Source organism: Microcaecilia unicolor, chromosome 12 (assembly GCF_901765095.1).
Source record: "Microcaecilia unicolor chromosome 12, aMicUni1.1, whole genome shotgun sequence".
Lineage (NCBI taxonomy): Eukaryota > Metazoa > Chordata > Amphibia > Gymnophiona > Siphonopidae > Microcaecilia > Microcaecilia unicolor.
The window spans coordinates 51,270,487-51,414,665 of NC_044042.1; the positions used below are offsets into that span (position 1 = coordinate 51,270,487).

At 43.4% G+C, this 144,179-nt stretch overlaps 1 protein-coding gene and 2 long non-coding RNA genes across 3 annotated transcripts; 2 read left to right on the forward strand and 1 right to left on the reverse strand.

Annotated features, from left to right (window-relative positions):
• Nucleotides 1–796: 796 nt before the first annotated feature.
• LOC115481989 lies at nt 797–19,811 on the reverse strand. Its single transcript, XR_003944021.1, has 3 exons — nt 19,801–19,811; nt 2,378–2,383; nt 797–899 (listed from the first exon to the last, which is right to left on the reverse strand). It is a non-coding gene; the product is annotated as an uncharacterized LOC115481989 (long non-coding RNA).
• On the forward strand, nt 15,276–80,657 carry ADAMTS15 (ADAM metallopeptidase with thrombospondin type 1 motif 15). Its single transcript, XM_030221508.1, has 8 exons — nt 15,276–16,484; nt 40,664–40,796; nt 46,649–46,816; nt 50,576–50,859; nt 56,905–57,082; nt 62,757–62,932; nt 64,430–64,605; nt 76,736–80,657. The coding sequence occupies exons 1-8, from the start codon at nt 15,501–15,503 to the stop codon at nt 77,508–77,510; spliced, it is 2,874 nt and encodes a 957-aa protein (XP_030077368.1). The 5' UTR covers nt 15,276–15,500; the 3' UTR covers nt 77,511–80,657.
• Nucleotides 80,658–93,206: 12,549 nt separating this feature from the next.
• Nucleotides 93,207–100,735, forward strand: LOC115482300. The gene is made up of 3 exons (XR_003944061.1): nt 93,207–93,217; nt 100,066–100,070; nt 100,659–100,735. It is a non-coding gene; the product is annotated as an uncharacterized LOC115482300 (long non-coding RNA).
• The last annotated feature ends 43,444 nt before the right edge of the window (nt 100,736–144,179 follow it).

The window sequence follows — 144,179 nt, forward strand, 5'->3', positions numbered from 1 at the left end:
TTTTTGCCGACCTCTGAGGCAGGCTCATTTGCCGAAACACGGTCGTGTCAGGTCGTAGATGGGTTTTTTTTGTTACATTTGTACCCCGCGCTTTCCCACTCATGGCAGGCTCAATTACATGGGGCAATGGAGGGTTATTGAATCTGTGAGTACAATAAAGGTCCTAGATACTATAAAACTTTGGAAGTCCTCACTGTTTTTTTGCCTTACTTCTTTGTTGTTGTCTACACATCTATGAGGTTTTAGATTTTCTCCTCTTTTAAGGTTCATTCAAAAATTGCCCACCCTCCTCCTCTTTGAGTCTGTGTAGCTGTCAGGAACTATTGCATTGTCTGGAATGCAGCTGTTCCTTGCTGCCGCTACAAGCTGCCACCCTAGGTGACGGCCTAGTTTGTCTAATTTATTTATTTATTTAACACATTTTTTTCCCACCAATAGTAGGCTCAATGTGGCTTACAAGACCGTAGGGCAAACTACAGTTCAGTTAAATAACATAACAATGTAATATAATTCAGTAAAATAACATAATAAAGTAATTAAAAAATATTAAACTTATAGGTATCGTAAAGAACAACAGTGATAATAAGAGTGAATAATAAAGGTAAGAGTCCATGGAATTTGCTGTAACAGGAAGAGGTAAATTAAGCTGAGTCATGAAGGTAGGCCTTCTTAAACAGGGTGGTCTTCAGTAATTTCCTGAAATTTAGGTGCAGCCAGTCCTGAATAGAAGGCCAGAATGTGTTTACACCATTGGACTACAGGCATAGGAGCCAACTTTTCAAAATTATTGGGGGTGCTAAGCCCAATGGAAACGACCCCTCCCTGGACACATACAAGGAATTTTCTCAATATTGGGGGTGCTCAAGCAGCCACAGCACCCACATAGTCGGCTCCAATGACTACAGGTGACTTGCTGAACAGATTAAACCATGAGATTTTGAATGGACGTGGTGACAGAGGGTGACTCTTCCCCTGAGCTCTTTGGGTCTGCATGTGCTTGCAGATTCAGGTAAGGGCATGACAAAGCAAACACAGTGTCGAGTGTTCACAGAGCTAGCACCTGCAAATACATTACAACCAGGGTTTTGTTCCAGCTGCCCCCTTTACATCATGGGCTGCTTCCCAGCCACCAATTAGCTGTGTTTGTTGTTCCATCTTAAATCTGAGATGAAGCTCTGCTTTCCGCTTGTTATCAGCCAGTCTATCACTAAGTGAAAGTATAACAAAGAACTAGAAATTAGAGGTCACCTATGAGTTCAAAGAATCCTGCCAGTGAGGGTGAATGGCTGGGCCCAAGTTAAAAAGAGCATGAGTCAGTCTTGGTATGTTTTACATCATGCAGGGGCCTCACTGTGTGAAATTAAGAATTGGTAGCCAGTGGTTGTGTGTAATAGGGGAATGAATGGAAGCTGGCTGCGATCCTGAAGATCACAGCTTTTCAAGGGTCAATGCTCACAGCTGAGCGTAAAAGTCCGCAATGCAAAACCCCATAGCGCAACAACAGTGCAGAAAAACAGCTTCGCAATGCTCAAAGGAAATGCTATGCAAATAATATGTCTGCTTAATTTGCACTAATAAACTGAAAGTAAGGGGAGGAACATGTCTGGCACAAGTGCATAAGGGTTTTTTGACAAGCGCGGTTCTTTTGCATATTTCCAGACAAAACCGGAAGTGCACATACCCATTGTCGCTGCTCTTATGCACTTTTATTAATGAGCCTTTCAAAAATTGTTTGAACTTAAATTTTTTGAAGGGCTCATGTTTAAGCACAGAAAATCAGGCACTGATGTGTGCGTTCATTTTCAGTTTTGCTTGGACTCAGACACGTTTGTTTCTTACCAGTGGCGTAGCTACGTGGGGTCTGAGAGGGCCTGGGCCCCTGTAGATTAGGCCCTGGCCCCCTGCCGACGATCCCCTTGAACCCCCCACCTGCCACCAACCCTCCCCCACCGTCGCCGCCCGCCCCGCTGCCGCATCAGATACCTTGTTTGCTGGCGGGGGTCCCCGAACCCCACCAGCCGAAGAGAGTCTTCTTCAGCGCCAGAGTAGCACCTTCGTTCAACTAAGTTCCTGGTGTGATCAGCTGTTTCTGACGCCTTATGTCCTGCTTAGGGCTACTTGCACAGTGCAGGACATAAGGCGTCAGAAACAGCTGATCACACCAGGAACTTAGTTGAACGAAGGTGCTACTCTGGCGCTGAAGAAGACTCTCTTTGGCTGGCGGGGTTCAGGGACCCCGCCAGCAAACAAGGTATTTGATGTGGGGGAGGGTTGGTGGTGGGAGGGGGGGCTCAAGGGGATCGTCGGCAAGCCAGCAGGAGGATCCAATGTGGTGGTGGCGGCTCGGGGGGAGGGCGGCTAAACAGTGCCCCCCCACCTTGGGCTCTGGACCCCCCTCCCAGTGAGGTCTGGCTCCGCCCCTGTTTCTTACTATCATCACTTACAATTGCATGAGCTTCCTTCTACTTGCAAACGAAAACAAAACCCACAGTTTAATGTGAGAAATTGACAAGAAGAAAATCTGTCTCCTGAAAAACTTCTATGCTGCCCCTGACCTGGCGGTACATTTTCAGTGTTATGGGCCATCATTGTTTCTGTGCATTGCAGCGCTTTTGTTTGTGCATTGGGAAGGAATATTTACTGACCTCATTAACATCCATTTAAATACTGTTTGGGGATATCTTTAGTGTGCACATCAGGGACGTGTCTGCATGGGGCCACAGGGGCCTGGGCCCCCGCAGATTTCGCCCTGGACCCCCCTACTGCCACCAACCCTCCCCCGCCGTTGCCGTGGGTACCTTTGCTGGTGGGGGACCCAACCCCTGCCAGCCGAGGTCCGCTTCCTCCTGCCGCTTTTAAGTTCTTCTTTGTCCTAGGCTCCGTCACTCCGTGCTGTTCAAAGAAGCTGGCGCTGCTACCTCAATCCACTTTCGGAGTCTGACGTTGCTGCACGTTGTACGTGCAGGACGTCAGACTCACAGACTCTGTTTCTGTGAGTCTGACGTCCTGCACGTACAACGTGCAGCAACGTCAGACTCCGAAAGTGGATTGAGGTAGCAGCGCCAGCCTCTTTGAACAGCACGGAGTGAGAGCCTAGGACGAAAAAGAACTTAAAAGCGGCAGGAGGAAGCGGACCTCGGCTGGCGGGGGTTGGGGTCCCCCGCCAGCAAAGGTAGGTGACGGCGACAGGGGGGTCGGCAATGGTGGCCGGGGGGGGGGGGAGGGTTGGAAATGGTGGTGGCGGTGGGGGGGGGGGGGCGCTATAATGTGCCCCCTCACTCTGGCTCCGGCCCCTGCTACCGCCGACTTTCAGATACACCCCTGGTGCACATTAACACTGATGCTTGAGACCTCTGAGCATTTAGCGCTGTACAATATGCGCACAAACCTGTCGTTAACCACATGTTAATGCCAGTGATAGTTTTGAGCATCAACTCCCAAGAACCCTAAAAGGAGAGGTATTTGGATTCAGCTCATGCTTTTCTGAGTAATTCCAACTGAGTTACATTCAGGTACATTAAGTATTTTCTTGTCCCTAGAAGGCTTAGAGTTTAGTGGGCTGATGCTGAAAACTAATGCCGAAGCTATAAGGGGGTTAGCACTGGGTGCTGGAAAAACTTCCTTATATTATAGCTAACCCCCACTCAGTGCATCCCAAGATGCACTGCGCTGAGCAGGATGCAGCCATTTTCATGATGGTGGCTGGAGAAACAGGAACAAGTGGGCATCCTGATTCCAACAAAAGGGTACCAGTGATGGGGGGGACCTCTGCTAGACCACCAGGGTGACTTGTAACTTGTGGGAAGGGCTCTGGGCCTGGCCTAGCTGAAGGGTTGCTGGACCACCAGGGCATGAAACTGGAGGGAGGGAGGGAGGGAGAGAGAGGGCTGGACCAGAGACTGGGGGAGGAGGGTGTTGCCACTGGACTACCAGGGCATTTTGGGTTGAGTTGGGGGTAAGGGGTGCCATACAGCATGTTTTTTCTTTCCAAATGTCAATTTTCCTGTCAGTGCCTAAGTCAATCACTGCTCAGGCATCGACAGGAAAGTTAGCACAGAGCACTATGCAGCAAATTACTGCTGCGAATTTAATGCAGCATTAATGTGCATTCTCATTACTATGAGCATGCTGTGGCAATTTTTCTGCCTTTAGGTTTGTACCTAAGGCAATGTAGGGTTAAGTGATTTGTCCAAGATCACAAGGAATAGCATTGCAATTTGAACTTGACTTCTATATAGTTCTCATCCTGCTGCTTTCACCATTAGGCTACTCCACTCCACTCCACTCCACTCCACTCCACTCCACTCCACTCCACTCTCAAATCTGTTAGTCAAGCAGGGCTGATGTTAGATATGCATAGGCCTAGGGCAGATACTGGGGAGAGGTCTCCAAGGTCAGCCTGCAGGTACACCTCCTTCAGCTTGAGGCAGGCTTAGAGCCCCCTCTGTCAGGAGGACCCAAGGCAATTCCTCTGGTTGCCACCCTTCCAACACTGCCCTGCATTAAGGAATCATACAACATGACTTAGAGGTGAATTTCAGGGGTTACCTGAGGAAAAGATGACCAATTAAACATTCTAAAGCTTCACATTAACCCAGCAGGTTCCATGGGATTTTAGACAGTTCTATCAGACTTTAGAGATATGCTGTCATTCAGAAATGAAAATAGAAAATGCACAACATATTTTGATTTGTTTCATTTTTTCCATCCAACCCACGTAAAACCCAAATGAAATGCTGCTTTATGCCATTCATTGTTATTGAAACTTAAGGATGGCCCCTTTCTGACAGCTTCCAATTGCCTTCCTGATGTCCGAGATGATTTTTCCATTTCTCTTCTGCTCCCCTCCCCCTGGCAACGTGGCAGCCTCATTCTTGTGAGCCTCTTTCCCTACATGGGAGGTACCTGTACCACTTCCTTGCTCACACATTGGTTTGCTAATGACTCCTGCAAACAGGACTATATGTACAAGTGCAAGAGAGGGAAGGAAGGACTTTCTCTTGTCCTACGGCCTGTCATGCTAGCAGGAGTGCTTGTTCTGAAGTGATACCATCGCTACAGGAGTACGTTGTTCTTCATGTTTATACAATTCTGTGAAGTTAAAGAATTTGACCCCTGAGGAAGGCTCTTCAGCCGAAACATGGCCCATGTTGGGTCCTTTCATTGGGTCAGATTTACTACTGGCAAATAAACGTTTGGACACTTTTCACCAGTGGTTTGCCTTGTTTACTTGGGGCTGTCCTACTTCCACCCTTGTTGTATGGTTTTTGCATTCTCTGTCACCCCTGAGACTCATTTTCAAAAGATCTATACACACACACATATATCACTTTCCCCCTAATTCTAGAAAGTCGTGCCCCCAAATTTTCAACTAGCTTGTAAGTTTGCATGTGCAAGTTATAGAATAAGGTCAGTTGTGTGTGTAACTTAATTTAAATAATGAGCTGCTAATTGGTGTTATCAAGCAATAATTAGCTATAATTGGCATTAATTGGAGTTAATTGGCAACAATTATCAGTTATGTGTGTAACTGCCCGTAGTAGGTATTCTATAAGTTTCCTGCTCAAATTTAAGAGCGTGCAGCTTCAGGGGCATGGGTGGGTCGAGGGCGTGTCGAGCAATTATGTGCACTGGTTAAGGAATATTAGCATTTACACATGAGAATTTACACCAGCCAGTGAGTTAGCATAAGTGCCTAAAAGGCGCATACATACGGACTTATGCTACTATTCTATAATGGCAGATGCGCATCCAACTGCAGTTATAGAATTAACTCTTAGCGCACATATCGCGATCCTTAACTTTGGGCAATCTCTATAGAATCACCCCCGCTCTCTCTCTTTACATATATATGATGCCCACTTATGTGTTTTTACAGGAGGGTCCCGGGAAGGATAGTGATAGGGTGATGATGACATTCAGTTTAACAATCTAAATCTACAAGAGCTGAAAGTTCAGAGGCTGCAACATTGAATGTTTTCCTTGGGTGCTAAATATCCTTGAACGTGTGTAGACCCCTCAGGCATCTTTCTTTCTTGTGCTATTCAGGAATGTTGTATATGAAAGGGGAGACCACACTTTTTACCTTCTAGGGGCTAGATGCATCAACCAAACGTTAAAAAAATCTAAATCGTAAAAGTGCTTAACAAATTTGAAACAACGAAGAATGCACAAACAAAACAGCTCAGAAATGTTCTGTGCGGTATTGAAAAGTACAATGTATCAAGCGTTCGTAATCCCCGTCGTTAATTTGCCCCTTAAGCATGCGCAGAGCAGCCACAAACATATTAAACCTACGTAGGTTGCTTACGTCAGACTGGGGCATGCGAGGGGGGGGGGGATCCCGACCTGCAAGCCTTTTAGCTGTCTGATCTAGCAGAAGAGTGCAGTTGAAGATAACTCTAAAAAGAACGACCCTCGTAAATCCCCTTTTGTAACAAAACACCTCTTTGCAGCTTGTTTACAGTACTGGGAAAATTGGCTTCAGGGGATAGCAGAGAGTGTTAATTTTCAAAGCTGTGGGAGAAGGGGAGAGACAGGATTTTTAAGCTGCAGGGAGAAGCAGTATGTTTTGTTTTGTAATGATGCAGGGGAAAGCGGAGAGCCACGTGTTTGTGTTTGTATCTCACTTTTCTTTTTAAACATGCTGGCTTGGATTTTTATGGTGCAGGGGGCAGTGGGGAGATGATAGCTCAGGCCTTAATGACAGGTCTGAGTGCACGTAAAATATCTGATGGTAAATGATTCGTTGCAATCGTCGGTATGGTTAGTGCATTCTGAATTGTCCACATTTCAATGGTAGTTTCTCCTTTGCATTTTGTTTTCGTTAACTGCTTGCTTTGTATGAAAAAGGCCTTTAATGCATGCAACGGTTAGGAATTTCCTTCGTTAAAGGGTTGTTAGAGGATCGTTAAGGTTTAGTGCATCTAGCCGTAGGTCAGAGGGAAGTCTTCAATTCACTACATAGGTGGAACTCTTCACATGGATTCATTCTCTATGTCTCTCTCTGTTTCCAAGCATTCTTCAGGTGAGGTCCAGATGCAGTCCAGATTTTGGCTGTATATATACTGTACATATACACAACTTATTAATTTATTACAATACTTGTATACTTTCAATTTTAAAATTGTTAGTGGCTTCCAATACAATATAAGCAACTCATCAACAAACAACATACATTTTGGTGTATGTCTACTAAAGGGCATTAAGCCCTAACAACCATGCTTAGCGCGTGTTGTGGTAACTATTTTTGCATGCACTAAGTGCGTGGTATTTATTTTTTGTATTTATTTTCTGGAGTGGGTGTGTCAAGGGTGGAGTTGACACGCTATCCAGCTAGCGCATTCTGATTACCGTGTGCTAACTGGTTAGCGCATCCATAATGTAGGAGCCCTTAGCGCCTCCTAAATAGTAGGCGGTAAGTGCTCCCCTATCAATTTTTTCAGGTTATGCTTGCTAATGCGAACATTAGTGCATGACTTGAAAAAGAAATACTGGAAATTGCTCTATTTCCTAGGTGTGCTAGAAAAGGGCTTAACTCGCAGTAAAGTCCTGCGTTGTTAGCATGCGCTATGCCTATTTACTAGCACACTTTATGTAACTTGCATAAAAAATTAAAATTAAGAAAACAAACTAACGACATACATTGACAGTTCTCTATATACCAAAATATAGGCAGGGGTGGCCCAAGGCAATTTGCCGCCCGAGGCAGGGATGAGATGTAGCCCCGCCCCCTCCTGCACCCAGTTTGGCATCTTCCTCCTTCCCTCCTCAACCCTTTTTCCTGAATTTACCTTATTTTTTCTTTTCCAAAAGGCGACAGCGATTCCCATAGGCTGCCCTGACACGGTGCCACCGGCATTGGCTTCTTCGCTCTACTGCATCCCGCCTTTGAGGAAGCAGGAAATTACATCAAGAGGTGGGCCACAGTAGGGGGAAGAGACCGGTGCTGGCGGCAAGGTAGCCTATGGGAATTACTGCTGCTGCTGCCACCTTTTGTAAAAGGAAAAAATAAGGTAAACATGGGGAAGAGGGTTGAGTAGGAAAGGGGAGCATGCTGCCTGAGGCCCCTGCCTCAGTTGGCCTAATGGTAGGGCCGCCACTGTATGTAGGGGTCAATTTTCAGTGGCAGCCAGGGCACCTAAATTCAGAAGTATGTTCAGCAATACTATACATATAGGGCCTCGTTCAGTAAATGGTGCTCAAATTTAGGTAGCAGGAGAAATCTGTGGTGTGCGCAGTTCTATAAAGGGCACTCTGGCTTGAGCGTCCTTTATAGAATAGCACTTAAAGCGGGTTCCTATGCTCATCTTTGGGCACAAGGACTTACACCAGCTTTCAGCTGGTGTGAATTCTGGTGTGCAACTGGGCACGTAACCCCGATATTCTATAACACTGTGCCTATGCCCCCATATGGTTTGTGCTGGGTGCACAGCATTGTAAAATAGTGCATAGGCAGATGTGCACATAAATCCAAATTAGGGCCAATTAACTTCAATAATTTACTAATTAGTATAAGCACAAAACTGGGGATAGTTCTCTTCATGACTTACTACTACTAACTATTTCTATATTGCTACTAGACATACACTGTGCTGTTTATGTTACATGCTGGTACTTTCTCTGTCCCCAGAGGACTACCAATCTAAGTTTTTGTACCTGGGGCATTGGAGAGTTAAGTGACTTACCCAAGGTCACAAGGAGATGTAGTGGGAATTCAACCCAAATGCCTTTTGCATTAACCATTAGGCTACTCCTCCACTCCACTTGCATGTATGTGTTGTACATGTATATTTTGTAGGTGCCCAACCATCTGTGTCACTGTTGCTATAGTATCGTATTAATTGATGGCTATTTAGTTGTCTCTCTTATAATGCCACTGTTAACCTCATCTTGCCACTTGACATGTTGCTGCATGAATCAAAACCGTCTAGTCTGTTTTGGAGAGTTTTCATTACTGGCTAGGTTTCTGCACCACAGCACAAGGTGGGTATCACAGTACTATTACACACAAGTGTCTTCATTCGAGTTGTTAGTTTCTTATTGTCCCAGATCTTACCAATCTGTTCATGACTGATGCCGCTTGTTCAGTTCTAATGTTGCTTTCCTTGTTAGTGTTGTTGTCTTCTCAAACCAGAAGGGAAAAGAGGTCCAGGAAGGCCAAGCTAGACATGCCACTGAGTTGGACATGAATTGGTCAGAACAGAAGCAGTTGATGAAATATGAGACTGACAAGTGTGGAAGATGCATCTCTTTGCCTTATGCACAGACTGGCTGAAGAAGAAATAATAATAATAATAGTAATACATATAAAAGGCTTACCCCACAGAACCAACATAAATGTTCGACCACAGAAACACAACATCACTAAAACACGACATGGACATAACAGAAAACCTTCCATTGCTCGATCCTCTAATGTAAGCCACATTGAGCCTACAAATAGGTGGGAAAAAGTGGGTTGTAACAAATAAATAAAACAAATAAAATAAATGTGGGTTGAACCACACTAGACCCATTTTAACCCTACTATCACCTTGTATTTCTTAACACTGGAGTTCGTAATCATCTGTCTGGAACCATGTAAGCCACATTGAGCCTTCAAATAGGTGGGAAAATGTGGGATATAAATGTAACAAATAAAATAAATAAATAAAAATATAACCCTGGATTCTATAAAGGGTGCAGATCCCGGACTGGTACCCAAACTAATTAGTTAACAAACACTGAATTGGCACTAATTATGATTTGGGCATTGATTTGGCTGCATGCTATTCTGTAATAATGTACACCTAAATTGGATCACGTGCAACTAAAAAGGGGGTATGGCCATGGGATAGGCATGGGCAGGTCAGGGGCATTCACCAAAGATACACACAGTGTTACAGAATAGTGGGGGTCCATGCCCAGATTTTGCACTCGGTTTTAGCTGGTATAAGTCCTCATGCCCAAAGCTGAGTATGGAATTCAGTGCTCAATGCTATTCTATAAAGAGCGCTCATCCTGGAGCACCTGTTATAGAATAATGTTGAGCACTGATTTTTATTGGCATCATTTATAGAATTTCCCCCATAGTCAGTGGCACTGAACATACGTGTAGTGGGTGACTGTTGGTACCATCATACTTTTAGTTTAGGCTGCTTAGGCACACATGGTCAAACACTAGGCCACTTTAGTGACCCGGGTCACACATATACACACATAATCAGGATAATTTCTAAAAGCCATTTACCTGAGTCAGGGGCCAACGCACAAAGGTTACCGTTAAATACGGCAGCTGCAGGTGAACTTCCTGATTCACAAACAGTGACCAATGTACAAAGGGGATGACATGCAAATGAGATGCACAGAAATTCTGCGAGGGAAAGCGTCTAGTACGTGTGCAGAACAGGATCCCAAGTTGTTTCCAGGATTGGACGGGGGGGGGGGGGGGGGGGGGGGGAAGATCCTGCACTCACAAAACGAACTCACCTTCATCTCCAGGACAAATTTGGAGCTCCTCCTTTCAGACCCACAAGCCGAGTATAGAAAATTAGTAGGGCTCTGGAGCTCTCTCTCTCTCCACCCCCCCACCGTGGCTGCCTGTGGCAGTAGGGGGACCTGCATAGCCATCCTCTATGTAATGATGGCGACAGGGCAGTGGGGGCTCAGGTGCACTTTAAGAAGCTGATGCTCTGAGGGGTGTGCACAGCTCACGGGGTACCGAGAGGATGGAGCTTGGGATCGACCAGTAGGTGAGTCTTAGAATGGTTTGGATTGATTGGCCACTGTCGTGGACAGGATGCTGGGCTCGATGGGCCCTTGGTCTTTTCCCAGTGTGGCATTACTTATGTACTTATGCGACTCTGCAAAAGTTTGGCTGCTCTTTGAAGTGCCTTCTGCCGAACTCCATATTGCTGGCATAAGAAAACAAAATTTCCTTTAACTTCAGTTTGTGGGGCTGAGCAGGAAGGAGACGGTCAGAAGTAGGGCTGGCACTAATCTCCCCCATGCCCCTCTCTGGGGAAGGCCTCTCTGCTGTAACTGCTGGCATGCACGGAGTCCTTGCGATGGAGAAGGGGAACCAGCAGAAGTAAAGGTCAGCAGAGCACCGGAAGGAGGGGAGCGCTATCTGCACTAGGTTTGGGGGTAATCGGGAGGCAGAAGCTGAAGGGAGAAGGGAACTGGAGAGGGGTTCAGCCCTGGAGTTGTCAGCGTGGATGAGGAGGGCTCCTCTCCGACAGTTCCTGACCTGCTGGGGAATCTAGCACATTAAAGGTAGGCACTCCTTTCTGTGCATCGCAAGGAATGCTAATTTAAATACTGATGAGCTTGTTGTTGCATAGGGTTATCAGTAGCTGCTATGTGAATGGTAAAAAGGGATGCAGAACCCTTTTGTGCATTAGACACTAAATGATGTTTGCTTTAGTCCGACTACAACCGTTCTAAAGCAAACGTTGCAAGCACGGTAAGCTTTGTGCATCGGTAGGGTTACCATATGGCTCCAGAAAAAGGAGGACACATTGATCCAGTCCAAGTTTTGCTTCCATTGAAAGCAATGGAAGTAAAACCCAGACTGCCTCAATCTGTCCTCCCTTTCCTGGAGCCATATGGTAACCCTATGTATCAGCCCCTCAGTGGCTATTGACTCATGTAAATTGACTAGCTGAAAAAGGCCCACTTTCCCTGTGGGTCAAAGTATAAGCTGATGGTTCTTTGAATTTGTGTGGTTGTCAGGATCTATTATTTGGCTTGTGCCCCCCCCCCACCCCCAAAGCTTCTCTCCTAGGTAACTGGCTAGTGGGCCTGGTTAGGCCTGCCCTTTCAATAAAACAAATGCAACTCCACCTGCTATAAAAATGTCTTGTGGGTCTAAGGCAGATTGAAGAGAGAGGACCACAATCATCTTAAGATTTCAGAAATGTAGAAACATGAGCCAGCTCTACTCTCAGCTGTGCCAAAGCCTTTAAATCATGCATAATGTTGAGGAGAGCTGTTTAATTCTCTGTTAAAACAACTCTCTGGTGTTGTGATGTTGGGCAGGCTATGTTAAGGAAATGATTTATGGCCAAAATGGCAAGTAAATCTCTGTTTACCATGGATAGAACTGGTTTAGAACATAGTTTGTTCATATAAAGGAAGACATAAGGTCAGGTTCAAGGTTTTGCAGACTACTCATGTTTCAGCAGCTGTTTGTTTCTGATGATGCAAAAAAAGGGAAAAAGCAGAGCGGAACTGTGCCTGTTATGCTTGACAGATATAAAATACTTTTGCCTGACCCCCCCCCCCCAAAAAAAAAAAAACCCTGATTACAGTAAGTCCCTGGGATCTGGGCCTATGTATTGCAAAAGCAACAAGTCTGAAAACTCAGCAGTGTTAGTTAACCTCTAGGAACTGATCCAGTGTAATTAAAAAAAAACCATGTACTAATATAGATTCCACAATTTCTGGCAACCCTATCGTGATGCATTATGGGACCTGAGGCCCAAATTTCAATGGCTAAAAGGAGGGACTACAAACGCCATGCTGCTTTGGGATGTAAGTGCACAACTGGAGTGGCCAAAAGAGTCCCTCCTGAAACTGTGTAACTTGGCAGCTCTGTTCACTGCTGTATTCCTAGGTACAAAACCATTCATAGCACATAAAGACCTACATATGTGCAGTAAGAGCCAGTTCTAGCAGGAGCACCCTCATCTTGGGTATTAGTGTGGCTATAAGCAGATTAGGCAGACCACCCATCCTCCCTTTCTGCCTCCTCCATGAAACTCTCACTTACTGAACTTGCAAATCTCCTCTCTATCCCCCAATGCATAAGGGAGTAGAAGGGAAAGAGGAATATATATATATATATATATATATATAGAGAGAGAGAGAGAGAGAGAGAGAGAAACAGAAAGAGAGAGAGAGAGAGAGAGAGAGAGAGAGAGAGAGAGAGAGAGAGAGAGAGAGAGAGAGAGAGAGTCTGTGGGGGCCGAGATGAAAATATAGTGAGATGGTAGACAAAGCAGGCAATCCCTAGTCTCTGTGGATACCAGTTTTCTTGGGTTTCCAGGATACTCCTGTGAATATCCATGAGATATAGTTGAATACAACTGAAGCAGTGTGTACACAGATCTATTTCATACATATTCATTAGGGGTGTCCTGAAGATCTGAGTGGACTGTCAACTGGAGGTTGCGTCTTTTAAGTGCAGGTCTCTCTCTGTCTCTCTCTCTCTCTCTCTCCCTCTCTCCCTCTCTCTCTCTTTCTCGCTCTCTCTCTCTCCCTCTCTCCCTCTCCCTCTCTCTCCCTCTCTCTCTCTCCCTCTCCCTCTCTCTCTCTCTCTCTTTCTCTCCCTCTCTCTCTCTCTCTCTCTCTTTCTCTCTCTCTCTCTCTCTCCCTCTCTCTCTCTCTCTCTCTCTCTCTCTCTCTCTTTCTCTCTCTCTCTCTCTCCCTCTCTCCCTCTCCCTCTCTCTCTCTCTCTCCCTCTCTCCATCTATATGGAAATTACCGGGGAAAGTCACTGTGAGGTCTATGATTAAAAGAACTATTTGGTCTGTGGCTGAGACTAAGAGAAATGTTGACTGTTCAACCTCAGCATGGGCTGTATGTCAGGAGAGAGAGAGAGAGTTTTGAACCTGAGGCAATGGAGGTTAAGTGACTTGCCCAAGATCACAAGGAGCAGCAGTAAGATTTGAACAGGGCACCCCTGGATGTCAATTTTCAAAAGGAACTTCCACTAAATACCGAGACAAAGGGTGTGGACATGCACAAGCTTTTCATTTCTTATTCTTGATTACTTTTTGAATATTTCTAGAATTGTTTTTTTCAGATTGAACCGCTTTGGATCACTTTTTGCTGGTAAGGTAATATATACATTTTTTAAACAAACAAACAAACAAACAAACAAACAAACAAACAAACAAACAAAGTATGGTGTGTAGTTGAGTGAAACAAATTCCTACTGTACTTTAAAGCATTTTTACATGCACTTTTTAAGCCCAAATATGAGAAATGTAAAGGGAGTGAAAACTTTTGCAAGGCACACCCACCTCTACACACACACTACACTTATGGATGTACACAAACACATGCAAGCAAATGTGTAGTTCTGCACACATAGGCACAGTACAGTAGGTGAATCAAACCCTTTCTGAGTGGGAGAATAAATGAAAGGGATTTAGGTAATGTGAGTGAAACTGGGAGACCACCAAGCTATTAACCACTTAACTGGTACATGTGATGATTTGGCAGCCGGGCTTCGCTCTCCAGATGTGTCTGGTTGAATGTTTGAATGAGCATCTAATGCTAGGCACCATCTTTCCAATGTGGAAATAATACTCACCAAAAATCCAAGCCAATCCAAGTCATAATCTGGACTGACCGAAAAAAAAAAAATGTGTGTCCGATCTAGTCGTTTGCAGCTGACACAGATTATCCGAGAAAATTCAAGTCAGATAACCGGTCGAGAAGGGATGTGACCCTCCTTCATTTTCATGCATGCATACGCTGCAAATATGCAAGCTTGCAAACTTAGACCTAGTGATGGGAAACAGACAGCATCTCTCTCTCTCTCTCAACAATGCACGCGCATCAATTAATACAATCTCTATGCAAACATACCGACCCATTGAAGAAAACACCCACGCCTACTGATGACAACAACTCTTTAATCCCAGGGATCTAGTGTGCAAGAACGTTACAGTTTTTAGTTTATCACACACTTTCCTGGAAGGTCTGTTTAAAAGAGGTTTAAAATATAAAGAAAGAAACCCTCAGTGCCATGAATGCTTTCTTTTGCAACAAACCAGCAAGGGGCAAACCCCCCCCCCCCCCCCCCCCGCTCATTTTCTGGACCTTATACATCTATTTTCATAACAGGCGAGAGTAAATAGTGGAAAGAGCCCGTTACTGAAGAGTATAAAGAAGGTACCTTCGGGAACAGTTGGTAATTTAGCTCCAAAACACTTTCTCTGAAAACGGGTCTGACTGTTTTCTGGTTTCACACAGTACTGTCCTCCTTGAGCCTAAGACAGTACGTTCTTAGACGAGAAGAAAAACAAACTTTAACTAAAGTTTGCAAAGTATAGTGGAAGCAGGTTAGAGCAAAGCTGAGCTGCTGCTTGAAATCTCAAATACTCTGTGTATGCATCGTGAGTGTGTGTATGATTGAATCTGGAGAGCTGCAAGTGGCTGAGACCGCTCCAATGAGCTCTTCAGCACCTCCCCAAACATTTTGCACAGGATACAAATGTATATAAATCCCACAGAAAGCAAATGCATTTTCAGAACCCAGGTAACAGCAGAAGCAACAGCGCTCAGACAAGCAAGAACTGCCTTTTGAGCCCACCATTTCACTGGGATGGTAAAATTATTGCTGGCAAACACACAACCAGCCCTGACAGCTGGATTATTAATCTGATTCTTGCCATTAATGGTATTTGCTGGCTGTGTTTTGTGCATTATTGGATCCCCGATTTGTTGGGTCTAAGCTTCAGACTGGACCCTATCAGAGCCAGCCTGGGGTGGTGGAAGTCTGCACCATGCTGCCAGTCCTTCTCAGCACCTGCCTGCTGACCTTGGATCTCTTCGTGGTGGTCTCATCTTCCAGCTCTCCCATGGAGAGTGAAATTGTTACCCCTAAAAGATTGGACCCTGATATCAATGGTAGACACTATTTCAAAACTATGCCTGGGGATAACAGCAATCAGGGGGTTATTTTCCAAATCAAAGCCTTCCAGGAAGATTTCTATCTGAATTTAATCCCTGATGCTCAGTTCATTGCTCCTGCGTTTGCCATGCATTATCCGGGTACCTCCCCAAAGCCAAAGACCAGGGATGACAACCTACGCCATTGCTTCTACTCTGGAGATGTGAATTCGGATCGGGAATCTTTTGCAGCCCTGAGCCTCTGTGGGGGCTTGCGGGGGTCTTATGGCTACCAAGGTGATGAATATTTTATTAGCCCTTTGAAAAACGTTACTGGTGTCAGAGTTTTCCGCAACCGGCAGGGGGCACACCTTCTTCAGCGTAGGAAGGCACTGTTCCAGGCCGCGGACACCACTTCCAGGTGCGGGGTGGGCTCAGGCTTAAACCCAGGTATCCTGGCTGCCCTGGAGAAGTACAAGGGCTCATCATCCCAGGCCAACCATGCCAAGAAGCAACTCAATGACACCAAGATGAAATCCAGAGGCAGAGCCAAGCGGTTTGCCTCCATCCCCAGGTATGTGGAGACTCTGCTGGTGGCTGATGAATCAATGGTCAAGTTCCACGGAGAGGACCTGAAGCACTACTTGCTCACTCTGCTGGCCACCGCAGCCCGGCTTTACAGACATCCTAGCATCCAGAACCCCATCAACCTGGTGGTAGTTAAATTCCTGCTCCTCAGTGACGATGGCAAAGGGCCCAAAGTCACCAGCAATGCTGCCATGACCCTCAGGAATTTTTGCAACTGGCAAAAAAAGTGGAACAAAGCCAGTGACAAGCACCCTGAATACTGGGACACCGCCATCCTATTCACCAAGCAGGTAAGTCAGCAGAAAAGGCCAAAGAACACCTCTTGGTCGACCAAAGTGCAAAATGCACTCATAATAACACAAACTTTACAATTGCCTAACTTTTGCATCTTGTTCCCCCTCATTGTTTCTATTGTAAAAGTTTGCATAAACCCGCAGCTCATGCAAAGAAATCATTGCTCAATCTTCCAGCCCTGCTAGCAGATAAGAACTGCTCTAGGTTTGCAAATACAGGTGAGAGGGACCCCGGTTCCTCTTTTTAACGCCTAATTCAAAATTGGCTGAGCTTCTTGGTTCAAAGGATATTTTATCTGCTGTATGTTATGTTCTTCTCTCAGCCACTTAATTCTTGCTGAGTGCCAAAGAACAAGAAACACCTGCATGGACTAATACAGAGACCTTAGATCCAGCAGGAGGCGCTATTTTGACATCTAAAATTCCCCTCAAAAAATAAATGTTTAGGCTTTTTTTCCCCAGTAGTACAGCCAGCCATCCAAAGCTAAAAGGACCCAAAGGCTATTGGCCTCTTGTAGATAAACTGATTTATTGAGGCATAAATATTCCAGGATGAGTTTACATCTTCCAGTGACAAAATGAATTCTTGTCCTGGAAAGATTCAGCCTCAGTCTGTTAGAAGGTGCCACTAGCTTTTCTCTGTTTTGCTGCTAACACAGCTACCCCTCTGGAAGTTCTTTCATCTAGAGCATGGAGCATTTTGATGAACCAGAGGTCCTAAACCTTGGCACAGTCCTGCTGCTTCCATATTTTTAATTTTGTTCTGGAAGAGTTTCCATAGTAATTAGAACTGGTGTGTTCTCTTGATTGAAATAAACTAATGTATTTAGCAAAAGATCTTGTTTTAAGGGTCACAGATCTTGTAACAATTGTAGATAATTCAATGATTTGCATTTCAAACATAAAGGAAGTTCTTGATAAAAAGAACACAGACACAGAAACACGATTTTCAAGAAATATCTCTATATATAAAACTCACCCTCAACGTTCTATTGTCTGACGTCACTGAAGCCAAGGTTCGTAAGTTCAAAGCTCTGAAGCCACGAAAAACACAGTCTCGGGGCCCCGCCCTCGCGTCAAACGTTATGACGTTGAGGGCGGAGCAATTCACTCACGTCGACGGCGGCCACAGCGGCGCAATGGCGTCACTGATGACGAAGGTGCGTTGGGTGGGGGGGGAGGGGCCAGAGTCACACATCGACAGTGACCACGGCGGCACAATGGCGTCACTAACAACAAAGGTGCGTTGGGTGGGGGGGGGGCCAGAGGAAAGCCTTGCTAGCGCCCGTTTCATTGGCTCCAGAAACGGGCCTTTTTTTACTAGTATGTATATATTTAAAAATGTACCCATGTTTTTTTTGTTATCTGAGGAAATATATGTATTCTTTGCACACCATTGAGCTTCTCTTGACCTTTCCTGCCTTCCACTTGTGAAACAAAAGGGGAAAAAGTCACATCAAGGAGTTCCATTACCATGCATATCTTTATTTCATTTTTTAAAACTCATAAATAGTTTCAAGACTCATGAAATAAAGGAAGCATATAGCTTCCTGAAGAGTGGGAGAGTGTGTTTGTGTCTCTATCTGTATAGTAAGAAAGAAGTACCTTTGTCCACTCAGTGATGGGTTTTTCGCCCTTTTCATAGTTGTTTCTGAAAGAGCATGTGGAATGAGTATATATTGTATTTGTGGTGCTGAAAAGAGCCAAGCATTGCCAACATATACCTTCATCCTTAGAATACAATGAGGTGCCCAATGTCTATACATCCAGATGTGTGGGACTGTAAAACCATGTGTACGATGTTTAGAGTAATTTTGAGTTGGTATTTTCTCAATCAAGGTGCAACAATCTTGGAATAACACATCACCACTGGAATACTTTCGTTCCCATTGGTGTGACTCTAGTTCGCTGCTTGTACTTCAGTTTCTTCATCTCCTCATGATCTCACAGCAGGTTTTGCTCATGGAATAGAGGGGTTACTTAAGTTCTGACATTGACTGAATCTTCATCTAGAATATGGTCATCGTTATTAGATAGCCACTACAAAGGAATGAAAACTCCAGCCTTATATTAGCCTTAATTCTATATTTATTTGGGGGGGGGGGGGGGAAGGGTAGGTTACATTTTGTCAATTTACATTGTCAACTACCAAAAACATTCAAGCACCAGTACTCGCCCCAATTGAAAAGTAGATAGGAAGGAGCAAAGCAATTGGTGTGGAGGGGTATTTTTGATATGATGTCTAAGTCCACTTCGGACATTTTGCACAAAATGTCTAAAATCTGAATAGGAAAGAAGGTAATTTTTGAAAAAGAAAAACATCTATTTGGAACAAGGTTTTAAGCTTTGGATATTTTGGGGTTTTTTTGGTCCATTTTTGAAAAACATAGAGATTCATGCCATTGGGATGTAGGAGGAGCCAGCATTTTTAGTAGATTGGTCCCACAGACATCGCAGAAGAGCAATGGGGCACTCTAGAGGGCACTTCTGTACACTTCATAAAAATGCTCCAAGGTACACATCTCACCTTTGCTCCCTTACCTTGTCTCCTGAACCCTCCAAAACCCATCCAAAACCCAGTACCCCCACTGTACACCACTACAAAAGCCCTTATGGGTGAAGAGGAAACATATATGTGGGCACTGGTGGTGACTTTGGGGGGGGGGTCACAGTTTCCACTGCAAGTGTGACAGGTAGAGGGAGATAGGGACCTGAGCCCCCCACTCCACAGTGCACTACACTGACTACTACACCAGTGGCGTTCCTAGGGGGTGTGTGGTCCGCCTCGGGTGCACGCTGCTGGGGGGGTGCCACGCACACCTGTCCTTCGTTCGGTCTGTGCTCCCTCTGCCCCGGAACAGGTTACTTCCTGTTCCGGAGCAGAGGGAGCATGGAACGAACGAAGGACAGGCGCGCGCGGCACCCTCCCCCAGCGGCGTGCACCCGGGGGGGGGGGTTGTTTTGTGGGGGGGGGGAGGGGGTGTCCTTTCACCGGGGGGGGGGGGGGGGTCACATCGGCGATCCGCCCCAGGTGTCAGCCCCCCTAGGAACGCCACTGCACTACACTACTCCAGGGACTTGCATGCTGCTCTAATAGATCTGACTTTAACATCTGAGGCTGTCAGAGGTTGGTAAGTCATATTTTTATTCAAATTTTTTTGGGTGGGAGGGGGTAAGTGACCATTGGGGGTTTATTGGGGGGGGTCACCCCTGATTCCCTCCAGTGGTCATCTGGTCATTTAGGGCACCTTTTTGTGCTTTATTCATTCTAAAAACAGGTCTAGCACAAAACATCCTAGTTTTAGTCCTGGACGGTTTTGTTTTGTTCCGTTATGGCTGAAAAATGCCCAAGTCTAAGGAATGCTAAGTCTTAGGAATGTCCAAATCCTACCCTTAACATGCCTCCAACATGCTCCCTTGAGATTTGGATGCACTGCAAAAGAACAGCATAGAAAAATATCTGAAAAATAGGTTTTGAAAATACTAATTCTGACGTTTTTGTGAGAAAAACGTCCAAATGCTGCTTTATGCCATTTTTTTTAGACTTTTTTCTCTTTCGAAAACGAGCCCCAAAATGAACTTACTGGACTGAACCAGAAACTTTATGCTTTAATGGAGTACTTGTACCAATGCCTTGTAATAATGTTCAAGAAGGGAATGCACCCAATCCTAACGGAGTCCCTTCCCTGAAAGTGATGCCATCACTTTCGGGGAAGGGACAGGGACACATCCATCCAATCAGGTTTTGAGATACCCACAATGAATATGCAAGAGATAGATTTGCTTGCAATGGAGGTGGTACATGCAGATGTATCTCCTGCATATTCATTGTGGAGACTCTGAAAACCTGACTGGCTGGGTATGTCCCAAGGACTGGATTGAGAACTCCTGGACTAGGATAATATATAAGGCTAAGGGTAGATAGTCAGTTGGCAGCAGTCAGCATTTTTTTTTTGATTATCATCGGAGTTATGCCTGGATATTCAATGGTGGGTCTCGTCCAGGCACTGGCATTGAATATCTGAGTTTATGAGGCTAGCTATCTCTTATGTGGTTAAGTGCAATATTTAGCACTTAACCATCTAAGCGACACCGGATAAAGATAAGACTGAGTTTTATGTGGTCTGATTTGTCCAGTGGAACTAGGTGGTAAAGTGCTGAATATCGTCACTTTACTGCACATGTGCTGACTCCGCCCCCAGACTGCTCACAAACTCTGCCCCCAGACTGCTCACAAAATAGCCAGTTTTCACTGTAGTGGTTAGTGCTGATATTTGGCAGTATTAACCAATTAAGTGTCTCTGAATATCGGCATATAGTCCCACCCAACCAATTTAACCATCCAGGAGCCTTTTGGGGCCTATTAAATCACTATCAACCCAATAGTAGATAATAGCAGATAAAGATCTGCTGGCCCTTTGACAATGCCCAGTTTAGCTTTGATCCACACTGTAAAAAAGAACTGGAAATGGTTACCCATCTCGTAACAGGCTGCAAATTTCAGATGACAGAAAGGTACAATAAGGTGGCACGTCTCGTCCACTGGAAACTTTTGGGCCATGTTTACTAAGGTGCACTAGCGTTTTTAGTGCGTCCTAAAAATTAGTGCATGTTAAACACTAGAGACACCCATATATTCCTAAGGGTGCCTCTAGCGTTAAGCACGTGCTAATGATTAGCACACGCTAAAAATGCTAGCACGCCTCTAGCACAGCTTAGTAAACAGGGCCCTTTGTAAATTACAATATCACTGAATCAATAATGCACTGGGATTACGACCCTAAGGGAATTATGGAGAATGAAGAGGTTATGATAATCTGGGATAGCCCCATTCTGACCTATAAGAAATTAGGTGCAAGGAAAACGGACATAGTGGTAAACGAGAAAAATACCAGAACTGCTTTGGTAATAGAGATGTCAGTTCCAAGTGATTACGTTGTGAATTGGATGGAGAAGGAAAAGGTCTTCAAGTATCAAGAATGCAGTCGGAGACCAAGAAAATGTGGCAGAATGATACAGAAATATTTCTCATTTTATTGGCAGCCACAGATTTGATTAACAAGAATTTCCAAGTGCACCTTGCCTATCCATGTTACATCCTATAAACTCCTGAAGGAAGCTCTCTTTGGCATGATGCAAGTACTATGGCAAGTGTTAGTAGTAAATTTGAGAGACTGAGATCATATTCCACATACCTTGGCTTAGGTTTGAGGTTCATTACTTTCATGGTATGCAGTTGGAGACCTCGTTCCCAAAGAATATATCACAAATTTTAGCCATAGTACAGGATAGTAGGGCATCACGCCTATACCAAGTCAGTTTTTGTTGTCTTCCTTATTTGTTCTCAACCACCCTCGGAACATGAGTACATGAGTTCCTATATACTTATTCCAACCATAAAAATATAAGAAAAGCCACTGAACCCAGTGTCCTGTCTCTAAAAGTGGCCAGTGCAGGCCACAAGTACTTGGCAGATCCCTTCATGTCTTACCACCAACCTTTGTATCAATCTGTGGGGGTGATAGTTCTTTCTTGAGGTAGCATTTGCAGTCATTTCCATGCTGATTCTTTTAAGAGAATCAAGTTTATAAATCCACTGAGATGAGCTGTGAATGGTTATGTGGGTTGGGTATTGGCTTTTATGCTATTTGTTGGTAATATGTTACCTGTGCAGACTGTGTTTTTAATGTTGGCATGTTTGCTGCTGTTCATTGTTCTGCTTTTATGTAATACTGTACGTTACTTCAAGTGCTCCATTTAGACTAAGGTAAGTACGTACATAAATAAATAAATAAATAAATAAATACCAAGACTAGGATGAGTGTTACCTGAAATCTGGCCACCTGAGTCCCTATAGACTTGTTGGATATCACCACCAACCTACTGGCATGAACCCTGCTGGTTTGTGGCTCATTGCATTGCTAGGTCATGCTGCCTTTACTTGTGCCTTGTTGTCTCTTTATCACCTTGCTGGCAGTAGTAGAAAGTACTTGGCCACCACCGACTTGTTAACATCAATCTGATTGGTGTTTCAGTAAGATTAAAAGCATAACAGCTATACTAGAAAACAGACTACAATTAGAATCAAAAAGGATTGAGCTTTGGTGTCCCTACTGGTCCTGGATAACCTTGGAGCTTTAGCTATCTCTTCCCTTTGACCAACATAAGATATAGGATATGAGCTTTCCAGTATACATTAGGTAGAAGAAGATTAGACCTTTGTGGTCTCACACTTTTGTAGGTTGGTCCTATAAAGAGAATCATGGCCTACTAACATAATCAAACATAAGCATTACATTCATCAAATGCTCTACTTCAATTCCCAGGGCTAGTGTTAGGGTATTAGGCACCCTAGGAAAACCTTCAGCCTTTCATCTCCCCAACCAATTTAACATTTAGGCCCCTTCACCTCCTCTTTCAACAATTATGATCACCCCAACAGCACTCCTCATGGAATAATCTGGGTAAATGGGCTGCTTGAAAAGTACCTCTTGTTGTTTCTTTTGTGGTTGACAGGACCCATTATTTTCTTTTGACCGCAGCTGCTCTTTGGTACCCCCCATCCAACCTAGAACCTGCTGCCCTAGTGGATCTGAAATCTCATAGGGAAGAATTTTCGAACTCTAGGCATGCATTATTGCACTGAAGAGATAACAGATTATATGCTGGTTCATCTGGAAATAGATGCCAAAAGACAAAGTGAATTCCTCCAGAAGTCAGATTAAAACAAAGCAGGTTCATTCGAACTATTTAATCAATGTTGTGGTATGACACAACTAACTCCTTTTCCTGTAAACATATGATAAAATGGAAACAGAGAAAGAAATATTTAGGAGGCTGAATTAATCCCTAACATCCTTTATGGGATTAAACTGAATTTTCAGCTGAGGGTAAGAGTCTGAGCACACTGTGTTTTTAACACAGGAATGAACTGGTTACGCTTTTTTTTTTTTTTTAATACGTCCCGTTACAAGAGTCTTGCAGCACTTTTCATAGCTGCTCCAAGGCAAATCTAAGCAAGAGAAAAACAAATGTTTTTGTCAAACTTCTTTTGACTTATTGCAAAAATGCTGGATTTGCGATGCAAGCTCAGGACAAGATTGGAGGAGAGACAGAGATGTCTATTTCCTCTGTAGTCATGCATCTGTGGTCTCCAGATACCACAGGAATTTCCTCTCAGCCAAAGCACCATAAAAAAAAATAGCTATCTCATTGTAAGATAATAACTGGGAAAGAGTTTGAAGGTTTCTTTCCAATTATGTTCAGCAGATCAGTAATTGATGGCTCCAGTTCATTCCAAAGTAGCACCCAAATCTCCTGGTCCAAGGGGACTTGTCAGTAATGTGAGCTTGGCAAGGCAGTGGATCACCAGCTGGTGGGTGTGGTGTTTTTTGACCTCATTGTAAATTATCACCATGCAGCCCCAGAGAGGTGGCATCTTTGATTCCAACACATTTCAAAGCCTTTTCTTGCTGCTACCAATTCTGGCATGGAAAAGAACCCAGTTGTCATCACTGCGGTCTCTTCAAAGCTTTGAAACGGGCATCAGCTGTTCTGTGTGAGGGTTTAGGTTCACCTTCAGAACACAAGCACAGGCAAATAGAAACAACTTATCATTTAAAATGGAAAACCTGCTAGCTAATTTATTAATTCATTCTGTTGAGTTTAACTCACAAAAAATTCTTGGCATCCAGTCAACAGCCAAATTGTGGCTCCCTCTGAAGACTCTGATCTCCATAAACTACAGAAGAATGATTGAATGGTTTTTTCACCATCCCACAAGCCCTCATTAATTCATTTCATATATACTTGTAAATATTCTTATTTTGTCAGTTGTTCATTGAGGAGGTCATTTGAGAAGTCTTGTGTAAATAGTGATTTTAGAACGATGCTATTTACACATGTCAAAGCAGCAGGATACAGAGTTTGGAAGGGGATATGTTGTGGCTATGGTATCAATGGGCCAGCGACAATGACACAGCAAGGAGTGGAAAATAGACCAGGCCAACCAGAAGCAAATGAGGAGACTTCAAATGATGATAAACGATTTATTAATGAAGACTCGACACAGTACTGTGTTTCAGCTGTTAGCCTGCTTCAGGAGTGTTTTTGTACAAAATGTAAAAACATCAGTTAGTCAATGAAAACTGGTATATTAAGATGAAGAAATGTGGTCTTTATAAAGACCTTTTTGTAGAAAAATCCGTGGATACTGGGTGTTGTGGGCTTTTGGGGGCCAGCGACATAAGTGCGTATTTCTGATTTTACGATGACCATACATGCATACTTTAAAAATCCCCTGAATGTTGACATTTACACCTGCTCTGAGGCAGGAGTAAATGTCACGTGCATTTCCTGTAGGCTTATAGGCATTTTAGAAAAGGCTCTATATTCTGCTCTTGATGGTTCACATGCCGCAATGGTTTTGAACGAATCCTGACATTGCACTATTGAGAAACATTACAGCCCACAACTGAAGGACTCCTCTGTTATCCAGGACTGGTGTGTTTTCTAGAATTCTTTGCTGCAACCAGGGGCGTAGCCAGACCTTGAGGTGGGCGGGGGGCACATTTTGGTCACCACCCTGCCGCTGCTGCCTCTCCTCTGCTACCCCCCCCCCCTCTGCTGCCCACTGCTGTCGCATTAAACATCTTGGTTGGCGGGGGTCCCCAGTCCCTGCCAGCTGAAGCACCGCTGCCACAAATACCTTGGCTGGCGGGGGGAGGGGGGGTCCACAACCCCCACCAACTGAAGACTTTGTCCAGCGCTTGTCTCTGGCGCCGCTGCATTGCCTGCCCTGCACTCTCTTCCCCTCATGTCGGGCACACTCCTTTTAGTGAAACTGAGCCAATTTCACTAAAAGGAGCATGCCCAACATGAGGGGAAGAGAGAGCAGGGCAGGCAATGTGGTGGCGCTGCCGCAGACCAGCACTGGATGAAGTCTTCAGCTGGCGGGGGCTGGGGACCCCTGCCAGCCAACCAAGGGCCCAGAGCAGATTGGGGGCCCAGGCCCCCATGGCCCCCACCTAGCTACACCACTGGCCGCAAACAACAGATATTACAATTTGCTCTCTTTGTATTGTCTCTGCTTAAAGTGTGCTGTCACTGAAGCAAAACCATACTTTGTGTAGAAACACCTAGTTTTATGGCTTTTGCAAAACAACTTTCTATCGTAAAGTGTGAAATGATCGCTTGGTCTGCCTAAATGTTTTGAAACCTTCCTGCTTTTCAGAGGTGTGTGTGGGAAGAAAAGAAACAACTTGCTTATAATACAGTGAGTCAGAATTGCTTAAATTCTTTAGCTTTTTATATTTATACAAGGCAGATGACAAAATCTGCTTCTTCAGATAACACCCACTGAGGATTTTTAGACAGAGTAGGATGAGGCTCCCCTTTCAGTAAACTTTGGAAAAAGATTTTCACCTGCATAAGTCTCTATCCACCTTATAATTGAAAGAGAAAAACGCCTAGATTTCGACCCAAATCGGGAGATAGACGTTTATCTCACAAAAACGAATAAATCGGTATAATGGAAAGCCGATTTTGGACGTTTTCAACTGCACTCCATCGCGGAAGCGTACAAAGTTGACGGGGGCGTGTCGGAGGCGTGGCAAAGGTGGAACTGGGGCGTGGTTATCGGCCGAGGAGAGATGGGCGCCTTTCGCCGATAATGGAAAAAAAGTATACGTTTGTATCTAGAATTTAGGGCACTTTTCCTGGACCCTGTTTTTTCACGAATAAGGCCCCAAAAAGTGCCCTAAATGACCAGATTACCACCAGAGGGAATCGGGGATGACCTCCCCTGACTCCCCCAGTGGTCACTAACCCCCTCCCACCACAAAACATGATGTTTCACAACTTTTTATTTTCACCCTCAAATGTCATACCCACCTCCCTGGCAGCAGTATGCAGGTCCCTGGAGCAGTTGTTAGGGGGTGCAGTGGACTTCAGGCAGGTGGACCCAGGCCCATCCCCCCCTACCTGTTACAATTGTGCTGCTTAATGCTTAGTCGTCCAACCCCCCCCAAACCCACTGTACCCACTTGTAGGTGCCCCCCTTCACCCCTTAGGGCTATAGTAATGGTGTAGACTTGTGGGCAGTGGGTTTTGAGGGGGATTTGGGGGGCTCAACACACAAGGGAAGGGTGCTATGCACCTGGGAGCTCTTTTACCTTTTTTTTTTGGTTTTGTAAAAGTGCCCCCTAGGGTGCCCGGTTGGTGTCCTGGCATGTGAGGGGGACCAGTGCACTACGAATCCTGGCCCCTCCCATGAACAAATGTCTTGGATTTATTTGTTTTTGAGCTGGGCGCTTTCATTTTCCATTATCGCTGAAAAACAAAAACGCCCAGCTCACAAATTGTCGAATAAAACATGGACGTCTATTTTTTTTGAAAATACGGTTCGGTCAGCCCCTTCACGGACCCGTTCTCGGAGATAAACGCCCATGGAGATAGACGTTTTCGTTCAATTATGCCCCTCTATGTGTTTCCAGCCTTTCACTCGCTTTGTCGCTTTCATTTCTGCCACCAGTTCCAGTTTTGCTGGGGTGTGAGAAACCTTTAAGTGAGAGCATCATCTCAGTTAGTTTTTTGCATCTGTATTTTACAACGAGCACCAGAACATAAAGTTTGAGATACACTTTCTTAAGTTGCTGCCGTTATTCAATTACCTCTGGATTCTATATATGGCGCCCGAGATGTGCACAGAAATTAACTTCCTTGTATACTAAGCCGTGCTAGTGGCTGCTGTGCGCTAATGCCGACACAGCCCATTCACTTTGAATGGGCTGTGTCGGAATTGCCACATGGCAGCCACTAGTGTTGCTTAGTAAGCAGGGGGGTAATTGCTTAATGAGTTCAATGACATCAATAATCAGGTACTAACAACCAATTATTGATATTAGTTGGCACTCAATATTTGTGTGCACATCTGGCTATGTGCTATTGTATAAGGCAGTGCACCTAACTCCCTTAGCATGTATTTCAAACTGGAGCATGGCCATAGGAGGGGCATTCCAAAAGTTTGCACATATAGTTAAAAAATACTGGGTCAGTGCATCTAACTTGGGCCAGATTTCAGCAGGCATCTGGCGCCCAAATTTAGGTGCGACATCCACGCCTAAGCGTGTGACCTTTACAGAATAGCGCTTAGAACCAAGTTTTTCTGGCACCTCATTTTGAATGACATTGATAGAATCTGTCTTCAGGCAGTGCTTATTTTACTCACTAAGGGCATTTGGTATGGTAACAACACATCCCATGCTTCAGATTCCATTTTATCTGTGCAGTATCTGATAGCAATACCATGGTGATTTAAACCAATATAATGAACAGAGTGGAGTGGGTGGAAAGCTATGGATCTGTCAAATACAGGCATTGTAGTTGTAGTTAGCAACTTTGGTCACTGGAGAGTCAGAAAATACTTATGTGCAGTGAACAGCTGCATTAAATCATGGAATGCAGTTTTCTCTTTCCATGTCATGTTGTTTCGTTTGCTTGCTTTCTCCGGGTCTATCCCTTGTGTTTTCTCGACATTTGAGAAGCTACTCTAGGCCCTTTCATTTATCAGTTTGCAAAGGTGATGGATGCCCTACTCTACTTTTGGGAGTCTCTGCAAAGAGACAGAACATCTATTAAAAATTGGTACCCAGAGTCTAGGGGTTAAGAGAGAACCTATTCAGATTTGGTTGTAGTTTAAACTTTTCCAGCAGCCATCAGATGTGGCTTGCAGCAGAATCTGGGTCAGTAGGTCAGTGCAAGCATTGGGCAAGCAGCCAGGTTGCATCACCTAGACAGAGAACAGCTAAAGAATAGTGTTATGAGACCAGGCACACATGTCTTTTCTGAAGATGGAGTAGGGATGGGGTGGGGAGTTATGAGGATGTAGCCTAATTTTTCTTTCTTTCTCTTAACGCTTGCTGTCTCACAGAACTTCAGCCTTCCAAAGGCATTGAATGAAAATCCAGATCCATTGGGCCACACCCTGCTCCAGCCTTACTTAACTCTCCTGTTTAGTGACAATAAGAGGGTTATTGCCCACCTTGGGTCGGGTGATCCACCATGTGCTGGTAGCTGATTTTTAGATTGTTAGAGTGATTTCAGTAGAATTTCATGTGTTTATTTATTTATTTAGATTTTGCTCACACCTTTTTCAGTAGTAGCTCGAGGTGAGTTACATTCAGGTACTCTAGATATTTCTCTGTCCCAGTGTCCCAGGAGGGCTCACAATCTAAGTTAATATACAGAAAGGAACGGCTGATAATTTCATTCCTAGTGTATCCAGCATGAATTGTGATTATCGTATCCAGTTTGCAGGGTTAATTCTATTTCATAGAAAGTGAACCAAATGCTTTGTTTATAAGAAAAGAGATTTTGGATTTAGCTCTTACCTTCTTTTAGTTGTAGCTCAAGGAGAGTTACATTCAGTAACAGTAGGTAACATATACTCCGGTCATTAAAATTCCCACTTCAGAGTTGTTGAGATCATTTTCCCTGCATGATTACCAGTGTCCTTTGGCTGTCTCCATGGGAACAATAATTATATTTAAGGCATTTGGTTTAGTTCTTTTTATTTATTTATTTTTTTATCCAATTGTTTTCTTTCTCTTCTTTTGTTCTTCCTGCTCAATCCAAATTGGTGCTGGGATCCTGACATCATAACCTTTCACTCACAGGTACCCTAAGACTTTTCCTCTAATATATATCCTTCCCCCCCCCCTTCCCCAAAAAAGAGGAAACATATTTAGTCTGGGCATTGCAGTAACTGACCTGGGGGAAAGACCAAGAGCCACAATTCCTTCTGGAACATTGCAATTATAGGGCATGAATTCTGCCTCTAGGTGTCGCTTTCAGGTAATTCCCATCACTTCCTTTCCCTACTAGGGGTTGTGAATGCTGCCTGTGTAGTGAGAACTTATATAACAGTGCTCAGCTATTGCCACTGAGCTACCAGGCTGGTCCATTTGATTTAGTTCTCAGCTTTCTTTAGGTTTAATTATTTATTGGAAAACATCAGAACACTTAGGGCCAGATGGTGATGATCAGTGGTTTGCTGACTGCCACCAGCGGTAAACCCAGATGTTCAATGTTGGGCCATGTCCAGCTACCAGTATTGAATTTTTGGGTTTCTGGAGCCAGCTAATGCATAGCTGTTTAAATGTGATATTCAGCACTTAACTTGCTATGGGTTACCGCCTAAAGATAGGGCTGATATTTATGCGGTCCCATTTAAGCAGCTAACCTGACCAGTTAAGTGCCAATTCTGCCCCTGAAACACATCTAAAATAGTCAGTTTTTAGTTCAGCCCTAACAGGTTAAGTGCATGGAATGTTGCTACTATTTTGGATTCCGGAATCTTGCTACTCTTTGAGGTTCTGGAATGTTGCTACTATTTGGGATTCTGGAATCTTGTTATTCTTTGGAGTTCTGGAATGTTGATACTATTTAGGTTTCTGTCAGGTACTTGTGACCTGGATTGGCCACTGTTGGAAACAGGATATTGGGCTAGATGGACTATTGGTCTGACCCAGGATGGCTATTCTTATGTTCCTATGCTGCTGAAAGTTAGCAGTTAGCCCTGAACAAGTGATTTAATTGGCTAGGAGCCATTTCTGGCTGGTTAAATCACTTTGAATATTGACCCCTATATCAATGGTCATTTTCATGAAGTTCTCTGTTTACCAGTATGTGGGGAAAAAACACACCATTAAAAGCTATAGGATGAGTCTCTTCTAATGATCATCACAGCCCATAAAAACACCTCATGTAGAAAATGATGACATGCATTCTTTTCCTTGAAAGCAGGTTTCTTCCTAAAAACATATCTTTCTATTGTGGAGCAGCCCATACCTACATGACTTCCTCTTATAAAGGGTAGTGATAATTTACATCATTTCTCTTGAATGTGTCATTGTGAATTAAGCTGGATGGAATGGGATAGTTATAGTTTTTGTAGCTATAAGGATTGATGAGGATGTGGTGCATTGGCTTCTGTTACTGATGGTTGACCTTATACCAATCACCTTTATAAATCTCCTTCCTATAATTGTGTCTCAGTATCATGTTAAGATTGCTCAGAGTCCTTGCCCACTGTCCTTGCCAATGTTTCGGGTGATGTAGCTCCTTTAGGAAGGTTAGCTGCAGAAGTCAAAATTACAATTTCTGATGCTTTTCTTTTTCTTAAACTTTCAGCAGTAGTTAGAGAAGTAGTCTGAGAATCAGAGAAACCCCATGTTTCAATCCTCCATCTTGCACTGATTCTCTTTATGGTATTGGCAGATCACTTTATTGACTCAGGTAGAGGAGTGTGGTAGCCGTGTTAGTCCACTCTTAAGGTTATCAATAGAAATCAAACAAAATAAAACATGGAAAAGAAAATAAGATGATACCTTTTTTATTGGACATAACTTAATACATTTCTTGATTAGCTTTCAAAGGTTGCCCTTCTTCATCAGATCTGACGAAGAAGGGCAACCTTCGAAAGCTAATCAAGAAATGTATTAAGTTATGTCCAATAAGAAAGGTATCATCTTATTTTCTTTTCCATGTTTTATTTTGTTTGATTTCTATTGACTCAGGTACAAACTGAGGGGCTGATGCAGTAAGCTGTACCACCAGTTAATGCAGGGGACACTCGATGAAATTACATGGAAATACTTTTAAAACAAATAGGAGGAAATATTTTTTCACCCAAAGAATAGTTAAGCTCTGGAACTTGCTGCTGGAGGATATGGTAACAGTGGTTAGTGTATCTGGGTTCAGAAAAGGTTTGGACAGGTTCCTGGAGGAAAAGTCCATAGTCTGTAATTGAGATAGACATGGGGGGAAGCCACTATTCTTATGTACTTATTGAAAGTAATTTAACTGACCAGAAACGGATCCTGGCTGGTTGAATCCCTTGTGTGGGACTATCCTTTGACATTCAGTGGCACTCAACTGGTTAGTGCTGTTGAACATCACCACAGACCACCAAACTGAAAGCCGGTTATTTTGAAGGCTATATTTAGCTCTTAACAACCTAAATTAAGTGACTTTATTGGACTGCATATCCTTGTGCGGTGTCGCCTAGGCGGTTAAGTGCTGAATATTGCTTAAAAGATAGCTGACTTCATGAACCCAGATATTTAATGCAGGTGCCCAGATAATGGCCTGGCATTGAATATCCAGGAATAATGTCAGCAGAGGCTAAAAAAATGCTGACTACCACTGACTGAATCTGTACTCAGAATAGACAAAACAGTCTTAGTAAATCAGCCCCAGTGCATACTTACAACAGTATACAATGTGCTATATCAGGGTCAGACAATTAATTATACCCAGGAGCATCATGTTACAAATAACACCTTTTTGTGCATATTCCTCCTATGGCAGAAACTAGAATCCCACATACGTGTCCAGATGCACATACATAAATATTCCCTCTGCCCTGTTCTTCCTTCTATGCATGCATGCATGCATAAATATGGCTGCTCTCAAGTAATTATCTCAGCCAGTTAGTAAGGAAGGGATGAAACTCTGTAAATACAGTTAGACCAGTTATTTGAATTCTTAAGAAGAATGGAACATGGGGTTATGAAGACAGAATGATGGATGTGACCTGAGCCCCCTATAGCTCATCTGTCAGAGCGAGATTTTCACCAGGATTGATGTGCTACATCCCGCCAATTCAAGAAAGAAACCCAATCAGTGCCTGAGTTATAGTGGTGTCTGTTGAGGAATGTCTATTGCCTGCTTTAAGGTTCAAACTGAGGGGATTGAAGAGGCATTAAAACTCAACCTCATCTAGGTTCTGCTTCTCTTCTAGTTTTGCACCTGTTGAGGAGCTTCTTCAACCTACAACTACTCTGCTGCTGGGGCCTGCCAATTGGATCCAGATTCACCCAATATGGTTGATCCAGTTCTGGGTTTACCCCCTTGCATGGAGGGACTTGTAGTCTTACTTTTCTTAGGAGAAAACCCAGGACTGGATCGACTCTGTTAGGCAAATCTAGATCCAGTTGGCAACCCTGCTGCTATCCTTTGCCGTACCCTACTACTACTACTACTATTTAGCATTTCTATAGCGCTATAAGGCGTACGCAGCGCTGCACAAACATAGAAGAAAGACAGTCCCTGCTCAAAGAGCTTACAATCTAATAGACAAAAAATAAATAAAGTAAGCAAATCAAATCAATTAATGTGAACGGGAAGGAAGAGAGGAGGGTAGGTGGAGGCGAGTGGTTACAAGTGGTTACGAGTCAAAAGCAATGTTAAAGAGGTGGGCTTTCAGTCTAGATTTAAAGGTGGCCAAGGATGAGGCAAGACGTAGGGGCTCAGGAAGTTTATTCCAGGCGTAGGGTGCAGCGAGACGCTCCCCTTTCCCCTCCCCCTCAAATTGCCTACCCCTACCTGATTCCCAACCTTACTACCTATTTTTGTATGCTCTAAGGGTAAAGCAGGATAAACCTATCAAGTGCCTATACATACGTATGTATGAAAGCAAGCCACCCAACCCTTTAGAGGGTCATCTATCATAATATAAATACATTTTAAACCCTTAGAAACATATGAATATAAAAATCACTTGCCCTCCTCATTCCTTCACCCTCTGACATAATCACCTTCATTATCTACCCTACCTGTGCCTGATCCTCTCTAGCAGACAAGAGTCATCAAGCATTGTTTCTTACTTTTCCCACCTCCTCTGCTGTGGGTGTGGTCAGACTGTAGGGTCCCAGATAGTTCCAATGCAGAGGAAACTAGGTAGAGGAGGAGGCCGCAGGCAAAAAGTGCTGATTAGCAACTCCTGTAGCCAACTGAAGGGCAAAACAGAAAGGAGAAGGAGGCTAGACAGACTTCTGTGTGTGCCAGTGGCTCTGGTCTACCTCTTTCTGGCAGCAGCTTCATTACCAGAGCAAAACTCTGCCTTGGGAGCAGCTGAATTGCACATCTTACAGGACCCCTCTATTAAATTTGACCCTAGGCATGTATCTTTTTTACCTGTGTGCAAAGAAAACCAGGAAGAGAATGATCCCCCAAGTAACAAATCACAAACAGGAAAAGGTAGGGGCATATATTGTTCTTTTACTTCTTCCACACATCAAAGGTGGTGCTTTTACAACATTTGCTTCTAGAATAAACCTTTGATGTGTGGAAGAACATTCCTGTTTTACATGTGCTAGAGCTGCCAAGTAACCCAGAGATATGGTGGGGGGGGGGGGGGGGGGGGGGGGAAGAGACTTTAGGCTAGTCCTAAAATTCTGACAACCTCATCATGGCATTGGGAGATCTTCAGCATTGATTTCAATAGGTAGAATCAGGAACTACAAACACCACACCACTTTGAGATGAAAGTTCAAAACTAGAACTGGCCAAAAAGTCTCCCTCCTAGAACCAAGTAATTTAGCAGCTGTACTATAATCCAGCCCCATCTAGAAAGGTGTAAAAAACCCCAACTCTTCAAATTAGGAGAAATACCACTGCAGAAGACTTTGATAACTTGAAAGGTTTTTGTTGGAAATCCTTGGGTTCCATCCTGGCACAAGCAAAACAACTTAACCAACCAAGCAGAAGCTAAGTAACAGGAATAAGGAAGGCTGACACAATCCTTCCCAAATGTGCCCAGGGCTCGATCTTTTTTTTTTTTTTAAATCTCAAACTGAGAGCCCATCAGCTTGAGCTTGCTTTCTCTGCTGGATTCAAGTTATGGCCCTCAGGAGCAGAAGAGCTAGAAGTTGACTTCTCTTCCCCTCTGGAAAATTCCCCGTCCCCCAAATTTTTGTGCTTTGTGTGCAACATTGCACACGCAGGTTATAAAATAAGGGCTGTTATATGCATAACAATTGTTAAATTAGGTGCCAATTGGTATGAATCAATAATTGGCAATAATCGGATTTAATTGGCACTAATTTGCAGTTATATGCATAACTGCTCTTAATCAGTATTCCATAACCTTATGCTCAGTAGCTCAAAACTCCGGCACTGAATCTCACAACAACAGTGCCAATGAATTACTTCCTCATGCTCAAAGATAATACTGTAATATGCAAATGATATGCAAGCTATTAGCTTCGAGCATGAGGAAGTAAATTGGGCAGATGGTGCTTGGCGCATGTCCTGAAGAGTCGCATGCACCAGAGAAGAGGAGTGAAGGAGGAGGAGGAGGAAGAAGGGTTGACAACATCATGAAAGGTATTTTTTTTCTTCTCTAGCCATGGCAGAAAGATTTGGAACATCTGCCCTGGCTGCTACCCGTAATATGGGCTCTGCCTTCCACATTCAGTGGGGGGAACATATTTTTAAATGTTATTTTCATTGCTGCTTTTGTGGATGGGTCTCTTTTTATTGATGTCAAATGTGTAGACACTTCTGTCAGGTAATCTGATTCTTCTCCTTGACCTGGACTGGCTTTCCAGGCTGCTTCATTGCTTGCTGGGTTGCCTAACACCAGCTCCGAGTTGGCATGAGGTTCTTGGTTGTAAGAGCACCATTGTTCAGGTCATTCTTCTTTGTGCATCATTCTGAATAGAAAATTACCTCATTTGAATGAGATTAGCATGCTACTTGCACTAATCCCTGCCACACTTGCTGTCCCCTGTGCTGGAGCCCTCCGAGCATTTTTGGGCCCAGTAAATGGGGGTGCTAGTCTAGCACATTTGCTTCTGAGCATCGGGGAATTAGCGCATAGTTACTTTAATGCACAACTGCTAGGGGTGTGTGGACATGGGAGGTGCCTGGGTGGGTCAGGGGCGTGTCCAGCACTTACAAAAGTTATAAAATACAGTTATGTGCATAACTAATAGTGGTTAGGTTTCAGCATTTACACCATGCAATTCATACTTAAGGGTCCTTTTAGAAAGCAGCGGTAAACCCAACGCGGGTTTACCGCACACTAGCCTGGAACTACCGCTGGTCCAATGTGGTCGCCAGCGGTAGTGCCAGCTCAGGCATGTGCCATTTCCAACGCGCTGTGAAAATTTTCTTTGTAGCGAGGTGCTAACCAGGCAGTAATTGAGCATTGCTGCACGCTGTCTGGTTACTGCTGGGTTACTGTGGGAGCCCTTACCGTCACCTCAAAGTTCTCTCCACTGCATGGCCATGCGGTAAGAGTTATCTTACCACATGGACATTTTTTTTGTGTGTGTGTGGGGGGGGGGGGGGGGGGGGGAGAGGTATTTTACCCACTGAGGTAAAAAGGGCCCTGGCACATGGGAAAAATGGCCCCTGCTGCTACCGCAGGGCCTTTTCCCTTAGCTTAGTAAAAGGATCCCTTAGTTTGTAGCTTTTTAGTCTACCTTTAAGTGATCTTTATAGAATTACCCCCTGTTACCAATTAAATTCCAATTATAGCCAATTATTGATTGTTAACATCAATTGACACAATTTAACAATTAAGTTACCTATGCAACTGGAAGCATTCTATAACCTAGGCAACACAACTTTGCACTGTGGAGAAGGTTATAGAATTAGGAGTAAATCCCTTTGTTGCCATATTGGTGCTTCCTTGCCTTCTTGGTGATTTGGGGCCCCTTTACAAAGGCACGCTAGCATTTTTAGGACCTGCTAAATGCTCGAGGCACCCATATATTCCTATGGGCATCTTTAGCATTTAGAGCATGCTAAAAACGCTAGTGCGCCTTTGTAAGCGACCCCCTTGGTGTGCTCTCCCGGTTCCTCCAGAGTGAGACTGTGTATGATTACCGACACCTTTTATATATTTATGTTCATTGCACAAGAATTTCTTCCTTATCTCTGCTTTTTTCTACTATTTTGTGGGAAAGTTTGGCTTCTGTCAGTTTTCAGGAAATGGTGATGACAGTAATTTGGAGCTCTGTCAAATGCTGTAAAAAGTGTTTTGACTTCCGTGCTCATTTTAAAGCCTAATTTCTTTGGTGCACCCCCAAGAATAATCCCATTCATGAGAGAGAGAGAGACAGAGATCTAGGTTATTGATGGAACATGTAATTGAATATAAATCTTATCCACATTCATACAAATACAACATAGTACAGTCACTATTGGGTGAATTATGCAATATAAACAAGAAAATCAGAAGACATAAAAAACCAGAATTTTAAAAAAATATTGCTATGAACAATGAAATGCAAAGGTGTGTAACAAGGCTTTACGTAGGTAATGGAAAAACAAACCTCCACAGGAAGAGGAAAATGTTTGATCATGTTTCTCTATTATTGATTGATCTTCACTGGCTCTCAATTCTAGCTTGTGTTGCTTTTAAAATTGTGTGTTTTATTTTTTAAAATTTGGTCCCTGAGCATTTTGGAACACTTTCCCCTTTGCTAGTTGCTTTTCTAGGTTTAGAGGTTGTCAACTTTTGAACTTTCCTTCCTTTAAAACTAACCCCTATAGGAAAATGCTTGAATTGTCTTTTTCTTTTCAAACATTTCAGATACGGAATAATCTATCATCACTCAAACAACTGTCTTCTTATCTGTACTTCGCAAACATTTGAAATCTTATTTGTTTCAAAAACTTTTGTCATAATCTTGATGGCTGTCTATTTGAATTTGTACATTTAAAGTGTTATTGTTGTGTTTTTTTTACTATAATATGGTAAACTCCAGGTATTAAGCAGGTCTATAAATGCTGAGATAAGATTAGATTAGATTAGGTTCAGTGATAAAACAATCAAACATGGATTTAGCACTGAAGGGCTCTCTCTGGTCCTGGTGCATTTAGAGGTGAAACAATGTTTCAGGGGTTTAACAGGAAGGGGTCTCTCTGGTGCAATTAAATTGGTGTATAGTTAGTGTTTATTTTAATTTGCTGTACCACCTTCACTGAAAATACAGGCCAAAGTGGTATACAATCAAATAAATACTAAGAAAAAATTCCAATAATATAATAACAAAGATCACATAACAATCATCATGAAAAGATAGTCACCAACTTTCATACTAAAAAATAATAAACTGTGCACATTGAATTGACAGGACAAAGCTCCCAGTGGCTGACCCAATGCCTCAAAAGCTTGTTTAAAAAAATAGCATTTTAAAATCTGTTTTAAAACTAGAAAAAGACAAACTCTCCTCAAATCCGACTAGGAAGATTGTTCCACTATAGTACTGAAGGGCTTCTCTGGTAATTTCAGCACTGAGAAGGTTTTTCTAATTCTCCGTACTTTGGGTTTGATAACAGGAGAGTCTCTCTGGTCTGGGATATGTAATTCAGATAATGGCTATTCACAGTTTCCCAGGATTGAATCGAGCTTCAAACACTTAGATTATATACATGGCGCTGAGAATTCAGCAAAGAAAAATTTCAGCGCTGAGCGCTATTCTATAAAGGATCCGTTTCAGTGAGTCTGACGTCCTGCACATACAATGTGCAGGACGTCAGAAACAGAACGAAGCCTTGCGCGGGAAGCAAGAGGACCTCGGCTGGCGGGGAATGAGGTCCCTCGCCAGCAAAGGTAGGCGACGATGGCGGGGGAGGGTTGGTGGCGGGAGGGGGGGTCGAGAGGGTCTTCGGCAGGGGGGGGCAAAGTTTGTGGTGGCGACGGGGGGGGGGGGGGGGGTCGGCAATGGCAGGGGGGTCGGCAGCGACAGGGGAGCTAAAATGTGCCCCCTCACCTGGGCTCTGGACCCCCCTCCCGCCGAAGTCTGGCTAAGCCCCTGGTGCTAATTAGCAGTTATGCACATAACTGCCCTTAGTTGGTAGTCTACACAAATATGTGTGCAACTTCAAGGGGGTGTGGACCTGGGAGGGGCATGGGAGGGTCAGGGACATCTTATAGAATACTTGCAGGTACACGACTAACTGTCTACAGTTAGGTGTGAGCATTTATATCAGTCATTTATCTAGCTTGTACCTAAAAGGGCCCTTTTACTAAGCTGTGGTAAAAGGGGTCTTGCACTAGCGACAACAGACATTTTTGCTGTGTGCCAGGGCCCCTTTTACCACAGCGGGTGGGAAAACAGCCAAAAATGAAATGGCTGTGCAGTAAGTTCGTACTTGCCATGCGGCCATTTTGGGAGGAAGCACTTACTACCACTCATTGAGGTGGTGGTGAGGGTTCCCGTACCAACCTACAGGTAACTGGGAGTGTGCAATGCTGCCCGATTACCACCGGGTAACCCCCTGCGTAAACATTTTTTTAATATCTCCACTAATGCCAGAAATGGCGTGCACTGGGGGTGGAACTACCGCCAGCACCCGTGTCTGGCCAGCGGTAGTTCTGGGCAGGGCCGTGCCTAGGGTCTCTGGTGCTCCCCCTGCAGACTATCAGTTGGCACCCCCCCCCCCCCCCGGTGTGGCATCTCTTTTCTCTCTTCTCCCTCCCTTTTTCAGCCCATTACCATAAAAGGTGAATGACAAATTTTAGAGTTTCAAAAGTATTATAACTACAAATAGACAACTTCCCTTCTCTTTTCCCTCCTCCCCCCCCATTATATTAAAAATATAGACTCAGCTGTAAATACTTCTGCATTTAACTTCAAAATGTAGATAGATAATATAAAATCAAACATAGTTCAGAAGCATACAATTATCTTGAGAACACTGATTTAAAAAAAAAAAAAAAGAAAGCTAACCGAAAATACCTTAAAATCGAAACGTATAAATCCCATAGAGGATAAAGCGAATCCCACCAAGTACAAGCAAGCCAAAAACCGATTGCGCCCACTTGCAGCCAGAAGATGGGCTCGGGCGACCATGGGGCTACCATTCTCCATCCGACCGACCCCTGCCTAGACTGAAGCTCGGAGTGCTGCTGCTGCTGTTACTCTGCAGAAGCAGAACTGGAGCCTACAGTCTCGCGCCTGCACATCGCTTGCCCGGTTGTAGCCGCTTCCTTTTCCCTGTTCCGCCAGCACACTGATGAAATGGCCGTTGATTGGATGAGCGGCGCAGTGGGCATAGAAGGGATTACGTTGAGCGAAGAGGAGGGAGGCACTCTGCTTTCTGATCTCACAGTACAGGACCCGGTCGTGGGCGGAGTTGTGAAGGTGAAATCTTACAGCTGCCGACGCGCCAACGCGGTAAGGTTTATTTTTTTTAAAATTTTTAAATACAACTGGACGGCAACGCGGTGGCCGGTGCGGCGCCCTTGAAGGCAGGCGCCCCCCTGCAGTGCTTATCCCGCTTACCGGGTTGGCACGGCCCTGGTTCTGGGTTGCTGCCCGGCAAACCCATTGTTACACAGCAAAGTTTTAGTAAAAGGGCCCCAAAGTTCGGCCCATAACTATGGACTTATGTTACTATTCTGTAAGGACAATTACACATGCAATTACTAATGTAGAATTTGCATTCATCGCACATCATCCTGGTGCCCGACTTTAGGCGAGCTATAGGGAATTAGCCCCTAAAGGGTGGATTCTATATATGGTGCCAAAAAAATCCTTGAAGAAAACATATTCTATAATCTGTGCCTAGATTTAGGTGTGATATATGGAATGCACTTAAGCAGCAATCATAGCGCCTAAATCTATGTGCTTCCATTTACACCAATGAAAACGTAGCGTAAATCCCGGCAAGTAGATTTAGGTGCAGAAGGTCATATTCTATAACTATATGCATACATTTCAGAACGCCCAAGAAACAGCCATTTCCCCACCCATAACCATGCCCCTTTTTGTCTGCACGTGTTAGAAGTTAGGCGCAGTGTATTACAAAATATGCTTGGCGAGTTGTATGCGTAAAAAGTATTGCCAATTAGTGCTCATTATTGTTGTTAAGTGTTGTTATCAATACTAATTAGCTTGTTAAACCAATTAAGTTATGTGCGCTGTTATAGAATCTGCTTGGATTTTGGCGCAGATCTCTAGGTGCGCTATATTGAATTCAGGGGTTAATGACTTCCGGAGGATGGGTGGATATATTATGCAGCCTGATGGAAGTTGCAGAATTTAGTTCCATGTGTTTTTCCTGCCAGTTTATGCACTTACCTGTGATATGTATTTTAGAAGAGCAGTATAGCAAATTCCCAATAAACATAAATAAAACTCCAGGAGAAGTACAGCATATTTAAAACACCAATACAATAAAACAAAGTACAAAATATGCAATATAAAAATACAATATAAAAGAGTCAGTATGAAGGCAACAGAACTGTAAAACTAGAATTCAGAACACAAGAGCTGGGTGGTGGGTTGTGTCTGTGGTGCATTTAGTCATCCTGGGTTCTGAGCTGGAGTTCACAGAATATATCCTTCAGCGGGATCACATTCATATTTCCACAGGATCTGTGTGGCGCCACCACCTGTGACACTCTGGGGATGGCAGACGTGGGAACAATGTGCGATCCCAAGCGCAGCTGTTCTGTCATTGAAGACGATGGACTGCCTTCTGCTTTCACCACAGCACATGAGCTTGGTAAGGGAGCATCTTATCTCATCTTTTTTCATCTTGGTGGGGGTGGGGGTGGGGAAAGAAGCTATAGGAAATGAAGAAAAAGGGTATATGTTTGGCAGGGCAAAAAATACACTGGATGAGCAAGAGATTGAGGTATAACAATGGGAAAGAGACAAAGTATAACCAGTAATCACTAACAGGAGAAGAGAAGGAATGAATTAATGGAGGTGCTGAGTTTAGGAGTCACTGTTCCCTCTAAGCCGAGCGGCAGTCCTCCAATTGTATTGCTACCAGTAGGGGGTGGTACTTCAATATTATGTTTTCAATCGCTAGGGACAGGCAGGTTCCCTGGAGTCCTGCAAAGCTTGCCTGTTCCTCACTATTGAAAATATGATAGTGAAACAGCACCCCTCATGGACAGGACTGTAGTTGGAGGACTCCTGCTCAGCTTAGAGGGAACAGTGGTAGGAATTCATTCCCCCCCCTCCAATAGCTATTGGAAAAGCTTTGAAACACTTCTCAATGAAACCCAAACTATTTGTAAATGATCATCCCTTCCCCATCACTCACCTCTGACACCTGGAACCATTCCTTTCTATCATACATAGCTTAAATCTGTGAGATAGTCGATGGGAGTGAAAGCAATGATGGTGCACAGGGTATGGAACAGGGCCGTGCCTAGGGTCTCTGGCGCCCCCCTGCAGACTATCAGTTGGCGGCACCCCCCCCCCCCCCCCCCCCGTGAAAATGATCGCTCACCACTTGCCACACTGACAGGAATTGTCAGCAATAGAAAGAAATTGCTATACATTGCAAAATAAGATAGCAGATGTAAATTCTCAAAGTGGACATATTCCAAACACTAAAATGAAAATAAAATGATTTTTTTTTCTACCTTTGTTGTCTGGTGACTTTCTTTTTCTGATCATGCTGGCCCGGTATCTGATTCTGCTGCTATCTGTCCTCTTAACTCCGTTTCCAGGGCTTCCTTTCCATTTATTTCTTTCCTTTCCTCCTTTCTTCTTCATTTCTGGTCCTCAGCTTCTGCCTATTTTCTTCATCCATGTGCAGTTTTTCTCCTCTCTTCCTTTTCCCTCATTTCATCTCCTTCATCTCTCTTCCCTCCCCTCTATGTCCAGCAATTTTTCCTCTCTCCCTGAGCCCTGCCCTCCCAATCCATGCCCATCCATGCTCCTCTGTCCCTTGCCCCCTCCATTCATCCTTTTCCAGCAATTCCCCTCTCTCCCTTCCATGACCCCCCCACCCCCGCATCCATGCTCCTCTCTCTCCCATGTCCCAGCCTGGCCCGCCCTCTTCTCCCCCCCCTTCGCATCCATGCCCCCCCCCTTCGCATCCATGCTAAGTAGTAGTAGTCGTTTCTCCCCTGCCCTCCCGCTCCCATAGTTCAACTGCGGCTGCCCACCCTCTTCTCTCCCCCCCAACATCCCTTTTCTTTTAAAATTTACCTCCGTGGCGGTTCCGGAAGCGCAGCGTCAGGGAAGGAGGCGGCGCTCCCGACGTCTAGCCTTCCCTTCACTGTGTTCCGCCTTCTTCTGACGTCATCCTTGAGAGAGGAGAAATTACCAAGTCTGTGATATAGGTCTAGGGGCTTAAAAGTTAACTGAGGGTTTGCTTAGGGTGCTTAAAACTCTTGCACTGAAAAGGAAGATCTCCAGAGGGGAAAGAACGTGGGAAGGGGGTAAATTTTCATCCACTCTTCTAGCTGGTCACTTTTGGTCTAGACAGAAGCAGCTCCTTCAGCACAAGGTTGTTGGTGCACAGTAGAGATGTGCAGCCTGAAAAGTTTTCTTTTGTGTAGTTTCCTGAAATGTTCTGTTTCATTTATTTTTTTTCTTTCATTTTGTTATCACAAGAGCAATGTTGTCAAGAGTACACACTCTTTTGGAAAAAGCATGCACTTTTCTAAAATAACGCGCACTATTCAAGAAAAGGGCACACTTTTCTGATAATGCAAGCATGCTCGATGGTTTGCACTTGCACACACTAGCACACTGTTGACAACACACAAACTGCTTGTTTTTGTTTGCCAACAATATGAAAAGATATGGGATAGGTCATTGACATTTCCTATGTCATTTCAAATGAATGCACATCCCGACTACACAGCTGTTCCCTCCCAGGAATATGAAATTCCACAGTCTCTGAGTTTAGACACAGTTTTCTCTTTTCTACATATTAACAATCATATCAAAATGAATACTGTCATGTCTTTATTCCCTTCCCATACTCTACTGTTTCTTGAGAAAGACTTGAACTAGAGATGCACACTCCAGTTCAACTGAACAAGCTGATCCAATTCTAGTTTTGTCCGTTTGCATGCATGAATTCTGATTTAATCAATGGGGCAAAACAAAGACTGGGTCAGCCTGTTCAACAGACTTTGGAGTGGAGCAGTTACTTTAGCAGGATCTGTGGATGCAGGGTAAAGATGCATTTCAAGTAAGTGCTCTCCTATCTGTGGAAGCAACTCCACAATTTCAAAAGATAGAGGGGTCGATATTCAGCTGGCAGTGCTGAGCGTTTTGTTCACTGATGCCGGTGTCATGCCCAAAAATTCAATGCTGGCCCATGCCTGGGTTTCAGCATTGAAGTTTTGTTTTTTTTGGAGCCGGTGAAACCATAGCTGATTAAGTGCGATATTCAGCACTTAACCGGCTATGACTCTTACGTGGCTCTATTTATGCAGTGATCTTGGCCAGTTAAGGAGGTCTTTTACTAAAGATTAGCTCGAGTTATCGTGTTATCTACAGCAGGGCCCATTTTATTCCTATGGGCCCTGCTGCAGATAACTCAAGCTAGTCTTTAGTAAAAGACCCCCCAAGTGCTGAATATCAGCACTCAATTGGCTAAGTGCCGACTGTACCCCAGGACCGCCCCCCCCCCCCATAGCTGGTTTTGAGTTTGGAGCTAACCAGTAGCACCAACTATTCTTTTCCATGTCTTATAGTTCAGTTTTACACAGGCAATGCAAGGCGGATTACAAAATAGAGAAATGCAATCCCAAACGGAAGGAATTAACAAAAAAAAACAAACAAACAAAAAACACAGGAAGAAAAGAAAAATATACATGCAGTCTTCATTATACAAGATATCTAAATTAACTTGCTAAAAACTATTGAAATGAAAAAAAAAATGTTTTAATAGCTTTCCATAATAATATATAAGGCATAATTTAATGAATCTCAACTGGTAAATTATTCCAAATTCTTGCATCCTGGACTACAAAAGAACATTCCCATGTCATTTTCAAATTCATTCCTTTAATTGAGGGAAAGTCAAGCAGTAGTGTTTTCGAGCTTCTCAAGTGCCTTCTATTGGATAGAAACAAAATGAGATCACCTATCTTTTCAGAATGTAACCCTTAAAAACACTAATAAGCTAAGAAAATTCCAGCTTCAACCAGTGTTGATCATTCAGAAGCGGACTAACCTCATTGAATTTACCAATTTTAAAGATCAATCTAGCAGAAGTATTTTGCAAGAGTTGAAGTCTCCTCTGCTGTTATTTGTTTATAGAACAGCACAAAGAATTGCAGTAATCTAAAAATGGCAACAAGACTCCCTGAACAATAATCCTAAAAACTTAATGGGTTTAATGAGGCTCTAATCGCCCTCTAATTCTGCAAAACTTCTAAATCAAATTATTGATTTGATATTCATAAGATAACTTAGAGTCAAGCAACCAGTTAAGTGCCACTGAATATGATCAGTTAGCCCCAAACACACAATTTGACTGGCCAGGAGCAGTTTCTGGCTGGTTAAATTGCTTTGAATATCAATCCCAGAGATATTTCGAGGGCAATTTAGTATAGTGTGCAAAAAGATAAATGCTAAAATGTCCAGGAAATGCTGAGTAGTAAGCATTATTCTATAACGGCATCTGGGCACCCAGAATAGAGCATCAGAACCAGGGGACACAAGATGAAATTAGAATGTGGTAGGTTTAAAACAAATCGGAGAAAGTTTTTCTTTACTCAGCGCGTGGTTAGACTCTGGAACTCATTGCCGGAGAAGGTAGTGAAGGCAGCTGGCCTTGCTGAGTTTAAAGGGGGTCTGAAGGAAAAGTCCATTGATCGTTATTAAATTTGGGGTTTTTGCCAGGTTCTTGGGGCCTGGATTGGCCCGCTGTCGGAGACAGAGTGCTGGGCTTGATGGACCTTTGGTCTTTTCCCAGCGTGGCAGTGCTTATGTACTTATGTACTTATTTATGAGCTAATATTTAGGTGTGTCCAATTAAAAGGACTAGCTCAATGTGCAGAGACACATAAACCATACAAACCATATCCCAGCAACTGAATAGTATTCAGCAAATGTCACCAATGCATATAAAGTTATGAAAACTTTTTAGCACACTTTAAAGTTTTTGTTGTGGATCCTCAGAAGCTTGGATAGCTGAGTGCATGCAAATTTTTCAAAAGCACATGCTGCTCTTTCGTCATTTAATCTAAGTTTTAAAGAATTATTTAAATAATAGCTACTTAGCTTTCAAGCTGTCAACCTTGGAACACCTGCCAACATGGCCTGGTTTTGATAACTTCATCAGGGTAGAGGTCCGAAATACATCGCTATAATGCCTCTTCCACCAGCGAGAAAATGGCATGCTTTTTCCACCAGCGAATGTGAAGCACACATTAATGTCTGTTGTCTGCGCCTTTAAATATAAGCTTTTCAATGTTTTTTTTTTTACTTGGAAGGTTTATATTTAAATGCAGGAAACAGGCGCCAATGTGTGCTTTCACTTTTAGGTTTGCTAGGACTCATGCACATTTGTTTCTCACTACTGGCGCTTAGGGGCTTGCACGGGCTTTTTTCTGCTTCCAAATTATATAAAAACTGGCAGACTTTAAAGAAAGAATCTTGAGAAATCCTCTCTTCAAACACTCTAGTGCCTGCTTCGAGCTGACATTATTTTTTTCAGTGGTAAGGGCAGCTTTGTTTTGTGCACTGTTCTCTGAGCATTGGGAGGGAATAGGAAATGACCTCATCCGTTTGACTACATTAGCATGCTATTTGCACTAATCTTTGGTGCACTCTTTGTTTTCCATGCTAGAAGCCTCTGAGCATTTTGTGCTCACTAATGCGGGCGCTAGTCTGATACTAATGGTCTCTAGTGCCCACGTTTGCTTCTGAGCATCTGGGCCTATGAGAATTATCAGCACTTTTATAGTATGTTTGTGTGATGATCATGATTGTTGAATTTAATTAGCAAAATATTGGGGAGGGGGGCTGCAGGCTACTTTCATATTGATGCTTTGCACCTGCTTGCATGCAGGGTGTGTGAAAACTGCCTTCTTAATTACCAATTTTCACTTAGACCTTCACAATTGAGAGAAGGAGGGAAAACTTTATAAAGCATTGGATAAACAGTGGAGACTATTAGTTATGGGAAAGCTAAGGTACAGTCAGAAATCAATTAATGTTGTTGTATTGGAGCAGTATGGAAACTGGACAAGTGGAGAGACCCAATGGTCTTTATCCACCGTCCATTTCTTAGAATATGTTTCTATAAACCCATATGGTAACCCTAGTTTTCCTTTACTCCTTTGTGACCAAGATTCTTATCTTAGCCCTTCACATGTTGGGCTAGGATTAATTTATGGGAGAATGAACTGAGAAGATTATTTTGTCTCTTGCATCCTTCTCAGTTCTCCCTCAGTATGGGAATGACACCATCATAAGAAGCCAGTCACCTTTTTAAGCAGCTTATTGCCTGCTTAGAGTTCAATGACAACTGTTAAAACTCTTGAAGATTATAGAAATCATAGGTAGGATGAGAGGAAGCATGTTGTTTATTCTACTTTGACTCTTCAGCTCATGTCCCTGTGCCCCTCACCCACTTCTTCTCACTTCCAGGTCACGTGTTTAACATGCCTCATGACAATGTGAAGGCCTGTGAAGAAGTCTTTGGGAAGCTAAGGGAGAACCACATGATGTCTCCCACCTTGATACAGATCAACCGCACAAACCCTTGGTCCAGCTGCAGTGCAGCCATCATCACTGACTTCCTGGACAGTGGGCATGGTAAGCCATTGAAGGTACAATGTGTGTTTGGGAAAAAGGTGAGCCATGGAAGTGGATTTTTGACCTTGCAGCATGGTGAAACATGGAAGAGGAGTGTAATCCTTGGGGTGTGTGAATCTCTCTAGAAGTCATTGGAGGTAAGTGATTAGGGCTCTGGGCAGTCATGTGACAGAGGGAAGAACATGCTGGCTTATTTTTTTTTTTTTTATTGAATATCTTTATTTATGCTTCAGTTAGGTTAGAATTCATCAGTGTACAGATGATGCCTGTAACAAAACAGGCATAGAAGCAATTCAATTTCCAATAAAGAAGATCAAAGTTAAATGTGGGTTTAACTACTATATATACTGACCAAAATGCTATTGCGTGGACTTGAAATATGAGAAGAGCAGAAAAGTAATCAAACAGAGTGTCCGTGCTGTGTCTGGCACTATACAGTACAGTTTAGAAGTCAGTCTTGTGTCATGAATCTATCAATTAGCATAGACTTATTATAACACAGCACTTCAGACTGCATATAGCTTTTAAAGTTGTACTTGTATTGGTCAGCCAATGTTTAAAAAAAAAAAGTTTCTATAATAGGTGACAGAAGACAGACATAGTCTGAGCACTTCCCATGCCAGTGAGTCCCAGACTGAGGAAACACCTTTCCCTGCCTGATGCTTGCACAGAAGCAGGGAGCCTTCTCTCTGTTTGGCACAGATTTGGGGGTACCAAACTTTGCATGACACCAACAGAAATAGAGGGAGTTTTTCCTTTTGCTTCACACATGCACAGCGACGTAGCCAGGGTGGGGTGGTGGAGGCGGTCCACCCCGGGTGCACGCCGCTGGAGGGGTGCAGAGAGCAGCCGCACGCCTGTCGGCTCCGCTGTTTCCCTGCTCCCTCTGCCCCGGAACAGGTTACTTCCTGTTCCGGGGCAGAGGGAGCAGGCAGCCAGTGGAGCTGAGAGCCCTGCGGCTGCTCCCAGCAGCCAAGAATGCACCCGGGGGGGGGGGGGGGGGTGTCATGCTGCACCCGGGGGGGGGGGGGGGGGGTGCATCGGTGATCCATCCCGGGTGGCAGCCGACCTAGGAACGTCACTGCACATGCACAGCCTGAGTGATTCCTCTTCCCTGATTCTGGCACAGGGTGAGGGATTTCTTTCCCCGCTGACATCTGTAGCTGGACAGATTTTTCTAAAGCTAGCCTTTTCCTGGGGGGGGGGGGGGGGGTGAGGGAGGGTGACATGGAATGTCCATATGCATTATAGATGCATTAATGTACAAGCTGCCTGTTGTGCCTATGACTCCCAGCAGTTGGCTGCATGCCACCTACAGCTGAACGATAAAGCTCCTCTGTTTTGGTGTGCCTGTTTCAGGCCTCACACTCTTCTGCCTTTTTTAAACAATTTACTTTTAGTGGATCGTGACATTGTAACTGAACCCAGATGCCATGAAGGCGGGTAGCCTCATGGGGAAACAGCATTTTCCTCCAATGGGGAGGCTGGGGGTTCCTGCATGGGTTAATGTGTGTAAGCCACCTGTCAGTAAGGAGGGTAAGGGTAGCCCCAGAGGGGGGGGGGGGGGGGGGAGTAACTAAAAAAGAAACATATGCAAAGAGGAGAACAACACAGTAAAAAATAGTAGAGGGTCTTTGTGGATGGAAGCAGTAAAAATGCCTCACAATATTTTCTGGAATGACACATAAAAAGGAAAACACCAAAAATTCACACTTTTATTTGGTGTATCCCCAAATAGCTATGTACTGGTAAAAACTTACATAAAATGGCAAAACAGCCTAGAATAACAGGTGAGAAAATATTCTTATCTCAGTACATAAGCCCTGTGTAGATTCTTGTTTTAAACTCCCCTTTGAGCCTGTTCTGGGGTCTTGATAGGACTGCTCCTCTGCATATCTCTCCCCTTCTCCCTCTCCCTCCCTCTCTCTCTAAACCCTTCACTTCAGGTACCAGACAGAGTACCTCAAACTCTCCCTGCCAAATCTTGCAAAATATCTTCACAGGAGGAATTCTCCTCCTCACAGTTTATGAACCAGCACTTCAAATAAGCCCTGAGGCTATCAGCGCTTCTGGACTCTCAGTAGAAAAATTCAGAAATCACTTCACAAGAAATATCTCAAAGGTTGGGATCTGAAATCAGGGAAAAATGTCTTCCCCCCATAGGTTAAAAAAAAAAAAAATATATATAATATATATATATATATATATATATATATATATATATATACTCTTTGTATTTTTTCTAGCAAAAAAGGTGCCGGCACTCAAATGCCAGGTCACAGAATCTACGACAAGGCAGAATTGTTGTGTAGAGTCTGAGCTCTGTCATTAAAATTTGGGGTCCATGGGTCAATTTTAGCAGACAATGGAAAAGGTGCCGGTACTCAGTACCCCCAAGTACCCCCTCAAAAAAAGCTCTGTATATACTGCTTCACAGAATCACTCCTGTCTAAGTGCTTGGGATGTACCATGGACACTTGATCTCTCATAACAGAACTCAGAGGCTGACATGAGATGCTCCTGGTGGGTTCCATTCACCCGAGGGCATCAGAGAATTCCTCTGGAAACTGGGCTCTGACAGAACACCTGGACTAAGTCCTCTTAGTCCTTGCTATTCTCCTAAACTCTTTTTTCACCTGACTTCTCTCTAAAATACATCATGGGTCTACCAGACTCAGTGGCATAGCTGTGTGTGTGTGTGTGTGTGTGGGGGGGGGGGGGGGGGGTTGGGAGCCTAGGCCCACAATTTTGGACTCGGGCCTCCTCCAAACCTGCAGCACTCCTTTAAATGGCTGCTGGGGATACTGAAACCCCGCCAGTCACAGAAATGCAGTGCCTGAGTTGCTACCCTCCTCCTTACGCTGCTTCTGTAATGCAGAAGTCTGCGGTGTGCCTCCTGCCGCTGATGCCGGGACTTCTCACTCTAGAACTGAGTCCTGAAGTTGGTGGCTGGAGGCATGCTACCACCATCTGTATTACAGAAGCAGCGCAAGGAGGAGAGGAGTGGCTTGGGCACTGCATTTCTTTGGCTGGCAGGGCTTTGGCATCCTTGCCGGCAAAGGTATGTTTAATGCGTGGGGGGGGGGGGGGGGGGGAGGAGAAATATATTGCTCTCTGTCCACCCTGGCCCCTCCTCAGAATTGGAGAGCAGGCTATGCCCCTGACCAACCTCCTTCTTCACCTGTTACATCTAGAGATTCTCCTCTGCAAGACACCTGCTGAAAACCCCCAAACCTAGCCAAGCAGGATCTTAAGTATTTCCCTCCAAAACACTGCTCATCCCTATTTGATATACTCAGGGCTTTTTTTGAGGGGGTACTTGGGGGTACTGAGTACCGGCACCTTTTCCATTGTCTGCAAAAATTGACCCATGGACCCCAAGTTTTAATGAAAGAGTTCAGGCTCTGCACACCAATTCTGCCTTGTCATAGATTCTGTGACTGGTTGCAGGGGGCCTGGCTATTGTGGGGTGGGTCCCGCAGATCTCCCATATGGGGATGTCCTGTAGGCTATAATCTGCAAATATCTTACAACAACTTTATAAAAGACCTATGTGTGACTTATTGTAAGTCACTGTGGGGGATTATTTACTAGTGGCTAAAAAACATTAATGCTGTTATAGCAATTACGTAGTATAAGCATGAACTAGAAAAGAATTGGTATTCCATTACAAATATATGGTACTGTAGATTTGTACAGTGTGATATACCACTATTTACAGTAGATTTTGTTCTGTTTCTTTATTCAATATGCCTACAGGGGATTGCCTCTTGGATCAGCCAATCAAACCAATCACCTTACCAGAGCACTTGCCAGGCACCACTTACAGCTTGAACCGTCAATGTGAACTGGCCTTTGGCATCGGCTCCAAACCCTGCCCCTACATGCAATATTGCACCAAGCTCTGGTGTACAGGCAAGGCCCGGGGCCAATTAGTATGCCAGACCCGCCACTTTCCCTGGGCTGATGGCACCAACTGTGGTGAAGGCAAGTTCTGCATGAAGGGACTGTGCATGGAGAGCAATTACATCAGTAAGTACGGGGTGAGTACCTTACTTCCAAAGCAATGCCACTGTCATACCCCTTGCCATATACATCCATAGCAGATATACCCAGTCCTGGGCAGGCAGAGACCATGAACAGATATGATGATTCTATTGGGTAGTTGATTTCTCTGTTTGCGTAAGAAAAGGCAGATACTGTATCACATACCCATGTTGTTACATGATGCCAATTTAATGTAATTTTATTGCATGGAAAACATCAAGTTTCATATACATAAAAGAGCAGTTACATAGCCACAGGTGGGCCTGTGTGGGCCAGAGCTCACTCAATGTAGGCTCAGACCAAACCAAAATTTCATCTCCCTTAGTGTATCTGGCGGGGATCTCCAGGCCCTGCCAGCCGCAGACCTCTTCCCTGCTAAATGAGCTCGGCCGCTCTAGCATTGTCCTCAAGTCACTGCTGCTAGACGCAGGCCCCTCCACTGTGTGCATACTCAGTTTTCACACATTTGCGAAACTGAGCATACGCGGAAGCTGGCGGCCAAGAAGTAAGCTTGTTTGGCGGGGAGGAGGTCTTCTTCTGGTGGGGCTTGGGGATTCCCACCAGCACGGGTATTTCATTTACTTTGGGGAGGGGGGGAAATGAAATTTTTAGTCTGTTCACTTTGATCTCAGGCCTGCCATAAATCAGCTGTCTGGGTATGCTAGTGATAAAGAGGGGAATTCAGTAAATGACATCCAAAGTTAAGAGCCAGGAAGATCTACGCTAGATTGGTATTCTGTAAAGGGCAGTCTGTGCAGAGCAACTTTTACAGAATACTAGCTTAGCGTGGATCTCCTGTCTATTTTATTTATTTATTTGTTACATTTATATCCTACATTTTCCCACCTATTTGCAGGCTCAATGTGGCTTACAAAGTACCGTGAAGCTGTTTGCTATTTCGGTTGATAACAAAAACAAGATTGTGTTGTGGTCAAATGAGGTAGAAGTGAATCAGGCGTCGTGGGTCGAGGGGAAAGAGGATAGTAAATTGTCCAGTATGATCACTGATTATGTTGTGTTGCTGGGTGTGGGGATTTATGTTGGATCGGTGGGATAAGCTTTTTTGAAGAGGTGGGTTTTTAGTGATTTCCTGAAGTTTAGGTGGTCATTGTATTGTTTTCATTGCATTTGGGAGTCCATTCCATAGTTGTACGCTTATGTAGGAGAAGCTAGATGCATAAGTTGTTTTGTATTTTAGACTTTTGCAGTTTGGGTAGTGTAGGTTTAGGTATGATCGTGCTGATCCGAGTCTGTTTCTAGTCGGTAGATCTATGAGGTCTGTCATGTATCCCGGGACCACGCCGTAAATGATTTTGTGGACCAATGTGCAGATTTTGAAGATGATCCGTTCTTTGATTCGGAGCCGATGCAGCCTTTCTCGAAGGGGTTTAGCGCTTTTGAGTTGTGTCTTACCATATATCAGTCTGGTTGCTGTGTTTTGGGTGGTCTGGAGTTTTTTTGTGAGTTGTTCTTTACATCCCGCATAGATTCCGTTGCAATAATCTGCATGGCTTAGGACCATTGATTGTATTAGTATAGTCTAACTTTGGGCGCAAGCACTTATGTCTGATAAAACCTGAATGCTGGTGCACAAATAATGGTGCGCAAATAATGGGCATGTAAATGATACTATTCTATAACATTGTGCCTAAGTTCTGGGAGTGCTACCCATGTCCTTCTTAGGGTCATGCCCCCTTTTCAGTTATGCCCCATAAAATTGAGGCACATGTGTTATAGAATAAGGCACAGAGCAGATCTGAGCATAACTCCAAATAAGTGCCAATTAACACCAATTACTGATTGTCAACAGCTGACTAACTAATTAAGGTTTGCAGGTGGATCTGGGATCTGGACCCAAATTCGTGTGCTCAACTTTGGATGACCTATATAGAATCCAGGGGAAAGATACTATACTGAGAGCAATTTTAAAAGGCATCTAGCCAGCTACCTAAAGAGTTAACCAGCTAGATCACGTGGGACAAAAACAACACTAGGTAGCTAGATTTAGCTGCTTTGAAAGTACCTACATAAAATAATTGTAAACCACTTTGCACCACAGAAGGGCAGTATATCAAATCCCATTACCATTCCATTAGGCTTCTGTAGTGCCGTAATTTGGTTGGGGGAGTAAACTATGCATCTGAATTTTTCAAGAACTACCCATATCTTCATCAGTTGAAATAACCTGAGCAAAATACTTGAGATGTAGCATTGACATGTTTTGACAACAGTGGAACACCATGCTATGTATGCTGGCTATTCAGAATTCATTCATTCATATATTTTTATACTGCTTATACCTAAGTGTTTTACAGTTTCATTTTACAGGTACTGGGTCTGTCCCTAGTGGGCTCACAATCTAAGTAGTACATTGTACTGCTGTTGTACTTGGGGCAACAGAAGGTTAAGTGACTTGTCCAGGGTCACACGGAGCTGCAGAGGGAATTGAACCTGGTTCCTCAGGATCTCAACCCACTGCCATCCATCAGGAGGAATTGAACTCAATTCCTCAGGTCCACAACCTACTACACTAACCATTAGGCCACTCCTCCTTTGTAATAATAGATGCTGAGCTGGAAGCAGGTAAAGGGGAGGGCCAGTGGGAGGATTATGGGTAGGAGGTTGCTTGGAAGCCAGAGTCAGTTTATTTTAACAAGATTGGGGAAGAGGTAAGAAGGGAGCCCTGGGATGCAGGACCAGATTAAATGTCAGGACGGGGGCATTGAGAAGCAGGCTCCCTATTCTCAACCAAACTTTTTTTTCAAACGATGTGCACCTGAAATGATACAAACCATGGAGGGAGTAATTTTACAAGAAGGTGTCCAGTCTGTCAAGGCATGTAGAGGCAAACTTTGTTGCAGGCAAGAAAAAGAGCAGAGGAGAGGAATCCATGAAGGTCCAAAATAATATTTATTGTGGTAGCAACAACACAGAGGGGGTATGAAACAAATTGCCTGACTTGGCCAAGTTTCGCCCTTTCCTGGGCTGCCTCAGGGGCAAACTTTGTGCCTATTTTACATAGGTGATGTGTATCTTTATAAGGGGATGATGCACAAAGCCAGGCGCTAAAGCCCACAATGCAAAACCCATATGAAGCACATAAACTACAGGCTTCAAAACGGCCTCTTTCCCAAGGAGAAAGGAAACATCCTACTTCCCCCACTGCCAAAAGATGCGAAAAAAAGCACAACTGACCTAACTATCGCCCAGTAGCATCTATCCCACTCATGACTAAACTCATCGAGGGCATAGTGACGAAACAACTCTCTGAGTACCTAACCGAACATTCAATTCTGCACGAATCGCAGTCAGGATTTCGGACAAATCACAGTACCGAAACGGTACTAGTGTCGGCAACGAACGCCTTCAAACAAGCGATTGCAACCGGCAACAACATACTCCTCTTACAATTCGACATGTCCAGCGCCTTCGACATGGTCAACCATGAAATACTATTACACATACTAGAATACTTCAGAGTAGGAGGCACAGTTCTCAAATGGTTCAAAGGATTCCTGACCACAAGATCATACCAAGTCACAATCAACGTGGACACATCATCCCCATGGACACCTGAATGCGGAGTTCCCCAAGGATCCCCCCTATCACCAACTCTCTTCAACTTAATGATGATACCACTAGCCAAACTCCTAGCTAATCAAAACCTCAATCCCTATATATATGCAGATGATGTCACGATCTACATCCCAGTCAAGCAGGATCTAAACGAAATCACCAACGAGATCAATCAAAGCCTCTAAACCATGCACTCCTGGGCTAATGCGTTCAAACTGAAACTCAACGCAGAGAAAACACAATGTCTAGTACTAACCTCACAACACAACAAAAACACCTACTCCAAAATAATCACACCATACTGTTCTCTTCCCATCGCGCAAAACCTAAAAATTCTTGGAGTGACTATCGACCGAAACCTCACTCTTGATACTCATGTGAAGAATACAACGAAGAGAATGTTCCAATCAATGTGGAAACTCAAAAGAGTAAAACCTTTCTTCCCGAGACATATCTTCCGCACCCTGGTACAGTCAATGGTAATAAGTCACCTAGACTACTGTAATGCACTATACGCCGGCTGCAAAGAACAAACTATTAAAAAACTCCAAACAGCCCAGAATACTGCCGCCAGACTCATATTAGGAAAAAATAAATATGAAAGTGCTAAACCCTTAAGAGAGAAACTCCATTGGCTCCCACTCAAAGAACGTGTTGAGTTCAAGATCTGCACGATAGTACACAAAATTATACACGCAGACGCCCCAATCTACATGCTAAATCTTGTGGACCTGCCTCCCAGAAACGCTGTAAGATCATCCCGCAAATATCTCAATCTGCACTTCCCCAGCTGCAAAGGACTGAAATACAAACTGACACACGCCACCACCTTCTCCTACTTGAGCACGCAGCTGTGGAATGATCTACCTACAGACTTGAAAGCTATTGACGAATTAACCAACTTCTGCAAATCTCTGAAAACTCATCTCTTCCAAAAGGCCTACAAGGAAAATACATAGCCTACAAACTACTTCAACAAATCACACAATTACCACAGCTCACCTCTAACTTACCTCACACTTCCCGTCTATCCTCCCCTACCCAATCTTTAAACAGCAAGAACTGTACCTGTCATCATGAAACGACTATGCTTATCTTCTCTTACCAACATTCAGACTATAAGAAATGTACCTGTTAACACGAAATGATTATGTCATAACCACACTCTGTAAGCCACTTTGAGCCTACAAATAGGTGGGAAAAGGTGGGATACAAATGCAATAAATAAATAGTGCAACAGCAGTGCAAAAAAACAGGTGAGTAAGCTCAAAAGAAATGATATGCAAATAATATGCATTGTTAATTTGCACTAACAAGCCAAAAGCAATGGGGAGGAATGTGTCTTGCACATGAGCAAACAGGATTTGTGGCAAGTGTAGCTCTTGTGCGCATGTCCTGACAAAACTGGAAGTGCAAGCCCACATTGATGCTGTTCTTCTGCGCTTTTAAATATGAGCCTTTCAAAAATAGTTTGTACTTAAAATTTTTGAAAGGCTCGTATTTAAGCGCAGAAACACAGGTGTCAATGTGTGCTTTCACTTTCAGTTTTGTTTGGACTCGCATGCATCTTTATTTTTCACTATCAGCATTTAAAGTTGAATGGGCTTCCTTCCATTTGTAAAGAAAGCAAACCCCACAGTTTAGTGTGAGAAATGGACGGGAAATCTTTTTCTGAAACCTTTTGCGCAGTCCCTGACATGTCGATAAATTTCAGTTTTATGGGCCATTTTTGCTTTCTGTGCATTGCAGCCCTTTCGTTTGTGCATTGGGAAGGAATACTTACAAAACTTGATGGACCCTTGGTCTTTTCCCAGTGTGGCATTACTTATGTACTTATCCATTATATACAATTTGCAGCCATCTTTAACACGCACGTTAATACTGGCGCTCGAGCCCTCTGAGCATTCGGCGCCGTACAATATGTGCATAAACCCGGCATTAACCGCATGTTAACGCTGGCAGTAGTTCTGAGCATCAACCCATACAATTGCTTCCTAAAATGCTCCTGAATAGCGTTACATCAGCTCTGCATACATATGAGTCTATTACTGAATATACAGTGCTATTTTATACAAAAGAAAAATGTATAAACATATCCCCATAATCACATGTTATGTGGTTATGTTTCATATACAAAAAGGAGGAGTGGCCTAGTGGTTAGAGCACCCGTCTTGACATCCAGAGGTGGCCGGTTGAAATCCCACTACTGCTCCTTGGGCAAGTCACTTAACCCTCTCTTGCCTCAGGTTCAAGATTAGATTGTGAGACCTTCAGGGACAGAGCACTACCCGGTATACCTGAATGTAACTCACTTTGAGCTACTACTGAAAAGGTGTGAGCAAAATAAATGACTTGAAAATACTTTTGATATTTCCTAGTGAACGTCCATCTCTAATATCTGCTGTATTTGGATGGACTTTTTCTGCATTGCTGATATAGTATTTTAATGACCCATCTTCTCTCAGGTGGATGGTTCTTGGGGTCGATGGTCTCCCTATGGACAGTGCTCACGTACCTGTGGAGGGGGAGTCCAGCTGGCAAAGCGGGAGTGCAACAATCCAGCACCAGCCAATGGGGGCAAGTTTTGTGAGGGCTTGCGTGTGAAGTACCGCTCATGTGGACTGGATCCGTGTGCTAATTCAGGTGAGTCATATGAGGAGACAGAACAAAGAGGACCTATAAACTAGGTTTGCGAAGATTGCATCTGGTGAATAGGAGAGTGTTTAATATATAAGCCAGGGGTTCTCAAGCCAGTCCTCAGGACATACCCAGCCAGTCAGGTTTTCAGGATATCCATAATGAATATGTATGAGATAGATTTGCAAGCACTTCCTCCATTGCATGCTAATACATCTCATGTGTATTCATTGTAGGTGTCCTGAAAGCCTGACTGGGCAGATGATCCTGTGGATTTCATCAAAAATCACTGGTCTAGATGGGTCTGATGGTCTTATGTGCTTTCATATTTCAGTTATTCATTCAAGGCAGGGGCTTTCAACCTAGTCTTTGGGACACACTTAGCCAGTCAGGTTTTCAGGATACCAAAAATAAATATGCATGAGATAAATTTGCACGTGCATGTAAGCGATTCCCTTACATGGTCTGTAGCCCCGCCCAGCGCATCCCAGGATGCAATGGGCGATGCTGGGCGCCGCCATTTTGCATCGGCGTCGACTGGAAGAGGAGGGAGGCAGGCATGCTGCGTCCCTCCTCCAACGAAAGGTAGGGGGCCTGGAGGGGGCCAAGAGGGGGTGTTGTCACCACAGACCACCAGGTATTCGAAGTAGAACGCTGGGGGGGAGGAGTTGGGTGGGCTGGAGGTCTACTGGATCTCCAGCCCCCAACCCCCCAGTCGATGGATGGGAGGGTGGGAGAACCTTTGGCCGGAGACGGCCACTCAACTGTTTCTGGGGGCTTGGGGGTCTGGAGACCCACTGGACCTCCAGCCCCCCCCCGTCGCTGGGTGGGAGGGTGGGAGAGCCTTTGGCCGGAGGCGGCCACCTCAATTTCTGGGGGTTTGGGGGGGCTGGAGCCCCACCGGATCTCCAGCCTTCCCTGAACATGGAGGGGTGGGATCGTCGGGGGGACCGGAGGTCCACCGGACCTCCAGCCCCCCCCCCCATCGCTGGGTGGGAGGGTGGGAGAGGGTTTGGCCACGACATTTTCTGGGGGTTTGGGGGGGGGGGCTGGAGACACACCGGAGCTCCAGCCCTCGTTGTTCGGGCCTCGGCAGGCTGTTTGACAAGTTTGGGCTTTTGACAGCCCAGACCTGTCAAACAAGTGCGGGAGGATTGTGCTGAGCGCATGCTCAGGCTCAATTCTCCCGCACTCAAACATGATAATCAAAGATAGTAGCGCTGCTTAGATTTGCATGCATTATCTTTGATCATCGATTCAGAAAAGTCCTGCGCTGTCCTGGTGCTATTTTTAGGGCGCTGTTTGGAACAGCGCGGGGCTTTTGATCATGAGGGCCTATGTGTGGTTACTTTATACAATATTTAATAACCTTTCCTGCTTATTTTCGAAAGAGAAGGGCGCCCATCTTCTGACACAAATTGGGAGATGGGTGCCCTTCTCTCAGGTGCAGCCAAATGTGCATAATCGAACGTTGATTTTGGCCACCCTCAACTGCAGTCCATCGCAGGAGCAGCGAAAGTTTAAGGGGGCATGTCGGAGGCGTAGCAAAGGTGGGACAGGGGCGTGGTTAACACATGGGTGCCATGGCCAATAATGGAAAAATGAAGGCCGGCCCCGACGAGCATTTGGCCGACTTTACTTGGTCCATTTATTTTCAGGACCAAGCCTCAAAAAGATGCCCAAACTGACCAGATGATCACTGGAGGGAATCGGGATGACCTCCCCATACTCCCCCAGTGGTTACCATCCCCCTACCTCCCCCCCCCCCAAAAAATTTTTAAACATTTTTTGCCAGCCTCTATGCAAGCCTGAAATGTCATACTCAACTCCATGATAGCAGTATGCAGGTCCCTGGAGCAGTTTTGGTGGGTGCAGTGCACTTTAGGTAGGCGGACCCAGGCCATCCCCCCCTACCTGTTACACTTGTGGTGGTAAATGGGAGCCCTCCAAAACCTACTCGAAACCCACTGTATCCACATGTAGGTGCCCCCTTTACCCATAAGGGCTATGGTAGTGGTGAGCAGTTGTGGGGAGTGGGTTTTGGGGGGGATTTGGTGGTCTCAGCACCCAAGGGAAGGGAGCTATGTACCTTGGAGCAATTAATGAAGTCCTCTGCTGTGCCCCCTAGGGTGCCCGGTTGGTGGCCTGGCATGTGAGGGGGACCAGTGCACTACAAATGCTGGCTCCTCCCACGACCAAATGGCTTGGATTTGGCCGGATTTGAGATGGACGGCTTTGGTTTCCATTATCGGCGAAAACCGATGCTGGCCATCTCTAAGTCTGGTGATCTGAACATTTAGGTCGACCATCTCTAGGGTTGACCTAAATGTTGAGATTTGGGCGTCCCCGACTGTATTATCGAAATAAAAGATGGCCGCCCATCTTTTTCAATAATACGGTTGGCTCCGCCCCTTCCCGGGGCTGTCCCCGGAGATGGCCGTCCTTAGAGATGGGCACCCCCGTTCGATTATGCCCCTCCACGTCTTTCTGGCTGCTTAATGGCAGCCACTGTTTAGATCAGTGATTCCCAAGTCTGTCCTGGGGGAATCCCAGCTAGTCACAATGAATATTCATGAGAGCAATTTGCATACACTGTCTCCTTGGTATGCAAATCTATCTCATACATATTCATTGTGGACATCCTGAAAACCTCAATGGCTAGGGTTCCCACAGGACAGGCCTGGAAACTCCTGATTTAAATATTTAGGAGTTGATATTAAAAAAAATTTAACCAGCCAGTTAAATCGCTTTTTCGAAGCTAACCGCTCATTTTCAGTGGCACTTAATCAGTCAGTGCTGCTGAAAATGACAGGTTAGCACCTAGCGCAAAACCAGCTATCTTTGGCCGGTTAAGTACCAATATTTAGCTCTTAACTGGCCAAGGTCACCGCATAAGGAGGAATGCAAAAAAGTCAGTCCTATCTTTATGTGGTGCCCCATAGCTGAATATCACACCTAACCAGCTATGGTTTAGCTGGCTCTGCAAACCTGGAGATTCAGTGCCAGAGCCCAGTCATAGCCTGGCACTGAATTTCTGGGCATGATGCTGGGAGGTAAAACACCGAGGGCCAGGTGCACTAAACCTTAACGACCCTCTAACAACCCTTTAACGAAGGAAATTCCTAACCGTTGCATGCATTAAAGGCCTTTTCCAACGAAGCAAGCAGCTAACGAAAACGGAAAACAAAAGAGTAACTACCATTGTAATGTGAGCGATTCGGGATGCACTAACAATACCGACGATCACACCGAATCATTTACTGCGACATATTAAACGTATGGTCAGAGCAGTCATAAAGGCCTGAGCTGTCATCTCCCTGCTGCCCCCTGCACCATAAAAATCAAAGCTGGCATGTTTAAACAGAAAAGTGAGATAAAAAAAATAAAAACACCACAAACACTGGCTCCCCGCTTTCCCCTGCATAAAATATAAAAGCTTTACAAACATCAAAAAAGGATTGGGAGGAGGCAAAGGCGCCCATCAGGAGCGTCCTGTATGGACGGCCTTGCCCCCCCCCCCCCGAGATCGCTGCTGTTCCCCGCTTCTGCCCTTTATTAAATTAAAAACTGAAAATAAAAATCTAAACTTTTGCAGCGCCGGGCCCCCCTCCCTTCCTGTCTCGATCTTCTTCTTTTCCCAACACTGCTCCGCCTCCCGATATCCTCCGCCCCTTGCCCCGCCCCCTGAGTTCGTCGCCGCCGTTCCCCCCCTCCGCTTTACCGGCCGTGCAGCGCTTCTCACCTGTGTGTGAAGGCGCTGCACGGGATGAAACAATGGATCGTCGATCGCTTCTGCCTCCACCGACGTCTATCTCCTTCTTCCTGTGCCCGCCCTCCTCTGACGTAAGTTTCCTACGTAGGTAACTTACGTCATAGGAGGGCGGGCACAGGAAGAAGGAGAGAGACGTTGGTGGAGGCAGAAGCGATCGACGATCCGTTGTTTCATCCTGTGCAGCACCTTCACACACAGGTGAGAGGCACTGCATGGCCGTAAAGGCGGAGGGGGGGGTCCGTTGGAGGGGGGGAACGGCGGCAACGAACTCAGGGGGGCAGGGCAAGGGGTGGAGGATGGCGGGAGGCGGAGCAGAGTTGGGAAAAGAAGAAGATCGAGACAGGAAGGGAGGGGGGCCCGGCGCTGCAAAAGTTTAGATTTTTATTTTCAGTTTTTAATTTATAAAGGGTGGAAGCGGGGAACAGCGGCGATCTTGGGGGGGGGGTTCTCCCCACCTCCCTCCCTCCCTCCGAGTTCCAGGGCCATCCCCCCTTCCCTCCCTTTGAGTTCCAGGTTCATCCCCTTCCTCCCTTCCTCCGAGTTCCAGGTTTGTCCCCTCCCTCTTTCCTCTGAGTTCCAGGTTCGTCCCCTCCCTCCCTCCGAGTTCCAGGTTCTCCCTCCCTCCCTCGCTCCCTCCCTCCGAGTTTCAGGGTCCCCCCTCTCTCCCTCCGAGTTTCAGCCTCCCTCCCAGTTCCAGGGTTCCCCCCTCCCTCCCTCCCTCCCTCCCAGTTCCAGGGTCATCCTCCCTCCCTCCCTCCCTTCCAGTTCCAGGCCCCCTCCCTACGAAGTTTAAAAGTCATCTTGACTTACCTCGTTGGGGTTACGGCGGACACCAGCAGCAGTAAAAGGCATGCAGGCTCGGCCCTTTTCTCTCTGTCAGCTGTGGTCCCGCCCTAATTTCCTGTTTCCACAAGGGAGGGAGGAAGGGAGGGACGACGACATCCTCATGTTTGACATTCCGTTGCTTTGCCTGGCAACTATGCTGCGTCCCCTTCCCTCTCAGTGTTCAGCCGTCGACGTCATAACGTGATGACGCGAGGGCGGGACAGTGAGAGAGCTGGTTACAGGCAGCACAAACCCCACGAACTGCATGGACACTATGAACCCTTCAGTGCCATGGGAGTCAGCTTCAGAACGTTGGAGGTGGAAATTATTATATAGGATTTGTGACATTTATATCCCACATTATCCCAAACAATTTTGAGTTCAATGTGGCTTACAATAAACAAAATAGGATACACTACAATGAATAATGCATAAGAAAGTAATTTGTTGTAAGAATCCAATTTTACAGTACAATATCATAAACATACTGGGATAGCTATGGATGTTTACCATTTGGAAAATCTATTATGAATGAGAAATTGTACATGAAGCAAAGAGAAAGTTAATGGTAAATAGAGTATAGTAATAACCAATTCAGGTAATAATTAATTGTTTGAGATATGGTTCTTTGTGAGGGTTTGTTTGAATAGGAACGATTTGAGGATTTTGCAGAATCTAGTATATTCTCGTGTATTTCTTATTTTGGGTGGTATGGAGTTCCAACATTTGGTTCCTACGTAACTGAAGTCTGTAGAGTGGACAGTTTTGTAGATCACTTTTTTGCAATTTGGGAGGTATAGTCTGAGATAATTTCTTGCCTCATATTTAGTGTTTCTTTGAGGTAAGTTTGTTAATAGTACCATATAGTCTGGAGCTGTGCCATTTACTTTATATTATGAGTTGCTTAAGAAGGGGATTTAACTCATAAGTTCAGCAGATGTATTGTGGATTGGAGGTCTCTTAGCAGCTGTCAAGCTTACAAACCCAGATTCCCATGTTCCCATGTTCTCCAAAAGGGACACTGTGAAACTGAGGCCAGAAATTCTTTTGGATAAACTTTGTCTGTATACATTTCCCTGGCAGGAAAAAGCTTCCGAGAGGAGCAGTGTGAAGGATTTAATGGTTATAATTACAGCGGTAACCGTCTCTTCTCTGCTGTGTCGTGGGTGCCCAAGTATTCAGGAGTGTCACCACGAGACAAATGCAAACTCATTTGCAGAGCCAATGGCACAGGCTATTTCTATGTGCTGGCACCCAAGGTAAGTAGGTGGTGGGTGGGCATGACTCCATTGCCAGTCTAGAGATGCTATCATAATAAAAACAAAGCTGATTTTTCCGGAAGTAGTATGTACAAAAAAAAAAAAAAGAACACATTCAGGATAACTCTTTACATTCCCAATAAAGAAAATTTATGTATTTATAATTTCTTTATTAATTTTCAGAATAAACAGGAGCTCACAATATGGTCCTCAGTGCTCATTTACAAACATGTCAAAACATGAGCTCACATACAAGAGACAACAACCAAGTCCAAATTGAGAGAATAATGAAAAGAGTAAAGAGAAGGAAAAAGAAGTGGAAAGAGAAAAAAAAAAAAAGAAAATAAAAAGGGGGAAAGGGGGGGGGGAGGAGGGATGGAGGTGACAAAACAGAGCATATGGCATATACACCTAGTTCACCACACATCATGTGACGGAGTTGAAATATGATATAGCGGCAACCATTTTTCTCTATACTTAGCAAAACGAGGTGATTTCTTTGCAAGATGCATTTTGAATTTATAAATTTGAAACAGTAAGCCCCACCACTCCTGGGAGGTGGCTTGAAATAAGGATTTCCAATGCGTTAAGATCACCTTCAATGCTAAAGATATCATGGTATTAATAAGAATACCTTCACTGGGCGTTAACAAATTTAAAGAAAATTTATATAGGATCAGAAAAATCTGATTCACAATTTACAAAGGGACCCTTTTACTAAGGGAATTCTTTGTTTTAAATCATGGGAAGGGGAGGCTGAGTTAGGCGGGGAAGGGGATGTCACTAGATTACTATGGATTTTATTTTTAATTTGGGGGGGCAGGTGGTCAGTTGGGGTCAGAAGAAGTGAGGAGGGCCATTACACTACTAAGGCTTATGTTTATTTATTTATTTTATTTATTTGTTACGTTTGTATCCCACATTTTCCCACCTATTTGCAGGCTCAATGTGGCTTACATGGTACCGTAGGCGTTTGCCAAGAATGGTAGAGAAACAAATACAAGGTTGTTCAATGCAGAAAACTATCATCCTGGTGATGGTGGTGGTGGTGGTGGTGGTGGGGGTGGGGCACTAGAGTCCAGAGATTTTGCCAGCAAATTTTTAAAAAATATTCCTTTCCTGTTAGTGCATGAGTCAATCACCACTCGTGCACCGACAAGATCGAGGACATTTTGCAATGAGCTGCAGATTACTGATGCAGTTTTAACATGGCAGTAATTTGCATGCTCATTGCTTACAGCATGCTACATTATTTTATGTTAATTTAGTAGTTGAAGCCATGTTGGCTCTACCATGTGGTTTTCTGCATTGGTCCCTGAATAATTCCCAACATTCTCTGATTTTTTTTTTTTTTTGGCCGCTGTTAACACATATTGAGTTGAGGATTCCCTAAATACTTTTTTTTATTAGAATCTCATGTGTGCTACTCTTTATGCAGGAATGACAGAGTAATGAAGATGCATAGCTTGATTTCTTTTCTTACTTCCTCACTTGTAGGTAGTGGATGGAACACTTTGCACCCCAGACACTACATCACTCTGCATACAGGGCAAGTGTGTCAAAGCAGGCTGTGACGGCCGGCTGAACTCCAAGAAGAAGTTTGATAAGTGTGGTGTGTGCGGGGGAGATGGCAAGAGCTGTAAGAAGGTCTCAGGACTATTCACCAAACCCATGTGAGTCAAGATTATGCTCTGGCCACTTTATTTTACAAAGGCTGGGTGTTGATTTGTATTCAGGGTCAATGTATTCATGTGCAAGATTACTCTACCTTTCCTGCACATGACTAATATACCTTTCTGGGGTTAGATGAAGTTCATTGCCATCCCCATAACTAGAGATTGAAAATGAATTCAGAAACATAAGAACACTCTGACATTGATTCTCCAGGTGTCCTTGAGAAAGACACTTTCCCCAGGATCCTATACATGGTACCCAGATTTGCGCAGACAGTTCAAACAGCAGCAGTGATCCAAGAAAGGACGAGACGGCAAAAGTTCACTCAAATGTAACTTTAAGGGAAACTAGACCCAACCTGGCCATGTTTCAGATAACCTTCGTCAGGGGTCACACTGGTTTCCAAATATATTCACTGGTAAATGTATAAGTAGCCAATATATACTGCAGTTCCTGCGCTAAAAAGAATCAGTTCAAATGCAGAGAGGCAGGGGCAGCTGATCTCCACCAACTAAATATTATTCCCCCCTCCCCCTATTTTTAAATAGTGTGTATTAGGGTGCACTATTTGAGCAATGCTGCACACTATTGATGACACAGGGAAAAAAAATGAAATTTTAGATATTTTATTCCTGTCATTTTGGCTTTTCTCATGTCATTTCAAACTGATGCACATCCCTAGAATGTGCTAGGGAGAGAGACTAGAGTTCTCACCCCAGGTCCTGCTGAGTACTTTCATGAGTGACTCTGTGCCTGTACTGAACCTCAACAAAGTTTAAGGAGTCCTTTTACTAATGCTCGCTAACAGATTTAGCATGTGCTAATGATTAGTGCCTGCTAAATGATAACATGCCCATAGGAATATTGGTCTAGATTCTATATATCATGCCTAAAAAATCAGCACCGAAATGAAATACACCTAAGCGTATTCTATAAAATATGCCTTAATTTAGACGTACTGTATAGAATAATCCTAAATTTCCATGCGGTTTATAGAACACTCCGAGCGCCAGTCTGCGTGACCAAATTTAGTTGCAGGCAGTTACACCAAGTAAAATTTGGTGTAAATCACGATGCCTAAATTAGGCCTGGACTGGGTGTATTTTATAACAACACACCAGGGGCATATCTGGACTCCGGCGGCACATTTTAGCCCCCCCCCAATGACCCCCCCTGCCGCCGCCGCCATTGCCAGAACCCCCCCCGCCATTGCCAGATCCCCCCACCAACAACTCTCCACCCTCCCCCCCGCCGCCAACCCTCCCCCGCTGCCGTTGCTTACCTTTGCTGGCTGGGGACCCCACCCCCCGCCAGCCGAGGTCTGCTTGCCGCCTTTAAAGATATTTCTTCAGCTGGCGGGGGGGGGGGGGGGGGGGTTGGGGTCCCCCGCCAGCAAAGGTAAACAACGGCAGCGGGGGAGGGTTGACGGTGGTAGGGGGGTCCAGGGCGAAATCTGTAGGGGCCCAGGCCCCTGTGGCCCACGCAGATACGCCCCCTGCAACACACATAGATTTTAGAAATGTCCATGACCCACCCCACCTTTTCAACTGGACTGCCGCTATTCCCCCCTGCCCTGCACCACCGTATTTTAAAAATGGTGGCCGCGACTCCCTGCGGAAGTCTAACGGTGCTGTCATGCAGGGAGCTAGCAGCAGCGCAGTGGGCAGGAAAGAACATGCCCCTCCCCGCAGAGGCCACCAGACTTCCAGGACCCCTAAGGTAGGACGGGGCAGCGGTGGCTGCAGTGGCAGGGGCAGAAGAGGGGGTGTTGGGCAGCGGCTGGGTGGGGGGCCCAGACCACCCTCAGTCCACCTTTGCCCTGTTCTTGGATCCACTGTAGCAGGAGACAAACAAAGATAAAAAGGATTTAACATATTGCTATTGTTAGGGCATACATAGAGATCTCACAAAAATGCTGGAAGAAGGAGCAGAAGAGAATTCTCTTTGGCACAAGCATTAGCAGTAAATTTCAAAAGCTGAGATCATACCCACCATACCCTGAAATAACAAGTGAGGTTCGTTACTGTCATGGTATGCACAAAGCTGATTCATTTTTAGTTACATTTGTACCCCGTGCTTTCCCACTCATGGCAGGCTCAATGCGGCTTACATATACAGGTACTTGTAGTAGTAGTACCTGGGGCAATGAAGGGTTAAATGACTTGCCCAGAGTCACAAGGAGCTGTGCCTGAAGTGGGAATCAAACTCAGTTCCTCAGGACCAGAGTCCACCACCCTAACCACTAGGCCACTCCTCCTTTTGAGACATTACCCCTAAAAGACCCATTCTGTATTACTCATTCCTGGAGTAAGAGGTGGAAATCCCAAAGCCTATTAAACCAATAATTGTTAATGGCTCTGTTCTCTAGAAACTTGAAATCTGTTTTAAACCCTGCTATACTATTACCTTCAACCACATCCTCCAGCAACAAATTCCACAGCTTAACTGTGCATTGCCTGAAAGAAAAAAAAAACAGCTTCTTAAATTTGTTTTAAATCTGCTACCAGTTAGTTTTATGGAGGGTCTCCTGGTAGTAGTACTGTTTGAAAGGGTGGATACCATTTCCCATTAACTTATTCTGTATCACTTGTGATTTTGTAAACCTCTATGGTATCCCCTCTTTCTTGACTCTTTTCCAAGCTGAAGATCTCCCTTTCTTTACCACAGAGCTCATGCATATCCTTTATCATTTTAGTTGCTCTTCTTTATATCTTTTCTACCTCTTGTGGTGATGATCTGCAAAGGATCAAGTGATGCAGACCAAGAACAGACCAACAATAAACAGAAAGTAGAAGTTGTAGACAATTTATTGGAGAAGAAGCCATAAAATCAAAGTCCGACATGGTCATGTTTTGCCTCTGTTAGGGGGTAAAATTCACAGCTACATAAAAATAAATAAATATCAATGAAACTAACTGCCAGATCATCACATAATATTAAAATTATCTTCGAAATGAAAAGTGGAACACGAATAATGAAAACTTATCATTCAGAAAACATGCAAAGCAAATAATGATATCCATGCATATGTGTATATTAACAGAAATAGTGAAGGACAGCCTAACAAAGGTGAAACATGGCCACGTCGGGCACAGTTTTTATCTCTTCTGCTCTGTTTTTTTGTCTGCATCGCTTAACTCCAGTCAATATACAGTATGCCTAAGTTGCATTTCTATCCACACCACTCCACCACCACCACATCAGGTTTGGGAACTACTGAGTTGAAAGCATGTGCGCTATGGAAGAGCCATGGCTGAGCAAAGGAGGACAAGTTTCAGACAGACCTGTGTGAATGGCTGTGAAAATTGCCTTTTAAATTTCAACAGCCATTTAGATGCTCAGTTTTCCTCTAATGCAAGATCCTCTTGTAACTCTTGGTTCTGAAACCTGTCCTGAAGAGCCCCAGCCAGTCAAGTTTTCTGGATATCCACAATGAATATGCAGGAGAGAAATTTGCATGTAGTGGAAGCAGCGCATGCAAATCAATCTCATGAATTTTCATTGTAGTTATCCAGAAAACCTGACTGGCTGGGGTTCCCCAGGACAGGTTTGGAAGCCACTGCCTTATGGTCTACTTGTGTTAAAATACTTTGAATAATTTTCTGTTATCTGAATATTTTATCACATTACTTGCTGGTTCCTTTTTCAGATCATTATTTAATACTAGTAAAAACGGCCCGTTTCTGGAGCAAATGAAACGGACGATAGCAAGGTTTTGCTCCCCAACCCCCCATCCCTACCCACCTCTTCATCGTTGTGAAAGCACTGACGCCATTTCTCCGCACGTCATCAATGCACGCCACCTTCATCTCCTGAGTCCTTGTTCGTTGTGAAGCCACTGACGCCATTGCTCCGCCCTCGATCTGTGACGCCATTGCTCCGCCCTCAACATCATAACGTTTGACGCGAGGGCAGGGCCCAGAGACAGTGATTTCGGTGGCTTCACCACCACGAACCCTTTGAACCTGTGTTGAAGGAAGTGACGTCAGTGGCTTGGCTTCACTGACGTCAGTGTCCTCAGAACGTTGAGGGTGAGTTTTATTATATAGGATATTAAACTATTCTGTTCCCAGTACAGATCCCTGTGGCAGTTTTTCCATTGGAAAAACTGACCATTCTGTCCTACTCTCTGCTTCCTATTCTTTAACCTATTACCAGCCTTCTATCTCATGACATTTTAATTTCCACAGAAGGTTCTCATGAAAAGCTTTTATCAAATTTCTTGTGAAAATACAGATAAACTTTATTGACACGCACACCCTTATCCACCACATGCATATTTGGCATTCAAAGACTTCTAAGACAATAATTCCTTTTGCTAAGTCCATGCTGGCTTTTCTCCCTTAAGCCACATTTATCACTCTTAATGTTCGCAAACAGGTGTGTCTACATAGGACTTCAGAGGAGCTCTACCACAATTTTCTAGGTCAGTGGTTCTCAAACCTGTGCTGGGAGTCAGATTTTCAGGATATCCCCAATGAATATGCATATAGTACTAGTCCAGTAAACTTACCAAACTGAGCATACAAGCAGCCAGCGGGGACTTAAGGAGTTTACAAGCTGATACTATTTGAAGATAAGACCTGTGAATTACAAATGCTGGACTTCTCACTAAAAGATAAGAAGCATTGCTTTGCTGAATAAGTGTTGTGGCCATGTGAACTTATTCACGATATCTGTTTGAGAAGGAACCTTATAGCGTTTTCTGTATCTTTAGCTGCTTAGAAAGTGAATATAGCAGTGCTAATCGCGCTCCATTAAAGTATGAATGGTTGTGTGACTGATTTATAATGGGTTTGGATAGATTTATTTGTACCTAGGTAGCAATAACAGGAAATATTTCCATATGATAGTGGTTTGTATAAAAATTTCAGTAAAAAAGAAGAATACTAAAGTATAATTAACGAATTGTGGAGTTTTTTTGACTGGCATTAGATGTAACAATGAATATGCATGAGAGAGAGTTGCGTATAATGGAAGTGACAGGCATGCAAGTATGTCTTGTGCATATTCATTAGGGATATCCTGAAAACTCAACTGGCTGGTGGTCTCCCAGGACAGGTTTGAGAACCACGGTTCTAGGGACCCCTCCTGCTCTTCATATTTCAGGGGAAGGGATAGAATGCTATTAGTCCCAACCTGCACAGGATGCTGTTGCTAAGGCCATTCCTGGTTCATAGCTATACCTTCCAACCTGTAGAGTCCAGAATCGCCCATGGAGCCCTTTTTAAAAACTGGCATTATGTTGGCTACTTTGCTGTTCTCAGGTACAGTGGCAGAGTTTAATAATAAGTTACGAGTTACCAATAACAGGTCTAGAGCTTCATATTTGAAACTTCAGAAGTGTTGGGGAGGGGAGGGGGAGGTGGAGGGAAAGCATCAGGTCCTGGTGATTTGCACTACTATTTAGTTTGTTTCTGTTTGCTCTAGTACCTATTTCTCATTCATAACGATTTGCTTCATTTTCTCAAAATTATCCACCACAAAGATTCATTCTGATGTAGGTGAAGAATACAGCAAAAGATTGATTAATTGTACTGTTATGGTACTACTACTACTACTACTTAACATTTCTAGAGCGCTACTAGGGTTACGCAGCGCTGTACAATTTAACAAAGAGAGACAGTCCCTGCTCAAAGAGCTTACAATCTAATAGACAAGTGAACGGTCGGTCCGATAGGGGCAGTCAAATTGGGGCAGTCTGGATTTACTGAACGGTAAGGGTTAGGTGCCGAACGCAGCATTGAAGAGGTGGGCTTTAAGCAAAGACTTGAAGACAGGCAGGGAGGGGGTTTGGCGTAAGGGCTCAGGAAGGTTGTTCCAAGCATAGGGTGAGGCGAGGCAGAATGAGCGGAGCCTGGAGTTGGCGGTGGTGGAGAAGGGTACTGAGAGGAGGGATTTATCCTGTGAACGGAGGTTACGGGCGGGAACGTAAGGGGAGATGAGGGTAGAAAGATAGTGAGGGGCAGCAGACTGAATGCATTTGTAGGTAAGAAGGAGAAGCTTGAATTGAATGCGGTATCTGATCGGAAGCCAGTGAAGTGACCTGAGGAGAGGGGTGATATGAGTATATCGGTTTTGGCGGAATATGAGACGTGCAGCAGAGTTCTGAACAGATTGAAGGGGGGATAGATGGCTAAGTGGGAGGCCGGTGAGGAGTAAGTTGCAGTAGTCCAGGCGAGAGGTAATGAGAACGTGGACGAGAGTTCGGGTGGTGTGTTCAGAGAGGAAAGGGCGAATTTTGCTGATGTTAAAGAGGAAGAAGCGACAGGTCTTGGCTATCTGCTGGATATGCGCAGAGAAGGAGTGATTGAGGAGAGAGCGAGGGGGGGGGGTAGTGTCCTCCACTCACGCCCCTTTTAGTCCATGGTCATCTAGGGGTAGATTCACTAAAAGTCGCCTAAAGATAGGCGCCGGGATATAGGGCACTAAGCGTGAGTTCTATAATGGTGGTTCCATGCAGATCTGCCTTTACAGAATTCTAGCTTAAGTCCACATTCTCTTAGTGTGAGCATTTACGCTAGCCAAAGGTTGGTGTAAATGATCACGCCTACTTACTGGCATTTAGATGCATAAATGCAGGTATTCTATAAAACTGCACCTAAATGCTGGGCACGCCCCTGACCCACCCATGCCCCTCCCATGGCCACACCTCCTTAGGAGACACACGCTATAAAAATTAGGTGTGCTGTATATAGATAGGGACATAGATCAGTTATGTGCATAGCTCCTATTTAGTGCTAATTAGTGTTTGTTATGGCCAATTATTGATAGTTTTTGCCAATTAAGTGCCAATTAGATTACGCGCACAAGGGGCCGTATTCTATAATTGCATGCCTCTCTTAAGGCATCATCTATAGAATCAGGGGCTAGGGGGTAATTTTGAGTCCAGGTAGAAAGGGTCTGCAAGGCAATTTTTGAAGAGAAACTTGTGGAATTTCGTGGAATTTCTGTTTAAAATTTTGCTTGCCACTGGTACCACAGAAATATTGTTTCCCCACAAACTTGGCAGGTCTAAAATATTTAGGGGAAACAATGCACTGGGATTTAGAAAATAAAATCCTAGCATGTGCTGTACTTCAGCTGGCCTGGCCCAGCTCTTTTCCCCAGAGGGAAAGTCAACAGTGTAGATACTTCTCTGGAGAAGAGGAGGAGGGTAGTTTCCTTAGAGGAATTTTCCATGAGTAAACCCCTCTTTGTTTGCATAAAGTCCCTTGAAAATTGAACCTCCCCTCCCCACCCAGTGGGCTCAATGACGCTTATGCAGTCTTTGTGTTTTTGATATACTTAAAATATGTTTTGCCTTGTTGGCAAGTATTTCTTCAAATTCTCTCTTGACCTGACTTTCTACATTTTACATGGAATTTACAAGTGTAAAATGTTGTTTGCTATTTTATTTATTTAAAAACTTATATACCACTTAATTGACTAAGAGGGGCATAATCGAACGGCGCCGGCCAAATAGCTGGCCGGCCATCTTTGGGGCCGATGCCATAAGTGGGCGGAGCCAACCGTATTTTCGAAAAAGATGGCCGGCCATCTTTTTCTTCGCTAATACGGTTGGGCCCGGCCAAATGTCAGAGTTTGCCGGGTTTGAGATGGCTGGCATTGGTTTTCGGCCATAATGGAAAATAATGCTGGCGATCTCAAACCAGGTGAAATCCAAGGCATTTGGTCGTGGGAGGAGCCAGCATTTGTAGTGCACTGGCCCCCCCTCACATGCCAGGGCACTTCTAAAAAAAAAAAAAAAAATAGCTCCCAGGTGCATAGCTCCCTTCCCTTGGTTTTTTAGCCCCCCAACCCCCCAAAAAACCCACTTCCCACAACTCTACACCATTATCATAGCCCTAAGGGGTGAAGGGGGGCACCTACATGTGGGTATAGTGGGTTTTGGGTGGGTTTTGGAGGGCTCCCATTTACTACCACAAGTGTAACAGGTAGGGGGGGATGGGCCTGGGTCCACCTGTCTGAAGTGCACTGCACCCACTAAAAACTGCTCCAGGGACTTGCATACTGCATCAGGGAGCTGGGTATGACATTTGAGGCTAGCATAGAGGCTGGCAAAAAAGATTTTTTTTTTTTTGGGTGGGAGGGGGTTGGTGACCACTTGGGGAGTAAGGGGAGGTCATCCCTGATTCCCTCCTATGGTCATTTGGTCAGTTGGGGCTCCTTTTTGAAGCTTGGTTGTGAAAAAAAAGGGACCAAGTAAAGCCAGCGAAATGCTTGTCAAGCTGGCTTTTTTTTTCCATTATCGGGTGAAGCCGGCCATCTCGTGAGCACGCCCTCGTCCTGCCTTCACTACCCTATCGACACGCCCCCTTGATGTTTTGCCGGCTCCGCGACGGAAAGCAGTTGAACCCGGTCAAAATTGGCTTTCGATTATACCGATTTGGCCGGGTTCAGGAGATCGCCGGCCATCTTCCGATTTGTGTCAGAAGATGGCCGACGATCACTTTCGAAAATGAGCTGGTAAGTGGTTTACAAAAGAGCATACATAATCATATTATATAGAACCAAACGTATAAACAGACACATTTTTAAAAATACAAAATCACAATTCAATTCATGTTGTATCAGAGGGCATAATATTCCAAAAAACTCAATATAATTTCATCACATTACTACAAAGCCGCAAGTGTCCCGTAAGAGTGTTCCACAGGGAAAACACAAGGGTATCCGACACCTTAGGTGAACATTCAGCTGTGTGCCCCATCATTCCGCTGCACCACAGGGGCAGCTCAAGGCCTTATATCGTCCCCTTCTAGTCCAGCATTCTCTTTTCTCTTTCCCTTTCTTTTCCTACACCCTCATAGTCCAGCATCTCTCCTTTCCCTCCTTATCGCCTCCTATGTGGCCAGCATCTCCACTTCCACTCCCTCCACCCCCCAATGTGGCCAGCACCACCATTCACCTACCCCTTCCCATAGTCTTAGTGATTCTACTTTCCCTCCTTATCTACCGCACTCATGTGGCCAGGATGTTCCCTTTCCTACCCTCCACCCCCCCCCCCATCCACTGTCCAAATTCTCCTCCTCTTTCCTTCCTCCTGCTGGGCCTGCACTGCCATCAAATGCACTGCCCCACCACCTTCCCTCTTGCAGGGCTGAAAGGACAAGCACATTCAGCACCAGTGTGGGCTCTTTAACCATAGATCCACCTTTGAGTGCTGCCTTATCCCATCCCCTGACACAGGACTTCCTTGGGGGGGGGGGGGGGGAGCAGAACACAGCAGTATTCAAGCATAGGCCTTTGGTTAAAGACCCTGCACTGGTGGTGAATCCGCTTGTCCTGTTGACCTGGAAAAAGGAAGGGCAGTCGCATCAGCAGCAGGGGGAATGGAAAAAGGGGAGATGAATTGCTGCATTCCTGCCGTGCTGCTGCCCCCCCCCCCCCCAAATTCTGCCATGCTAGGTGAGCACCTAGTCAACTTAGTGGCAGGGCTGGCCCTGCCTCCAACAGGAAGAAATCAGCCAAAGTCTACACATCATGAACACCTGGGCAGATGCATTCCGACTGAAACTGAACGCAGAAAAAACTCAATGCCTCATACTAACCTCCCAATACAACACGAAGAAATTTACCGCCATTAACACACCTAAACTAACTTTGCCAATCTCAGAAACTTTAAAAATCCTTGGAGTCACTATTGACCGCCACCTAACACTCGAAACTCATGCGAACAACACAACAAAAAAAATGTTCTACTCCATGTGGAAACTGAAGAGAATTAGATCATTCTTTCCAAGATCTGTCTTCCGCAGTCTAGTGCAATCACTCGTACTCAGTCACCTGGTCTATTGCAACTCAATATACGCAGGATGCAAAGATCAAATACTGAGGAAACTTCAAACAGCCCAGAATACAGCAGCCAGACTCATCTTCGGAAAACCAAAATACGAAAGTGCAAAACCCTTACGGGAGAAACTATACTGGCTACCACTCAAGGAATGCATCACTTTTAAAGTATGCACCTTAGTCCACAAAATCATTCACGGCGAAGCCCCTGCATACATGTCTGACTTAATAGACCTGCCACCCAGAAACGCTAAAAGATCGTCCCAAACCTTCCTCAATCTCCATTTCCCTAAGTGCAAAGGCATAAAATACAAAGTACTGCACGGATCGACCTTCGCATACAGGAGCACACAACTCTGGAATACACTACCACGCAACTTGAAAACGATCTACGAACTGACCGACTTCCGCAAATTACTGAAGACTTATCTCTTCGAGAAAATCTACGGCAAGGATCAAAACACATGAAACCCATACAATTTAATAGATACGCACCTACACACTCTCTCTTGAAGTCTCCTCTCCCGCACTCCAACCAATCCTAAAACCCCACCCACAGTTAAAATTATTAGACCTTCATGTCCCCCGATACTGTTTTGACCCCTTTCAATTCGCCATTGTTATATTCCGCTGTTCTATTCCCGAATAATATCCCGAATTACTCTGTCTTTTACAATTCTTTCTAATGTAACCTATAAGCGCACTGCAACCAACTGTACTCCCACATACTCCGCTGTTCCATCCCCAAATGATACCCTGTATTTACTTTGTTTTCGATAACTCTTCACAATGTAACTCAGAATTGTACTGCAACCAATTGCACTTCCATCATTCATAATGTGTTGTAAGCCACACTGAGCCTGCAAATAGGTGGGAAAATGTGGGATACAAATGCAAATAAATAAATAAATAAAATAAAATGTGACACACTGCAGTAGACTGGATAGGATCCCTCTTCTGGATTGCGGTCTGCATTATATATTAGGAGTGGGGAATGCTTAACAAAGTTTTTATGTTTTTTGGTTCCTTAAACTGCTAAGTCGTGTGGTTTTACAGATTAGGTTAGGAATTTAATGTTGGGGTTTTAACATAGCTTGCTTCTAAGTATGATACTGTTAAGGCTTAATAGCCTAGCATTTAGTTCCCTGAGCTTCCTTTTTCTATAGCTTCTTCCAAACTCTTGAGGTAGCCCAGCTTTCAGCTACTCACTCAGCTCTGCTAGAGGTGCTGTCTGCTGGAATAGAAAGTTCATGCAAGGAGATTTAAGTGCATAACACCAGCTAGTGCTCAGCCCCACCTACACCCTCGCCTTTATGGAATTTAAGAAACCCTTTGGAAACCAGTGAGAGACATTATCTAACTAATCAGGGAAATCCTATGTTACAACACCCTTTGGCAATAGATGGTCTACCGTGTTTTAATACTAGCAATTAGGAAATCTATACAAGTCAAGTCAAACCCTAACTTTTAATTCAAGTTAGGAATACTTACCTATTCATTATGATCCTAGGTTTTTACGTTTAAATAAGAGAGCCCTCCTTTTTTCAAAGATAAGGGGGCTAACTCCCAAGGTCCGCGATGATGCCACTTATTCAAAGCCGAGCCATTTCCAGTGACCGGCATTGAATATCCGGTTTATTTTTAGCTGGTTTCAATATAAGTAGATATTCAGACTTAGCCGGTTATCTTGAAACTGGCCAAAGATATCCCACATATTTGGCCGCTAAACTTGGGCTGAAAATCGGCAGATAACTGGTTATATCAGCTGATATAACTGGTTATCTGCTAGCTGCTAACTAGCAATATTCAGCAGGGTACAGCCAGCTAACCCCCGCTGAACATTTCTGGATAGCCGGTTATGGGGCATTTAACCAGCCAGGTGCCGATCCTGGCCAGTGAAATGCTTTTGAATATCGAAGGTTAATGTACTCAAATGGCTAAAAATAAAAAAGGACATTTATGAAACTATAGCGCTCTTCGTGGTAGCAAGTTCTCAGAGACTTACTCATTTAGCATCTGGAGGAGTAGCCTAGTGGTTAGTGCAGTGGACTTTGATCCTGGGGAACTGAGTTTGACTCCCACTGCAGCTCCTTGTGACTCTGGGCAAGTTACTTAACCCTCCATTGCCCTTGGTACAAAATAAGTTCCTGAATATATGTAAACCGCTTTGAATGTAGTTGCAAAAACCTCAGAAAGGCGGTATATCAAGTCCCAATTCCCTTCCCTTCCCATCTCACTTTGCTTTATGTTCTTTCAGCTTGAGTCCTATGTTATAAGATGCCATATACTGTCTTCTCTTGTCCAGCAACTCAAATATTCTCTTTTCTTTTACAGTCATGGCTACAACTTTGTAGTGATGATTCCAACTGGAGCTGCCAACATTGATATCAGGCAGCGGGGATACAAGGGCATGGTCAGTGATGACAACTACCTGGCTGTTAAGAATGGACAAGGGAAATACCTCCTGAATGGCCATTTTGTTGTGTCAGCTGTGGAAAAAGACATCATGCTGAAAGGAAGCCTGCTTAAATACAGTGGTACTGGTACAGCTGTGGAGATACTTAAGGCTGTAATGCCCATTCAAGAGCCGCTGACCATTGAGGTACTGTCAGTTGGGCAGATGACGCCTCCCCGTGTGCGTTACTCCTTCTACGTGCCAAAAGAGAACAAAGAAGATAAATACAGGAAAGACAGCAAGAGTGGATCAGTGCTTCACAACAGTGTACTGAGCATGTCCAACAGGCTGGATACAGGTATACCTGATTACAAAAGGTCATCCGACAAGTGGCTAGCAGGCAGCTGGGATGAGTGCTCTGTCACCTGTGGCAATGGGTTGCAGAAACGAACTGTGGAGTGTCGAGATGCCTACGGACAGCTGAGCACAACCTGTGATGCCGCACAGAGACCCTTGGATATTAGAATATGTGGTGACCCATGCCCTGTATGGGAGGCTGGGGTATGGACCTCATGCTCCAAAACATGTGGCAGAGGCTTCAAGAGGCGCCTATTGAAATGCACAACAGATACTGGTATCCTGCTGCCCAGGGACCACTGTAACCTCAGGAAAAAGCCACAGGAACTGGACTTCTGCATCACGAGACCCTGCTGATTGTTGCCTGCCTGCTGCAAGGTTCATGGGGCTGTCTTAACTGCTAGATAGCCGAAGAACAATACAGCAGCTGGATACTGTCCAGCGAGAGGGGAAATTGTTACATATTTCCCCAAGTATGACCCGTTCTTAAACATAACAAAGAAAAACAACCCAGTCAGCTAGAAAAGTATCCGATGTTATTCCTGTTGTGTGGAAAAGAACTTCCATGCAAAGAAAAGATCTACCTCTAAACTTTGAAAACACACAATAAATTCCCTTTTCCCACAGATGCCATCGTGCCATAAAGGGGCCTGAGAGATGAGTAAAGGCGGGACTTTGCTTCTGTTTTGAATGCTTTCAGCTGTTTTGAGGTGGGGGGGGGGCACTGGTGCTCATTTTTTGACCTGACTCTTTGGCTCTCCTATCCCCCACTCCTCTCCAACCCCTTCCTGGCACTATCAGGATATGAAAACAAGACATTGGAAAAGATCCAAGGGAAATGAATGAAGTTCCTAGTGATCTTGGATATACTTTGCATAACTCATGTGATATTGACTTGAGCATGCCACACACAAGCCTTCAGGGTGCTGTATTATTTCATTGACACTATACAGGGCTGGATTTAAGAATTCTGGCGCCCATAGGCAGGACCAGAGAGTGGCGCAGAAGGAACATTTCTCCCCCAGAGACAATAAAGTACAGTCCTGAAGCAGGCAGAATCAAGATTCTGTTTAATCCAGGCATTTGGTGCCTTCAAAAGTTGGTGCCCCAGGCAGTTGCCTATTGTTGCCTGTGCCTAAATCCAGGCCTGGTGCTATAACGTACTGTCGAATCATTGTCAGCTGTGCATTTGTTGTTATGAGCAGTGTCAGTCCTGCTGTCTCTTGCTCGTTCGTTGACCCTGCTGCGGGTGCAGTCCGGATGGGATGTAAAGAGGAACACTTTGTTTACTTGTCTACCAAGATCATGAACATGGCAGAGTAGGCCTGTACAGTAAATCCAGAGGGTTTAAGATGAGTCATCCCTCCCAAGCACAAAAGACACAGTTAATCACAATTTAAAGCAACAACCCCAGAGGGGGTCTTAGTCTTGATCTCTGGAGAGTGCTTTTTTAATTCTAGTCTCTTCTGCCAGCTTAATGGTGATTCATAGACTAATACACCTGTCCATGAGTTACCTGCACAGGTCAATTTTAGGTGTATCAATCTAGAGACTATCTATGTTTTACTGGCACAGTTTGTTGGTCTGTTAATGGTATGTTCGTGCCTCGGTTACCTGCGCAGGTTACTAATGATTATAATAGTATGATGCATCTGTTTCTGTGTTGTCCAGCTTAATGCTGATGAGTAGGGAAGGGGAAGGAATTTTGGATTTAGCTTATGCCTTCAGTAGTAGCTCAAGACATGTTGAGATAAATTCTCAAAGATCTCCAAAATGTAGGCACTGGGATAACGAATGCCAAGAGCAAATTCTATAATGGCAGTTCTGTGTTCAACTGACATTATAGAATACTAGTGTAAGCCTGCATTTGCACGCCTAACTTGAGGTGCGAGTACCTACACCAGCTCAATGGATGACACAAATGCTAGCGCCTAACTATAGGTAGTTAAGCGTGTAAATGGTTCTATTCTAAAACCCACAGTAATCAATTATATAAGACCTCTGCCGATCTCAGCGGTAAGTTGCCGGTATATATACCTAAACACTGATCTCTTCATCAATCAGGCATACACCGATTGATGAAGAATATTGTCAGGCGGGGGATAACTGTCCAACATGAATCATGTTTCACCCCAGCTGTTTCAAGGACTTCCCCCCACAATAAAACAAGCATATCAATTATTTACTGCTGTAATCTCTTCTATTATTCTCACCAAGTAACATTTCACATACCTAAGATTACTTGCTGAGAATAATAGGAGAAGAGGTTATAGCAGTAAATAATTGATATGCTTGTTTTATTGTAGGGGGGAGTCCTTGAAACAGCTGGGGCAAAACATGATTCAGGTCGTACAGTTATCCCCCGCCCGACAATACTTCAAACATTGCTAAGATGAGTATTGTTTGAATATTTTTAAAAAGACTTTTAGATGAAAAGTGGATTAGCACTGAAGTTAAATATGATATATTAGTATTGAAAAGTATATTCTACACTGCCTGATCGATGAAGAGGTTGGTGTTGAAATTCTTGTGGTTTTAGATGTATACCAGCAATTTACACTGTTGAGCTCAGCAGAGGTATTATAACCGAGTACTGTGGGAATTTTGTTTTGATAATTGCTATAATTTTGCTTGCCCTCGGTAAACATTTGCCAGTTTTTGAAGTGTATTCTAAACCTTCATGGGCAATTGTCTGACACACCCCGGGCTGCCCAAGCCCCTCCCAGACCATGCCCACCGTGAAGTTTTGCACTCTGGAATCTGAGTGCAAAACTTATAGAATAGCGACTAAGGGCAGTTACTTATGTAGTGATACCAATTAAGGCCAAATATAACCGATTATTGCTCGTTAACACCAATTATCAGCATAATTAACTGAAGTTACAGCTGACCTTATTCTATCACTTGCACATATAAATTTGCATGCTACTTGCAAATTTGGGTGTTACAACTTTCTAGAATTAGGGGGATTAAGTGTAGGTATTTCCTTGTTCTTTGAGGTCTTACAATCTAAGGGGTCATTTTACCTAAGGGTAGTGTGCCCTAATGGAATTAGCATGCACTAAACGTTAAGAAGCCCATTTTATACTTGAGGGCTTCTTAGCATTTAGCATGTGCTAATTCTATTAGCGAGCACTAAGCTTTAGAAAATGGGTCCCTAAGTTTGCCCCTTAGACAATGGAGGGTTAAGTGACTTACCCAGGATCACAAGGAGCAATGGTGGGATCTGGACTTGGCTTTGCTGGTTCTCAGCCTGTTGCTCTAACCATTAGGCTAGAATGAAACACCCTATCTTGTGTGTAGACCGTTCGTTATACCAGTCATTATGCACCCATATAAATCAATGCTGATTAACAGCTTTATGCATCTATTTGTGTGTCATGAGCATCTATTAATGGTAGTTTATAAACTGTAAAATAACAACAGTAAATCAATAAAAAGAAAATCTCATTTATTTATCCACTATGCTGTGGAATCAAATGCATTTATTGGAACAATACCCGACGTGGCCACGTTTCGCCCTCAGGCTGCGTCAGGGGTATAAACTATAAAAACAAAACACAAGTATAAAAACATGTATAACCATACATATTAACAATGTTTTTTTAGAACTCTTAAAGGATTGTTTTATATATGTTGAATCTCTTTTTTTAAATAATTGCCTTTTATTAGTTGAATCATGCTTATGACATTGTTAATATGTATGGTTATACATGTTTTTATACTTGTGTTTTGTTTTTATAGTTTATACCCCTGACGCAGCCTGAGGGCGAAACGTGGCCACGTCGGGTATTGTTCCAATAAATGCATTTGATTCCACTGCTTTGTTGTTTTTAATCTACTGTTTTGTAAGCAGTTGTGTGCCTTTTTGTTTTTTTGTTTTATCCACTATGCTTGCTGCAGGTTGTTAAAACCAGATGCCCGACATGACTGTGTTTTTCCAAGGGCTGCTTCAGGGGCATACAAACTTGATCCAATCTTGATCAACTGGTAAAATCAGTTTCTCCAACCCGAGCTGCAGTGTAGTGGATAAATAAATGAACTTTTCTTTTTATTGGCATACTGTTCTTTTCCACGTTGGATCTTGTTAGCCGGTTGTCTTGTTGTTGTTTTTTGGGACCCAGTCTATAAATTGATACACCTTTTCCCATATTAGCTACAGTCTCTCACACCTAATATCTTTGACTCCAGATAAATATTGGTCTATGTATTTATACACTTCTCCCTGTGTTACCTGCACAGAATAATATTGATCTGTATGACACATTTGCATCTGTGTTATCAGTACAGACTAACGTCAGCGTATTTACTGGGCAGAAATGACAGACCAACCTGCAGTTATCTACTATATTTCTATGGAATGACATGCCTGTGCCTGCATTACTTGCACAGTTTATGTACCAAATTTTTTAATGACATCACACACACACAAAAAAAAAAAAGCTCTGCAAGCCATTTCCCCCCATAACTGAAAAAAGTAAAAATATTACTGCAGTACTTGCAAGGTCAGAGCTGGAGGTCATGCAGCATTCCCAAGTTCAAACCTGAAATTTACATCTTTTCACAGTAATTTTTATTGTTGAAGGAACACATTGAAACTCAGTGGACCAGAACTAAAATAGCAGAGTGTTCCCAGGAATATCAATCATAAAGCATGACTGCAGATTTCTTTCTGCACCACATATAAGGAGTAGATGGATTCCAAGGCTACAACACGTTGGACTTTACAATCACATAATCTCCTGTAACCATCTGTGGATATACAGAAATACCATATCATGTTACATTCATAAGTTGTATCTATTATAATAATGTTGTTGACCTTTGACAGAAGAGAGTGACTGAGTTGATGTGAATGCATGTTTTTGTCTGTACCTATATCTGCTGCTCAGTGGTAAAAGTAGTTAGCTTAGTAGGGTTTAAAAAAGGTTTAGGCTAGTTCCTAAAGGATAAGTCCATATGCCATTAATATGAAGAACTTAGAAAAATCAACTGCTTTTTTTCTGGGATAAGCAGCATAAAATCTGTTTTACCTTTTTGGGATCTTTCCAGGTACTTGTGACCTGGATTGGTCACTGTTGGAAACTGGATACTGGGCATGATGGACCATGGGTTTGTCCCAGTATGGTGATGCTTATGTTCGTACATAGTACACAACTTACAGGGTTATTTGTAAGCACTGTTATAGAGGGAGAGAATTATTTTTGAATAGCAGAAGCCATTTTTTTGACATAGCAGTGTCCACCTGCTCCTTCAGGCTTCCAGCTGAATCAGAACCAGAGCTGGTATCTGGCACTGTTAGTCCTTCATTTTCAACTACCTGGGGATTTTTTTCTTTTTGTATTGTTACCTGTACAATAATAATTCCCTCATTCCAAAATATGGCCCTATGCAAGCCAACCAGCTTCTTTGTATAATATGTCACTTTGTGCCCAGGAAGTGGTAGATAGAGCAGGATATACAAGGTTATTATGCTATCCAAAACTAGTAGGGAGTTACGAATATGGTTAGGATAGATTGGATAGGCCATATGAAATGAGAGGTGAATAGAGCCCAACCCCCACTAATATTGCCGCCTCATTGACATCTTCCTTGTGCTTCATAAAGGTACCCAATTGACAATAGGGAACTTTACTACTTAGATTATCCTGTTATCATTATAGTACATCATTTATAGTATTAAGCAGCAGAGCTAGGGCATTTGGTTGTAAATGGATCATGGTGGGGGTTAGTAGAAGGATGTGTGCGGGAATAGGGGGGGGGGCAGGGAAGAGAGGCAGTGAGATGCCCAAATCCAGAAGAAAGGATCAGGGTCCCTGGCTATCAGCAGTACCCCCAGCGGTGTTATATCAGCAGCACTGTGACCTGCCCTTTTCTGTGTGTTCTTTCCATAATATGATGTTTTTACGTTACTTTGTACATTCCCTTTTACTGTTTCCTTTGTGTCTTTCCCATAACTAGGGGATGTTTTCTTTTTTAACTATTGTTTGGCAGTTCTTTTGCATTTTTGTATTGTAAAAGGACAAAAAGGGCCATTGTATTGGCTTCTGTGTATACCATGTATACTTGAACTTTTGACTGTGCACATTGATAGCAAACACTAAGTAAAGAAAATTGTAAGGATGGAATATGTTGCTCAGTGTGGTTGGTGTATATATTAATAATATTACATTTGTCTTGCACCTTGACTTAAAATGGTGTCCTATATACTATTAAAATATAACACACTCATGTTTGGGTAGATACTGATGGTGGTGACTTATCTACTGGATAATTAACAAAAGGAAGAGGTTGGTAGATGCCTGGAATAAATAACCTTGTAACCTTATGCTATATAACAATAATGAATGGGGGCCATGAGAAATAAAGCTGAACAGACTGCTGAGACGTAAGCTATTATTCAAAAGCTCTCCAATCATCTTCTTTTTATATAAGGCGATTTATGGTTCCCTGACCATTGGGGTTTTGTTTTTTTGGAATAACTAATCAGCAAGAGGTAGAAGCTGTAATAATGCGGTTAGGAGTTCTGGTTCCGGATACCTGGAGCTTTTCTTCCTACTTCTTTTTCTGTCTGGTTTGGGTAGGAAGCAGGGTAGCCAATTCCAAGTACAAGAAAAGGGATGACACTCAACTGTAAAAACAGTGTTGAATTTGCATATGTAATTGCTACATGCAAATATATATTTACACAGATGTGGTGCATGCAGGTAGTGGCAAGAGGTCCCCTAGTAACCTCCAGGTAGAGATGAGAGACTCCCCGTTGCATACTCCCAACCTGCAATCACTTCTCAGACATGTGGTCTTCCTATATGAAGCCAATGGAGAGTCTCTCTGCCTCTTATCTTGCATTCTGCAGGAAGTGCTGTGTTGTACTGCACATGTGCAGCTACTCCAGAGCCAGAATTAAATCGGGGAGGAGGAAAAGTAGTGTGCTTGTGGGGAGTGGGGGACCTGAGCCTGAAATGAGGTGCATAAGCACCTGATGCCCCCTGTTCAGGAACAGCAGAATGTCGTCTTAGTTTTGGGGGCAGGAGGCAAATAAACCAAACTCTACCCTGCCTGATCTCCAGCTTCTTTTTCACCTCTACACATGGAGCCTATGAATCAGAGATGCAGTAGCAAAATACAGGTAGTGTGGTCTACCAAATCCAACACAACAAGATCTGCAAATACCAACAGGGAATCTTTCCCATCATCCAGCTGCCTCCATAAATCATCACGCATTATCTTTAACAGTGTGCCTGAACTTTGCAATAGGAAATCTTAGCTAGTGCCCTCATCCCCAGCAGCAAACTCTATACATGCACCAGCTACCTAGAATGGTCCCAGATCAGACATGTCGCAATGGTGTGATAGAGCATTATGGCTGAAGCAAGGTACCCTGTCCATCCCACTAGTGTAGCACCTTCAAAATTTGGTGCCATGGCCCTGATTAAAAAACAAACAAACAAAAAAACCCAACAACCCTGTTGTTTCATTCTGAACAGATAGGTGTTTATAGATTGATGGAAGATAGAAGATAGAGAAGAGTGCTAAGAACGTAGTATGTGAATTAGCATGTGCTAATTGTTAGCACACAGCCATGCTAATGGTTTGACACTGAGCATGTACATTGTTTATACCTAATTGGGGCCAGTGACTTCCCCTGTCTCCCTCCAGACTTTTACACTTCACTCTCTAACTCTTACTTTCCCTATCATTCTCCTCTTGTCTTTTTTTTTTTCCTTCTCTGCTCTGCCTTTTCTCCTTCACCCACTTTTTTCCCATCCTAATGCTTCGTTGTTATATTCTTTCTCTTCTGCCTGTCCTTCTTGCCTCTCCACTTTTCCTTTTTCCCCTTGTTCCCACCCTTCGTTCCCTCCATCTCCCTCTCCTTTCGTGTTATAAAGCAGCACTTCTTGCCAGTTCAAAGAGAATAGGCTATGCATTAATCTGCCTCTGTCTCCCACTGAATCCAAAACTTTCACAGCCTATCATATATCTGTCAGCATAAAAGCTGGAGTGCTGGTTTCAAAAGGCAGTGCCTATAGCTGCAGACAGGCGTGGAGAAACAGATCAGTTTAACAGCCATGTGATTCAGGGACTTCTGTCTCTTGGGCATTACATCACTAGCCTCATCAATTAATTCTGCTGACAGGCAAAAGGTGAGTGACTAATCAATAAGGCATGTAGGAAGTGCTGTTGCCAATCCAAGAAGCCTAGTTCTTGGCAGATCTGAATCAAATAATGGCAAGATTATTTGTGGTGCATCAATAGAAAGAGACAATATGACATGACAGTCCTGAGGGCAGTTTATCCATAAAGGGTTAGATTCTATATATGGCACCTAAAAAAAATAGGCTCCGATAAAAGTGCTATTCAATAAGCCATGCTTAAAGTTAGGTGTGGTTTATAGAATAGTGTTTATGCACGGGAATCATGCCTAACTTTAGGTATGGCCATTTGTACCAACTGAAACATGGTGTAAATATACATGCCTAAATTAGGTGCATATCCCCGTTATTCCATAACAACACGCACAAATGCTAGGAATGCGCCCGTTCCACCCATGACCCTCTCATTTCTGTACCCCTTTTTTTAGTCACATGTAAAATTTAGGCACAGATCCCACACCTTAATTTACATGTGTATATTCCAATACAGCCAAATGGGGGAAATGTATTTAGATGGATAAAGGGTTTTCTTACCTCCAGGACCTACCAAGTAAAATCTAATTCAATACTATCACCGCCGTGGAAAGCCGACTGTGGAGTTCCCCAAGGCTCTCCTTTATCCCCTACACTCTTCAACATAATGTTGATCCCTTTGGCTAAATCCTTATCCAATTTTGGCCTCTACTCATTTATCTATGCCGATGACGTCACAATCTACATCCCTTTTAGAAATGACTTGTCCGAAATCTCCAAAGAAATCAATCTTGGCTTGCATATCATGAACAAATGGGCTAACACTTTTCAAATGAAGCTGCCTTATCCTTTCATCTATACATAATAGGTTCAAACCTTCATCTTTAATAACTCCAAACCTCAACCTTCCTATCTCTGAGAGCCTAAAAATACTTGGGGTAATTATCGATTGCAACCTATCGCTAGTTAGCCAAACTAATTCCACTGCAAAGAAAATGTTCTTTTCATTGTGGAAACTCAAGCGGATAAAATCTTTCTTCCCTAGAGAAGTATTTCGATATCTAGTTCAATCACTGGTATTAAGTCACCTAGACTACTGTAATGGAATATACACTGGATGCAAAGAACAACTTGTAAAGAAACTTCAGACTTCCCAAAACACAGCAGCAAGACTAATCTTTGGCAAATCCATATTTGAAAGTTCAAAGCCTCTTCGAGAGAAATTGCACTGGCTCCCAATAAAGGAAAGAATCAACTTCAAAATCTGCTCCCTAGTCCACAAAATTCTTTATGGAGAAGCCCCAGGATACATGAACACCCTAATCAACCTTTCACCTAGGAATACATCAAGCACATCCCGTTCATTCCTAAATCTCCATTATCCTACCTGTAATGGCCTCAAATATAAATCCACTTACGCTTCGCCCTTTTCCTTTATCAGCACCCTATCATGGAATGCACTGCCAAAAGCTGTCAAAACTACTCAAAACCATCTCAACTTTAGGAAATTACTCGAGACCAGCCTATTCCGGAAGGCCTACCCCAAGGCTCCAACATAAAACCTAAAGTCCTTCAAAACAGCATATAAATGGACTATTTTGGACTCTCTTACCTTTCCCCTTTTCCCCTTTATACCCTGTTCTTTCTATCCACTCTGACCGCCACAATCTATTGTACTTGTATAACTACTGGACTGACGTTAGCCTTTTTGGTCTATTGTAAGCCACAGTGAGCCTGCAAACATGTGGGAAAATGTGGGGTATAAATGTGATAAATTAAATCTTAATTAGCACCAATTATTGGCACTAATTAGCTTATTATTCAATTATGTTGCATGTGCAAATTGGGCGCATACCCAAATTTGTGCACACGATTTTTGGTGATTTTTATAGACTTAGGGGGATAGTGGCATCAGGGACAGGTTCAGCTGACCTGATTTTACTCTCATGCTGTTGAACAAACAGCTCACAGTACTGTCATCTGTTCTATTGTTTCCTGTTGCCGATATGCCACACGTAGTTTTGTATTTATTTATTTCAGTTTGTTATTTATTTATTTATGACATTTATATTCCATGTTAGCCCGAGTATTACTCATGTTCAATGTGGCTTACATAACAATTAGAAAAGCATGAACATGTTCAAAATATATTAATAGAAAGTAAAATACATCACATAATGTTAGACCAGTAAAACATGAGTTAGGAACAGATGCAATTAAATACTTAGGGCCCTGTTTGCTAAGGTGAGCTAGCATTTTTAGCGTGTGCTAAAAATTAGCACGTGCTAACGCTAGAGGCACCCATAGGAATAAATGGGTGTCTCTAATGTTAGTGTGCACTAAAAACACTAGAGCGCCTAATAGTAAACAGGGCTCTTAGGAGGTCTTTTACTAAGGGGTACCAGGGGCGTAGCCAGACAACAGATTGTGGGTGGGCCTAGGCAAGAAGTGGGTGGGCACCAAGTGTTCTCCCCTCCACCACCACCACTACCATCACCACCACCAAAAAAATATCTAAGCTGGCAGGAAAACACTTCTTTCCACCTTGGCAGTCTGCAAAGGCATGCGCTGAAAACGGAGAATGCGCAGGTTCCGGTATCATTGAGAGTAGCGTTTTTGTTACCATTGGGTGGAAGTCTTCAGCTGGGGGAGCTTGGGATCCCTACCAGCTAACGCTAAACTTATGCTACTGTTGAGTGGACCTAAGCCCTAAGTAGGTGGGTCCTGGCCCACCCAGGCCCACCTGTGGCTACACCAGTGAGGGGTACTTGAGTTTTTAGCTCAGGCTAAAAATCAGCTGGTGCTGAACGCTGAGACACCCACTATAGTCCTATGGCGTCTCACCATTTAGCAACAGCTGATTTTTAGCGCGAGCTAAAAAATGATAGCACACTTTAGTAAGACCCCCTTAGTGATTTAAGCTAAATAATTGAAATATGGAGGAAAAGTTAAAGGTCTAGGTTTAGCTGGGATAGACAGGAGTAGTGGGGGGTGGGATGAGGTAAAAAAATAATGCCATGTGTTTATTCGAGAAGAGTGCTTATTTCCTTAAAAGCTAGACTGAAGAAGTGAGTTTTCAATAGACTTCAGAATAACAAATAATCATCGGTGCATTTGATGGTTTTAGGTAAGGAGTTCCAAATTTTAGTGCCTTGATATGAAAAGTTAGCAGTATGGATTGTTTTGTTTCTTACAATTCGGGAAATGTAGGATAAGATATTCTCTAGATGATTTAGAGGCATTATGTGAGGTATCTGCTGAGAAGTATATTTCTTTGTTAGTGGAGTATAATTTTTCATCAAGCAAATAAAAAAGAAAAATCCCCTATGGTAAGGAGATATAAAAATCTGCTGACAGTGCACCATGGTGTGAATACTCAGTTACTGGTATTGCATATGCTTATAGCCAATCAAAGGTGCCTTAATGAGACAATGAAAAGTAATATGTGTTGATTGCTGCATATAAGTTATTACTGGGCAGCATCTAAAGGATGTCAATGTGCAGAATTTTTCCAAGCACTTCATCTTGAGATCCCCAAAAGTCTGTACATGCAATTACAGACTCAATATCCTCAGAGAGTAGCAGGCAAATTAGAGAAAGCAACAACATAAAATGTTGTAGAGTAAAAGAAGTGTATCAGGCCACAGATGGAACAACAAGGTGGAATCAGAATTCAGAGGAAGCAATGTTTATTCAGAGACCCGATACTGCTCATGTTTTGGCGAATGCCTGCATCAGGGGTCTGTTGACAGAAAAAAAATTCCATGCACACTAAATAGTAGAACCCAAATTAAAACAAGTATTATAAAACAATAAATACAAGTCAGACGTACAGTATCCTCTGATCTTGATGTTTGGCAGATATCCGTGATATCTGGAATTCCTTGTCAGAGAATCTGGTAAGTTCAAAGCAGGATTACCGCTCGCTAAAATGGAAATTCCGCCAGGCTACCACAGTAGCCCGGTGGTAGTTCCCACCCCCAGCATGCACCATTTCCGGTACTACAAAATTTTTTAAAATTTTTGTAGCTCCGGTGTGTATAATCGGGCAGTGCCGTGAGCCGCCTGGTTACCACCGGGTTAGCAAGGGAGCTCTTACTGCCACCTCAATGAATGGCAATAAGTGCTCTCCCCCCCCCCCCCCCCGCTAAAATGACCATGCAGCAAGTGCTTCACTTGCTGCATGGCCATTTCTTTTAAAAAAAGAAAGACCTGCCTTTTGCCCGTTGCAGTAAAAGGAGGCCTCAGTGTACATCAAAAACACACGCTGAAGTGCAGGCCCCTTTTGCAGCATCTTTGTACACAGCATTAGGGACAGAGCCCAGCATTTAAGCTGCCATCCTAGATGCTGATGTCACTTCCTCCTCACCTCAGTACATTTCTATGGAAGAAGCAGTTCCAGCAGCTGCATATATACATTGATTGACTGAAATTGCACCATTGAAACTGACTTCTTCTCTTATTTCCTCTCCTGATCACAGATACATAGAAACCATAAATCATGCAAGCATGGATGTGCGTGCACACACACACATGTACACACACACTTACCAGACCCCAAACCTCCACAGTCATGCATTTACATGCAGAGAGATTGGAAGGAATTCCATGAGCCATGCTCTGCATGCTTTCCCCACTTGTATATAGTACAATACATGAATATACTCGTGGTGTACATGTATACATTTATACTAACTTTGGAGCATGTGTAAATACTGGGGCTGGTTCTAAATGACTATTTAATAAAGGCACATGGACACCTATGTTGGCTTTACAAAATAGGCACCTTTTTGAGTTTCTTACTTAGGTGTCCCATTATACAATTAGCCCTTACTACTACTACTACTTAACATTTCTAAAGCGCTACTAGGGTTACGCAGCGCTGTACAGTTTAACAAAGAAGGACAGTCCCTGCTCAAAGGAGCTTACAATCTAAAGGATGAAATGTCAGGTTGGGGCAGTCTAGATTTCCTGAATAGAGGTATAATGGTTAGGTGCCGAATGCGACATTGAAGAGGTGTGCTTTGAGCAAGGATTTGAAGATGGGCAGGGAGAGGGCTTGGCGTATGGGCTCGGGGAGTTTATTCCACGCATAGGGTGAGGCGAGGCAGAAAGGGTGGAGCCTGGAGTTGGCGGCGGTGGAGAAGGGTACTGAGAGGAGGGATTTGTCCTGTGAGCGGAGGTTATGGGTAGGAACGTAGGGGGAGATGAGGGTAGAGAGGTAACGAGGGGCTGCAGATCGAATGCATTTGTAGGTTAATAGGAGACGCTTGAACTGTATGCGGTATCTGATTGGGAGCCAGTGAAGTGACTTGAGGAGAGGGGTGATATGAGCATATCGGTCCAGACGGAAGATAAGACGTGCAGCAGAGTTCTGAACAGATTGAAGGGGGGATAGATGGCTAAGTGGGAGGCCAGTGAGGAGTAGGTTGCAGTAGTCAAGGCGAGAGGTAATGAGAGAGTGGATGAGAGTTCGGGTGGTGTGCTCAGATAGGAAAGGGCAAATTTTGCTGATGTTATAGAGAAAGAAGCGACCGGTCTTGGCTATCTGCTGGATATGCGCAGAGAAGGAGAGGGAGGAGTCGAAGATGACTCCGAGGTTGTGGGCAGATGAGACGGGGAGGATGAGGGTGCTATCAACTGAGATAGAGAGTGGAGGGAGAGCAGAAGTGGGTTTGGGTGGAAAGACAATAAGCTCGGTCTTGGCCATGTTCAGTTTCAAGTGGCGGTTGGTCATCCAGGCAGCAATGTCGGATAAGCAGGCCGACACTTTGGCCTGGGTTTTCGCAGTGATGTCTGGTGTGGAGAGATAGAGCTGGGTGTTGTCAGCATAAAGATGATATTGGAAACCATGAGATAGGATCAGCGAGCTCAGGGAGGAGGTGTAGACTGAAAAAAGAAGGGGTCCAAGGACAGATCCCTGAGGAACTCCAACAGAGCGCAGGATGGGGGTGGAGGAAGATCCATGAGAATATACTCTGAAGGTACGGTGGGAGAGATAAGAGGAGAACCAGGAGAGGACAGAGCCCTGGAACCCAAATGAGGACAGTATGGCAAGAAGTAAATTGTGATTGACAGTGTCAAAAGTAGCGGATAGGTCGAGGAGGATGAGGATGGAGTAGTGACCTTTGGATCTGGCAAGGAACAGGTCATTATAGACTTTAGAGAGTGCTGTTTCTGTTGAGTGTAGAGGGCGAAAGCTGGATTGAAGCGGATCGAGGATGGCATGAGAGGAGAGAAAATCAAGGCAACGGAAGGGTAGGAGGGAAATGGGGCAGTAGTTGGAGGGACAGGGATGGTTTTTTGAGGAGTGGCGTGACTACAGCATGCTTGAAGACGACGAGGGTAAGAGCTGAGAGAATTAGTCAATTGGGTGTAATAGTCCTGTTTGGCAAGGAATAGGGAGGCCTGGAAGGAGGATAGCATGAATTTATAATGAATGAAATCGGTATGGGTGCGAGATTTCCTCCAGAGGCGCCAATCAGGCGCAGGAGCGAAGGTATCATATGCAAGAGGTCAGCCAGGGCTGGGGATTAGTATGCCTTGTGGGACAGGAGATGGATGGTGCAAGGGTGTCCAGAGCAGAGGAGAAGGTGGCATTGTAAGCGGCGACAGCCTTGTCGACAGACTCGGAGGACATGATGGAAGGAAGGAGATTAGAGATACTAGAGGATAAGGTGGGAGGGTCGACAGCCTGGAGATTCCTAGAAGTAGTGGTTAGTGTTGGGCGGGACTGAGGGGGAGGGTGATGAAGTGTGAAGGTGATCAGGTGATGGTCTGAGAGAGGAAGGACTGAGGCGCAGAAATTGGAGGGTGAGCAGATAGAGGAGAGGACGAGGTCAAGGCAATGGCCAGTTTGGTGAGTAGGGGTGGTGGAGCTCAGTTGGAGGTTGAAGGAGGAGGTCAGAGTGAGGAACTGAGAAGTGTAAGAGTCGGATGGGTCATCAGCGTGACTGTTAAAGTCTCCAAGAATGAGGGACGGGGCTGAGGGTTCAAGAAAAACGGAGAGCCAGGCATCGAAGTCGGTAAGGAAGGAAGAGAGGGACTTAACAGGGGGGCGGTAAATGACTGCAACTCTGAGTGGCAGCGGGTAGAATAGACGGATGGAGTGAACTTCAAAGGATGAGAAGCAATGAGACTGCGGTAGGAGGAGGGGTTGAAAACTACAAGAGGGCGAGAGTAGTAACCCGACGCCTCCTCCGCGGCCAACTGGGTGGGGAGAGTGGGAGAAAAGATAACCTCCATGGCATAGGGCCGCAACTGAGGCAGAGTCATCAGGGGTGAGCCAGGTTTCAGTTAGGGCGAGCTGTTGAAGGGAATGGGAGATGAAGAGATCATGGGTGAAGGAAAGTTTGTTGCAGACCCAGTGGGCATTCCACAAGGCACATGAGAAGGGGAGGGAAGAGGGGGGGAGGAGGGGACCCATCCCTTAAATGACAGCTTCTACAACAGAGTCAGGGAGACAGTGTGACTCATCCAAGGTCACATACCACAGGGACGCCCTTACTGTATCACTCAAGCCACTGCCCTCACAAAGGCAGTACAGAAAATTGAGCCTTGGAAAAGAAATAACAATGTATCTTTGTGAACAAGAAGTTGTAAGAAGACAGTAAATGCTCAATTACATTGTTTCTAAACCCCATCAAACGAATTGTAAATTCCTCCACTTAAACAGAGACAAAGTAAATTCCAGGCTTTCCCTTCCCCTTTCCCCCCCCCCCCCTCTTTTCTTTTTCTCCCTTTAATCTATATCTTTCTTCTCACAAACCTTTTTAACCCTTTCCTTCCTTCTCACTCTTCTCCACCCTCCTTCATTCCTTTGCTTCATCCTTCTGTTTCATTTCTTCCTGATTTCCTGTCACTGACCCTCCCTTTTATCTCTGCCATTGTCACCTTCATCTCCCCTAAAAGCAGCCAGAGATAACAGTGACTGAATGTGTGCCATCCCTTTAGCTCACATTAGACCACCAGGCTTTTTTTTTTATTTAAAGGAAAGCCCATCTATGCAGAGAGACTAATGACCATATTTTAAGTGCATTTAAATGTGGTCTGCACTAATGGTTTCAGCCCCTATAGAGTGGAGGAGTGGCCTAGTGTTTAATGCAGTGGGTTTCAGGCCTGGGGAGTTGGGTTCAACTACTACTGCTAACAGTTGGGGCAGTGGGTTGAGATCCTGGAGAACTGGACTAAATTCCCACTGCAGTTCCTTGTGAACCTGGGCAAGACACTTAACCCTTCATTACCCTAGGTACATTAGGGACAGAAAGAACCTGCCCCCCCAAATAGTAGAGACTCAATGGCTTCCTTGAGCTGGGATCACAGGACTTTCTGACAGCTGAAAAATACTGGGGAGGGGGGAAGGGCTGGGGAACAGCAGTACTGTGTTTAGGAAGGTGCTATTTTCAAGAGGACTATAGATTACAATTGCTTTAAATGTATTTGACTGACTTTTACTGGATTGTGCAGGCTAAGTAATCACCCACATAAGAAAAAGAAGCGCAGTTCTCCCATTCTTATAGAGCCCATTGAGTGATAGAGACCACAGTGTTAAATGAAGAATACAGTGGTGTCTTTATGTGGTTACCAATCCATGTGTGTCTGGTTTAATCACCAAAAATCCCCTTTTCACACAGTTACTTTAGAAAAAAAACAGAATAGAATTCTGCAGGGAAAAACTGAAATCAAAGACTTAGGATATGTTTTTTCATATTCTGATCTCCGAAAATGAGTAGCAGACCACCATCAGAGAAGTCAGAATTCTCTCTCTTGATGGCATGCTCTGACATCTAAAGCTTTGAATTCTATTTCTTCTACTAAGAACTGAGAAAGAGAGCTTTTAATTTGTAAACTCAGCAAATGTGTGCTAGAAGTCTCAGAGAGCATGCAAAGGGAACTAAAGGGTTCCATGTACCCAGTAACTCTTTTCAGAAACAGATTCATTTTGATAGTGTGATGGCAAACCACTCATTGCACGATATTAAGGCAATTTCCCATGTTTTGCTTGAGCATTTTGTATTTCTGACAGATGTGGATTTTCCAATGAGGATCACTGTTCAGTCATCTCCAAAGAGCCATTATAAAAGAATTTCCAGAAGCTGTAGGTCACCATGGATAGGCTGAGTCCAGGCCTGAATTAAGACATAGGCAACACAGGCAACTGCCTAGGGTGTGAAATTTTGAAGGTGCCAAATACGCAGACCAAAGAGGAGCCTATTCATAGTAACATAGTAGATGACGGCAGAAAAAGACCTGCACGGTCCATCTAGTCTGCCCAACAAGATAAACTCATATGTGCTACTTCTTGTGTATACCTTACCTTGATTTGTATCTGCATTTTCAGGACACAGACCGTAGAAGTCTTGCCCAGAATTAGCCCCACCACCCAAACACATGCCCCGCCTCCCAATCTTGGCTAAGCTTCTAAGGATCCATTCCTTCTGCACAGGATTCCTTTATGTTTATCCCACGCATGCTTGAATTCCTGCTTACTTTAGTGCCAGGTACATGTGCAGCTTGAAAAGGGCCATGCCCCCTTTTGAGTTGTGTGCTAGCGGATTTAGACATGCAGGATTATAGAATAGGGCATGGGGACATGCACACATAAATTTCAATTATTGCCAATTAATTGCAATTGTGATTGTTAACATAAATTAATTGCAATTAATTGGCTTGTAAGCCAATTCATTTTTATGTGGATGTTTGATCCACACACAAATCTCAGTGCCATATATAGAATCTGGAGGATACTATGTTTTTAGCACCATGGTACCTCCTGTGCTCACAGGGAGCTCAATCAATAACAGAGCTAAGTCCTATGGATTCATTAATGTGGAAAGGGATTCCTCTGTCAGGGTTCATGTCACAGACACAGTGCTACCTGCCCTGACCCCCCAGTGCTTACTGCTTCACTCTGGCCTCCATGGGACAGCACTCTGCTCTGCTCTTCAGCAATGCTCTGGTTCCCCAGGCCGTGTGCACATGCCGCAGCATGTATTTTATTGGACTTGTGGTGGGAAGCCTTGCAGGCACATCCAGAGTGACACATTCTGGGCCTGAGCATATTTAAGAGAAGACCAGGCCCTCCTCTTGTGCCTTTGCAATGAGGTTTCCAGCTTTCCTTGTGTGGGAGGGGGGGGGGGGGGGTCCCGACTGAAATCTACGGGGGCCCAGGCCCCCTCAGGCCCCACATAGCTACGCCACTGGTTCCAGCCAAGTTCTGACCTTGTCTCCATGTTCCAGCCTTGCCTTGCCTTGTCTCCAGTTCCTGACCTGCCAAGCTCCAGCCTTGCCTTGCCTTGTTTCCAAGTTCCTGCCAAGCTCCAGCCTTGCCTTGTCTCTGAGTTCTTCTCTTGCCTTGTCTCTAGCCATAGCTTTGTCCTTCTAGTTCCTTATTTTTTTAAAATTACATTTGTACCCCGCGCTTTTCCACTCATGGCAGGCTCAATGCGGCTTACATATTATATTCAGGTACTTATTTGTACCTGGGGCAATGGAGGGTTAAGTGACTTGCCCAGAGTCACAAGGAGCTGCCTGTGCGTGCAGTGGAAATTGAACCCAGTTCCCCAGGACCAAAGTCCACCACTCTAACCACTAGGCCACTCCTCCAACCCAGTCCTTGTCCTGCCTGTCTTGTCTGTTTCTAACTCCTGCCTTGTCTGGATCGAGTTCTAGCCTTGTTTGCCTTGTCCTGTCTAGTCTTGTCTGCCTTGTCCAGTCAAAGCCCTGCCTGCCTTGGCTGCAGTCCAAGCCCTGCCTGCCTTGTCTTCTGCCAAGCGTTCCCTAGTACTTTGCCTAGGGCTGTGCCTAGCCTGAGTGACTCACCTGCTCTAGCCAGTCTGCGCTTACAGCCCAAGGGCTTACCATCTCCTGAGTTCACGACAGTTCAAGACTTATGATTAACAAGTTCAAGGAGACACTTTAGGTAGGCAAAATGGGAAAATGTTTCTTTAAAGAAAAATAGTTCAAATGGTAACAGCTGATTTACAGCTTTTACAAAATTAACCATAAAACAGAACGGGTTTCTTATCCTTATTTGTGTTCTCTCCTGGGCAGGGACAACTTAACCATTAGGCAAGCCTAAGTGGTTGCCTAAAGCAGTAAAGAACAGCAATAGTCAAAGCAATATCATAGGACCTGACATCCATGGAAACTCAAAGAACTATCAGCACCTTCTTTTACCAGCAGGAAAAGTGGGGAATTCTCAAATAGCCCGTTTACCTGGGAAAATGTCTTTAGGAAACTGTCCTCATTACATATGCACACATACATACAAAGCAAGTTTAATATTTAAAAGCAGGATGTCCATTTCAGCATTTTGGGATAAAAGGGGAGCAAGGATCTGTGACAGCAGGAACAGCAGCAACAACTACAGACCTCAAAATAGCCAGAGAATAACAGTAGAATAAAAGCTTTAATGCACAAATACAGATAAAAACTAGCCCAATGTTGCCACGGGGGCGGGGATAATGCTGGGCAGACTTATACGGTCTGTGCCCTGAAAAACACAGGTACAAATCATGGTAAGGTATACACAAAAAATGGAACATGTGAGTTTATCTTGTTGGGCAGACTGGATGGACCGTGCAGGTCTTTTTCTGCTGTCATCTACTATGTTACTATGTTTCAACGTTGCCACGCTTCACCTTCAAGGCTAATCAGGGGCATACCAGAGGGGAATATAGCAAGGCTTACTTCCCTCTAGAACAGTGATGGGCAACCTTTTGAGCTTGGTGTGTCAAAATTCACCAAAAAACCAAGCATAACTCGGGTGGTGTGTCACTTCAAGAAAAATCACTGCTACTAGGACCGCCCCCGGGCCCCCCCTACCTGAGATCGCTGCCCACCCGAGGTCGCCGGGCCCCTCCACCCGCTACCGGGCCCAGAACTAACCTTAAAGCCTCCTTTCACGTTGCAGCAAGCAGCAGCAGGGCAGACCTCTCCTCCTTCCTTCTGTGCTCCGCCCTCGCGGACGTTACGTCAGGCGAGGTCAGGACACGGAAGGAAGGAGTGGCCTGCCCTGCTGCTGCTTGCTGCGACGTGAAAGGAGGCTTTAAGGTTAGTTTCCGGGAGCGAGGAGGGAGGGCGGACCACACTGCGGCACCGCCGCGTGTCATTGAAAATGGCTACGCGTGTCAGTGCTGACACGCGTGTCCTAGGTTCGCCATCAGGGCTCTAGAACAACAAAGGGCAAATAGCCAGCTAGCACCTCTTCTGTAAAACTATCGATTGAGCAGAAGAGAGCAAAGTGCTAGAGATGTTAGCTAGATCATACGTGAATGACAGAATTCTATAATTTAAACATGTGCTTGAGTGCTTTGCCCAGTGCATGCCCTCTGACAAAGTACACACCATAGGAAAAGAGAGATGGGGGATGGGAAACAGTGCAGCACACCTGAAGTAGAACATTATAGCTAAAAATTTATAGACATCATTCTACAAGAGGCCACTTAACACACATAACTGTGACAAAAACATTTTTGAAAGTAGTCTTTTCTTTGGTGGGAGTTAACGCTGGTTGGCAGCATTTCACATATACAACTCATAGGTCCCATGTTAAGACAAGTGTACTCCATCAAGTCTTGTGACCCCCTGAGGCAGGTGGTTTTTTGCCAAAACACAGGCCAGTGTTGGGTTCTTTATCTTGGTACCTAATAAAGAGTTTTTATCTTTATTCTCCCGGCTTGAGAGTCTTGTGTCACCCTCTACTCACCTTTGGTCCTAGCATCTCTGGGAAAACACGACTAGAGTTATTTTGTTTATTGTGACTTCAATCGTGTTCTCCCAGAGACAGTCACAAATGACTAGAAAACTACTATTTACATGCATTCCTGCCCTCTAAAAATCAGAAACTCTTTATAGAATTTTATACAAGGTCAGTAAAGATGAACGCTTTTCAGAAACATTTACTGAATTAAGTTTGAACAGATTTATTTCTGAAATTGGATATTAAGTAAAACACTATGGAGCCCTTTTACTAAAGCTTAGCACTCTGGTGCGGGGGGGGGGGGGGGGGAGGGGTGGTGCTGCGCGCCTGCCGGCTCTTCGTTTTCAGGCTCCCTCTGCCCCCGAACAGGAAGTAACCTGTTCCGGGGCAAAGGGAGCATGAAAACGAAGAGCCGATTGGCGCGCGGCACCCCCCCCCAGCGGCGTGCATCCGGGGCGGACCACCCCCACCGCCCCCCCCTGGTACGCCACTGCACTCATGATATGCTGACACGATGAAGATACATGGCATAAAGCACAATGTACCCTCTGCTCTAGGGCACCCAAGCTGCAGATGGAGGAAAATGGCTTGCAGCGGATAGAGAGTGGGTGAGGTGACAACATCCCATTGGCTAACAGAGAGGCCTTTTACCAAGCATCGATGAGCCCAATGCGGGTTTACAGCTTGCTAACCCTGAACTACCTCCAGCCCAACGTGGCAACTACTAGTAATTCCGACTCGAGTGTGAACACCGGAAAATATTTTTATTTTATGTGTGGCACTAACCCAGCAGAAAGTGGGCATTACCATACACTGCCTGGTTACTGCTGAGTTACTGTGGGAGCTCTTACTTCCACCTCACAATGGGTGGTGCTAAGTGCTCCCCCTCCCACTCCGCATGGCTAAGTGCTCCCCCTCCCACTCCGCATGGCCACACAGTAAGAGTAATCTTACCGCACGCCCATTTTTAGGGGCTTTTTACCTGCCGCACTAAAAAGGACCCTGGCGCATGGGAAAAACGGCCTTCGCCACTACCGCAGGGTACTTTTTCCTGCAGCTTAGTAAAAGGACCCTGAGAAAACAACCAATTAAATAAATAAATGAAACAAAATTATTAAAGAAAGATATAAAAGAAGTTGATACCTTTTTTTATTGGACTAACTTAATTAGTGGGCCTTTCAGTAGTTCTGTAAAAAAAAAAAACACTCTCCTATTCCTCTCTTCTTTTTTTTTTTTTTTCTAGAAACTTCCCTGCAGTCCTGACTTCTTTGCATTTTGAATTTTACACATTTTTGTTTAACTGGATCCAGATTATTTAGCAGCAAAATTCTCCCAGTAAAATAATGACATCAGTGGCTCAAGTTTCAAAGTGTGTCACTGATTACAAATTATTCTGTCCTCGGTGCTGTTGTACAAATAAGATGCTGGGTGGCTAGTGCAGGCTTTCCTATCATTCATCATATAAGGCAGCAACTATATCATCTAGCTTGTGAAACTCAGAGACATGCAAAAATTCACACACAGCTCAACATCCTTCTTCTGTAGCCATCCCAAATACAAAGTTTTCCAAGCTGAGGGAAAATGCTGCGAACCAAAAATATGTAGAGGGTCTTTTATGAACTGCCAGTAAGCCCAATGTGGACTTACCATTTGCTAATCCAGAACTACTGCTGACCTACCATAGTAGCCCAGTGGTAGTTCCCACCCCCAGCGTGCAGACAGTAATTGGGCAGTGTTGCTTGTTGCCCAGTTACCTCTGGGTTAGCGTGTGAGCCCTTACTACCACCTCAATGTTATTCAAAGTTGCTAAAGTACAAAAAGAGTGTGAAAATTGTAAGAAAACCTTATAAGCCTAGGAGTATGGGTAACCAAATGGCAGATAATTTTTGTGATGGAGTAAGTCTCATCACTAAGAAAGATATCCCCCCTCTCCTCTATCTTTTTCCAAGAAAAGGTAGTATTTTCAGGCCCCTACAATAAAACTACTTGGGTCTAGTGCCCACTATTATGTTTAGGGGGAGTCCCGGAAACTTGAATGGGGTGGTTATAGTCAGATAGGGGAGACTATGTGGGAGGTGGCAAGAATGGGTCTAACCCTCTGGGGAGTAGTTGAATAATTCCTTCGAGGGGGAAGAGGTTTAAAGCTGACCAGCTGAGAGTTGGAAGAGACTGGACTCATTTGCATGAGATTTGCATGGATGAATTCTATGAGGAACTTTGAGGGCTGACAAAAGACTCTGGGAGTTTAAGAGAAAGAGGCCATGAGCCAGAGAAACTGTTGGGACCCTTGGGGGTTTCTCCCCAGCCAGTACCTGAGGAAGTTTTGGATTGTGTCTCTCCCCACCCTGAGTGCAAAGGGGGTGGTAAGGCAGGACTCTCAGGCATAGGACCAGTTCTGTGGGTGCTTGACTATGCCAATATTGAGAAAATGCTGTGTATTTAAGGAAGGGTTATTATTATTTTTGCTGGGTTTAGCATCCCCAATAGCTTTGAAAAGTTGGGTCCTATGCTCTCAGGCAAAGGGGAGTCAAGCTGGAGAGACCAATCTCCTCTGGGGTTGGATTAAACTCAGCTTGCACTGGAATTCTAGAGACAGTATTTCTCAGCCAATGCTGTTCAGTTGGTGGCATAGGATGACAATGTTTAATGTAAGTAAGGGCAAAGTGATGCATGTAGGAAAGAGAAACCCAAACTATAGCTACTTGATGAAAGGTTTCACATTAAGAGTCATCACCCAGAAAAAGGATCTAGGTGTGATCACTGATGAAACATTGAAACCTTCTGCTCAGTATGCAGCGATGGCTAAGAAAGCAAATAGAATGCTAAGAATTATTAGGAAGGTAATGGAAAACAAAACTGAGAATGTTATAATGCCTTTATATCAGTCCATGGTGCAACCACACCTTGAGTACTGTGTGAAATTCTGGTCACCACATGTCAAAAAAGACAAAGAGGAATTAGAAAAAGTACAGAAAAAGGCAACAAAAATTATAAAGGGGATGGAATGACTTTCTTATGAAGAAAGGCTAAAGTGGTTAGGGATCTTCAATTTGGAGAAGAGATGGCTGAGGGGAGATCTGATAGAGGTCTATAAAATGCTAAGTGGAGTGGAACGGGTAGACATGAATCGCATGTTTACGTTTTCCAAAAATACCAAGACTAGGGGGCACACAAGTTCAAAGAGACACTTCAGGTAGGTAAAATGGGAAAATGCTTCTTCTAAGAAAAATAGTTCACGTGAACAGCTGATTTACAGCTTTTACAAGATTAACCATATAATAGAATGGGTTCACTAAGTAGTAAGTTTAAAACAAACTGGAGAACATGTAATTAAACTCTGGAATTTGTTGCCAGAGAATATGGTAAAAGCAGTTGGATTAGCAGAGTTTAAAAAAGATTTGGATAATTTTCTAAAAGAAAAGTCCATAAGCCATTATTAAGAAGGATTTGGGAACATCCACTGCTTATTTCTAGGATATACAATACACAAACTAGTAGAAATTATAGTGGGCGTATCTCACATCTTGTTACTATATGATGTTACTCTAGTTTAAGGGGAGGTCTCATAAAGTCACCGGGGTTGTTATAACACCAATCATGGCAGGCCCCTGCTTTGTGACAATTATAATCATCGACTAACCCTCCTCCAACCACTGTTTTTGTATCTTTTTTATCCATTTTTCTCTTTTTCTATTATTCGATTGTTTTATTGTGGAAGTATTTAATGTCTTCACTATCTTGTAGTCCTGAAATAACTTTATCTCTTCAAGATCTCTGTGTACACACTATAGACTCATGTGTTGGATGGTGTTGAAAAGATATAACAAGGCTGTACTTGTTTTAACAATAGCAAGTATAAAGTTATAACTTAACTTATATATCCAGGTGCTAATGCCGCCCCTGTTTCGCTCAACGTGGCTTTTTCAAGGGATTAATCGCACACAGGTCCAGGAATAAAATAAAAAAGTACACACCAATCAACACAGTCGTCCAACAAAGTACTGGTGTGCAGGGCCGGTCAAACCCGGTAAGCGGGGTAAGCACCGCAGAGGGGTGCCTGCCTTCAAGGGCGCCGCTGCGGCGCTGTGCTGCCATACCGCGCTGCCCTTGGGGGTTTAAATTTTTTATTTACCTCCGTCCCAGCGGCTGCATCAATTCAAAGCCCTGCCTGTCTCTAGCCTTCCCTCCCTTCGTGAGTTCGTTCCCGCAGAGTCCCGCCTTCTGACATCATTTCCTCAAGGGCGGGACTCTGAGGGAACGAACTCAAGAAGGGAGGGAAGGCTAGAGATGGGCAGGGCTTTGAAATGACGCGGATGCTGGGACGGAGGTAAATTTTAAAAAAGACTTAAACCATGCAGGGTGGCAAGAAGAAAAAGGGGGATGTTTCTGTTCCTCCCTCAGTCTGTTATATCCTGTTCCTGTGTGTTACATTTGTACCCCACACTTTCCCACTCATGGCAGGCTCAATGTGGTAGGCAATGGAGGGTTAAGTGACTTGCCCAGAGTCACATGGAGCTGCCTGTGCTGGGAATCAAACTCGGTTCCTCAGTTCCCCAGGACCAAAGTCCACCACCCTAACCACTAGGCCACTCCGTGTGCTGGGATTCAGGTTATTGTGTTAATGCAATCATCTGGGTCCTGGCACACAGGAGCAAGAGAGAGACAGACAGACCCAGAAGAAAGCAGGCAGGAAGAAGCTTCTGCTCCCTCAAAACCTTGCCAGTGCCGGGTCACCCCTTGGAGGCCGGGCCAGGGAACTCTTGCCCTACCGTCCTTCCTCTTGGCGGCCCCAATGCAGGTGGGTTTATTATCACCTACGCCCTGAGCCAGTGCCTCATCTGGTCCATAGGTTGAGCTGGCCCTGAGTCTTTCAAGAGCTGACATCCTCAACTGTAATCCCTGGCAATGGAAGAGACTTAGCCCCATTCCCGGAGGACCTCAGTCCATGCTTGTCATTAGCATCCCTGTTCCCCATGATGTTTATTCTCCCCAACACTGAGGAATCTTGCTTTTCATTATAGTCCCACTGATGGGTCCAAAGATGACTAAAGAGGTCAATCCAATATCTTTTGCCACTTGATATTATAAGGTCAAAGGCTGACCACACACAAGTCCTGGAGACAACCAGAGGGTCATGCTTCTTCACAGCAACTTCAGCACAAAAACAAAAAAAATCCTTCTAGTCACATTGCTCGTCATTTTGGAAATAGTGTCTCTTTTGCTTCAGGTTTTAATTTCCTGTGAAAGATACTAGGCTGGAAAGATGCTATTATTTAATCCTTAGATCTAGTCCTCAAACCAGAAGTCCCAGAACCACTTTCTGCACTACCAGTTCTTGCTTGCATGTCATTTTTTCCTGGAATGTTTTTCTTTCCAGGAATTGCAGGGCAAAAGCTATAATGTGACTTAAACGTGTGCCAGCAAAAGGACTTGCAGGATCATTCGTACCTATTTTCCCCAGTCCTTAAACCTGGCTCTTTACCTCATAGGCATTTAAAAGCACCAGGAGAATTCAAATAAGCTGTTTTCTGTTACAGTACTGAAAACTTATTATGGCATGCATTTTTATTGGCTGCTAATTATCTGGACTAAATAAGAAATGCTCATTTCCAGGAAAACTGTGTGGGCATTCTGCAATTATGAGGTGCGACCTGATGGTGCTTCTACTCTTGTACAGACCAATATCAACTTCCCGGACGGTATTAGATCTTCCATCTGTGGTATATGAAGGCCAATTGGCAAGACTCTTAAGGAGGGAATTCAATAAATTGTGCCAAAAATTCAGTGCCGAGAAAATTGAGCACTAAGCTGTGGAGGAGTGGCCTAGTGGTTAGGGTGGTGGACTTTGGTCCTGGGGAACTGAAGAACTGAGTTCAATTCCCACTTCAGGCACAGGCAGCTCCTTGTGACTCCATTGCCCCATGTAAGCCGCATTGAGCCTGCCATGAGTGGGAAAGCACGGGGTACAAATGTAACAAAAAAAACAAAACAAAAATTCTAAAAAGGGAGCACAACCTTTATAGAATAGCATTTGGCACGGATCCAGTGCTTAACTTTTGGGCACTATACTTACACCTGCTAAAAGCTAAATGCTGGCACCCAACTTAGGCGCACTTTGGACACATTCTGTAATTCCATGTGCAACTTTTTGAAACGTCCCCAATATCTCACTGACCATGACCCTTGTCAGATATACGCTATGGGATAGAGTCCACATACCACGTCTAAGAAATCGGTGCTTTAAAAAAAGCTGTCCCTAGGCACATTCGATACAGTATGCCTAAATTTCAGCATGGTTTACAGAATATGCCTAGTGCTCATCCACGTGACTAAATTTAGTCACGGGCAGTTACGCCAAGTAAAGCTTGGTGTAAATGCTGATGCCTAACTTAGTTGTGGACCAGGTGTATTCTACAACTATGCGCATAGATTTTAGAAATGCTCACAACCTGCCCATTTCACACCCATGGCCATGCCCACCCTTTCAACTATGCACCTTAGAATTTACATGCATCACATTACAAATTACGCTTAGACAGTTGTGCTTGTAAATTCTAATTATTTCCAATTAGTGTCAATAATTTTCTGTTAATTGGCAATTATTAGTGCTAATTGGCTTGTTAGCTAATTTAGTTGTGTGTGTGCAAATCTGGAATACGATTGGATTTGCACGCACAACTTAGGTCACACTATATATGAGAGTTAGGCACCATGCCTTATAGAATCCCATGCAGCCAGTTGCATGCACAAATTCTAATTGACGTCAATTAAATGCAATAATTGATTGTTAGCACTCAATTATTGCTAGTTAAGGGTGTGTGTACCCAAATTTCATAGCACAACTTTGGATGCCATATATAGAATATGGGGGTGAGAGGACAGGGACAAATAAGGACTTTTACTTTGATGCCCTAGGGTAGGTCAAATGTATGTTTTCCCTAATGATAAGAACATAAGAATAACCATACTGGTTCAGACCAATGGACAATCTAACAAGTACCTGGCAAAAACCCAATTATTAGCCATGCTGCTCGATTACTGCTGGGTAACACCCTGCAGTAAAATGTTTCTGGAATTTCTGAGAGCGCTGGAAATTCTGTGCGCTGGGGGCGGAACTACCACCATGGGTCGCATTAGGCCTGTGGTAGTTCTGATGTGCCGCATGGCAAGCCTGTTACCACACAGCAACCCTTTAGTAAAAGGGCCCCTAAATGAGCTAGATTTGCTTTTGGTGCTTGAGGTATAGGAGGGTTTGTGGTTGCTGCAGCTTTGGGAGATCTTCAACTGTTTCATTTGTGTCTTTTCTTACCACTTTGGCTGTTTTACCTTTTGCCTGGCTTTTATCTGCCATGTCATCCTTTTCTGGTGTATTGTGTTGGTATAATTCTAACTTTTGATATGGGTTTGCATTGTTTTCATTTTAATTTTATTGTAAACTGTATTGATGATTTGTGGATGGTGGTATATGAAGGGCCTTAATAAACATAAACATTTGGTAGGTGAGATCCCGTTGCTCTGCATGTACCACCCACCAAATTTCTGTAAAATTCATTTAGCTATTTTCTTGTGGCAAAAGCTGCACTGACAGAGGGATGCATACAGCCAGCAGCACGTTAATAAAGCTTTTGTTTATTAGAAAGAACACTTTAAAATAAAATGAAACCAAACTGGATCAGTATGCCCTTGCAAGTTTACAGCCACTCTGTGGGTTTTTGGTTAACCATATACCATGGGTGTCCTAGAACACTGATGAAAGAATGGTTCTGCTCATCACACTGACTTAATGAAACCAACTTAAAATTTAGTCTCTGACTCTGTCTAGGTCTATAATATATTGTTGATTCCTTCCCCTGTACTTTTTATTTTTCTTCACAAATGAGAAAGAATTAAAAAAAAAAACACCACCGTTAAATTTCTTTTGCAAAGTCAAGTCCCTAGGGAATTTAGAATTTATTTATTTAATGCATATTTTAAACAAAGTTCACAAAAGAAAAACCCAAGCATAGGCTAAGGTAATGACTGTAATTTACAACACATGAGGTTCAGTTTGAAGCCACCCCAGCAGGGATCCATCACTGTTGGATGATAATAATGTACCTTTGACTTTATCATCAACATTCAATGCAAAATATGTAATGTCACAACTGGGAAATGTTCAGCAAACAGGGATTCACCATTCCTCCACTCCCACTCCAGAATCCATCTAAAATTCAGGCAAGTTTAAAAGGTTGATAATGGAAAACATTCCTTTTGGATTTTTTCATTGTTCATGTAATGTGCTTGAGAGAGACTCCTTTGAGAATTCTATTACCATCTTACATGCTTACATACAAACGTTCAGGAACCTTGAGGGGATGGGATCAATCACTGTTGATAACAGAGCAAACTGAGACATGGTCATTAGTCCTTCCATAAAAAGAATACCAGAGGACCTCCTTTGTGAAGGAGGCCTATAGATATGGTCTAAAGAAACCAGTTAAGAGTGGAAGACTAGCCTAGTGGTTAAAACATTAGGCTGACAACAAAGGAAGTCCTCTTCAAATCCCACTGCTGCTTCTTGTAATCTTGGGCAAGTCACTTAGGGATTGTTTTACAAAGCTGCAGTAAAACGTAGCCTGTGGTAGAGTGGGCGCGTATTTTTGGTGCGCGCTGGGCCATTTTTTTTTTTACTGTGGCTGGGAAAAAAAGGCTTTTTTCAATGGACCAATAAATGGTCGTGTGCTAAGTTTAAAAGTAGCGCATGGCTATTTACTGCCTGAGCCCTTAGTGCCATCCATTGACCTAGCGGTAAAGGCTTATGCGCTACATGCATGGTACTCATGCAACAGGCGTCAATGTGTCCGTGCTGCCAATTACCCACGGGAATGTCTCCCACAGTAGAAACTAGAAAATACTTTCTATCGTGGGAAACAGCACGCAACAACTTCAAAATGACCACCGGATGGGCACTCTAATTGGGCAGTAGTGTTGATTTGGTCCATGCTACACATGCAGTAGCCCTACCGCTGCTTCGTAAAAGGTCCCCTATATCCTCCATTGACTCAGATACAACCTACAGGGCAATTCTATAAAGGGAACCTAAATATAGGCACCAATTACATGCACTAATTTATAGAATAGGAGTATTTAGTGTGTGTAAATCATGTCACAAAATGGCATTTATGTGTGTATGTTCTAGGCACTATTCTATAAAACTGATGCCCTAGTCATATGGGACCAAATTCTATAAATAGCACTGAAAAATTGATGCCAAAAACCCCCACACAAAGCAGGAGATTCTATATGTGGCGCCCAAAGAATTGGCGCTCAAATCATTGCCAACTAAGCGTATTCTATAATAATCACCTAGATTTAGGCACTGATTATAGAATAGGCTTAGTTGATATTTCAGGGCCGATATCTGCGCGTATCCATTTATACCAACGAAAACCTCACTGGGCTTGTTTTTAATGACACGGAACCAGGCAGCAACCCTAAGTCTAGAACAGAGGTTCTCAATCCAGTCTTTCGGACACATCCAGCCAGGTTTTCAGGATACTCACAATGAATATGCATGAGATACATTTCATGTAGTGGGGGGGCACTGTATGCAAATTTATCACATGCATATTAATTATGAATACTTGAAAACAAGACTGGCTTGGTGTGTCCTGAGGAGAGTTCAGAAACCCTGCTCTATACCAATCTTGGCTTTGTTGACATTTCCCATAATGCAACTTTTCCTACAGTGATAGTTTGAAAGGCAAGAAAATGAGGACTATATATGTACTAAGGCTCGCTGGGGGACGCCCTTTTTTTAAAATATGGGACAAGGATGCCCATGTGTTAGGCACGCCCAAGTTCCACCTTCGCTATGCTTCCGACACGCCCCTGTGAACTTTGGTCATCCCCGCGACAGAAAGCAGTTGGGGACACCCAAAATTGGCTTTCCATTATACTGATTTGGGCAACCCTGTGAGAAGGACGCCCATCTTGCGATTTGTGTCGAAAGATGGGCGTCCTTCTCGTTCGAAAATAAGCCTGATAGTAGCATAATAGATGATGGCAGATAAAGAAATCCAGTCTGCCCAATAAGATAAACTCAGAGCATATGATGCAATATAACATATATATATTCTTGATCTTGATCTGTCTTTGCCATTTTCAGGGCACAGACTGTAGAAGTCTGCCAGGCATTGCACATACTCCCCAATTAATGGAGTTGCTGTCAATGCGCACTCCAGCCCATCTAGATCTGTCTAGTCATAATTGGTACAAGTCTGCCTGACACTGGCATTATTTCCCAAATATTGGAGTTACTGTCTAAGCACCACTAAGTTTCATTTTGGTTCCATTCTCTTTTCATATAGGAATCCTTTGTGTTTGTCCCACACATTTTTGAATTCTGTTACTGTTTTTGTCTTCACCCCCTCCCGCGGGAGGGAATTCTAGGCATCCACCACTCTCTCTGTGAAAAAGTACTTCCTGACAATACTCTTAAGTCAAACCCCCTTCAACCTTACTTCATCCCCTCTGGTTCTACTGCTTTCCCTTCTCTGGAAAAGATTTATTTGCATATTAATGCCTCTCAAATATTAATCATACTAGTAAAAAAGGCCCGTTTCCGAAACCAATGAAATGGGCGCTAGCATGTGGTTTTTGTGTGTGTGTGTGTGTGTGTATGTGTCACAGAGTTATTTTGTGTGTGTGAGTGTGTGAGGGTGCGGTGTGTGTGCAGATTGTTGATGTGTGTCTTTTTTTGTTTTGTTTTGTTCTTTGCTTGGGAGTTGGGGGATGTGCTGTGCTGTGCTGGCAAAGTGGGTTGGATTGGTGTGTGGCTTTGAGGGTGTGTTTCTGTTGTATTGTGTGTGTGTGGTTTTGTCTGTCAAGGAGGTTTGTGGAGGGGGGTCTTTCTGTTGGTGAAATGTAAATGTGGTTGTAGGGGGGTCAGTCTTTGTTGAGTGTTGTTTTTTTTTTTGTGTTGTGCTAAGGCAGTAGTGTTGTTTTAGGTGGGCGGAAGGTAGAGGAGCACCTTCTTTGTCTGTCGGTATTTTTTGGCCGTTTCAGGGCAGCTGTAGGGGAATGCTGGAAGAGAAATGTACTGTTGGAAGCAGCGCCATCTTTTTCCATTGGGCTGGGGTTCTGGGCATCCTGGAGGTGGGTGACGGCTTGCCTGAGGACGGGGATGGTTGTTTTAAGTTGGCGGAAAGGAGAAGAGCACGGTCTCGGGCCGTCGGGGGGTGATCCGGTATGTTTGGTCCATTTCAGGCTGGCTGCAGGGGAATGCTGGAACATTTATGCGCTGCAGGAATCAGTGCCATCTTTTTCCAGGTGCTCGGGGAATCCCCGATGTGGGAGATTGCTTGCCTGAGGCTGGGGATGGTTGGGCACGTCCTTGGCCGCTTCGGCAAAAGGGGAAGAGGAAGGGGGTGGGGAGTTACCTGCAGCCGCCTGAGAAACCATGTATTCTTTGTTTGTTTTGTATTATTAGTTTGCATTTCTGTTGTAGAAAGAGTGGATGCCTTTCGAATGATGGAGGTGGTGCGTCGGTGTGCGGTTGTTTCGTTAGTTTGGCCAGTCTCCAGCAATTCCTAGGCAGGGAAGGAGTACTCCTCCCCCTTCCTTGGTCACTGTTTGCTGCTGGCTGGGTTGCGGGTAATCCTTCCAGCTGGGCCGCAGCTTGTCCTGTTCGCCCACGTCCCAGATGGTGACGGGCACGTTGTTTTCCGGCTCCTCTGACTCCATGTCAAGCGATCCCAAATATAGTCTGTGCTATAGGCCCTCTGGCACTCTTCAGTACTGGCATTAGGCATTTAAAAATTTCTTCTCCCCTCCTCCCCCGGTCTATTTTTGCACATACCCACAGCAGGAATATTCTTCTCTCGTTCCAGCGGTGGTTCTGTGATCTCCGTGCTGCACAGATAATGAGCCATTCTGCTGGGGAATGCTCCTCCCTTATTGTCACGTAGTTTCCTCTGATTGGTCCATCTTACATTGCCTAGTGTTGCCTGGGAACGGTGTTGTGATGGTCCTTTGTGTTTCAGAATGTTGAGGGTGTTTTTTCTGATTGGTCCGTCATGCGAGGGCGGGGCAGAGAGACATGGTCAGTGTTGTGGCTTCACCACCATGAATCCATGAACATTCAGTGAGTGACTGAGTGACTTCAGAACGTTGTCTTCAGAATGTTGAGGGTGAGTTTTATTATAGTAGAAGATAGATTGTTACAAGAAAACTCATATCATTACAATATCATCCCTTTTCCTCCTTTCCTTTAGGGTATAAATATTCAGTTCCTCTTCTCATTCATATTTTGGTCCAAACACCATATCATTTTTGGCATTCTTCTTTGAACTGCTTCAAGTCTTTTTACATCCTTAGTGAGATATGGTCTCCAGAACTGAACACAATACTCCAATTGGGGCCTCACCAATGACTTGCATAGGGGCATCAACACTCCTTTTCCTCTGCTGATTATACCTGTTTGTATACAGCCTAGCATTCTTTTGGCTACAGCCACTGCCTTGGCATCATGTTTCGCTGCTTTGAGATCCTCAGACACTATCATAGTACCCCAAGGTCCCTTTCCTGGGTTGTGCTTATCATTCTCTCACTTACAATCTGGTACATATCTTTGGATTTCTGCATCCCAAGTGCATCACTTTGCACTTCTTCGTATTAATTTTCAACTGCCAGTAACTTAGACCATTCTTCTAATTTTTGTGGATCTCTTCTCATGTTTTCTACTCCCTCTGGGGTATCCACTCTGTAATCTTTATGTCATCTGCAAAAAGGCAAACATTTCCTCCTAACCTTCATCAATGTTGCTCATAAATATATTAAATAGAATTGGCCCCAGCAACGGTCCCTGAAGCACTTCACTACTCATCTTCCTTTTCTCCGAGCAGGTTCCATTTACCACTACCCTCTGTCATCTGACACTCAACCAATTTCCTATCCAGTTTACCTCTTTGGGTCCTACTTTCATACTGCTTAGATTATTCATGAGCCTCTATGAGGAAACATATCAAAGGTTTTGCTGGAAATCCAAGTAGGTTACATCTAGTGCATGTCCTTTATCCAATTCTATGGACACTCAGTCAAAAAAAAAATCAATCAGATTCATTTGGCAGGATTTTCCTTTGGTAAAACCATGCTTTCAGATCTTGCAGCCCATTAGATTCTAGGAAGTTCACTATCCTTTCCTTTATCAGAATTTCCATTCATTTTCCAACCACCAAAGTGAGGCTTCCCAGCCTGCAGTTTCTTACTTCTTCCCTGTCCTCACTTTTTTGAAGCAGGATCACATCCACTCTTCTGCAATCCCTTGGTACCTCTCCTGTCTCCAAGGATCTATTAGATAAATTCTTGAGTTCCCTCAATATTATAGGTAGGCTTGCTTTTCTGAAGTAGGCTGTGAAAACTGGAAGGCTGTTTATAGCTATTCTGCATGCCGTTTTAGATTCATTAATTTGTAATTTTTTAATTTGTATTTCTTATCTTTTCATTACTTTTTATTCTTTATTTTTTTAGGGCTGCATTTTGGTTAAAACTTGTAATTGAGATTAATCACGCAATTAAAGTTGTTATTTATTTATTTTCCCACTGCAGCTTCTTGTGACTCTGGGCAATGGAGGATTAAGCGACTTGCCCAGAGTCACAAGGAGCTGCATTGGTAAAATAAATAAATAAATAAATAAATAAATACCATACTTTTAATCGTGTGGTTAATTGTGATTATTTTTTTAACTTTCTTTTTATTAAGTATTCACTTGTTACAAACCAGAAAACATTGGTTAAAGAGAACCCCCCCCCCCCCCAAGATTCTCTCTTAGGGCCCCTTTTACAAAGCTACAGTAAAAGGGGCATTGCAGTAGCATCAGCGTATGGATTTCCGATCTGATGAAGAAGGGCAACCTTCAAAAGCTAATCAAGAAATATATTAAGTTATGTCCAATAAAAAAGGTATCATCTTATTTTTTTTCCATGTTTTATTTTATTTCTATTGATTACCTGCAATTACATTCAAAGTGGTTTGCATAGTATATACAGGTACTTATTGTACCTGGGGCAATGGAGGATTAAATGACTTGCCCAGAGTCATAAGGAACTGCAGTGGTAATCGAACACAGTTCCCCAAGATCAAAGTCTGCTGCACCAACCACTAGGCTACTCCTACACATTTTAAAATGCAGTTGTATTTTAAAAACTTACAGATTATCCCTGAGGCAGCTCTTTTAGGGCCCTTTTAACAAAGTGGTGGTAAGCCCAATACGGGCTTATCGCTCTCTAAAAAGGAAGCACCACCGAGCTACCACAGCAGCCCGGTGGTAGTTTCAACCCCCAGCGCACATCATATCTGGCACTACAAAAATATTTTTAGTTTTGTAGCGCCAGTGTGTATCCAGCAGTAATTACTGCCCGGTTACCACTGAGTTAGTGTGGGGCCACCTCAGTGGGTGGTGGTAAGGGCTCCCCCCCAAATAGCCATGTGGTAAGTGCTCCACTTGCCGCATGGCCATTTCCTGAAAAAAAGAAAGACCTATCTTTTAGCCTCTGTGGTAAAAGAGGGCCTAGGCATACGTCAAAAGCATGTGCCAATGCTAGTGCAGGCCTTCTTTTGTCGCAACTTGGTAAAAGGGGCCCATAGTGAAATGTGGGCCCTTGTTGGGTTGGACACAATTTATGAAGCTTTGGTGATTTTGAGCAGCTGAATCTTTGAAGGAGGTTGAAAGCATCAACATGAGCAGCACTGAGATGATTTGATAACATAATAGCTGGCAAGCACGGCACTAAGATAAGTTGATACTGCATTTTTGTAAGAATGAATAACAATAATGGTGGACACATTTGACACAAGATTATTTTCTTTGGTGAATTTGAAATTAAATTTGAAAGATGTAAAACATAATTCAAGATTAAGTAATAATAACAAGGAGCTTTTTGACCAATGATGGAGATATTTTGAAAACCCTTAACATAATAACTATGGGCTTATTTATCTTTGAGGTCTTTTCTACATTGTGAAGACAGCTCTAGTTAATGTATAGTAGTTTTTAAAAAGTTTATATCCAGAGGGAAAAAAAAACAATTAAAAAGGGGGGAAAAAAGTATAATGGAAATTAAAGGATAAAGAAAGAGAAAAAATGGCAGATTGTCAGGAGAGAGAAAGAACAGGGAATGGAAAACCTATAAAACGGAGAAATAAAAAAAGAATTCAAAACAACAGGAAGAGTTTTGAAATCATGCAATCAAATTCCTGATCTAAAGTCATAAAAAGCTGTAAAGGTCAGCAAAATATCCTTGGCTATGTTTCCAACATAATAAGAGGCCTTCTGAGGATGCATCTGGTGAGACTATCTGAGGGTAACATTCTCTAGCAAGGCAGGCATGCACTCATTTGCACAGTTCAGAACAGCTAAAAGGTAGATGAGAAAACGATAAATACCATTATGCATTTATAGTTGTCAGACTAGGATGTCAAATGGCGACTTTCTCCAAGTCACAGAGAAGAGCCTGCTGGTGTTTTCAAACCTTTTATTTGGTAGAATGCATTTATTAAATTTATTTAAAATATATTTAGCCTACATGGAACTAAGTGGGTTATAAAAACACATATATTATACAAAAACACAACATAATAAAACATTACAACACATACTAGTCTGCAACTATAGCTATACTATCAGGTTACCATATTATAATGTAAAGGGGTTCCTGTAACAAAAATATATGAGGTCTCTATTTGTCTTATAACCTTTTCCAAGAGTGAAAAAAGTGGTGTGTCCTAGAACAGTGTTTCCTAAGTCCAGTCCTGGAGTACCTCTTGCCATTCAGGTTTTCAGGATATTCACAATGAATATGCATGGACTTGATTTGCATATATTGAAAACCTGACTAGCAAGGGGTACTCCAGGATCAGACTTGGGAAACACTGTCCTAGAACATCCCTTGGAATTGTTTATTTTGTAGTCCACTGGTTCAGGGGGTAGACAGATAGCTAGAGCAAGGGCAGGCCCTATGGCCTGCATGCAAAACCCAGCCCACAGGTATATAAATTGTGGCCTGCTTGCACACAAATTTCTATATACCCTCTAGCTCTCAACTTCTCATTTAATTTATAAACAAAGGGCAAGATTCAGTAAATGACGTCTAAAATGTAGGCACGTCGGAATAATGTGCTTAGTGCTATTCTATAAACCATATCTACAATAAGATGTGGTTTATTGAATAGTGCATAGGCCAGAGTAATGCACGGACATTTAGGCATGGCCATTTATGTCACTGAAAACTTGGTATAAATACTTGCACCTAAATATACGCAAGTTCCCCCGAATTCTATAATAATGTGCATAAATTGATTGATGCCTCCTATACACCTACACTCCTCCAATGACTGCACCACCCCCTTTCCAGCTACACACGTTTGAATTTATATGCGCCTCTTTTTAGAATACACCTAAAAGAAGTGTGCGTAAATTCTAATTATTGCCAATTACTGATGATAATTTGTTATTATTGTCCAATTATCACTAATTGGTTTGTTACTTAGTTGAGCACTGTGTGTAAATTGGCTGTGTGTACAATTAATGTGTGGTACTCACCGTGCCTTATATAGAATCCTGCCCAAAATGCATTGTGGAAGCTTGATGAATAGAAATTCCATGTGTAATGGAGAAGAATGTAGTGGTGGGATATACTAATGCCTGCCTGGCTTGAATGAATATACAGATTATATTACATTACATTAAAAAGATCTTATAACCCACAGTTACCATTCAGGTTCAAAGCAGCTAACAATAAGAACTAGACAGTAATTAGGAATTACGTCATAAAAATGATTATAAAGTCAGCACAATGACAATTAAAAGATGTAGACTAAAAGAACATCAGAGACCCTAAGATCATTACAGGGTTAATACATATTTTTTTAAACAAAAAAAATTTCAATAGTTTTCTAAAGCAAAGATACCCCCTGTTTACAAAGCCATTCTAGGGGCTGCTGATGCACTCATGCTGACACAGCCTATTCACTTTGAATGGGTTGTGCTGGCATTGCCGCTCAGCAGCAGCTAGCATGACTTTGTAAACAGGGGGATAATCTGTAGTTCCCCTAATACAAAAAGGAAGAATGTTCAAAATGAGTGCTGCCTGGTAGGATATTGAATTGCCTAAGAATTAAGGAGGGAGGGAACAAGAAGAGAAAAGAGTCTACCAGGTGGTTGTTCTACTGCCCCTCAAATGCCTTGGAGAAATAAAGCTTCCTGGCCCTCCTTAAATGTAGAGTAGGAGGATTCAGATCATAGATACATAGGTAGTGCTGCAAGCCAAGAAGGTGATACAAGGCGAAAATGGAGCAGATTTTTAGTTTGAGAATTTATTGGCATAGGAGAAAGACGGAGTATGGTAAAAGCAAGCAGCTTAGCACATAAAAGTAAGCCAGGAACATGCCACAAGGTGAAGATGAAGCAGATATTTCAGATTCAGAACTTATTGGCATAGAAGACAGAGGAATTAGGTGATTTGCCAAATAGAAAAGTACTGCAGTGTAGTATGCTTTATGAGCAAGAAGTAAAATCTTAAAAATGAATACAGTAAACAACTGGGAGGCAGTGTTTGGTAATAACCAAAGAGTTGGCATGATCATATTTTTTGGCTGAATTAAATAGTTTAATTGCCATATTTTGGATATTTTGCAGTCATTTAAAGTAGCAAGTTAAAGCACACAATAACCTGGATCCAGCTGGCTAATAAACAGTTTGCCAGGGTTTTCAATGCTTCCTTGTCCAAACAAGAGTGAACAGCATGTAAACAGCACAAGGAAAACAAATATGCTTTGGCCAGGGAAGAGACCTGGTGCTTAAATGAGATCAAAGTAACAGCCAGAAGTTTGACAGAGGCCATCCAGGAAATCTGAGACTGCAGCAGAGTGAGCGAGATATTTGGTTTCTCATGATAACCTGTAAGTCACATTGCAATTGATTTAATAGAATTTAACTTTATTGTGCTCCTACTATCTAGTGGAGGAGTAGCTTAACTGTTAGTGCAGTGAGCTGAGATCCTGGGGAATTGGGTTCAATTCCCACTGCAGCTCTTTGTGAGCCAGGCAAGTCACTTAACCCTATATTGCTCCAAGTGCAAAAAAACCATCAGACTAGAGAGTGTAACAGAGCATTTGAGTACTATAGCAACTGTTAAAAATCCATCATAACTGTTGTATAGTATACTAGCCGTTAAAACGGGCAACATTTTTGTTGTGAAAAATGTAATGAAATAGCCAAAGCAAGAAATGAAAGTGGACGTCTACAGTACACTTTTATATACTACAACCCTCTTCTCGGCGGCCATTTTGAAGAGCGATCCGGCAGTGGGAGAGAGTCAGCGCTGGCAGCAGGCAGGCAGGCAAGACTGGGGTTCTTTCCTGCCTGCCCTGAAGAATTCACTGGACAACCTGGGTGTCTGGAGGGGGGGGCAGGGGAGAGAGGAGAGTCGCTGGACATGGGTAGCTGGAGGGGAAGCAGGGGGAGAGGAAGGTCGCTGGACATGGGTGGCTGGAGGGGGGGCAGGGGAGAGAGGAGAGTCGCTGGACATGGGTGGCTGGAGGGGGGCAGGGGAGAGAGGAGAGTCGCTGGACATGGGTGGCTGGAGGGGGCAGGGAAGAGAGGAGGGTCGCTGGACATGGGTAGCTGGAGGGGAAGCAGGGGGAGAGGAAGGTCGCTGGACATGGGTGGCTGGAGGGGGGCAGGGGGAGAGGAGGGTCGCTGGACATGGGTTGCTGGAGGGGGGCAGTGGAGAGAGGAGGGTCGCTGTACAGCACTGCATACGTTTAGTATAGCGCTTTAGAAATGATAAGTAGTAGTAGGTGTTGCAGTTTTGATCAGCTGACGTCGGGAGAGACCTGTGACGTGCCGCGCATGCGCAGAACAGCTGCTCTCTACTGTGCATTTGCAGGTGAGTCACCTCTCATTTATATAGTTAGATGTGCAAACATTTGTGACTCTGGGTGCAAGTGTTCACCTAGGTGGCTGCCTTGAACAATTCCTGTATTGATTTTGGGACCAAGGCTGGGATTGGATAAATATTCAGGAGACCAAGAAAAATTTTTTTTGAACAAGGATTTACTTAGGAGCCTTTTACTAACGTCTCCTGACCGGTTAAATAGTGCTTAATCAGCTATCCTCGAATATTCAGTGGGAGATAGCTGGTTATCTCCCACCGAATATTTCCAGTCAGCACTTACCCACGAATTCTATATAGCGCGCCTAGAATTACATGTGGTTCTGCACATAAATCTAGGCGTATTCTATAACTACACATGTAGATTAATTGCTTTAACAAACTGTTAAGTGTTAATAGTTCTTAACAAGCAATAACGAGCACTAATTGGCAAACATTAGAATTTACACACGTACATTGCTAAGCATATTCTGTAATGTACTATCTTTGACAAAAAATGGTGTGCTTAGGGAGCGTGGAAATGGGTGTTTCATGGGCATTCCAAAATCTAAGCGCATTGTTATAAAATGTGGGCCAGTGTGAGTAAATCTACATGCAGGGATTTACACCAGCTTTTCGTTGGCGTAAATGGACACACATAGATTTAGTCACATGAACTATGCCTAAGCGTATTCTAAATACTGCGTGTATATTTATACACAGTATTTAGAATATACATAAGTACATAAGTAATGCCACACTGGGAAAAGACCAAGGGTCCATCGAGCCCAGCATCCTGTCCACGACAGCGGCCAATCCAGGCCAAGGGCACCTGGCGAGCTTCCCAAACGTGCAAACATTCTATACATGTTATTCCTGGAATTGTGGATTTTTCCCAAGTCCATAAGTGTAATTGCCTAATTTTATGCGCCATATATAGAATCGTGCCTTTAGTGAATAACCGGCTATCAGTGAATATTCAGTGCATCACTGGCTAAGTTTGGCAGCCAAATTGGGCTGCTGAAATGGCTGGCCAACCTTTGGACAGTTTAACTGCCCAACATTGAATATTGACTTGGCAGGTTACGTTGAAACTGACCAAAAATGAGCCGAATATTCAATGCTGGTCACCGGCATGGCTCAGTATTGAATCTCTGGGTTCAGCGCCAACTGCGAGAGTTGGCCTGGCTAACTCCTGTGGTCAGAATATCGGCATCCAACAGTCTATATTCAAGTTTTCCTTTCTTCCTTCCCACCTCCCCCATGTCATGATCTCTAAGAATGAACTTTGAATTTGTTAATCTGCTCTCCCTTCTCTCCCCCCCCCCCAACCTCGCAATGACTGGCATTTCACTCCCTCTCCTACCCCCCACCATTGGTGACCACCTTTTCTCTTCTTACTGGTACCTCCTTCTTGCTGGCTGCCACTGACACCAAAGTTATTATGCTTGGCTGGAGCAGTTTTTTGTATTTGTGGGTTGATGTGTACGGAAAAGGAATGCATCCTTTTTGTTTTGGACTGATGATAAGAATACAGTGGAGAGATCTGTAAGGGTCTGGTACAGTTTGGTTCCGACTTTGATAGCCATCACATTTAAACTTTGGAGTGGTATTGTTGGATGCATGTATTACTACTTTCTCCTAGTATTTTGGAGCTTTGGATGTCTTTATAAAATAGACACTTTTTTGGAATCTTTAACAGAAACACCTTTACAATTACTCCCCATGAGGATAATTTTCAAAAGTGCCTGGACTGAAACAAACTCCACTGGTGCCTTTACCCATGGGCTTTACTCCAGTCGTCAAAAGGAAAACTGCAGTTGTTGAGCCTTACACATAGTTTTAGTTGTTTAAAGACAGATCAATTTTCAAACAGCCTTGGTTAGTAGGCATTTAGCCAGGTAAATGAATTTTGAAAATTGTCCTCCTCATTACTACATGTCTCCATATACTTCATTGGTTGTGCAATTTAATGATAACAATACACGAATAGAAATGTCTATACTAGACATTGTTTCCTAAAAAGATTTCAAAACTGTAATGATTTAGTTGGAAATCTACTTTACAGTAGACATCCTGTCTATACTTACAAAATACCAGCAAGTTTTCCTTTCCAAATAATGCTTCAGGCAGTCATGTGTACTGTGGAAGAAACCAATTAGCTCTGAGTGTTTGTACTGTATTCATAATCCGGGAACTGTGTTTACTTACAGTGGGCTTGTTTGAAATCTGCTTGACAATAAAATAAATGAGTGCCGTATTGTTATTCAAAGTCAGCATTTGTGGGAGCATGATGTGCTATTTGCAGAAGAGAAGGTTACTGAGGGGGAAAGAAAATGGTATGACCACACTGAAGTGCAGTGGGAGGCTGTGGGTGTATATGGGAGCTGGGGCAGGGTTGACTTTTGGCATTTGCAATCTGTGAAGACACACAGGCAGTGGTGTGCTGGAGCAGGCTCTCACAGGCTCGCAAGAGCCGGTTGTTAAGTTTTTAACAATTTTGGGAGCCGGTTGTTAAAGTAAGGCCCTCCATGGCTACTTTAACAACTGGCTCCCAAAATGTGGGCTTGGGCCCCCTGCTGAATTCTCTTTTACTTTGCTGGTGGGGATGCTGAGCCCTTCCAGCCAAGTAAATAGACTACTGCTGCTCCCAGCTCCTTGTTTCCAGCTCTGGGCAGCAGGCTGAGACTTCTCGAGCATGTGAGAGAAGTTCCAACATGCTGCTCAGAGCAAGACGTTGGGAGTGGTGGCTGCCAGCAAAGGTATGCCTAGTGTGTCTGCACGAAGGGAGGGAGGAGAGAGAGGCAAGTGTTGCTCCCCCCCCCCCCCCACCCCGGCCACCCCTGGCCCTTCCAACTGCAGAGCTGGCTACGTCCAGAGAAAGAGCCTGTTGTTAAAAATTTACCAGCACACCCCTGCACACAGGGCACTAAGGACTAGAGGCACCAATTGTTCTGTTCCCTGACAGCCTTGCACTAGTTCATAACGTGATCCTAAAATGTGTGTAATGTCTTTACTGTTATTCTCATTTCTAAGAACTTTCGCTGCTGCAGTCTCTCATTGTAAAGATATATGAGCAAGGCACTGTGGTTAATGTAGTTCACAGGCAGTGCAGCCACACTTGCTTGGTTGTGCAAGAGTTGTTACCACTGGTTGTAAGGCTGCCTGGACCTCCCCTCTCTCTCTCTGCCAAACTTGGCTCCTCTGTCTCCCTGCTACCATTTCCTGTTCAGCCTTACTATCTCTGTCCTAAGAGGTCAGCCAGGTATGACCTTTCCTTCATATCTCTAGGACCACCCCTTGCCACCCGATGGCAAGCTCTGTTCCCATTGGCCTCTATCTGCACCCCCCCCCCCCGAGCCTGTAAAAAGCCCCATCACCTCTTTGTCCTTTCAGCCATGAGGTATGCTAACACCATCCAGCCAGGGGCATGGAGATGACCCCATCTCGCTCCAGACAGCTCTGTCCTGCTGAAAATCCCTGTAACGAACCTGGATTTTTTACCCTGTAAATATCTTCTTCCAAATGAGATATCGCACATCGCAGTCACCCAGCTTTGGACTATTTCTACCTGTTCAACTACCTTCCCCTCCCCCTGCAATACAGCTACCTCTCTTCAGATCTCCACCTCCCACAGCCTCCAGATTAAGAAGTCTCTGTATCCTGAACATCTATCTGTGAGTAAATTATCTGTGATTTATTCAATAAAAGAGACTTCATAAAATAATAGAGACTTCAGGTGATTGCTGCGCCAGGGTTATGCTCCATGATATTGGGGCTTCTAATTACCAAGCTCCAAGAGTCATGACACCAATGTTGTTCCCAAAGAGCTCTTCTGAGGCTGAAGAACAAATTAGTGTTGCTTCTCTCACTTACTCTTGGGGTGAACAAAAGTTTTCACTGCCCCTTCTGGTATGGCCCAAGTGGACAAAGTACTGTTTTCAGATTCCCCTAGCTCTGCTAGAAGGGGAGCAGGTCTAGGGGCTTGTACATCTAAGCAGGATCAGAGATGTTAGAAACGGAGAAAAGAGATAAGGAAGGGATGAAAGGAATGATGAAAGATCAAGAGGAAACCACTGCTAATCTGTGGGAGTAAGTAGCTTGAAATCTTGCTACTTTTTGGGATTCTCTCAGGTATACCTGGATTGGCCACTGTTGAAACAGGTTAAAGGGCTAGACACACTGGAAGACCATTGCATGCATCCACCACCCTTTCTGTGAAAGAGTATTTCCTCAGATTCGTCCTAAGCCTATTTCCTCTTAATCATCTTATGCCCACTCATTCCAGAGGTTTCCTTCATTTGAAAAAGGCTCACCTCCTGTATATTAATGCCGCAATACCCATGATACAGCCTGATGGCAAATCATGTTGGGTATGATGTGAAGTGTGGATTTTATTAAAATCTATTTTTAAAAACACAGAGCTCTGTTTTTTTGTCTTTTTTTGGCCAATTGTGTGCACTATTTTCCATTTGAATATTGGTCCCTATGTATCTCATGCATGCACTAGTGGATATAAGGGTGATTAGTATGAAGATAATGATGACTGGAGAATGAATCTGTAAAACCACAGAATGCTTTGGGACTGAAAATCAAATAACAGAGTTGGTGCCTCGTGGTTCTTCTGGTAATATTAATCATGGAATAATATACAGCGAACAGAAACTGAACATCATTTCTTCTGATTTCTCTGCACCTGCTGAGTTCTTCAGTTACCAGGCTACAGCTCTGTTACTGGAAGGAAGCAACAGTGAGCTCAGAAGACTAGGATGAGATCTCCCAAGCCTACACCCTGCAAAGTGGCAGGAACCTACCAGTAAGGATGACTCGCCCTGTTGTTTTCCTGGCAGCTCCTACGCTCAGTCCTTGATGGGAAAATCCATGAGGCACTCCCATGCATCAGATTCCAGAGCTAGTGACCTTAATCACGTGTGCATGTGAAAAAAAAGAAGAGATTGCATAACGTGGTATAACATCCTGTGCTCTGAAGCCTTTCCTCTACATGCCCTTAACTTTGATTGCAGGGATATTGGCTACCAGTAGCCACCGGAAAAGACTAGCCTGACCTATGTGTGGGGATAGTTGGTTATCTGCGACGTAACTGGTCAGTTGCCATCACCGACTGGTTAGATAATTTTGAATATTAGGGGGTATATATCCAGGTATAAATTTAAATGCAATGGTCAGCAATTTAAAGCAAAATGACTGAGAAGTTGAACTATTGGGGTAGGGGAAGAAGCATGTTCCCTCCTTACCCCTACCGTGCTGCTTCTCTTCCCACTCTGCTGCAGAATGAGTGGCAGGTTCAAAATGTGAGATGAACCATTTTTTCTGGTTTTTTTTTCTTAAGAAGCAGGAAAAGTCTCATTTTAAGTTTCTGACCTGCCCGGCAGCCTTAGGAAGGGGAGCTGCATGGTGGTGGAGGACAGAACATGCTCCAGCTACTAGGTCCACAATAGTACTGCTGGGGCAGATAGAAGCTGAAGCTGAGGAAAGGAGAGGCTGGAGACTGATGCTTGGTAGGGTAAGAGATGGAGCTGGGGGGGGGGGGGGGGGTCAATGATGGGGCTGGAACAGGGGACTGGAACCCAGAGACTGATGCTAATGCTGAGGATCTGGGACCTGAGGGGCCTGAAGTCTATACAAAATTCTGCTATTAGGTTACTCTTCTGTGTCAACGAATATAACCATGTCACCTATTTCCTTCATAAAGAGCGTTGGCTGATGGTTGCCCATAGGATGCCATTTAATATCTTTGCTCCTGCTCATCAGGGCTTTTACTCTGGTTTACCCACTTTACTGTCTAGCTGACAAGTTGTCTATATGCCCCAACGAACTCTTTGATCCTCCCAGCATAGTTTATCTCACTGCTATATGCAGCTTGACTGCATTCAAACCAGTGGCATTCCTAGGGGGGGGCTGACACCCGGGGCGGATCGCCAATGTGCCCCGCCCCCGGGTGCAACGCCCCCCCTGAACAGCGCGACACCCCCCGGTGAAAGAACCCCCGATCCCCCGGCGAAAGAACCCCCCCGGGTGCACGCCGCTGGGGGGGGGGGGGGGTGCCGCGCGCCTGCCGGCTCTTCATTTTCATGCTCTCTCTGCCCCAGAACAGGAAGTAACCTGTTCCGGGGCAGAGGGAGCATGAAAACGAAGAGCAAACAGGCGCGCGGCACCCCCCCAGCGGCGTGCACCCGGGGCGGACCGCCCCCACCGCCCCCCCCCCCTTGGTATACCACTGATTCAAACTTCCTACTTCAGTGCCCAGGCTCCTTTTCTCTGACATTATAGGACTCATTTTTGAAAGAGAAAAACATTTAACAAGTGGCACAAAGCAGCATTTGAACATTTTGCCTGCTAAAACATTCAAATCGCTATTTTCAACGCCTATTTTGCAGACATTTAGCTATGCATTTCATCTTTAGTGCATCCAACTCACAAGGAGGTATGTTGGGGATAGGATTAGGGCATTTGTAACACATGGACATTTTTCTGCCATAATGGAAGGAAACCAAAACGTCCAGGGTTACAATTTATTTATTCATTTATTTTTAATTACTATTTTTCAAACACTTTTACAAGCCATCCAGTCCACATAAACAAAGAGAGAGGAGGATAATTCCAACAATAATACAAAGGAAAAACACCAAAATACATTGCATAACACAGAACCTATTACTAACAGACCTAATTAACTATTCTCCCATCTAAGTGACACTCAGAAAAAGCACATATAATTTCATTTGAATTCTTTATGTAACAAAAACCTTTCTAACTGACTTGAATAAAAGAAAACGTAATTCTCATCAGAAAATTTCACCAAGCACTTGCAAAGGAACTTTGAAAAAAAAAAAAAAAGTTACCCCAATAGCATGTACTTTGGATTTCAGAGGAACAATTTCCTACGATTTTGAGTGGTGTGAACCACATCAGGAAAAATTTGCATCTTCCCGCTGTGAAAAAGATAGTCCTTTTTTTTGAAATAGGATTTCAGAATAAGAATTTTATCGAACTCAGTCATCAAGGTCATCAGAAGAGTACAACACCATGGTTACAATTTAAACATTTTGGTCAGGACCCGTTTTTATTAAAAACTAAGTCTGAAAAAGATGTCCTAAATGACCACTGGAGGAATTAAGACATGATCTCCCTTCACTCCCCCAGTAGTCATTGACCCCCCTCCCACTCCTCACAGATATGAAAGAAACAGTACATAACAGCCTCTATCACAACATCAGAGTAGCCTAGTGGTTGGTGCAGTGCACTGTAGAGAAGGGGACCCATGCCCATATCCCACTCTAACTGTTACACTTGTGGTGGAAAGTGTCAGCCTCCCCAAACTCACCAAAACCCTACTATACTCACATATAGGTGACACCTGCAGCCATAATGGCTATTGTAGTAGTGTACATTTGGGTATAGTAGGTTTTTGGTGGGTTTTGGAGGGCTCACTGTACAATATAAGGGGATAATGGTGAGATGTGTACCTGGGAGCTTTTATGGGTAGTATGGAAGTGTGGTGACTTGGGTATTTTGTGGAGGCATATTGGGGACTGAGAAACTGAGCCGGGATTAGGGAGGACATTGTTGACTAGGTTACTGGGAGAGGATATGAATAGGGCTGTATGACTGAGTACAGAAAAATAGTGGCGGGAGATGGTTTGAAGGACCTGGAAGGGTTTGGAGGAAGTTGAAATGGATAGTGGATTAAGGAAAGGGTAATAGACAAAGGAAGAAGATTGTTTTTTGAAGGAGGCAAGAGAAGTGGAGGAGTGGCCTAGTGGTTAGGGTGGTGGACTTTGGGCCTGGGGAACTGAGTTCAATTCCCACTTTAGGCACAGGTAGCTCCTTGTGACTCTGGGCAAGACACTTAACCTCCATTGCCCCATGTAAGCTGCATTGAGCCTGCCATGAGTGGGAAAGCACAGGGTACAAATGTAACAAAAAAAAGATAGAAATGGGGATTTAAAAGGAAGGAATGGGAGTGTAGCTTAGTAAAAGGGCCCCTAAATGAAGGTGCTGTATTTCTGGTCTATACAAAGGTGACTTCTTTAAAAAAAAAGCAGCTTAGACATTGCAAGATTTAGAAAAATAATTTTTGTGGTTACATGAATTGTTGTAGAGATGTACATCAAGGGTTCGATATTCAAAACAACGTATGCAGCTAATTTCATAGTTAACTGCATTAAAACATTTGGCTGCCCCACTGCGTAAGTTTTAATCTGTACATCTTGATGACCGGACAAAAGTTATTCAAATAAAAGAGAAAGGGCTGGAAAGCATTTCAGGGGGGGGGGGGGGGTGAGGCTATTTAGTACATAAATCCCCTTTAGAGGACCTCATCAATTCCTCACCTCATTTGATTGTACTCTATTTAAAGTTCCAAATTCTTAATTTGTATTCAAGTTATCTGGGACCCACTATATATGATGAGCATATGAGCTAATTACAAGAATTCCAAGCCTCTCCTAAGAGACCAATATGTGCATATATATTAATATATTTTTTTTACATTTTTCTTTTGTTTAAATTTTCTTGGCAAGCCAAGAGAAGGCCATGTCCAGAACTCCACTCTTCCATGAAACTCTACCTATGATACTGTTGAAGGCTCATTTTGTAGCCAAACTGGATTTCCTTCTATGAGAGGAAGCTGAGGTGGGTTCCAACCTGTTTTTCTTGTGCAATATTGAGAGAAGCCTGCCTTTTCTTTTCAAGACATTTCTTCAGGAATGTCCCACCAGCTTGTTCATATGTTTTCATGTTCTTGGCTTACTCAGATTTCTTTTTCAACAACAGCACAAAAACCTAAACAAAACAAAATAAAAATCCCATTCAGTCTGATTTCTCAAGTGTATTTGGTTTACATTATTTGTAAATTACATATCAGTATATGATGAAGTATGACACATGCTGTCAATAATTGGCCAATGAATCCAATGGTATTTCTTGAGAACATGCATATTGTATCCTGTCCGACTGCTTTACTTTCAACTGGTTGACAATGTACAGTTGAATTCCGAGACAGAGGAAGAGAGACAGACAGAAACATTCTAAAACTAGAAACAATAAGACGGCAGAAAAATACCCCTCAGTTTATTTATTTATTTTCAGCACTTGATATACTGCAAGTGATTCCTGAGACAACTATGAAGTTTACAATTTCTATCACAGGCACTTTGCACTGTCCCTAATGGGCTCACAACCTAAGTTATATATTGTACCTGGGGCAACGGAGGGCTCAGTGACTTGCTCAGGGTCACACAGAGCTGCAGAGGGAATTGAACTAGAGGCACAGCTAGACAGGATGCCAGGGGAGCAACTGCTCCCCCAGGGGACTTCTGACAGCACCAGAACCTTATTTTTCAGGCGATCTGTCATGCCTACACAGTGCATGCACACCTACATGGTATGCTTTCTGCTCCCCCCAGGCGTCACAATCTGACTACACTTCTGAATGAACCTGGTTTCCCAGGATTTCAAGCCACTGCTGACTGTCAGGCAGCAGCAGGAATCAAACCTGATTCCCCAGGTCTGCAACCCACTGCACTAACCATTAGGCCACTCCTCCACTCCAGTTTCTCCCTCCTGCTACAAAAGCTGCTATTAATGCCACAGAAAAGATTTTAAAAAAACACAAAAGTTCTGGGTTTTTTTTTTCATGTCATGTTGGGTTGATAATGATATGAGATGGGAAATAGCATGTTGTTTCAACTGAATGTACATGCCTCCTGAGCCTCTGATAGCATCTACATAGGGTTTTGCTCTATGCTTTGAATGATCTTCCAACTCATCTAACCCAGTTATAGCAATGACAGTCCTTGACTGTAGATGGGTCAAAATATTACTGTAGACTTGGAATTAGGTTGAAAAGCGAAGGCATGCAAGACTGTACTTTATCAAATACAGGGCAAATGGGCCTGTCATATCAGGGCCTTGAAGATGGTTGGCAAATCTCAATTAGCTATGCACCATGCAATCCATGTGGTGTCTAACTTACCACATATAAATAATAAAACATTGTAAATAGCATACCATGCCATACTTTGTATTGTTTTTGAATATTTTTACTGCTGTAATTATCTATTGCTCATGTTTGATCTATTCTAACTGTACACCGCCTTGAGTGAATTCCTTCAAAAGGCGGTAAATAAATCCTAATAAATAAATAAAATAAATAAATAGATGTGCACACAAATCCTAATTGGTGCCCATTAACATCACTAATTGTTAATGTCCAATTACTGCTGTTAATTGGCTCATTAAACAATTAAGTTGCGCGTGCATCACAGGATTGCACCTAAATTTTGCCGCACAAATATGGGCACCCTTTATAGAAATATGGAGGATGGTCCTTACCTATTCAGACTACATTCTGCTTCTGAATTCTAAAAAGTAGCTGTTGTCTTGAATTGGCTTAGGCCAGTCTTAGATTTTGTTAACTTGGATTGCTATTGTTCTTAGGCAGGGAATCCATTTTAAGACTTTATTTCATCTATGCCCCAGATGCACAGGGAGTTAAACTGACTCTGTCCAATATTACACACAGAGTCAGTGGCAGAAGTGAATCTGGAACTGCATATCCCTAGGCTTCAGCTCTATTGCAGTACATCATCCTGTCTGTAGAGTACTCCTCTCCTCTGAATAGAAAATGTTTTAAGCGATTCAAGGACTTTGCACCAGTTTTATAAGGTCTTTTTCCTCCTGTTTTTTTTTGAACATTCCTTATGTTGATTTACTTATTTGAGTTTTTTCAATTTTTACCAGATTCACTATTTTGATTTAGGTTGCAACATTAACACATGACCTGCCAACAACAAATAGAGGGCATGCCCCCAAAGTTGCCAATAAAATTCTGCATTAAAACACATCAAGCCCAGATTCTAGCACACTTTAGAAATAAACGTCCTGAGTTCTTATTTGCAGTATGGATCCTGCCTTTAACATTTCTTGATATAGGTATGAGATATAGGCATGGTTTTGATTTAGGGTGAAGAGCAGACGCCTTTGAATGCATACATTTTCAGAGCAGTCTGGCTTCCCCTTGGGTCCTCAGATTAGCTGCCTGTAATAAATGCAGTGACATATTTGAACTGACAAGTAAATTAGAAACACAGCTAGGCTTAGTCTGATAGAAATCTGAGGCTTGGACTCTGTGCTAAGGGTGGGTCAATTAAATGTGAGACACAGAAGGAAATGAAAAGGGTTCTGAAATGTAGTCTAAGCTGGACAACCGACTCTGCCACAGCAAAACTGACACTTTTCATGATGAGGAGTGTAGAGTGAATAAGAAAGGGAACAAGGACAGAAAAGGCAGGTGGGAATGAATTGTAGAGGTGATTGGGGGAGAATCAATGTCCTTTTTTATCTTTTCGTTTCCCCGCTATCTTCAATTGACATCTTTCTCCTTGAACTCCAGGCATTTTCATTTTAGTTCATAGAGAACTCAAGTGGGAGACTTAAAAACTCCAAAATGCTGACACAGAATATCAATTATCCTACAATGATGTTGTTAATTTTAATGACAGGAGAATAGGTTGTCTCATTTATTCATTCATCTTTTGTTCCAGATACATGCCTTTTATACTTAAAGCTTGTTCACCCCAACCAAAACCCATATTTAGGAGCTAATAAATGTTCCTGCAGTCAGGGGCCCTTTTACTAAGCTGTGGTAAAAGGGCCCTGCGCTAGCGGTGGAGGCCATTTTTGCCATGCGCTGAATCCATTTTTACCATATGTGAGTAAAAAGGCCGAAAAAAGACATGGCCATGCGGTAAGATTGCTCTTACCATGTGGCCATGTGGGAATTGTTTGATCAGGCATTCCCGCCTTTCAATTGATAGACTCGCAACAACGCTACCAAAGTATTTTTAAAGACTACTCCATTATATTTCTGATTGGACATATTTTATATTGAAGACACTGATATCCATTTATTGGGATAAGACCCCTGAGGCAGGCCACCGGCTAAAACACAGTGCTGTGTTGGGTCTTTGATCAATAATCTTCTCTAGTATCCAGATTGTCCTTGTCATCTCTGGAAACTGTGGTTCATTTCCCACTCCCCCCTTTGTTTCTTTCCGTGGGATCTCAGAGTTCTTCGCCTAGGTGGTTTTCTGCTGAAATTCGGAGTTTTCAGGCGCCATATATATCATCTGGCCCTAAGTGTGCATCAGCGCTTAATGCAATTTAGTAAAAGGGCTCCTGAATTAGTAATTCAAATCTGCAGCATGATAAATTCTAAAGCTATATCCTACAGATGATTTCAGATTAAAATGGCATCTATGCTTGTTTATTAAACCAAAAACAGACAAAATCAATTACGATTTCAATCCTAAAACTAGAAAACACAATACTATTTGCAGAACAACCAAAAGTAAATGTAAAAAGAATCATATTAAAGACATATCAACTGAAATACTTCTGTCTGACAGCTGCTACAATACTTGTACTTAAAAAATGCAGGTAAATGATGATCAAAAATTAAATATCAACATAAATTTAAGAACCAACATGGAGCTTCCATCTAACATCCTCAGTGCTTATGCGTAAAAGATGCCACTAAAAAATAAAGAATAATTAAAGAGAGAATATCAATATTGCATTGCTTTGCTCAGAACAGAGATGGGCAACCTCGATCCTCAAGGGCCGCAGAATGAATATGCATGAGATCTATTTGCACATGATGGAGGCAGTGCACACAAATCGATCTTGTGCATATTCATTGCCAGTCAGAAAATCACAAATTTCATTAAACTTTTATAATATTTTCCTCTTTACTGAAATATGTTATGCAACAAACACTTTCTTGTGGAAGTATTTCCTGTTTTTACTGCATAGACACAAATCAACCTACATATGTATGTTATAACATCATACTTACTAAACACCAAGCATACCACCTTACATACTTCAATGGAGCTAATTGCCACCACTCGTTTTTACTCAAAATACAAATGCAATATAAAAAACCATCCTAAGCATAAACAAATGTCCTAAACCAATCTGTAACAAAGTTACACTTTTAAATTAGCAAGGAGTCTTCTGAAAAACAGTGCTGCATTTGTAATCCCAAAAAGTCTTATCTTTGAGCAGAGCAATCTTGTAGGCTCCTTATTTTTTTATCGGCTTCATGGTTGGCTGAAGAACAGGGATAAGCCTCACAGTCCAAGCTCTGTGATGCTGTAACACAGCATTATCTCTTTAACATAAACCTCTTCAAGCCCAACGCGTTTCGTACTAGACGTCTTCAGGGGCTCCAATTCTATGCACAATAGCAAAACAGGAATATAAATTCCCTCCCCACATGTCAACAATATACCACATTCAATATACTTAAAAGCTATATTCACCTCACTCTCTATAAGCTCTCATATCTTTGTTACAGATTGGTTCAGGACATTTGTTTTTGCTTAGGATGGTTTTTTATATTGCATTTGTATTTTGAGTAAAAAAGAGTGGTGGCAATTAGCTCCATTGAAGTATGTATGGTGGTATGCTTGGTGTTTAGTAAGTATGATGTTATAACATACATATGTAGGTTGATTTGTATCTATGCAGTAAAAACAGGAAATATTTCCACAAGAAAGTGTTTATTGCATAAAATATTTCAGTTCCTTCAAAGCCAAAGTCATGTGATCAAATTTTGACAATCCTGTCAGAAGCCTAGCAGCAGCATTTTGCACAAGCGAAGAGATTGAATCATTGATTTAGAAAGTCCCAAGTACAATGAATTAAAATAATCGAGCACTGATAATTTTATTTATTATTTATTAGGATTTATTTACCACTGTAAATACCGCTGTAAAGTAAGAATAAATCAAGCATGAGCAATAGACAATTACAGCAGTAAAAATATTCAAATAACAATACAAAGTATGGCATAGTATATTACTGACAATGTCAATACAATATGTAACATTTTAATAGACAGTGTAGGGTATAAGCAAAGATTGAACATATAGATAGGTAAGAAGTAAGATGAGTTAGAAAATAAGGGGACTAATTTAAAGAAAGTTGCACATGAGGTCAGAGAGATGGTTAAATATTATCTCAGCAAGGGTAGGAGTGGATAAACATGTCCTGCTGCAGTATGAGCAGCCCATGTCACTCCTTCTGTGTGTGAGTGAAACTAATTAGTTACATCTTCCATTAAAGGCCTGGTTGAAGAGTCAAACTTTCACCTGCTTCCTGAAGTAGAGATAGTCTTGTGTTAAGCGGAGCCTTTCAGGCAGTGCATTCCAGAGTGTGGGGGCTACTCCGGAGAAGGCTCTCTTGTGGGTATCACATCGTGTAATGCTTTTGGAGAAGGTGTGGTTAGTGATAGTCCTTCAGAGGACCTTAGTGTCCTTGGAGGTGTGTACAGGATCATCCTATTTTTCAGGTACTCAGGGACATTTCCTTTAAGGGCTTTGAAGATCAGACATAAAGTTTTCAATTTAGCCCTGTATGGTACTGGTAGCCAGTGCAGTTTTTGCAAAAATGGTATGTTATGTTATGGTCACATCGCTTGAACCCTTCTATTGGTCTTTCTGCAGCATTCTGAATCAATTGGAGCTGGTGCAGGCCCTTTGTAGTCAGACCATTGTAGAGTGTATTACAGTAATCCAGTCTTGATGTTATCATGGCATGCACAACTGGGATAAGATTTACCTTCTCGATGTAAGGAGAGAGGCAGCATAGCTTTCACAAATAGTAGAAGCAGCTCTTGAAGGTTCCTTGGATTTGGGGAATCAGAGTAAGTATTGAATCTAACTGTATTCCAAAGTTCCTGACTTGTGATTTGAGGGAGAATTCATTCTTCCCAAAAGAGATTTTGATGTCAGGTATGTATCTACTTGTGATAGGGACCCGGAAAAGCTTGGTTTTTCTTGGGTTCAGGCAAAGTTTGTTGTGTTTAGCCCATTCTTGAATTGATGTTAGACAGGTAATCAGTTTATTCAGGGCTGTAGGTAAGCCAGGTTCAATGGGTATGAGTAGCTGCACATCATCCGAGTAGATGTTGAACTGAGTGTCCATTGACAATACCAAAGCTTGCTAAACTGCCCAGAAATTCACCTCAGATAACCATTTTTTCAAACGCCTTCATAATCTCAACCTGAAGAAGGCCTTCCTGATAACAGTCCTAATTTGCAATTTGAAACAGGAAGTTCTCATATTAGGGACCACTTTCATTGCATAGAGTAAGTTTGGGCCCTTGAAACAACGTTTCAAGGGAAAGGGCTGCGATGAGATATCCTTTTAATCAAGGTTTCTTCCATAGACCTTTTTGCTAAGTGGAATTCAGAGTGTATCACAAGTGGTTTACAAAGCAATGATTACAGAACAGAATACAAATAAATATTAGTGCTTACGTTTTCAAGATTACTTTTTGCCAGGTATTACACCTTGTGACAACAAGAGGAAATGCTCTGATCAGGAATTTAACTCTTGATAAGTGACAAACAACAAGCTGTAGGTAATACCCTTTTATTGAAGAGAGGATAACCTTTGAAAGCTAGTCACAAATGTATCAAGTTATTCTAGTAAAGAAGTACCACCTGCAACGTGTTGGCTGAACCTTATTTCTTTATATCCAAGTGGAGGCAACCACAATTCTTAAATCTAGATGGGGAAATTCACAATCATAATCTCAAAATTGGGCAGGATCTGATTAATTTCAGAGTATTTACGAGCAGACAGCGATGCACATTCTCAGCCTTATTTTGTCAATGTTTTCTTTCTATATCCTGAGCTGCTGGCACATAAAGTGATGGCAGAAAAAAGACAGCCAGACCTCTTTATTGTGCCCGCTTCCCCTGCCTACTGTAAGATGGTAGACTCTACTTGATTTTCTCTCACTTCTCCATCACTAATTTACAAATATAACAAGAGAGAGAGAGAGAAAAAAAAAGATCATCCAGCAAAACTGGAAGGAAGAGTGAGCATATGTAGATAAGTCAAAGGTCTTAAAAATCTTTATTTTGGTATGTGCGGAGGGCTGTAAAAGTTTTTAAAGTACAGCATGTGACTGTGGTCTGGTGAAACAGCTATAATTAAATAGTATCTGTTCAAAGCCTCCTTTTGTAGTAGTGACACGTTGCATCTGCTCCCCAGCATGGAAAGTCTTCTGGTATCTTTGAACAGTACTAAGAAATGCTTGATCCTTTGTCTTACGGCTCATTGATTTTGGGCTGCAGGCGCACTGCTCTCTACAGCTCACTCAGTCATGCTTCTCTCTCAACCTCTTTTCTTCTAGGCTGTCCCTCCCTTTCAGATTGTTACCTTGTCAGCTTGTAAAAAAAGATGCCTCCCACTCTTCTCATCCTGCAGTTACCTCTGCTGAGCCCTTGTTAGTTTCACTCTGAGCCTCTTGACCTGATGATGTCAGAGGGACCCATGTCCATCAGGGTGATGTCCTTCCATATGAATGCCATTGATGGGAAGACGGGGGACTGTTTCACATGACTTCAGCCTATGCCTCATTGTCATCCAAATGGGCCTGTGTCGGACCACCAAAGACCATCAAAGACCTCCCACTTTACAATGAACTCCCACCCATTCACTGTCTGTGTTTCATTCATTCTTTCTTCTAAAAGGAGGCGGTGGGAATGAATGTAAAGTCTTGGACTTCAACAAAACAGCAGTGAGCTGTAAATAAAACCGGAAAATCATTGCTGGATCAGAAATCAATAGTGTAGCTGGGAGCAAGGCCTTTAATCTATCTCCAGGTCTTAGTTTCATGATGACAAGCATTATAATGCAGATACTACTTCAGAAGTTGACATAACGAAAGAGTCACAAATCCTGAGACTAGTATACATCGATAAAGCTCATTTCTCTCTCAGTCATCACATACTAGCACAGAAAAACACTGCTATCAATAAATGGCGCCCAAAGTTAGGTGCTGGGTTCAACTGAACTAAATTAGTATTCTGTAAAGGATGCAACCTTTTACAGAAGATGTCTAGTGCATATTTCACACCTATCTTTGGGCGTAAGCACTTACCCCTGCCAAAAGCTGGTGCAAATGCTAGCACCCAATTAATGAACTTGTCCCGAGTGGCAGATATGTATATTGTAGTCAAAAGTACAGTTGGTATCTAAATATGACCGCAATGTCTTGGCGAGTTAATATTCTGAGGTCAGCAGGATGCACCTGGCGAATTGAAAGGGGGTTCCTTGAAAAGCTGTTTGCGAAATATGACTCATGTCAGAATAACTCCTCCCTGAGACAACATTTATTCAGATAATTCAAGCAACTGTTTGAAGATTTCTTTAAAAGTTGAAATTATTCATTAAGATAGCTTGAATATGCCTGTAGTTTGAAAGGAATCGATGAGGAGACTGGTGGGTGAAGCGTGATGACATATGTTTGGGTTGTAAAGTACCATTGTTGAGGTTCCTTCCATAGTTAACCTTTAAGTTTCACATTAGTGTTTGTGTTTCACATTGTGGTCATATTTAGATACCAGCAGCACCTATTTGATGGTAGTAAATGCAGGTATTCTATAACATCGTGTCTAAGGCCTGGGAATGCCCCTGATCCTCCCATGCCCAGTAGTGTGCTGGAGCAGGCTTTCATGGGCTCACAAGAGTCATTTGTTAGAATTTTGGGAGCCAGTAGTTAAAGTAAGCCCTCTGTGGCTACTTTAACAACTGACTCCCCAAAATGTGGGCTCAAGCCCCTCCTGAATTCTCTTTTACTTTGCTGGCAGGGATGCTAAGTCCCACCAGCCAATAAATGGATTGCCACCACTCCCCGCTCCTTGTTTCCAACTCTGAGCAGCAGGCTAGGGCTTCTCATGCATGCGCAAGAAGTCCCAGCATGCTGCTCAACGCTAGAAACAAGCAGTGAGGTGGGGTGTGGAGGGGAAGAGAGGCATGCGTTGCCCCCCCAGTCCACCTTTGGTCCCCTCCAAATTGAAGAACTGGCCTAGAGAGAGAGAGAGAGAGAGAGAGAGCCCATTGTTAACAATTTACCAGCACAACTCTGCCCCTCCCATGACCTTGTCCCCTTTGGAGTTGATAACTCCTAATTACTGCCAATTATTAAGTGATTAATGCCAATCATTGATTGTTATTGACTAACTAGTTTGCACACAGATCTTGGATCCATGCCTACAATTGCATGCCCAACTTTAGGCGGCTTTTACTGAATTCCCCCCTATAATGTAACTCTCTAAATAAAATGTTACTATAAAAGCATGAGAGATACATGATTTAAATCACAGAGTTACTACTATAATCCAAAGTACAGTCAAAAATTGTTTAAAATAATAGTTTGATAACAATGGGATCAATTTTCATTAGCTCAGGTAGATTGCAGGTTCACAGGTACTTTCTACCTGCAGACCTGCATGTTGATTTGCAAAGAAAAACTATCTAGGGAGGTTCCTTTTGATAATCCAACCAGCAGAGTCTGTGGCTAAAAAAGATCCCATGGACTTTGCATCTACTATTTGTGTGAGGTGAGGCTGTGGGGAGAAGTAGGCCTAGAGATTAAAAAATAAAATCACTTTCATTCTCCCAACGTCTCCTATTGCTGTGAATGCTAAAATTACACACACCGGGAGCACTGTTCACTCTAAACTGAGCAGGAGTCCTCCACCTACAGTCCTGCCAGTAGAGGGTGCTGTTTCACATTTTTTCAATTGTGAGGGATAGGCAAGCTCTGCAGGACTCTACTACTACTACTACTACTACTACTTAACACTTCTAAAGCGCTACAAGGGTTACGCAGTGCTGTACAGTTTAACAAAGAAGGACAGTCTCTGCTCAAAGGAGCTTACAATCTAATGGACAAAAATGACTCCAGGGAACCTGCCTGTCCCTAGTAATTGAAAATACAGTGTTGAAGCATCATTCGCCACTGGTAGCAATGCAATTGGAGGACTCCAGTTTAGAGGGAACAGTGTGGTGCCCTGTTGTAGAATTGCCTCCATAGCGGCTGAATATCCTCAAGTATCTGTAGAGTTAGGGGGAATGTCCTTACTCTACCCTCACTCTATCCTGGCACTGGATTGTGTTGTGGTGGTCTATAAAAATGTTTTGCAGCACTATTCCTACAGTGCAACTCAAAAGTCCCAGATGAGGCGACCCCAATTCAGATAAGACCCCTGATTATCTGGCCCATAGGTGCTCCTGGGGGATGAGAGTGAGCAGAACTGGGGTGGGATTGATGTGCATGTTTAATAAAATACATACATGTCTGCTGGTTTCTAGTGGCTTATATGCACACAAAATTGTTCCTGATCTTTTGTGCAGCAGCTGGCAGAGGCACATACCTTGCCTTTATAAAACAGGTACAAAATATTTGCCCAGGAAGCTTATTTTCAAAAGAGATGGATGTCTCAAAATGGCCAAAAAAGGTCTATCTGCCAGAAAGATCTAAATTGACATCTTAATCTCTCAGTGGTTACTGTCGCTCTCCCTCACCCCTGACATCACAAAGGGAAACTAAGCTCCTTAACAATATCAGGTATTGTAGGCATTTTGAACACACAGCACCAAGCAGGTCTGAGGTGGTGCACATTCAGGTATTTCCCTGTCTCTGGAGAGCTCAACTTTTAAAAAAACAGAGTTGTAGTGGAATATGAACCTGGGTGCCCTGGATTAAAGTCCACCGCACTGACCACTAGGCTGTCCCTCTGCTCTGCAGGGACATCTGTGTAGCCATTTTCATACTGACGTTGCCAGACAGATGTCCTTCTCCCTGTTTTTTGGGTGTTTATAATTTGGATGGTTTTTTTTTAGAAAATGGCTGTTCATTTTGGGTATTCTCACATATTTTCAAACAGGAAACCCTGACGTTTTTTCTGTGAGATTGACATTTTTTGGATGCTATGAGGAGGACATCCAATTTCTGACTTAGATATTCTTTTGAAAATGCCCCTCCACGTGTCTTCCCTATCTAGCCACCTCTTATAAAATTAAGTTACCCTCATATTTTTACCCACACTAAGGATGAGCAGTTTTTAAGAGTCTGTTTTGCATGGGTGAACATGTTTATCCATAAAAAAACCCTTAAAATTGGCCTCAGAATCTGACTATATTATAAACTATTTCTTAATGCACTTTTGCAATTTTTGTTTTTGAGAAAACATGAGTGAGCATGTTTATATTTTAAATTTCTGCATCTCTCTGCATCCCGTGTCTGCTCCTTGCTCACACATACTTAAGATCATTAAGCAAACAGATGGTCAGTTTATTTCTCCTTATTGCAAGCCAACAAATTCTCTGTTCTCCAAATTTGGAAGCTGAAATGCTCAAATATTTCATCTATTTAATCTCTAAAGAATTTTCCATTGCTAGAAATCAGACTTTCAGGGGCATTTTCAAAACAGAAGGGCGCCCATCTTCCGACACAAATCAGGAGATTGGCGTCCTTCTCTCAGGGTCAACCAAATCGGCATAATCAAAAGTCGATTTTGGGCGCCCTCAACTGCAGTCCATCAAGGGGATGACCAAAGTTCACAGGGGCATGTCAGAGGCGTAGCGAAGGCAGGACTGGGGCGTGCTTAAAAGATGGGCGTCCTCGGCCGATAATGGAAAAAAGAAGGGCGTCCCTGACAAGCATTTGGTCGACTTTATTTGGTCCATTTTTTTTCATGGCCAAGCCTCAAAAAGGTGCCCCAACTGACCAGATGACCACCAGAGGGAATCGGGGATGACCTCCCCTTACTCCCCCAGTTGTCACTAACCCCTTCCCACCCTAACAAAAACTTTTTTTTAAAATTTTTTGCCAGCCTCAAATGTCATACCCAGCTCCATGACAGCAGTATGCAGGTCACTGGAGCAGTTTTAGTGGGTGCAGTGCTTCAGGCAGGCAGACTCAGGCCCATCCCCCCACCTGTTACACTTGTGGTGGTAAATGTGAGCCCTTCAAAGCCCACCCGAAACCCACTTTACCCACATGTAGGTGCCCCCCTTCACCCCTTAGGGCTATGGTAGTGGTGTACAGTTGTGGGGAGTGGGGTTTGGGGGGCTCAGCACCAAAGGAAAGGGAGCTATGCACCTAGGAGCAATTTGTGAAGTCCACTGCAGTGTGCCTTAGGGTGCCTGGTTGGTGTACTGGCATTTGAGGGGGACCGGTGCACTACGAATGCTGGCTCCTCTCACGACCAAATAGCTTGGATTTGGTCATTTTTGAGATGGGCGTCCTCGGTTTCCATTATCGCTGAAAACCGGTGATGACCATCTCTAAGGTTGACCATCTCAACATTTAGGTCTACCATCTCTAAGGCAGACCTAAATGTTGAGATTTGGGCGTCCCCGACCGTATTATCGAAACGAAAGATAGACGCCCATCTTGTTTCGATAATAGCGGTTTCCCTGCCCCTTCAAAGGGCCGTCCTGCGGGGACGCCTTCAGGAAAACTTGGGTGCCCCGTTCGATTATGCCTCTCTTTACCATCTTCTTCAAAGTTCAATTTTTGCACATTTTTGCCAGGAATAAAGCATTGTTTTCAAAGGGGGCAATATTCATCCAGTGACAATTATTTTTTAAATGCTGGCCACTGCTGGCTGAATTAGACCTGGAAATTCTATTCCAGCCTCTCTCTGGGCACTGACACTGAATATCTGGGTTTGGAGTAGCCTCTGGGAGTTACCCAGGCACTAAGTACTACAGCTTAATATTGGAGGTGCACAAGACCTTCCAGTTCTGCCTTAATTCTGACCCTGGACTGTCCCTGCAGTAATCAGAGAGTGTCATCTGTTCCTGTCCCAGTCAGCTTGGTTTATCAGTGATTGTACTTCCTCTTTAAAACATCTTGGTAATTATGTTGTTTTTGTGTATATTACTGTTTTTTTTTTTAATTGTGAACTAATTAGGGAGTATATCAAATAAAACTGAAACTTGAAAACTTGAAATTTGTGCTGATCTAAAATCTGTATTGACTTCAAAACCCTTCCTTACAAAGAGGGCAAAGAAATAAGGGAAACAAAAGTTGAAGTCCTCCGGTCTCTAATGGCACCCTAAAGGCTCCCAAACACACATACTCCTTTACCACATGTGCTATCTTTAGTTTCTTTATGGGTGGTTTCAGTTAAGAGTAGTGATGTCACATGGCAAAAAAGGCAGAACTTCTTCCTTCATGGGTCGGGACACGGGGCTTCCAAACCAGTTCTAGGAGCAGTTCTTGAACAAGCTAGCTCACCCTATGGCCATTATTCCTTTCTCTATGGTGTTACTTGTTCAAATCTCACCACTGTTCTCAGTTCCTATATGGTAGGTATTGGCCAACGTTCATGAGGCAAGGAGGCAAGATTTCTGTCATCTTAGTGAGGGCCCAGGACACAGGATCCTCTAGAACAGCTCCGGTGCAGTTCTTCAACAAGCAGCCTGATCCCAACAGGTATCACTATGGCCACTCTTTTTCTCCCAGGGTGTATTGTAAAGTTGCTAATATTTTATATTCTGTTCTTCAGTTTTATGGCAAAGATGTTACAGGAACCAAAATTTTTCTTCAAAGTCACTATTTGTTCAGTGACATTGATCATTGTAATGGTCTGTATGAACAGAAATTGTTTTAAATGATTTTTTTCACTAAAAGTTTCTTTTTTTTAAATTAAAGCTTAAGATTAGATATGTTGTTGACTTAATCTATGATTTTTGTAAGATCAGTACTGAGGGGCATATTTACTAAAATGTGGTAAGGTTTTGCACTTATCACACCTTACGTGCAAACCCTGTGTGGTAACGCAGGGGGTGTGACCAGCAAATGCCCTGCATTTACTGCATACAGCAGATAGTATTTGTACATAGCCAAGGTGTGTAATGTGGGCCAAAGAGAAAAAAAATCCTGCTGCAGCAGCAGTACAACCCAACACCCCCAAACAGTACCCCTGCAAACACACAGCATCACTTCCCTGAACAGACCCCCCTCCCAAGTAGAAGCTCGGCCCACAATAGCAATCCCTGACACTTCTCTCCACCCCATAACAACCTGACTTCTCTGACTTGGAACTCACCCAGGGGTCTACTTGGTAATATAGTGGATGGGGTAGGAACAGTCCCCCAACCAAGTCCTTCCTCAGGTTCAAAATGGCAGCTATGACCCCTAGTGGTGGTCTTACAGTACTACCACTAGGAATCAATTTGCCATATAAGGAACCCCTAATACTTTAATAAATTTTGGGGCCTTTTACAAAGGCGTGGGGGGTTAACACGTAGGTAGTGTGTGCTCAATCAGTACTACCACTGGAATAGTGCATGTGCCCAGCAGTAATTCAGATTTGGGTGTGCGCAGAATCTCCCAGTAGAAAATAATTTTCTACCGCGAGGGCATTCTCAGTGATAACCAGCAGCATACCCATATTGGCGCACGCTGCATGGTTACCATGTGGGTAACGCATGAGCCATTACTGCTAAGTCAATGGATGGCGGTAAGGGATCAGGCCGTAAATTGGCGCACACTAGTTTTAGTATTAGAGCAGGCCCATTTCCTGGCCCATTTAAAAAAACAGCCTTTTTCTCAGCTGTGGTAAAATAAAATGGCCCAGTGCGTGCCTAAAAGACACGCCCACACTACCCCAGGCCACCTTTTACAGCAGCTTTGTAAAAGGACCCCTTTGTATATGAGTTACTTTGGAGGTCGAGGCAAAGCTTCATTCTAAAGATGAACTCTAGAACTCATATATAGCCTACCGAAAATGAATCTGACTCTTTCTTTAAAAACAGAAGGCCATTGATATTGATGATGGTCCTTAATGAGAAGTAGAATATGTGCATGCAGGGTTTAGGTTAAATGTATCTTAGATGTAATAACAACTAAATGGAAGGAAAAAAATAAGAAATGATAGAGAATGCTGAAGTAAATAAGGGAAAGAAATCTTGTTACTTTACTCTGTCTCTTTTTGTATGCCACATAGAATATTGATGCTCTGACCTCTTCCATCAAAGGACTTTTAAAGGATAATTGTATGCACTCTCACTAAAGAACAGTTTTGCATGGAGGCCTTTCTGTGGCTCCACGTCTTGAAAAAACAACTGTGTCCAATCCAATTGTCATAGTCCAGTTTGAAGGAGGCATGGCTGCAACCATGGAGGTCCCAGAGTAGCGCTCATCATTTGGACAATGGGAATGGCTTAGATTCACCAATCTGCTACTGCACCCCTTCTACCTTCTATTCTATATGACCCAGTACCCTGTGACATAATGCCACCTGGTGAGAATCAATATCTTCCATAATATTTATGGAATCTGGTGAGAATGACATCCCAAAATAATGGCCACTGAAAATATAGGTAATTTATATTATTTGTTTATCATATTTACATACTGCATATTTCCAAGGATCTCTACATGATGTACACAGAACAAAAACTATAGCTACGTGATGCAAGGTTTCACATTAGGAGTCACCGACCAGGAAAAGGATCTAAGTGTTATTGTTGATGATACTTTCAAACCTTTGCTCAGTGTGAGCGGCAGCTAAGAAAGCAAATAGTACTGTACTGTTCTGGGATCTTGCCAGGTATTTGTAACCTGGATTGGTCACTGTTGGAAACAGGATATTGGGCTTGATGGACCTTCAGCCTGTCCCAGTATAGCAATGCTTATGTTCTTAAACCAACACTAGATGTGAAGAAAATGAATTATTTGTAAGGATTTTGCAAAATTGCAGATATGATTTTAGGAACAATGACCTCATACTTGAAGAAACAAGTAATTTAGGACCACGTTTACAAAAGCATACTAGCATTTTTAGCGTATGCTAAAATTTAGCATGCTCTAATATATTCCTATGGGTGTCTCTAACATTAGAGCGCACTAATTTTTAGTGTGCACTAAAAACCCTAACATGTCTTCAGTGCAGCTTAGTAAACAGGGCCCTTAGTTTAGAGTATGCTTGGGGGTGCTCTAGAGCTCAGCTGCATGGTCTGAGCTCTCCGCAGAACTGAGGCAAATTAGAAATTTACCTTTCCAGAGATGTTGGGGACAAAATCTGCAAAACTGGATACACAGTTCACTTGTCTCTTGAAGTCTGAAGAGGAAAAAATGCTGAAAAAGCTGGTAGCCAGAGAGCTGAAGCTTCATCAGATCCCATGATTGAAGAACTATAGGTGCTTAAAGAAATGATGCACATTCATCTGGAAGTCACAAAAGAAGTACAAAAAGAGTTGGAAATTCTGAATAATCAAATTTCTTCTTGCAGAGAAAGCAGAAGAGCTAGAGGTCTGTATTGGAAGTTTGAATGTACTGCGTAACAGATGCAGGTTAATGCAGAGGCCATTTGGAAGCTTGGGCTTGATGGAAGACTTGTCAAATCACAATCTTAGGAATAACATCACGATACTAGATGTTGTAGAAGGAACAGAAGGTAATGACACAGCTGCATTTTGGTCTCTTGCTACTGCAACTGTTGGACATCACTTTTCAAATCATTTTAAATGAGGGCAACAGACAAACTGGTTTTGGAAGTACAAATGATAGAGATATAGTACCAAAGGTTTGAGTATGATTGAATGTGTAATGTTGGGCAACTGAAGATCCAAGGGTTTGTTTTCATCTTCTATCCAAATGCATTGCAGGTTAACAATACTGTTTCTTCTAAAGAGAAAATGCACAACTACAGATTCCAAAATGTTGACGTACAACTGTAACGAATATCATATTTTACTATTCAGCCAAATACAAATAATGAAAAATATTTGGCCAAGTATGAATAATAGGCATTGAACTTTAACAGAATAAATAATAAAAGAAACAACATGAAATCAGAGATCAAGTGTTTATTTCAGTAGGATTTAGCTCAGTAGAACCCCAGATTATTCATATTAGAATTTAAATCATTATTTGGTCCAATACAAATAATGTATTCAGGGCACTATTGGGGGGCCAAATCAAATCAAATATGAGTATTCTTTACAGCCCTAGTTGACAGTGGAACAAAATTCATAACTGCAGTGAAAATGTTCTAAAGTTTATAAAAATCATCTGTTCACCAGCATTTACAAATACAAATCTGCTTGTTTTATAAGGGAAAGGGACTTGATATACTGCCTTTCTGAGTTTTTTTGCAACTACATTCAAAGTGGCTTACATATATTAAGGTACTTATTTTTGTACCAGGGGTGATGGAGGGTTAAGTGACTTGGCCCAGAGTCACAAGGAGCTGCAGTGGGAATTGAACTCAGTTCCCCAGGATCAAAGTCCACTGCACTAACCACTAGGCTACTTTTCTACTCCATAAGAGTTCAAGGTTTCAGATTTCTCCTTTGAGAAAGTTAATTTCATGTCACAAATTCATCAAACTGTTAAAGCTTCTGGCAACATTTGTTAAAGAATGTAATATGTCATATCATAAACTCAGGAGCCATTCATTGATCAGGAGCTGGAATACAACCTTTCTCTGGGACTGAATCCAGGGAAGACAACTAGGAGCAAACCATTTCCACAATGTAACTCAAGGAGACCAGGACTTTGGGCTCTTGCTCAATAGTGAACAGCAGTAGCACCAAATTACAGAGGTTGTTAATATCGTAGCTCATTTATTAACAAGGAGATGTTAGAATCATGCAAATACTCTGAATTAACTTTGCACAGCACAATAAGACAATTTCTATTGTTTATAATATTGTCATTGACTTTAAACTAAGTCACAATATTTTGATATTTGTAATTCAGTTTCAGTAAATATGATACAATATGTTATGGCATTCGATTTCTGAAAAAACACACTGCCTCATCCTCTCATCTCCACATAACATGTACAAACCCACAACCATAAACACCCTAGAACACTCCCTCCCTACCACAGACAGCCTAAAAATACTCAGCGTCACAATTGACCGCAACCTTACCTTGAGAGCCAAGTAAACTCCGTAATAAAGAAAATGTTCTATTCAATGTGGAAACTTAAACGAATAAAATCTTTCTTCCCGAGGGAAATCTTTCAAAACTTAATACAATCAATGGTCCTAAGCCATGCAGATTACTGCAACGCAATCTATGCAGGATGTAAAGAACAACTTGCAAAAAAACTCCAGACCGCCCAAAACACAGCTGCCAGGCTGATATTTGGTAAATCACACTTTGAAAGTGCTAAATCCCTCTGAGAAAAGCTGCACTGGCTCCCAATCAAAGAATGGATCATCTTCAAAATCTGCACCTTTGTCCACAAAATTATCTATGGCATAGTCTCAGGATACATGACAGACCTCATAGATCTACCAACCAGAAACAGAATTGGATCATCATGATCATGCCTAAACTTACATTACCCAAATTGCAAAGGACTTAAATACAAAACAACTTACGCATCCAGCTTCTCCTACTATGGAATGGACTCCCAAAAGGTGTAA

Excerpts from the sequence above, each read along its gene's own strand:
- ADAMTS15 (XM_030221508.1), top strand. The coding sequence starts at position 15,501 with ATGCTGCCAGTCCTTCTCAGCACCTGCCTGCTGACCTTGGATCTCTTC. Across the intron at positions 40,797-46,648 it reads CACCACAGCACATGAGCTTG|GTCACGTGTTTAACATGCCT; the intron begins GTAAGGGAGCAT and ends TCTCACTTCCAG. Across the intron at positions 50,860-56,904 it reads ATTACATCAGTAAGTACGGG|GTGGATGGTTCTTGGGGTCG; the intron begins GTGAGTACCTTA and ends ATCTTCTCTCAG.